This window comes from Capricornis sumatraensis, chromosome 20 (genome assembly GCF_032405125.1).
Source record: "Capricornis sumatraensis isolate serow.1 chromosome 20, serow.2, whole genome shotgun sequence".
NCBI lineage: Eukaryota > Metazoa > Chordata > Mammalia > Artiodactyla > Bovidae > Capricornis > Capricornis sumatraensis.
The window spans coordinates 64340993-64469321 of record NC_091088.1 but is presented as its reverse complement, the minus strand read 5'-3'; the positions used below and the strand labels follow the sequence as shown (position 1 = coordinate 64469321).

The 128329-nt window shown below is 41.3% G+C and overlaps 3 pseudogenes; 2 read left to right on the top strand and 1 right to left on the bottom strand.

Annotated features, from left to right (window-relative positions):
* Positions 1–21314: 21314 nt before the first annotated feature.
* LOC138096574 (zinc finger protein 208-like) lies at positions 21315–114676 on the bottom strand (annotated as a pseudogene).
* On the top strand, positions 36143–36431 carry LOC138096110 (uncharacterized; annotated as a pseudogene).
* A 10559-nt stretch (positions 114677–125235) lies between the features above and the next one.
* On the top strand, positions 125236–125524 carry LOC138096907 (uncharacterized; annotated as a pseudogene).
* The last annotated feature ends 2805 nt before the right edge of the window (positions 125525–128329 follow it).

Genomic DNA, 128329 nt, shown 5'->3' with positions numbered 1-128329 from the left:
AAAATCTGCAATCCGGGCCTACCTTTGATTTCTTCTTTTAGTGCCTGTTGGCTGCTAGACAGTTCCCTACTTAAATTCTTCCGATTTAATTTGAATTTTATACATTCCCCCCACAGCCTTCTGTAAGTTTTGAGGATTTGGGTCACTTTGAGCTCCCCCCTCGGGATGCGAGGAAAACATGCACTGGGCACACTGGAGAGGAGGAAGCTGGCGGGTTCCGCGGACCAGAGGCACTGCTGCAGCGGGGCTCCACGCCGCCATGCAGGCAGAGGATGCCGGCCTTCCCAGGTCGCTGTGTCACCCCGTTACACTTTTTTAAGGCAAAAACTTGTAACTTTGTAGACCAGTATGTTGGAAACTAGGCTATGTCCTCCTAACAAGTAGAAAAGTTTCAATAAAGATTTTATTTTCCTTTTTAAAATTTTTTGAAATTACGAAAGTATGACAACACATTTACATGACGCTTTGAAAGTAGTTCTACTATATATTACAACTTTTTACATAGACTAAGATTTTTAGTAGGAATTTCAATATTAAACTCTCAAAAATTAATAAAATGGGACAGGAAAGTAGGATATACTAGACATGAAAAGAATTGTGAACAAATTCAACATAATTAAGACTTAAACAATTTTCACAGAGCAGGATACAAATTGTATTCAAGTTCCCATAGACTACTGACCAGGAGACACTGGAACATGACATAAAACAAGGTGCAGAAGTTTCATGGCCTAAATAAAGAGTACTGAAATCATACAGGGCCTGCTCTCTTATTGCTGTGAAACTATGTGAGAATCAATACCAAAAGGTATTTGAAAATAGCCCACATATTTTCAAGTGCAATAAATAAATCAATCAATGGTTTTGTCAGCAGGTTCTTGCCTGTCCTGCTCCTGGCAATTCAGGGGTTGGGAACTTGGGTCTCTGAAGAGTTCCTGTAGGGTGGTAATTGGATGCAGAACATTTCCTGCCATTAGAATAATTTACACATCTTAAGAAAACAAGAAACTTTTCAGGATTTCTCTCTGTACTGCAAACTAAAATAAGAAATACAAAACTATCCCTGGGGAAAACGTGCCATTTTACAGTGACACCCTGTATCACAACGTTTCCTCTTTGCTCTTCATTCACCTGGAAGGCCAAACTCCACATGGCTCAGTTCCAGAGACACAAGGTCAAAACCTACAGTCTGAGACTGGAGGACTAAGGTATGTGATGGGAACTTCTGTCAGTATCTTTTTTTTTTAATTTTGAAATTGACAGAGTTTACTAACCATTACTTTAAAAAGAGCAATTTTCATTGATCAGTTGCTAAGTCGAATCTGAGTCTTCGCAACTCCATGAAGTGCAGCACACCAGGCTTTCCTGTTCTTCACTATCTCCCAGGATTTTCTCAAACTTGTGTTCATTGAGTGGGTAATGCCATCCAACCATCTCATCCTCTGTCGCCCTCTTCTCCTGCCCACAATCTTTCCCAGCATCAGGGTCTTTTCCATTGAGTCCACTCTTTGCATCATGTGGCCAAAAAGAGCAATGCATCTTTAAATATTGATGAAAACCTCATTGTTCCTTTAGTACACATTCTACGCTTCTACTGCTCTCCACACAACAGGCCAATAATTGAGAGACAAGTTGCCGGGGCAGGAATAACGACTTTATTCAGAAAGTCAGCAAACTGAAAATATGGTGGACTGTACCCCCAAAACCATCTTATCTGAATTAGAACTCAGTCCCTTTTTATACTAAAAGAGGAGGGAATCAAGTCCAGTCAAATTCCTTTGAACCTAAGGAATCAAACAGTTAAGTAACAGAGCATAAAAGTCCATCAATAAGAGTTCCCTGAGAAACGTCAAATAACATCAAGGAATTTGAAAAGCAATAGAAGGCCATAAAAGGTCATTGTATAGGGTCACTCCTCAACCCCTCCCCCCCACACAATATCAGTAATCTTATTACTATTTAAATCATTTCTGTGCTGAGGTAGAAAAAATTTACGGGTACATAATATATTTAAGATATAATTTCAACTGTTAAAAATTACAAAGCTTATTTATGAGATGATGCTTTGTAATAAAACCATGGAGTTGCATATCCATGCACACATGCATGCACATGTAAATACACAATTGACTGAAATGAAGAGTTGCCTCTTGACACATTTTTAAATCATTTTCCCATGATCACTTTTAGTCATATGTATTTCAGCATCTCTGGGGCCATGAAAATGAATCAACTGTAGTTAAGTGTGGCAATATTACCTTTTTACAAACCTTGTTTAATTATTTAGATTGTGCTGGTCTTTGTTACTTTGTGTGGCTTTTTCTAGTTGCACTGAGGGGGAGATACTCTGTAGTTGTGGTGAGTGGGCTTCTCACTGCAGTGGCATCTTTTGTTACAGAGAACAGGTTGTAGGTGAACTGCAGGCACAAGGCTTCTGTAGTTGCAACACATGGGGTCTGCAGTTTTGGCTCACAGGCTCTCGAGCATGGGCTCAGTAGTTGTGGTGGATGGGCTTAGTTACTCCTGGGCATGCGGAATCTTCTCGGACCAGGGAGATCAAACCCATATCCCCTGCATTGGCAGACACATTCTTATCCACTGTACCAATGCGGAAGTCTCAACTCTAATACTATATTGGTTTAAAAAAAAAGAAAAAGTAGTAGACGTATAAAAAACATATATCGAATACTTTGAGTCCAATCTCTATAAAATACCTGTCTTCACAAATAATATGAGGGCATCTCTCCTGGCGCAATGGTAAAGAATCCACCCGCAAATGTGGAAGACATGGGTTCTGCTCCAGGATAAGGCCACGTGCCTCGGGGCAACTAAGACCAAGTGACACAACTACTGAGCCTGTGCTGTAATGCCCAAGAGCCCAAAAAAACAGGCCCACGTGCTGAAGCTACTGAAGCCCAAGCATCATACAGCCCATGCTCTGCAACAAGACACCACAATGGGAATCGCATGGACCACGACTAGAGAACAGCCCCCACTGCTGGCAACTAGAGAAAAGACCAAGCAGCAACAAAGACCCAGAACACCTAAATACATAATTTTTATAAAACAATGATTTTATCCACAGTTAATTTTAGGTATGTAGTTATTAACAAAAACCAAAGTTTATTTGTTAATTCCACAACAGAACAATGAACCAAGGTTAGTAAAGTGGGGACTTCCCTGGCAGTCCTGTGGTTAAGACCTCGCACTTCCATTTCCGGAGTTTCAGGTTCAATCCATACTCAGGGAACTAAGATTCTGCAAGCTGCACCATGTGACAAAGAAGACAGAAAAATACCAGTAAACTTGGATTTCATAGTGAAAAATAGATGATGGAATGAAAAGCCCCCTAGCCCTGTTAAACATGCTGTTTAATACCTACAATCAACATTCCCCCTTCCTGAGCCCCAACTACACATGCAGGGAAGCCCTCCATGGGGAACAGACAGTCTTCTGTGCCCACTGTCTCAGGAGGGACTCAGGACAGTCAATTCCGGCACAGAGACCGACACAGGAGCTTTCCCACACTTTCCCTCGGATCACACTCCCCTCCTGGTGAGGCTTCATGTACCCAGCAGCAGGGGGCACCTCCGCTGACCCCATGATCCCCTTCAGGTCACACAGCAGGCCCTGGTCCATCATCACTCAGAGCAGAGTGGCCTCCTCATCCCTGGGGCTATTCTCAGTCTCAGAAGTGGAGCCTAAGAGCCTTGGTTCTCAATGTAGGATCCAGATCAGATTTGCTGCACTGTGAACGTACCTGGGACTAGGACCCACACAAGTATCTGAGGACGTCTGATAGGGCAGGGGGTACCATACATGGTTTTGCAAAATGCATCATGGATCTCATGGGAAACATGGGTTGAACACCATTAAAGGTGGAAAACCCAGCCCACCTCCTACTTTCTCCTTTTCCAGCCTTACTGAAATAGAACTAATAAAATGGATATGTGTATACTTATCATGCATGATGTGACCATTTGACAGATGTATACACTGTGAAGTATCTATCACAATCCAGTCATCAATACATCCATCAACTCCCAGTTCCCATGTTTTGTATGGTGAGAACACTTAAGATTTACTCTACTGGCAAATTTAAAGTATGTAGTAACACAGAAGAATTTACTGCAGTTAGAATGCTGCACATAGCTCCCCAGAACTTACTCATTTTACAACTCAAAAGTTCATACATTAACATCTTCCCATGTATAGATTCCTTTGGGTAGAATACTCATTTTCACTATATTGATTCTTCCAATCCACGAACATGGTATATTGCTCCATCTATTTGTGTCATCATTTTCACTAGTCTTTTATAGTTTTGTACATGTAAGTCTTTTTGTTTCCTTAGGTGAACTTATTCATAAGTACTTTATTCTTTTCATTGCAATGGTGAATGGGATTTTTTCCTTAGTTTCTCTTTTTTCATTGTTAGTATATAGGAATGCAAGAGATTTCTGAGTATTAATTTTATATCCTGAAACTTTACTATATTCATTGATTAGCTCTAGTAATTTTCTGATGCTATCTTTAGGGTTTTCTATGTAGAGGATCATGTCATCTGCAAACAGTAAGAATTTTACTTCTTTCCCAATCTGGATTCCTTTTATTTCCTTTTCTTCTCTCACTGCTAGGACTTCCAAAACTGTGCTGAATAGTCATGGTGAGAGTGGGCACCCTTGTCTTCTTCCTGATTTTAGAGGAAATAGCATGCACAACTTTTGTGTGGTTTCTTTGAAAGACACATATTTTTAAGTCTAATACACTCTGATGTCTTGAGAAAGCCATTGCCTACACAGTTCATGACTGCTCTTCAATATGGACTCTTATTGTATAATACTTCAACTTAAGGGGAAACTTTTTCCACTCCGATTGCATCTGTAAGGCATTGCTCTGTTTCAGAAAATTCCTTCCTACAAACACATCTGTGTGGCTTGTTTCCAGGATATATATTCCTACATATCTAGAGAGTGAGTAGTAATTGTAAAAACTGCCATAGTTATTGCATTTCTAAGTATAAAGCATTTGATAAATCCTGAATTTAAGGCACCACCTAAAAGCCTTTCCACATTACATACACTTGTAAGGATCTCCCTAGTATGGATCATCTGATGATTGGTGAGATATGAGCCCCAAGTGAAGGTTTTACACATTCATTATCACTTGTAAGCTTTTTCTTCAGAATGACTTCTTATGGATTCTTAAATTGAGACTGTTGTCTATAAACTCTCTATAAGACTGTTGTCAAGACACACTCATTACATCAACATAGCTTCTATGTATTAGAGTATGAATTTTCTCATTAAGCCTAAATGGAAACACCTGATAAAAGCCTCACCACCTCAAGGTATACTTAACAGTCCTACTATTTGTCAAAATTTAGTAGCCAAGGCTTCACATCCAATGTGACAGCAATTCCCTCATGCATATATCATTAATAATATACTGTAACTACAAAAAGGAGAAGTGATATTTTTGACACTGAATGGCCATGATATTCTTTAGACTCCAGAAAAAACTGATTAAAATAAAATCTTTTCTCAAATTGCAAAACCAGTTCTTCTTACATGTGTAGTTAGGAAAAGGTTAACGTTAAAATACTTTTTTGGAGCTCCAGTTCTGCCTGGGAAACAAAAACAGGCTTAAGAAGAAACCTAAAGTTAATTCTTATCATGTTCTTGGGATACACAGCCCACTCTATCTGGGATTCCAGCCATAAACAAATTGGTGGAACTCAGAAAAAAAAAAAATATATATATAAGATATTTTAAATTTGAAGTGGAAAACTATATCTGTCTATCTAAAATTATCTATGTCTCAGTGTATGTCTTTGTTTTTGGATAATATGAAATTAATGAGCTCTACTGCCGCGGCCAGCACAAGCAAGAGTCGCACCTGCAAGGGGAGAGAAACGGAGCGTCCCCGCGTGGAAAAAAAAGAGAGAGAGACAAAAGATGGGGTTGAGAGGATCAGACCCACTATGTCTGATGCCTTCCTTTATTAGGCCACGGTATTTATAGGGTAAAGTACGTGACTTAAGACATGTATAGGGATATTCTTTAATCTCAAAATACAATCACCAGACCCCTATAAGTACTCTATCTTTTAAGACATGTTGCAAGAGCTAGACCTCCTGGAGCAAGACGGCCTGGAGCCTTAAGGGCTGTAAAAATTCCTGAGGGTGGCGGGACAGGGAGCTTAGGTCAACGCCTAAGGCTCCGCATACCTGCGGAGCAGCTCCCAGGATTTAACCCTTCACGGGTCGTCCCCCGCATCTCCCCTCTCTTTATTTTTTTTTAAAAGCTCCATAAGGTGTCGATGTTGCAACATGTTTTTATGTATCAGAATTTTGACATGTAAAACTTCTTTAACAATACTACGAATAAGACAAGGAGCCAGACAAATCACGATAAGCACAACAGTCAAAACCGCGCCCACAGCAATTATGCTTCGCCACAGTGAATGCAAGCTAGGGAAGTTAGAAAATAAATTTTGCACAAAATTGTTAACAGCATCAGCAATATTTAAAGTAGCTTTAGGAGAATTTTCAATATCAAGAATTTCATTATGTAATTGCAATAAATCTAGAGAGACATTAGTATTAAACCAAATTCCTTGTAGATGTTTTTTCACCTTATCCCAAGGAAAGTCAGATGCATTATAAGCCTTTTTTGTAACACAAATCCATTTATAATTAGCATGACATTGAATTTTCATGCGAAGGCTAATGCTCTGAACTTGTTCTCCTAGAACTCTAACCACATCATATAAAGCTGATAATCTATCTTCTATTTTTTTATCTATATCTTCTTGTGTTCCCATTACTTTAGTAACATTATATGACAAGGAATCTACAGCATGAGCAGCTTGAATGGATTGTGCTAGAGATACAGAAGCAGTAACAGCAGTTGCTATAAGGGTGATTAAGGATACTATACCCAGAATAATCAGGCTCACACTTCTTTTAGTGTGGCTAAGAGCCGTGTTAATGCGTTGTAGCAATTCTAAAGCAGTCTCGTCATACCAAGCTTCAGTTATTTCAACAGGTAGCATTACAAAAGCAGGTTGTTTTACTATTAAAACTTGTTCTCCTTTTGCAACACCTCTTATGCAATTGGTAAGTATGCAATTAGAACAATTTAAATGATAAATATTTGATGACAATGTTATTTCCATAAGGCCTTGTATCAGCATGAATGGGTAAGGGACACAAGCTCGGGGATATAGAAACCCCGTAACTCCTACATTACCATATTTACTCCCACTGACATTGGGTTGCAAATATAGACTATTACCATGACCAAAAGCAGCCAAAAGTTTCCACAGTTCTGTTTGAAATATCTGAGCAGTGTTTACAGAGAGAATGGGTGGATGCTGTCCTCGATATTCAGGAAAATTAGGCTTTCCCCCAGGTGCCCAATCCCATAGAAAAGTGGTATTGGCATTGTTGATGTTGTACACCGACGCAACCCGGGCTCGACATAAAGTCCAAGGAGTGTCTATTCCCATGCGGATGCTTAGATGTTTGTCACAAAATGGAATGTCGAGAGGTCCCGCCCCGTCACGGTGCGATCTTTTTCCGGTTTTCTCATCGATGCCAGAAATAGTCACTCGAGGATAGGATATATCAGCTGACACCTGTATACAGTGAGGATGCTGTAATTGATAAGAAAAGCACATAGGATATTGCATAGTAAGACCAAAAAAGGAAATATTAGCTTGCTGAGGGGAAATATGAGTATCGGATTTTCCTCCTAAAAGACTTGTGTCGTTGACATAGACAGGTACTATTTCTTTATCCCAGCCTAATGATTGAATCATAGGCGGGTCAGGGATGTATGCCCAAAAAGCCGTAGCCTCTCCGTTTTGTATCCGCTGTAACAACAACAATAACATGAGCAAGATATTGGTAGGTGTTGCTGGAGGTTGTACATGAGCCTCATTCCAAGCATGTCGCATTAACGCTTCAATCTGCCTTTGGGTAGGCAGCTCACTCGCGGGCTCATCCAATGTCATGCGGTTCATTTGATATGTTAGGGAGTTCCTCCGTCGCGCGTACCAGCCTCTCCGGGATCCAGCGCGGCGCTTCGGCATTCTGTGGAAAAACACAAACATGTCCCCGTCCCCATATTAATACAGGGTCTGGCCCATACCACAGATTGGTAAGTGGATCCTTCCATCGTACAAGTGGTTTTTTGCAGGAGGGCCGTTCTCCCCAAAAACGTTGGGCTGCTGAATTGCCTTCTGCGTCTAAAGTTAAAAAGTTTAGAACAAAAAGAGCATGATTTAAGGCGTTATGCGGTGAGGGACTATACAGTTCATTCCCCTTTTTTTGTTTTAATAATTGATGTTTAAGGCGTTGATGGGCTCGTTCCACAATACCTTGTCCCTGTGGATTATATGGAATTCCTGTCTTATGATGAATTTGAAAAGAAAGACAAAAACGTTGGAAAGAACGGCTAGTATAACCGGGTCCATTATCAGTTTTAAGGGTGTGTGGGGTTCCTGAAATAGAAAAGCAAAAAAGCAAATGTTGAATACAATGACGAGTTGATTCTCCAGTATGAAGGGAGGCCATAAGAAAATGGGAAAAAGTGTCGATAGAGACATGAACATATTTGAGACGCCCGAATTGAGGAATGTGAGTGACATCTGTTTGCCAAAGGTGATTAGGGCGTAAACCTCGAGGGTTAATTCCATATTGAGGGAGAACAAAGAATTGAGGACAGGTAGAGCAAGATTTTACGATTTGTCGTGCAGCTTCACGGGAAATCTTAAATTGCAACCGTAAAGAATGACTATTTTGGTGATGTAAGTTATGAGATTTTTGAGCCGCATCGATAGCTGATTGAAAAAACACCTGTTTAGTAAGAACGTCCGCAATGTGATTGCCTTGTACCAGGGCACCAGGAAGGGTGGAATGTGCACGAATATGTCCAAAAAAACACGGGTATTGACGACGGTGAAGTGCCTGTTGAATTAATGTAAATAAGTTAAGAACGTCAGGAGAGGTTGTGCCAATAATTGGAACAGTTTCAATCATCTGTAAAGCACCGACCACATAGGAACTGTCTGTAAATAAATTGAAAGAAGTGGGTACAGTTAGTAATGCTTGATGGACTGCAAATAATTCTACAACCTGGGCAGAAGAGAAACTGGTATGCGTATAATAGGTTTGATGGTTAATAATTAAAGCTGCAGTACCATTAGAAGATCCATCTGTAAATATAAGTGTTGCTTCAGGAATGGGTTGTCGGCGAACTATTTTTGGAAAAATAAAGGCATGAAGGCTAGCAAATTGTAGCAATTTATCAGAAGGATAATGATGAGTAATCCGTCCTGGGTAATTTGCGAAAGCTATAGGCCAATTATCTGAAAATTGAAAAAGCCAATCTTGTTGTTCCAAAGCATAAGGAATACAAACGAAAGGGGGTTCCATACCAAAATATTGGATGGCTTCATGACGTCCTTTTGCTACAATTTTTGCAACAAGCTCATAATAAGGAAGCAAATGTTTAGTTGGAGTAGCCGATAGATATATCCATCGCAAAGGCTTATCTTGATAAAGAACCCCTGTAGGTGCTCGTGGGGTGGAAAGTATATACAGACCCCATGATCGTTGGTAATCAAGATAAGTAATCTGTTGTTGTCTAATAGCTTCTTCTATTGATTGTAAGGCTGATCGTGCTTCTAAAGAAAGTGTTCGGGGTGACGCAGGGTCAGAGTCACCTTTAAGGATGTCAAATAATGGTTGCAAGGTGTAAGTGGGTAATTTTAAATAAGGGCGTATCCAATTAATATCTCCCAGGAGCTTTTGAAAATCGTTTAGAGTTTTCAAATGATCAGTCTGTAACTTGACTAATTGAGTACTATAAGCCCGAGGATATAGGGAGAAGCCCAAATAATTATAGGGAAAGTGAGTTTGAATTTTTTCATCAGCTATGACAAGACCATTAAGACTCAAGTGTTGTTTTAGAATAAAAAAGGCTTGATACAATAGATGTTCATCAGCATGAGCTAATAATATATCATCCATATAATGCACTAAATATAACTGAGGAAAACGCTGACGAACAGGAGCTAACGCTGCGGCAACGAACTTTTGACACAATGTAGGGCTATTAGCCATTCCTTGTGGAAGGACTCTCCATTGATAGCGTTGCATAGGCTCTCTAAAATTAACAGAGGGCAAACTAAAAGCAAATCTTTTACAATCTTGGGGTGCAAGAGGAATAGTGTAAAAGCAATCTTTTAAATCTATAATAATGATAAAAAATTTGTCAGGTATAGCGGAAGGAGTGGGTAGCCCAGGTTGTAGGGCTCCCATATGCATCATTGTTTCATTTACCTTACGAAGGTCTTGTAGTAATCTCCATTTTCCTGATTTCTTTTTAATAACAAAAATTGGGGAATTCCATGCAGAGGTAGAAGGTTCAATATGCCCAAGTCTCAGCTGTTCCTGCACCAGCTGTTGTGCGGCAGAAAGTTTTTCTTGTGTTAGGGGCCACTGATCAACCCATACCGGTTCCTCAGATTTCCAATCAATAGGATCGGCATGTGCCACAGGAGAATCAGAGGTCCCTAAGGAAAACACCCTAAGCCTTTTCGACTCTGATTAGATTTTAAATCAGGGGGTAAAATGATGCCTTGATGTTGTTTGCCTAAACCTTGGTTAGGGAGTAGACCCTGATCTAACATTAAATCTGTTACAGTGGGTGAAGGACTATATAAATATACACCCATTTTACTTAATATATCACGCCCCCACAGATTAACCGGAAGATGGGGCAGAATATAGGGTTTAAATTGGCCTGAATGGCCGTCTTTATCCTTCCAAGTAAGAAGGGACGAACTTTGTTCTGGATTAGTAGTTTGGCCAATACCTTGAAGAGTAGAAATGGCTATTTGTTTAGGCCATGTAGTGGGCCAGTGTTTATCAGAAATAACACTAATATCAGCCCCGGTATCAAGCACTCCGCGGAAAAGCTTACCATTGATGTGCAGTTCAAATTCTGGTCGTGCCTCGGTAACATTTTGCACCCAATAGGCGTCAGAGGACCCGAAACCTTTGTCCTGACGATCTCGGTTAATTGTTCTTCCTTGTATAACTAATGGAACTAAAAGGAGTTGAGCTATACGTTGTCCTGCATTAATTACAATAATTTTATGAGGAGCGGAGGCTAATATTTTTATCTCTCCGGTATAATCAGAGTCAATTATACCAGGATGAATAAGTATCCCTTTTAAAGACGCACTGCTACGCCCCAAAAGCAGTCCAGCAGTTCCTGGAGGTAAAGGCCCAAACACCCCTGTAGCAAGGGTTTGAACCCCCATCTCCGGAGTTAATACTGTGTAGGAGGTGGCACAGAGGTCCAATCCCGCGCTGCCTCTTGTGGCTCGATAGAGGTCTGCAATGGTTCTTTGGGAACCTGCAGTGTTGCCCCATAACATTGTTTCGGGGCCAGGGGCTGGCCCCTCACCCAGTTTCCCGAAAGCGGAGGTAAGGGATTACCTTGAACATCCGTCTTAGAACGACAATCTCGAGCCCAATGCTTTCCTTTTTTACATCGTGGACATGGAGTAGGAGGATTAGCAGGAGTTTGTTGCTGTTGTTTTTGGGGGCACATTACGGCCCGATGACCAAATTGGCCGCAAACAAAACAACCTGAATTACCTGACTTTTGATATCCTTTTCTGTTCTTGGCTTGTTGCTGAAAAAGTACCTCTTTAATGCCTTTTCCTTGTAAAGCCGCTGCCATGGCAATGCCTTGCATGTAGGAAGGTCCAATGTCAGCACAAATGCGAATATAATCAGACAGATCTGCCTTTTTTCTATAAGGTCTTAAAGCAGCTTGACAGGCAGAGTTAGCGTTTTCAAAAGCCAATTGTTTTGCTAATACTATCCCAGCCTTTTCATCTGACATTATCTTACCTATAGTATCTAAGAGTCGTGCCACGAAGTCCTGATAAGGCTCATCAGGTCCCTGTCGGACTTTTGAAAGATCTTCTGTCTTAGTACTGGAGCTAGGAAGTTTTTTCCATGCCTGTCTGGCTGCGTTTGATATTTGTGGATATGCACCAGGCAAAAAATTAAGTTGAGTATTAGTAGCCTGGAAAGCGCCTTCACCAATTAACATTTCATAGGAGGTTTGTATACCTTGCTGCCGATTAATATCAGCTATGTGGGCACATTGTTCAAAACATTCAGATTTCCATAATAAATAATCTCCCCCTGAAAGACAAGCTCTAGCTATTTGTTTCCAATCATTTGGGGGTAGATTTTGAGTACCCAGATTTTCTATCATAGCAATAGTGAATGGAGCGGTAGGACCGTATTGTGAACAAGAGACCTTTAACTCTTTCAATTGCTTGAAAGGCAGTGCTTCATAGAAACGCTGGTTATTATTTTCAAAGACAGGAAAAGCAAGGGAAAAATCGGAGACAACCTCACCAAGTCGTGCTTGTCTCAATGCCTTTTGTAGCGGAGACACCATCTCAGATGGAGGAGGAGGAGGAGGCCCCGGAGGGGGATCGAGACCAGCAACTACGGAAGGAGCATAGGCAGGAGGGAGAAGGGGAGCAGAAGGAGATTTTAAACTGTTACTAGGAAACTTAATTCCTAAGTTCTGCAAGGCAACAGTGAGATTTTTTATACATTCAACTAAATCATCTTTAGATGTTGACGCCCCCTTTTCTTGTGCCAAAAAACCCCAATCTTCTTGATGGCATTTAGCAGCCTCTTCATCTAATTCTGCCTCATCTGTGGAGGAAAGTGAATCATCATTTTCTGGCGGACGCGATAAGTTACAAAAGGGAGGGTCACCTTTAATTCCCTTGGGAACAGCATACGTGGGCTCCGAATCAGGAACATGAAGAGGATTTTCTTCCTGTTTTAATAAATTTCCTAAACGTTTTAATTCATCATTATCAAAATCCAAGCAATCCCGAATTAGTGTCCAAAAAGATAAAGTTTCTACAGGAACCTTTTCAGGGCCATGTAAAGTATAATGAGCCCGAATTTGTTCCCCTACCTTTTTCCACGTCTCTAAGCTCACCGTGCCTTCTCTGGGGAACCAAGGACAAACTTCTTCAATAAATGAAAGAAAATTGGTTAATTTAGGTTTAGAAATAGTAATTCCCCGATGTTTTAACATTACAGATAGCATATGTACAAAGAGTTGACGACTATGCGTCTGTCCCATATTTATACTCTCAACGATATACCTTACTGCTCCTTCCTTGATAGTCGCTAGTATACCTATATACTCACTCTTTTCGACTTAATATGAGCAGTGGCGAGGAGAAGCTGTCGATCTCGGGCCCCACGTTGGGCGCCACCTGCCGCGGCCAGCACAAGCAAGAGTCGCACCTGCAAGGGGAGAGAAACGGAGCGTCCCCGCGTGGAAAAAAAAGAGAGAGAGACAAAAGATGGGGTTGAGAGGATCAGACCCACTATGTCTGATGCCTTCCTTTATTAGGCCACGGTATTTATAGGGTAAAGTACGTGACTTAAGACATGTATAGGGATATTCTTTAATCTCAAAATACAATCACCAGACCCCTATAAGTACTCTATCTTTTAAGACATGTTGCAAGAGCTAGACCTCCTGGAGCAAGACGGCCTGGAGCCTTAAGGGCTGTAAAAATTCCTGAGGGTGGCGGGACAGGGAGCTTAGGTCAACGCCTAAGGCTCCGCATACCTGCGGAGCAGCTCCCAGGATTTAACCCTTCACGGGTCGTCCCCCGCATCTACTTAAATTCAAGTTCATGTGAACTGAAAAATATTCAATATTAAATGTTTATTTAAATTAAAATATAATTGTTTGCTAATCTAATTGACATGTCTTAAATCATTATATAATACTTTTATTGTGCCTAGATTTAAGGTAAACTAAGTTTGTCAACAAAAAGTAACTCTTTATAAATATATATATAAAGGATATGAAAACTTTTAGAGAAACTCTAATAAAAATAATTGTATTTTCAAAATGTCTATCTAAAATAATCTCTTAGGATTGGAGTAACTTAAATTCGTAAAACTGTACTAAATGAAATAATAATAATAATAATAAAAGTTTATTAAATAGCTAGGTCATTTCCAAATAAAGATTTTAAAACATTAATTATTGAACACTAACTTCCTCTTACAAAAAGTTTTTCTTACAGAAAAACTAAAGAGATTTTAGACTATTAATAAATATATAGAGAAATATATATTTATATAAAAATAAATATATAATATAGTATAATAAATATATTTGCCAATCTATAAAATGCTAATATACAAGACACTTCATATTTGCTGAAGAAAAGTAAGATGTATGCTTTTAATAAAAAGATATAAGAAATGGCTAATAAAATGAATACAAACATATAAAGGTTTCTGACAAATGAAAGAGAACTTTATGGAAAATGGATGTAACTCGTTGCTCTGAACTTTCTTCCTCTTCCTTCTTACATGTCTCGATAGATACAAATTCTTCTTAATTATATGGGCCACACCTCTCTGAGGTGAAATACACGACATGATATAATCCTCCTGTTAGCTTACTTTGCAATAATCAGAACACCTAATTCTATAAAAATAGACATTGGCCCTGCCTATATTTCTAAGCAGTTCAAACAGTTTTTACATTCATTCTCTATTAAACAGATTACAGATATTTCTTATAATCCACAAATTCAAGACACAGTTAAACAAACACATTACACACTGAAACTACAAATAAAAAATTAAATACATGGGAATACCCAGGAACACTTTTATCTTCCTTATCCAGAGCAGAGTTTACTAGATTCCAATGCAATATGTTATTTAAGCCTATAACTATTGTTATATAGCTTTATTTGTTTAAATTTTTTTAACTTACCGCAAGGAGATATGGAGAAGGCAATGGCACCCCACTCCAGTACTCTTGCCTGGAAAATCCCATGGACGGAGGAGCCTGGTAGGCTGCAGTCCATGGGGTCGCCAAGAGTCAGACACGACTGAGTGACTTCACTTTCACTTTTCACTTTCATGCACTGGAGAAGGAAATGGCAACCCACTCTGGTGTTCTTGCCTGGAGAATCCCAGGGACGGGGGAGCCTGGTAGGCTGATGTCTATGGGGTCACACAGAGTCAGACACAACTGGAGACGCAGCAGCAGCAGCAGCAGCAGCAGCAGCAAGGAGATATCTTGACACGAACAGAAAAACATTTCGAGGAATTGAAAGACTCTTCTCTTCCTCTTCCCATTTGGTACCAAGACAGGTTGAATAAACAATGGAAATCTGGGAAATTAATCTTATACGGAAAGGGGTATGCTTGTATTTCCCCAGATGGATCCAAGGAACTCACATGGCTTCCTCTTTGGAAGAGCCAACCCAAGGGGGCCCCTAGCCTTCAACATAGAGGCAAGACAATAACCCCAGGAGGAAGAAATTCCAATACAGGCCATGGCAGCTCTAAAGACCTCCAGAAAGCACTGCCCTCAGCGGCATCAACCTTATGATCTCCCCTCTTGGTGACAAATAAAAACCCTTACTCATCAAGCTGAAAATCCGGTTTCTCAATAGAGAATGCCTCGGAGTCCTGAAAATATTTTTTTGCCCTGTTTGCTTTGCTTGCTTGTGCCTCCCACCCCGCCCCCCCACCCCCTCACCATGCCCGCCCCCCCCACCCCCTCACCATGCCCGCCCCCCCACCCCCTCACCATGCCCGCCCCCCCACCCCCTCACCATGCCCGCCCCCCCCACCCCCTCACCATGCCCGCCCCCCCCACCCCCTCACCATGCCCGCCCCCCCCACCCCCTCACCATGCCCGCCCCCCCCACCCCCTCACCATGCCCGCCCCCCCACCCCCTCACCATGCCCGCCCCCCCCACCCCCTCACCATGCCCGCCCCCCCAACCCCCTCACCATGCCCGCCCCCCCAACCCCCTCACCATGCCCGCCCCCCCCAACCCCCTCACCATGCCCGCCCCCCCCAACCCCCTCACCATGCCCGCCCCCCCAACCCCCTCACCATGCCCGCCCCCCCAACCCCCTCACCATGCCCGCCCCCCCAACCCCCTCACCATGCCCGCCCCTCAACCCCCTCACCATGCCCGCCCCCCCCAACCCCCTCACCATGCCCGCCCCCCCCAACCCCCTCACCATGCCCGCCCCCCCCCAACCCCCTCACCATGCCCGCCCCCTGCGCCCGCTCAAGCTGAACTAATCAATCACACTACTGGGCTTACATACCCAACCCCCCTTTACTTCAGGTTGTAGAATGGACGGAGAAAAGACCAATCCTATTAACCAATGACTCCATACATATGCCTTCTCCCTGGAACCTTAAAGGGCCATCACACCCTGAAGAAGGGAAACTAATATCTCTTTAGGTTATGAAGTCCTTCCTTTGTGTATGGGCCCAGCAAAATTATGCATAAACGTTAGCAGACAAACTTGGGCTTTTGCCCTGCCTCCAAAAGAGGACTTTCAGACATTGCTTGGATTATTTACTGCCCTTTCTTTGTCCGTGAACCATGTTTATACTACTGAAACCTTAGGGAAAGAACAAAGAACACTATGCAAAGGGCTTACTAATAAGAACTTTAGATATACTCCGGTTCATTGAGACAAATGTCAGGCCAGATCAGGAAAACTAATGTTTGTGGTTAATCATACAATTGTCGATTGGGGACCCCATGGTATGTGGCTATCTAACTGCTCAGGTGATATTAACAGCACTGTATGTGATTATGCTACTCAAGTAGCATAGAAGGTTAGTAACACTACAATGGGACATTACCATGAGAAAGGACTCCTTGGCTGGCTTGATGGTCCTCGAATCGTCCTCGATAAACAGATTGGGCCTGAACAATGGGACACCTGGAAACTTGCTGCGAGCACTGAAGAACTTAGGACTTGGACTGGACATTTCACAGGGACCAATCGTAGTCATAGAGACTATTTCTTTCATTATAATCAATTATATTTCATACAAGCTTGTGTTCCCCTTCCTTTTGTTCTAGCTATAGGAAGTTTACAATTCAATAAGACGTTACGTTCTGTTACTTGTATGAACTGCAAATTATATACTCGTCTTAACTCTTCTGTTTCCTTAAGAAATGAATCCTTTTTGATTCTTCGATCTCAATGTAGTCTGTGGTTACCAATAAATCTCCAGCGGCCCTGAGAAGAAGGTCCCATGGCTGGACTTGCTTCTCGGTTACTTATTAAACTGCTCCAGTGATCTAAACCATTCATTGGATGGGTGATTCTTGGCATTTTGGGATTAATAGCTATTTGCTGCCGTCACTGGCATTGCTTTACAAACCTCAATTCAAACACATAACTTTATCCAAAATTGGACTAAAGATGCTCATACTATGTGGGCCACTCAGGCTCAGACAGATGAAGATATTCAGGATGAAATACAGGAACTAAAAAGTCATCAAACGGGTTGGAGATCAACTAATAGATGTACAAAAACAGGTGATGCTAAAATGTGATTGGAATTCTACTCAGTTTTGTGTTACTCCTGTTCAATTCAATAATAGTACCTACAAATGGGAATAAATCAAATTTCATTTACCAAATAAACATGATAATTCCTCTCTGAATGTACAATTATTACAAAAAGAAATCTTTGAAACCTTTTCTAAAAATCTGCCCTCTTCCACTAATTTGGAAACTTTAGCTGAACTAGCTGATCAATTATCCGGGTTAGACTCACGCAGATGGTTTCAAAGCATTACTCACAGCACTGGGTTTGGAACTGTAATTTTCGTGATTGTCTTGACAATTATATTTGTCATTCACCGTTGCCTTCATGAAAAAAATTGTTAAAACTAAACAAACTCAAATGGTCAGAACCCTTTTTACAAATATTATAAATAAGGCGGAATTGTCAGGGAATGTTTAACAGGATTCCTGTGTGCTGTTCCTCATAAATCCTGTTCCTTATCAGTTTCTGTTGTGAGAAACCAGTGGAGCAGCACGGTGCTCCCAGGACTGAGATCATAGGATGAGACAGGCTTGAAACGACTTCAGTAAACCTTCTCCTCATGACAAAACTGCTTAGTCTCGATCCTCTTTCTTAAGATATGGATTGTCTCCTGACCTTGTGATCATTACTAATCCCTTGGTAATGGTTGCTGTACGTTTGGTTTTCTGATCTTTATCATCATCAAAAGAAATTTCTTGTACAACAGCCTATATATACTCACAGAAAGATAATTAAAGCACCTTTGCTCCATCAGAGCTTGGGTCCCAATGTCTTTCACTTTCTTATCGTCGACTCTGGACCACCAGGTTCCGGTCCATTAAAGGATTCCAACAGATTCTAACGCAATATATTCTTTAATCCTGTAACTATTGTTAATACAGCCATGGCGACTTTAAAATTTTCCAAGAAATGCCACACTCGAGGTCATCAACCTTATGATCTCCCAACCTGGGGACAGATAAAAACCCTTACTAATCAAGCTGAAAATCTGGTTTCTCAACAGGGAATGCCTCGGAATCCTGAAAATATTTTTGTCACTATGCTTGCTTTTGCTTCCCCTGCTTAGGCTGACTTGATTAATCACACTTATTGGGCTTATATACCTAACTCCCCTTTATTGCAGGTTGTAGAATGGACAGATATAGGACCGGTTGTATCCACTAATGACTCAGTACATATGCCTCCTCCTTGGAGCTTGGAGGGGCCCTCTCATCCTGAGGAAGAAGGAAGATTGATTAACATTTCTCTGGCTATAAAATCCTTCCTTTATGCATGGGCCCAGCAGAATTATGTATTAATGTTAGTCGACAAACGTGGGCTTTCCTTCTGCCTTCAAAAAAGAACTTCCACACATTGTTTAGACTGTTTACTGCCCTGGCCTTTTATGAGAACCATGTCAATACTATCAAAACTCTAGGACAAGGACAAAAGTTGGAATGTAAGGGGTTTACTTATAAGGATTTTAAATATACTGTTTATTGAGATAGATGTCAAGCTAAATCATGGAAATTCATGTTTGTGGCCAATTACACCACTGTTGATTGGGGACCCTATGGTATGTGGTTATCTAACTGCTCAGATGATATTAACACTACTATGTGTGATTGTTACTCAAGTAACATGGAAGATTACCAACAGTTCAATGGAACATTTCCATGATAAAGGACTCCTTGGCTGGCTTGATGGTGGAATGGCACCTCCTTGCCCTCAACTTGTCCTCAAAAGACAAATTGGGCCTGAACAATGGGACATCTGGAAACCTGCTACAAATACTGAAAAGCTTGGAACTTGGACTGGATATTTCACAGGGACCCATCACAGTCATAGTTACTCCTTCCATTATAATCATTTATATTTTATACAAGCTTGTGTTCCCCTTCCTTTTGTTATTACCATAGGAAACTTACAATTTAATAAGACTTTACGTTCTGTGACTTGTATAGATTGCAAATTGTATACTTGTCTTAATTCCTCTATTTCTCTAAAGAAACTAATCTCTTTTGATTCTTCTATCTTGACGTAGTCTGTGGTTGCCAGCAGATCTCCAACGACCCAGGAAAGAGGGTCCCATGGCAAGACTTACCTTCCAGTTACTCACTAAATTACTCTGACGATCTGAACGATTAATTAGTGCTTGATTCTTGGCATTTTGGGGTTAATAGCCATTTGCACCACTGCCGCTGTCACAGACACTGCTTTACAAACTTCAATTCAAACACAAAACTTTATTCAAAATTGGACTAAAGATGCTCTTATTATATGGGTCACTCAGGTTCAGATAGATGCAAAAGTTCAAGATAAAATACAGGAATTAAAAACAGCCATCCAATGGGTTGGAGATCAATTAATAGATTTACAAAAACAAGTATTAAATTGGATTGGAATTCTACTCAATTTTGTATCACTTCTCTTCGGTTCAACCATAGTGATTACAATTGGGAAAAAGTCAAATTTCATTTGGAAGATATGCATAATAATGCTTCCTTAAATGTACAATTGTTGCAAAAGGAAATCCTTGAAACCTTCTCTAAGAGTCTACCCTCTTCCAACAATTTGGAAACCTTAGCTGAACAGCTAGCTGATCAATTATCTGGGCTAGACCCTCAAAGATGGTTTCAAGGCATTACACATAGTATTGGATCTGGAACTATAACGCTGATAACTATCCTGGTGATTATATTTGTAATATACTGATGCTTTTCAACTAAAATTGTTCAAACTAAACAACTTCGCTTGGTCAGGGCCTTTTTCACAAAAGTATCTAGAGTCATCCCCAATTATGAAAAAATAAAAAAGAGGGAACTGTCAGGAGATATTCAACTTTAAAGGATCCAACCTGATATTTTCTTCTTTTGTGTGCCGTTTCTCAAAGACTCTATTCCTTATCAGTTCCTGGAAAAAGGAACAAGCAAAGCTGCTCACAGTTCTCAGGACTGAGATGATGAGAAAGGACATCTGCTTGGACTCCTTTCAGTGATTCCCTTCATTGACCTTTTACTTGAAGGTAATCTGTTCAGTTATGCCCCTCTTCCTCAGGATATGGGATGCTTTCTGGCCCTTTCAATATTGTTATTTGCTTGGCTTTATTTTTCCTCAATTTTTTTTTACTGCCTAAAGCTGCCTTGTATGAAGACATATAAACATGTGTTTCTGCAAATAAAGCATGTGTTTCACTCGAGACTTGGGTCCCCTGCTTCCTTCTTCTCATCGACTTCAGTCCCCAGGTCCCAGTCTACAAAGACTGTGACAGCTCTGTCTTCAATTTCCACAAATAAGAGTGACTCTTCTTTAATCATACATACAACAGTTATTTCTATCCAATGGAGAACATGACCCTATTCCTATGCATTGTTCCTGGCACACCACCAGGCCCTGGTAACTGTCCCTCTCCTCCTACAAAAAGCCCAGGCCCTTTAACATCTTGCCTACTCTGTTCAAGGTCAGTTGGTTTTATAACAGGCTGGACTATGTACGGAAGGGCTTCCTGATCCTACTGACCATGAGTCATGTCCTAGTTTTACATTATTTTCCACCCTCCCTGTTGCTAATTCACACTCACTATTGCATTTTGTAATTCAGGCTGTGTGTTTTTCAGGGAAACACGGATGTGAGTGAATTGTATCTAATGAAGTCGGTCCCTTCATCTCACTGATTCCTTCCCATAGAATATCATGAAATGCATGTAGCAAATGCATTTGATCAATGTATTACCAAAACCAAGCTCTTAGAGCTCACCACACAACAGCCCAATAAACTGAGAGACTACTTGTTGGGCAAGGAATAGTGACTTTATTCAGAAAGCCAGGAGACCAAAAAGATGCTGGACTACTGTCCCAAAGAATCACTTTTGCTGAGTTAGAATTCGGGTTTCTTTTACACGAAAAGATCTCTATAGCTTCTCTTCAAATATGGACTTACTGCTGAGTATCTGAACTAAAGTCATCAGAGAATACATAGAGTGAAAAAGGTAAAGGATGTGCCACAACCACTGAGTCTGGGAAGTATGGCTCCACTATACTCCTATCTTGTGACTTTTGGGTAAGATCCTTGCCACACACATTACATTGCCGTGTGTTTTCTCCAGCATAAATACTCTGGTACTACTGGTGAGATGTGAGGATAGGGTTATTATTTTTTTTTTTAACATCTGTGAAATTGGTGAGGAATCATTCTAGAATGAATTCATGTTCTAAAGACCTGACTAATAAATACATATATATCTGGCTTCTATCCAGTATGAATTTTCTCATGAAGCCTAAGATGTTGCCACACTCATGATATTTGTATGGTTTCTCAGTAGGATGAATTCTCTGAGCAACAGTAGGGTGTGAATTCTGAACTTTGAATTTTGAAGACTTCTACCATATACCACATTCACATAAGTTTCTCTCATGTATGGATTTTCTGATGTTTAGTGAGTGCTGAGACCTGAGTAAAGGATTTTCCACACTCATAATATTTTAAAGGTTTCTCTATATGTATTCTCCGATGTCTTTTAAGGTGTGAATTTTGACTGAAGAACTTGCCACACTCATTACATCTGAAAGGTCTCTCTCCAGTATGAATTCTCCAGTGAAGTTGAAGATGTGGTTTTTGACCGAAGACTTTTCCACACTCATCACATTTGTAAGGTTTCTCACCAGTATGAACTGTCTGATGAGTTAAAAGGGTTGACTTTACACGAAAGGCCTTGCCACACTCATCACATTTGTAAGGTTTCTCTCCAGTATGAACTGTCTGATGCCTTAAAAGGATTGACTTTACATGAAAGGCCTTGCCACACTCATCACATTTGTAAGGTTTCTCTCCAGTATGAACTGTCTGATGCTTTAAAAGGATTGACCTTTCATGAAAGGCCTTGCCACACTCATCACATTTGTAAGGTTTCTCTCCAGTATGAACTGTCTGAGTTAAAAGAGGTGACTTTACACGAAAAGCCTTGCCACACTCATCACATTTGTAAGGTTTCTCTCCAGTATGAACTGTCTGATGCATTAAAAGGGGTGACTTTACACGAATGGCCTTGCCACACTCATCACATTTGTAAGGTTTCTCTCCAGTATGAACTGTCTGATGCCTTAAAAGGATTGACTTTACACGAAAGGCCTTACCACACTCATCACATTTGTAAGGTTTCTCTCCAGTATGAACTGTCTGATGCTTTAAAAGGATTGACTTTTCATGAAAGGCCATGCCACACTCATCACATTTGTAAGGCTGGTCTCCAGTATGAACCCTCTGATGACCAGCAAGGTGTTCATTTCGGCTGAAGACTTTGTCACATATATCACATTTAAATAATTTCTTTCCTGTATGAATTTTCTGATGTCTCCTGTGGCTTGAGCTGTCAGAAAAGGCCTTGCCACACTCATCACATTTGTAAGGTTTCTCACCAGTATGAATTGTCTGATGACTTAAAAGGGTTGACTTTACACGAAAGGCCTTGCCACACTCATCACATTTGTAAGGTTTCTCTCCAGTATGAACTGTCTGATGCCTTAAAAGGATTGACTTTTCATGAAAGGCCTTGCCACACTCATCACATTTGTAAGGTTTCTCTCCAGAATGAACTCTCTGATGACTTATGAACTGTGAAGCCCGAATAAATTGCTTGCCACACTCGTCACATTTGTAAGGTTTCTCTCCAGTATGAACCCTCTGATGACCAGCAAGGTGTTCATTTCGGCTGAAGACTCTGTCACATATATTACATTTAAATAATTTCTTTTCTGTATGAATTTTCTGATGTCTCCCAAGGTTTGAGATGTCAGTAAAAGCCTTGCCACACTCATCACATTTGTAAGGTTTCTCTCCAGTATGAATTGTCTGATGCCTGAAAAGGATTGACTTTACATGAAAGGCCTTGCCACCCTCATCACATTTATAAGGTTTCTCTCTAGTATGAAATCTCTTATGACTTGTCAAATGTGAAGGTTGACTAAAATGCTTGCCACACTCATCACATTTGTAAGGTTTTTCTCCAGTATGAACCCTCTGATGAACAGCAAGGTGTTCATTTCAGCTGAAGACTTTGTCACATACATCACATTTAAATAATTTCTTTCCTGTATGAATTTTCTTATGCCTCCTGAAGTGTGAGCTGTGAGTAAAGGCTTTGCCACACTCATCACATTTGTAAGGTTTCTCTCCAGAATGAACCCTCTGATGACCAGCAAGGTGTTCATTTCGGCTGAAGACTTTGTCACATATATCACATTTAAATAATTTCTTTCCTGTATGAATTTTTTTATGTCTTCTGAGGTGTGAGCTGTCAGTAAAGGCCTTGCCACACTCATCACATTTGTAAGGTTTCTCTTCAGTATGAACTGTCTGATGACTTAAAAGTATTGACTTTACACGAAAGGCCTTGCCACACTCATCACATTTGTAAGGTTTTTTCCTGTGTACTTTGAGTTCTTGTGTTATTCCTGAAGGATTCATAAAATCATTCTCATATATATTAGAAACACTGGTTTGGACACAAGGAGGAATTCTTTGAAGTGGTGAAAATGAGAAACTATTGTTGACAGACCTCTTAACTTCATTATATTCAAAAATTATCCCACCAGTTTGAAATATATGCAGCTTATCCTGAAAGTTAAATCCAAGCCTGTTTCCAAAGGGCTTGATGCCTGCATCCTTTCTGTCATGCGAATCTCTTCCATCAGGCACATTTCCCTTAAGGCTTACAGGTGTCCCTTTGTAATTTCTTTCGTCATCTCTCCCTTGACACTCAAAGTCACACATATTTTCCTGACTTTCCCAAAGATGAACATGTTTGATTTCACAGCTTTCAGGGCTTCCCAGCATCAATGTTTGGAATGTTTCTTGTTTATCACTGTTCGCTTTGCATTGTAAATGCTTGATCACGAGTGTAGGAGAGATATCTACAAGACAAAAAGAATCATAGGTATCCTGCTCACAATAATTTAAAAATAAATGTTTCATGTTGAATATATACTACACCAAGAGTAATACTTACACCAAGTTATGAAACACCACAATGATGACCTTCATTGTTTAGAAACACTAAAGGAATAGAATTCTTAACTTAAGAAAGCATAACATAAATTCACCGTTAAGGTAGCCTAGTTTTAAAAACCATATGCCAAACACACTCACATCGGACAATCTTATGCCAACTCTCAAAAACAGTATTTTTCTACCAGGACCCTTAAGAATCTATCAATCAACAGTTGTCTCAAATTGAAAAGAAAAATATTATACTATCATTGTATTCTGCATACTTAATGTACATAAATAAATTCTAAACAATATATTATATATTGTAACAGTAAATAATCCAAAACCAAGCTTACCCAATTAATAATTAACTATTCATAATTGGTTGTTTACAATTGAAAACAAATGAGAAAATGAAGAATATGACAAAAACAATTTTTTGGAAACAACATAGATTTCTAAATCTGCTATAGAACTACGTACCCAAAAAGAAAAGGCATTTTACAATGTTAACAACTAGTATGTGTCAGCTGTATTGCAGAATACATGCTAAAAGACCATCATCTGTAAATGACACATAAATTAAGACGTAAAGTAGTCACCAGTTTTCTAACAGCCAATAAACAAATCCCTACCTATGTTGTTGTTGTTCAGTCGCTCAGTCGTGTTTGCCTCTTTGTGACACTGTGGACTGTAGCCCACTGGACTCCTCTGTCCATGGGATTTGCCAGGCAAGAAAAGTGGAGTGGGTTGCCATTTCCTTCTCCATGGGATCTTCCTGACTCAGGGATCAAACCTGGATCTTCTACATTAGCAGGTGAATTCTTTACCACTGAGCCACCAAGGAAGGCTTCTCTCTAGCTATGCACTATTCTTAATTACTTGGTTTAATGGCACCAAAATATAATAAATAAAAAGTGAGTACTTTGCGTATTCATTGATTAGGGTCAGACACAATATTGCTGCAAAATGTTGTAAGTGAAAAGCATACAATATATAATGTAGTTGAGGTTTGACAGAAAACAAAATTCTGTAAAGCCATTATCCTTCAATTAAAAAATAAATAAAATTTTAAAAAGATATAATGTAGATAAAGTCACATCATAAAGAACATGACAGACTACAGATATTACTTTTTTTAAACAAAAATACATTTTGAGTATTTACTAAAAAACACGTACTATTGTAAGCCAACTGACAGCACTAATTTGCTTTAAAAGGCTTGAGGTAAATTAACATGTTTTTCTCTACTTAGAGCAGGAGACACACCCAATTGGCATACAAAGTGGTAAGAGAACCAGGATATGAATCTGAACCTACAGACTGAGAAAACTTATTTGTAAGCATGATCACCCACCAAATGAAAGATTAGAAAAGATTAGAAAATATTTTAAAAAAAATACAAAGAACTTAGAAAGAAATATCAAAGACGATACAAGACAGAAGTAGTCTGTTTAACTATTATTCAACCATCCCATCTCGAAATGGGTTGTGAGTCATCATGGATGCACAGAGTGATTTAGGTCATGTCCTGAGAAACTTGTTCAATAGATGACCAGACATTATCTTTATGGTGAGAGTATATAGAAGGTGGAGGGATGTAATAGGTTAAGAACAATGTTTCCATCCATATCAAGGTACTATGTGAGGAATGGTCAGGACTAAGAAAGGGCCTGCATGGAACATAGGGTACACAGGTTTATGTCAGGTATCAGCTTGTGACTGCATGTCTTTGTGAAAATAACTAAGAGCACAAACTAATCTACTGACCTTAGAAGAAGAGAACTGGTTCAGCAAGTTTATGGGCATTATACTATGGGCATGAGACAGAAACAAAAGAGATTTTTAAAGTGACTGTGATATATGGAGAAAGCAGGATAAGACCTGTTATACTATTTACAATGTAATGTATCTAACTGTGAATTTTGTAAGTTACAATGGAATGCTTATATTCAAGAAAAACATACACAATATTCCAGGATATTGTGTAAGAATCTTATGAGCAGAAATCAGAAGGAAAATCCAGGAAAAGGCTATCTAAACCTGGGTTCCTCTGACAAGTACGATTAATCTTTTATTGGACATTTATTTCATTTCTTCTTCCACACATGTTCATCTCAAGATTGAGGAGTATCAAAAAAAAGGAGGGATTGAAACTGACTCTGGAGGACCTTCCCAGTTACAAAAGCCTTTCTGAGGCATCCAACTCTTTTTTGTAGAAAAAGGCTTTATTCTCTTAGACCTTCCCTGAGTTCAAAAGAGCAGATTCAAACAGTTACTAACACATTAAAGGACATTCAAGGATCATACCATGATCAAGTGGGATTTATTGCAGGGATGCAAGATTTCTCAATATCCACAAGTTAATCACTATGATGCACCACAGTAACAGTTGAAGACTAAAAATCATATAATCATCAATAGACGCAGAAAAGGTTCTGACAAAATTCAAGTTCTATTTATGATAAAAACCCTTCAGAAAGTGAGCACAGATGGAACCTACCTCAACATAATTAAGACTTTATATGTCAGACACACAGCTAACATCATACTCAATAGGGAAAAACTGAAAGGATTCGCCTTAACAACATGAATAAGACAAGAATGTTCACTATTGCCACTTTTATTGAACATACTTTTGGAAGTCCTAGCCACAAAATCAGAAAAGAAAAAGAAATAAAAGGAACTCAAGTTTAAAAAAAAAAAAAAGAAGAAGTAAAACGTAACCATAATGCTACACACAGAAAATCCTGCAGATACCACCAGATGACTACTAGACCTCATCAGTGAACACAGTAACATGCTGGATGTAAAATATATAGAAAACTGCTGCATTTCTATACACTAATAATGATATATCAGAAAGCGAAATTAATGAAAAAACCCTATTCACCATCTCATAGAAAAGAATAGAATTCTAAGGAATAAACCTACCTAAAAAGTTAAAAGAACTGTACTCATAAAACTCTGAGAAGTAACACTGTCAAAATGACCATACTATCCAAGGCAATCTACATATTCAATGCAACCTTTATCAAATTAACAATGACATATTTCATAAAACAAAGATAAACTTAATTTGTACCAAAACATAAGACTCTGATATCTAAAATTATCTTGAGAAAGGAAAACAGAGCTGGAGGAATCATGTTCCCTGAGTTCAGACTATACTACCAACTGAGAGTCAACAAAGCGAAAGTGAAGTCGCTGAATCATGTCCAACTCTTTGTGACCCCATGGACTGTAGACTAGCAGCTTACTCTGTCCATGGGATTTCCCAAGCAAGAATACTGAAGTAGGTTGCCATTTTTTCTCTAGGAGATTTTCCTGACCTAGGGATTGAACCTGGGTCTCTAGCATTGAAGGCAGATGGCTTTACTGTCTGAGCCACCAGGGAAGTGGTATGATGATGGCACAAAACAGAAACACAGATCAGTAGAACAGGATAGAAAACCCAGAAATAAACCAATTTACTTAAAGTCAATAATTTTATAACAAAGGAGGAAAGATATAGAATGCAGAAGTCTCTTTAATAAGTGATGCTGAGATAAATGGATAGTTACATGAAAAAGAATGAAATTACAACATTCTCTAACACCACATACAAAAATAAACTCAAAATGTGTTAAACATCTAAATGCAAGACCAGACAGTACAAAATTCATAGTGGAAAACAAATGCAAAACACTGACATAAATGTCAGCAAAATTTTTTTGAATCTGTCTCTTAGAGTCATGGTAATAAAAGCAAAATCAAACAAATGAGACCTAATTAAATTTAAAACCTTTTTGCAAAGCAAAGGAAACCAAAAAAAGAACAAAAATTCAACTTTTGCACTAGGAGACTATATATGCAAATGATGCTACCTATAAGGGATTTATTTCCAAAATATACAAACAGTTCATACAGCGTAATATCAAAACAAACAACCCAATAAAAAATGGGCAGAAGATCAAAACAGCTATTTCTCCAAAGGAGACAAATAGATGGCCAACAATCACCTGAAAAGATGTTTGATGTCTCTACTTATGAGAGAGATCCAAATCAAAACCACAAAAATGTATCACCTCACATTGGTGAGAATGACCACCATCAAAAAGTCTATAAACAATAAATGCTTGGGAGGGTGTGGAGAAAAGAGAACCCTCCTACACTGTTGAAAGGAACATAAATTGGTACTGCCACTTTGGAGAATAGCATGGAGGCTCCATAAAGACCTAATAATAGAGTTATCAAATGAACCAGCAATTCCAATCCTGGGCATATATCCAGAAAGGATGAAAACTAATTCAAAATGATACATGCACCCCAATGTTTTTAGCAGCACTATTTATACCAGCCAAAACATGGCAGCAACCTAAATGTTCACTGACAGACAAAGGGATAAATAATATGTGGTACATATATACAAGGCTTATATTCTGAAGTGAAAGTAGCTCAGCAGTGTCCAACTCTTTAAGACCCCATAGCCTGCAGCCTGCTAGACTCCCCTGTCCATGAAATTCTCCAGGCAAGAACACTGGAGTGGGTTGCCACCTCCACAGCATAAAATACAACAAAGTAATGCCTTTTGCAGCAATATAGACAGACTTAGCAGAGGAGGCAATGGAACCCCACTCCAGTACTCTTGCCTGGAAAATCCCATGGATGGAGGAGCCTGGTGGGTTGCAGTCCATGGGGTCACTAAGGGTCGGACACGACAGAGTGACTTCACTTTCACTTTTCACATTCATGCATTGGAGAAGGAAATGGCAACCCACTCCAGTGATCTTGCCTGGAGAATCCCACGGACAGGGGAGCCTGGTGGGCTGCCATCTACAGGGTCGCACAGAGTCGGACACGACTGAAGTGACTTAGCAGCAGCAGACAGACTTAGGGATTATTCTAAGTGAAATAAGACAGAGAAAGACAAATATCATAAGATATTACATGTTGAACTGAAATAAATGATACAAATGAACTTATTCACAAAATAAACTCACCAGCATAAAACAAAAACTTATGGTTACCAAAGGGGATAGTACAGGATGGTGATGGGAGCAGAAAAGGGAGAGATAAATTAGGAGTCTGAATATATACAAACTAATATATATACAACATAGATAAACAACAAGAACTGACTATAGCTCAGGGAACTATATTGGGTATCTTGTAAACTGCTGTATACCTGAAACTCAACATTGTAAATTAACTATACCTAAGAAGTGGAAACCACGTTGAAAGTCAGGAAGGGCGGCGGTGAGGAGATACCCCTCATCCACGGTAAGGAGGAGCGGCTGCACTTTGCTGGAGCAGCCATGAAGAGATACCCCACGCCCAAGGTAAGAGAAACTCAAGTAAGATGGTAGGTGTTGCAAGAGGGCATCAGAGGGCAGACACACTGAAACCATACTCACAGAAATCTAGTCAATCTAATCACACTAGGACCACAGCCTTGTCTAACTCAATGAAACTAAGCCATGCCCCCGAAGCAACCCAAGACAGGTGGGTCATGGTGGCAAGGTCTGAAAGAATGTGGTCCACTGGAGAAGGGAATGGCAAACCACTTCAGTGCTCTTGCCTTGAGAACCCCATGAACAGTATGAAAAGGGAAAATGATAGGATACTGAAAGAGGAATTCCCCAGGTCAGTAGGTGCCTAATATGCTACTGGAGATCAGTGGAGAAATAACTCTAGAAAGAATGAAGAGATGGAGCCAAAGTAAAAACAATACCCAGCTGTGGATGGGACTGGTGACAGAAGCAAGGTCCGATGCTGTAAACAGCAACATTGCATAGGAATCTGGAATGCCAGGTCTATGAATCAAGGCAAGTTGGAAGTGGTCAAACAAGAGATGGCAAGAGTGAACTTCAACATTCTAGGAATCAGTGAACTAAAATGGACTGGAATGGGTGAATTTAACTCAGATGACCATTATATCTACTACTACAGGCAGGAATCCCTCAGAAGAAATGGAGTAGCCAACATGGTCCACAAAAGGGTCTGAAATGCAGTACTTGGATGCGATCTCAAAAATGACAGAATAATCTCTGTTCATCTCCAAGGCAAACCATTCAATATCACGGTAATCCAAATCTATGCCCCAACCAGTAATGCTGAAGAAACTGAAGTTGAACAGTTCTATGAAGACCTACAAGACCTTTTAGAACTAACACCCAAAAAGATGTCCTTTTCTTTATAGGGGACAGGAATGCAAAAGTAGAAGTCAAGAAACACCTGGAGGAACAGGCAAATTTGGCCTTGGAATGTGGAATGAAGCAGGGCAAAGACTAATAGAATTTTGCCAAGAAAATGCACTGGTCATAACAAATACCCTCTTCCAACAACACAAGAAGACTCTACACATGGACATCACCAGATGGTCAAGACTGAAATCAGATTTATTATATTCTATGCATCCAAAGATGGAGAAGCTCTATACAGTGAACAGAAACAAGACGAGGAGCTGACTGTGGCTCAGATCATGAACTCCTTATTACCAAATTCAGACTCAAATTAAAGAAAGTAGGGAAAACTACTAGACCATTCAGGTATGACCTAACTCAAATCCCTTATGATTATACAGTGGAAGTGAGAAATAGATTTAAGGGCCTAGATCTGATAGATAGAGGGCCTGATGCACTATGGAATGAGTTTCATGACATTGTACAGGCGACAGGGATCAAGACAATCCCCATGGAAAAGAAATGCAGAAAAGCAAAATGGCTGTCCGGGTAGGCCTTACAAATAGCTGGGAATAGAAGAGAGGTGAAAAGCAAAGGAGAAAAGGAAAGATATAAGCATCTGAATGCAGAATTCCAGAGAATAGCAAGAAGAGACAAGAAAGCCTTCTTCAGTGATCAATACAAAGAAATAGAGGAAAAGAACAGAATGGAAAAGACTAGAGATCTCTTCTAAAAAATTAGAGATACCAAGAGAACATTTCATGCAAAGATGGGCTCGATAAAGGACAGAAATGGTCTGGACCTAACAGAAGCAGAAGATATTAAGAAGAGGTGGCAAGAATACACAGAACTGTACAAAAAATATCTTCACGACCCGGATAATCATGATGGTGTGATCACTCATCTAGAGCCAGACATCCTGGAATGCAAAGTCAAGTGGGCCTTGGAAAGCATCAATACGAACAAAGCTACTGGAGGTGATGGCATTCCAGTTGAGCTATTACAAATCCTGAAAGATGATGCTGTGGAAGTGCTGCACTCAATATACCAGCAAATATGGAAAACTCAGCAGTGGCCACAGGACTGGAAAAGGTCAGTTTTCATTCCAATCCCAAAGAAAGGCAATGTCAAAGAATGCTCAAACTACCACACAATTGCACTCATCTCACATGCTAGTAAATAATGCTCAAAATTCTCCAAGCCAGGCCTCAGCAATACGTGAACAGTGAACTTCCTGATGTTCAAGGTGGGTTTTAGAAAAGGCAGAGGAACCAGAGATCAAATTGCCAACATCCGCTGGATCATGGAAACAGGAAGAGAGTTCCAGAAAAACATCTATTTCTGCTTTATTGACTATGCCAAAGCCTTTGACTGTGTGGATCACAATAAACTGTGGAAAATTCTGAGATGGGAATACCAGATCACCTGACCTGCCTCTTGAGAAATCTGTATGCAGGTCAGGAAGCAACAGTTAGAACTGGACATGGAACAACAGACTGGTTCCAAATAGGAAAAGGAGTACATCAAAGCTGTATATTGTCATCCTGCTTATTCGACTTCTAGGCAGAGTACATAATGAGAAACATTGGACTGGAAGAAACACAACCTGGAATCAAGATTGCTGGGAGAAATATCAATAACCTCACATATGCAGACAACACCACCCTTATGGCAGAAAGTGAAGAGGAACTAAAAAGCCTCTTGATGAAAGTGAAAGAGGAGAGTGAAAAAGTTGGCTTAAAGCTCAACATTCAGAAAATGAAGATCATGGCATCCGGTTCCATCACTTCCTGGGAAATAGATGGGGAAACAGTGGAAACAGTGTCAGACTTTATTTTTTTGTGCTCCAAAATTACTGCAGATGGTGACTGCAGCCATGAAATTAAAAGACATGAAATTATTCCTGGAAGAAAAGTTATGACCAACCTAGATACCATATTCAAAAGCAGAGACCTTACTTTGCTGACTAAGGTCCATCTAGTCAAGGCTATGGTTTTTCCTGTGGTCATGTATGGATGTGAGAGTTGGACTGTGAAGAAAGCTGAGTGCCGAAGAATTGATGCTTTTGAACTGTGGTGTTGGAGAAGACTCTTGAGAGTCCCTTGGCCTGCAAGGAGATCCAACCAGCCCATTCTGAAGGAGATCAACCCTGAGAGTTCTTTGGAAGGAATGATGCTAAAGCTAAAACTCCAGTACTTTGGCCACCTCATGCGAAGAGTTGACTCACTGGAAAAGACTTTGATGCTCGGAGGGATTGCGGTCAGGAGGAGAAGGGGACGACAGAGGATGAGATGGCTGGATGGCATCACTGAATCGATGGCCGTGAATCTGAGTGAAGTCTGGGAGTTGGTGATGGACAGGTAGGCCTGGCATGCTGCGATTCATGGGGTGGCAAAGAGTCGGACACGACTGAGGGACTAAACTGAATTGACTGAAGAAGTGGAGAAGGATATGGCAACCGACTCCAATATTCTTGCCTGGAGAATCCCAGGGACAGAGGAGCCTGGTGGGCTGCCGTCTGTGGGGTCGGACAGAGTCAGACACGACTGACGCGACTCAGCAGCAGCAGCACCAGCAGCATACCTAAAAAGAATGGTTAAAACAAAAACAAAAACACCTCTTGCGGAGATGTTCAAAAGATGTTTCACAAGGGTGTAAAAACTACTAAATGGGGGAAGCAGTCTATGAAACAAGACATGTTGACAAAACTGAATACCCACCAGCAAAAGAATTTACTTGGGACATTATTTTACACTACAGACAAAAATGAACTCAAAATGGGTCAAAGACCTAAACCTAAGTCCCAAATGTACAAAACTCCTAGAAGTAAATGTGCAGGAAATGTTTCTGGAAATTGGACCCACAAATCGTTTATCAGATATAACACAAAAAGCACAGGCCACAAAATAAAACCAGATATTAATAAATTGAACTATATCAAAATTATAAACTACTCTGCATTAAAGTGCAAGGAGTTTGAAAAGACAATCAACAGTAAAAGAGAAAATATGTGGAAATCATACATCTGATAGTAAGTGAGTACAAAGAATACATAAAGAATTTTAAGAGGGACTGATCACCAGTTCCACCATAGGGACCATTCCCCAATCAACCATCCAATGCATTGCAAATACAAAATGGAAACACTAAGAGTAACAAAGAAATTTGAACTCAATGATAAAATAAAAAGATACCTACAATGCACAGAACAACAGTGCAGCCAATAGCCTCATAGATATGAGAATGTGAACTTGGACAAAGTTGTCCTGGGATAAATTCCCATACCATTTACAGAGGCTAAAATATATGGTCCTTGATACACATCAACAACACTGTCATGGTGCCCTTGACAGAGACTCCAAAGCCAGAAAATAACCTGGAAAGATGTATCGGGCTCTCGTGATACTTTCTCTCTCATCATCCTAGAACATACTGACCACTCTACTGGATAGCTTCAAGTGCTGACTTTGTACAGAGCAAGAAAATAACATTAGGAATAGTGTCTCCATCACAGTTTTCTGTTACCTACTAAATCCACTCCACACAGACTCACCAGAGGCTGCCAATTAAACATAGGTGGATTATCACAGCAAGGAAACCAGATAAAATTTCAGACCCTCAGGAATATATTTCAAAGAAATTGAAGAGGTAAAATGATACAAAGTAAGGAGAATGGAACATCAGGAACAGTTGACATTCCCAGACTGGGTAGAGCAGCACAAGAGTAAAACTAACACAACATGAAGGTCAGACATTACAGCATCTTGAGATGGGACCATGCACTCAGCCTACAGATGACAAGCTAAGAGCCCGCGAGATTCACATATGCTCCCCTCGTGGGATCTAGGATCAAAAAGACGATCTCTCTACCCACTCTCCTTACATTTTCCTAAGTAACAAGCACAGAAGATCCAACCCACCAGCTTGTCCCACTCCTAAACAGAAAAAAACAGCCCTTTAGAGATACTCATTTTTCTTTATATGTTGTAGTTTTGGCTACTTTTACATCACTCCCCACTGTCCAGAGCTTTTTCTCAGGCTCCAATGTGGAGATAATATTCAGATCAGAAACAGAAATTCTGGGACTCCCTGGGTGATCCAGTGGATAAGACTCTGCATTTCCAATGCAGGGGGTGCAGGTTTGATCCTTAGTCAGGGAACTAAGATCCCACATACAGAATGGTGCAGCCAAAAAAAAAAGTAAACAAGCAAGCAAAAACAAACAAATAGACATTCAGCATTATCAGAAGAAAGAAATCTAAAGTGCTGTGGATTTTTTTAAACACTGAGCCAAAAGTCAAAAGGTAGAAAATAGGAAATCAGGTTTTTTGGTTTTTTTTTTTTAGCATTTGCCAGTAAGCTTCGTACATAATTAAGCTCTGGGACAACCTCAGATATGACATGAAACAGACACAGCATCTGAAGAGGGTCCGTTTAACCTTGTGAAGCTGTGTCATGCCCCAGTCACCAGAACTCTCAGATGAAAGACATCAGGGCCTGCCAAGGGGCACACAGGGAAAATGCAGATACCCAAGGGCAGCTCTGGAAGGAAGTTATCCTCACCCACAGACAGCAGGTTCCTGTAGGTCTCCATCATCACATCCCTGTACAAGGCCCTCTGAGCAGGGTCCAGGAATTCCCACTCCTCCTGAGTGAATTCGATGGCCACATCCTCAGAGGTCAGTTGTTCCTGAAATGAAACCACATGTCACCAAAAGGGCCATGAAAAGTTCTCATTTTCATGCAAAAGAGAAGCGTAGTAAGGGGTAAGGATTTATGAGATCCTCCAATTAATATGGATTTTTCATCATTGTTCAAAATCCATGAAATATATAAAGATAAAACTCAACACTGTTTTGGCTATACAGAAGTGTCAGATATTATGTTCTACCCAGTGAGTGCAACTCATTATCTAGATGAGGTACAGCATGAGCGGTGTCTTCAGAGAAGACGAAGTCCACGGCACTCTTAATGGAAAGGTCAAAATTTTCAGGTATGATGTTGATAACAGCAGCAAGGACCAAAAGTGTCTGAGGGCTTCCTGTTGCTCTAAATTACTCTAGTATTACTCTAAACATTAAATAAGTACTTTACAGGCAAGAACCTGTCATCAATATAATAGCTCATTAAAGAACCATCTGTTCCCACCTTACAGAAGAAAACCTGGGTCACAGACACTCTGAGAAACTTGACTCAGATCAAGAAGGTAAGAAACGTTACATGAAGCACCTGAACTCAGAAGCTTGGGCTCAGCAACTGAAGCTTAAGCATCTAACAGTGAAGTAATACAGAGAACATTGCAAGTCCTTTGACAGAGGGCTCCTAAAGAAAACTTGAAAGAAGTCCAATGTGAGCCTCCTCCCTGCCCCTCTGTCTTCTCTGCAGGGGGAGCAGCTCTCGGGCCTCATGCCTTCATCCCTTGAAAATGGACACCTATGACAAATTAGTCTCTACCCACTCCCTGATTGGGAGAATCTCCCCGCTGTTGAGTGATCACTGTCCACAGTGGTGGTGAAGGACTGGAGACACTGACCAATGAGAGCCACAGCAGCTTGGCAGACCCAGGTCCCCGGACCATCTCACTTATTCCTAGCCACAGTTTCCAAACCAGTGCCATTTCAAAGGACTCTGACACAGCAGCCAAGTTCCCTGGAGCTGGAGCTGCCACAGCAGGGTTGGCTGGCTCCAGGGCTGGAAGTGGGACTGTGTTCGGGAGCTTCACCACTGTTATGCCAGGAACCCTTCTCTGAAATAGTAGCTCTTCTATGCCATGGGCTTGGCCCTCTCCAAGGCCATGGGGCTCTTTTGCCTGATGGTGGTCTAGCTCATCTTCTTCACGATATGAAGGAGCTGTTTCCACCTCCCATAGTTCTTTCTCCTGTGTCTGCCCTGTATGTTCCCTTTCCTGGAACTCTGCAGGCAGCCGGGGGAAAGTGGTGAGCTCTGGGTTTGACAGAAGGAAAACAAATAAATATTGTATTAATATGAAAGAAACACAAAGTCCAAGGTGAACAATGTGGAATGGCATGAAACGTCACTATAGATGTGGATACAGAAACACAACTGTTAGTAATTTACTACTTAAAACACTAACAGGATTGTTCAGAAAATTTCAAGGCCACAAATTATACTGATAACATAATTTCAACTGAAAAAAAAAAACGTGGTATGTAGTTTGAAAATCATGATGTCTTCTATTGCACATGCATGCATGCTTATCTATAAAAAAATTAACTGAAATGAGAGGATTCGTCTTTTGGAAGATTTTTTGGACAATTTTATATCATCCTTTTATTCACATGTATTTCAGCATCTTTCAGATGATGAAAATGTATCCTCTGTACTCAGCTGAGTTTGTCAACAGGATTCTATACTATGCTACCAAAAGAAAACTGGTAAAAACATTAAAAAAAAAAAAGAATACTTGAACTCAATTCATAATAAAATTACCATATACAAAAATACTAATACAATTTTATCCATTTAAATTTACATAGGAAGGCATTAACAGAAGCCAAACACTTTCTTTGCTTTTTTTTCCATTAATAAAACAGTGATTTGAAATTAGAAGAGTCCATTAGATTATGACCACAAAAAAATTATCACAATAACAAAGTAAAAAAACTTCTTGGCAAAAAAGAATATGGAAAAAAATATAGTTATTAAGCAAGACTATCTCAAAAAACATCATGATGAGACGGAAACATTCAATACATTCCTTCTAAAATTACAGTGGCACGAAAGGAGCTGTCCAGGGTGCCTGTCTTTCACCACCACAAGATGTGCATGAGCAGGGCCCACTAGAAAAAGTAACAGGAGAAAAAACCCAGGGCAAGAGACACAGAGTTTGTCAGAGACTTGAAACAGGTAGTATCCACAAACCTAAAGACATGGAAAGGTGAAAAGTGAAAGGATGGAAAAAGACAGTCCATCCTAAAGAGAGCAGGGGAGACTCTTATATCAGACAAAATAAACTGAAGAAAAAAAAAGTGCAATGAGATAAATATTTTATAATGATAAAACGGTCAATTTACTAAAAAGCTGTAACAAGTAAAAATATATATACATCTAACATTAAATAACTCAGAAAAAATGAAGCAAACATTGAACAGCCATGTACAGATCACACAACCCAACAAAAGCATAAAACACATGCATCTCAAGGACACATAAAACATGCTCTATGAGAGACCACATATTAGGCCAAAATTAACCATTTTAAGAGACTGATACCATAAAAGTATCTTCCCTAACAACAACGAAATAAACACAAGAAAGAAAATTCCTTACATGTGGACATTAAACAACTCACTCTTACACCACAAATGGGTTTAAGAAAAAAATCACATGGAAATTTTTAAATATATGGATGAAAATGAAAAGACAACATTACAAAATTTATAACACAGAGAGAAGACTGTACTAAAAGGAAACTCTGAACTGTTAAATGCTTACAGTAAAAAAGAGAAAAGATCTGAAATCTGAAATCTATTTTTAGACCTCTAGGAAGCAGAAAACAGAAAACAAACTAAACTCAAGGTTAGCAGAAGGAAACATGTAAAGAAGATTAAACCAGAGATAAAATAGAAAGTAGAAAAATATAAAAATCAACAAACCAAGAGTTGATGTTTTGAAAAAACTGTAAGGGAAAACCCCCACCTTGACTAAGGAAAAGAGAAAAAAGATTCAAATAACTAAAAACAGATATAAAACAGGAGGGATTACAACTGAGGTCAAAGAAAGTTTCTAAAGATAAGGAAGTACTATGAGCAATAATGCCTATAAGTGACAGTATATAGGAGATAACGGCAAACTCTCAGAAACATAAAAACTATTTTACTCATTAAGAAATAAAAAAATTGAGAAGTAGTGAAAATGAAAGTGTTAGCCACTGAGTCGTGTCTGACTCTTTGTGACCTCATGGACTGTAGCCCACAAGGCTCCTCTGTCCATGGAATTCCTCCAGACAAGAAGACTGGACTAGACAGCCATTCCCTTCTCCAGGGAATCTTCCGAACCAGGGATAGAACCAGGGTCTTCTGCACTGCAGGCAGATTTTTTATGATTTGAGCCACCATGGAAGCCCATTATAACTAGAGAGATTTAAAAAGTAGTCAGAAACCTCTAAGAAAAATACAGGACCAAATTCTACCAAACATTTACAAAAGAATTACCATTAATCTTGCTAATTCTATGGAGCAAGCATGATTCTAATAGTTTGCTGATTTCCCAAAGACACAAGAAAGGAAACTAGAAACCAATATCCCTGATGAATACTGATGCAAAATTAAAATACTTGCAAACCCACTTCAACACATATTAAAAAGATCTGGAGAAACGGACACAGAGAACAGACAGAGGGGGTAGGGGAGGAAGGAGAGGTTGAGATGTATGGAGAGAGTAACATGGAAACTTACATTGCCATATGTAAAGTAGAGGGCCAATGCGAATTCGCCGAATGACTCAGGGAACTCAAACACGGGCTCTCTAACAACCTACAGGGGTGGGATAGGGAGGAAGATGGGAGGGAGGGGACATATGTATACCTATGGCTGATTCATGTTGGTATTTGGCAGAAAACAACAACTTCTGTAAAGCAATAATCCTTCAATTAAAATAAATAAATAAAAAGATCTGACACCATGACCAAGTGGATTTTATTCATATAAGGCAAGGAGAAGTCAACATACAAAAATCAATTAATATGACACACTACATTAACAGATTCAAGGGGAGAAAAAAAAAAAAACCAGGATCATCTTGATGCAGAAAAAAACCATTCGACAAAAATTTGACCTTTCAAGATAGAACACTCAACAAACTACAAACAATAAATTATACCAACATCAACATAAAAATGCCATTATGAAAAGAGCACAGCAATGGGGAAAGAATGAAAGCTTTTCCTCTGAGGTCAAGAAGAAGGCAAGGACGCACACTCTGCACTACACTTCGACAAAGCACTGAAACCCTTAGAGCAATTACATGAGAAAAAGAAATCAAAGGTCCCCAAATTGAAAAAGAAGTAAATGTATACTCTTTTCCACATGACAAAGTTTCATCAGTAAAAATCATAAAAATACAAAAGAAACATGCTATATCAAAAAAAGATTCTTTAATAACCACACAAAGGGTCAATCAACCAATTAACTCATTATCAAAACTGCCATGACAATCTTTGTAGAAGCAGAATAAAACATGGTGAAAGTCACAGAACTATTCAAAGAGCAAACAGCGAAACTCTTGAAGAAGGAAGATGGAGGTCTTTCTATTTCAACACCTGTTACAAGGTAATCAAGGTGATGTGGTACTGGTATAAAAATAGACAAAGAAACCTACTGAACAGAACACAGTACTCAGAAATAACTCTTTGTGTATACGTAAGGTATATTCACAAGGATGTCAAGATACACAAAAGGCAAAGGACAGGCTCAACGGATCTGAATCCCAGATTTTACCAGCTATTGTGCATACTAACACCTGATTTCCAGGTGCAGTTTCTTTACCCTGGTTGACAGAGAGCAGACAGCACATCCAGATGGGCCCTAAGCAATCCCTGCTGCCCAACAGCACAGAGACCCCGTCTCCAACCTGTGGATGAGAAGCCCTGCCCTGGACGGTACCCAGGGAGCCTCCTCACAAGGGCCAGGTCACCAGGTCATGGGGAGACGGGATCTAAGTGGAGATAACAGGCCCTGAGGGAAGGCCCCGGGTGAGTGTGCGTGTACAGGCGTCACACAGGACACTCCAGTCAGACACGATTAGTGAGTCCAGAGAAGGGCATTTCAGCAAGGACAGACTAAATATGACCTTACCTGAGAAAGAGCCATGCCTCATTTCTTTTCTTTCCTCTTCCTTAACTTCAGGGCTTCCTCAGGCAACACGAGTCTTCAGAGGCCTATCGTGAAAGTTGAAAAGATGCTGTTTCATGCTTAGAGTTAACACATCCCCTTCCTGAGCCCCAACCACACACACACAGACAAGCCCTCACCATGAGGAACAGACAGTCCCCTGTAGCCACTTTCAGGAGGAACTCAGGATGGTCAACTTCCACAGAGAGACGAACATGGGACTTTCCCACACTTTCCCTCGGATCACACTCCCCTCCTGCTGAGGCCTCATGTACACAGCAGCAGGAGGCACCTCCGCTGACCAGGCAATCTCCTTCAGGTCACACAGCAGGCCCTGATCCATCCCCACTCAGAACAGAGCATCCCCTCCTCAGCCCAGATCTCAGCCCTCAGGACTGGGAGGACTCAGAGTCCTGATGCTCAGTGAGGGATCCAGACTGGAATCAACTGGGGCATCTTAAACATTCTCGAGCTGTGGACCAACACAAACTACCTGAAGGGGAATCTCTAGTACGAGGGTACAAAACATGGGTATGCAAAATGCCTCATGAGTGAAACGTAAAGCCTGGACAGAGCACCATTCAGAGGAGAAAAGCACCCCAGCCTTACCAAGGTGTAACTAACAAAAATGGTATATATGTACTGTGTACAAAGTGATCATGTGATAGATTCATACATTGAATAATTATTACAGTTGAGTAAGTTACACTTCCACCTATGAGTACACTGTATTATTTCTCTCTGGGCGAGTTTCAAGTACATAGAAACAGTACAGGCAGATCCCCAGAACCCACTTATCTTGCAACAGAAAATCTCTACTCTTTGCCTACCAGTCCCCCATTTCCCTTTCCACCCAGCTCCTAGTAACAGCCTTACTACTCGATGGCTCTGTTAGTTTGATAATTCTAGTTTCCACATACAGTATCTGTCCTCCTTTGTCAGGCTTATTTAACTTGGCATAATGTTCTCTAGGTTCATTCATTCTGGCATAAATGCAGGATTCTTGATTTTTATATTTATATACAGAGAAAAAATAGTTTATGAATATACAGTATATAATAAATATTTCTAGACCACACTTTTGTAACCCATTCTTTTGTCAAGAGACATCTGGGCTGTGTCTATAACTTGGCTACTGCAAATCCAGTCACACTCATGGGACTGTGGACATATCTCTGAAAAACTGATTGCTTTTCCTTTGGATATCTGTCAGAAATGGGTTTGAGAGACTGTAGGCCTGTTCCATGTTAATCTGTTAAGGAACTTCCATTTCATTTTCCAACACAGCAGTACCATTTATATTACCACCAACAGTGCAGTTAAGATTCTATGCTTTCTGTACAGTGCCTGTGTGTGTGCTTATTTTGGGAGGGACAGGAGTGGATAACACAGCACCCAGCCTGGCAGCAAGATAGTTGCAGCTGCATCTTCTAGAGGACAAGCCTCCAGGCTGCAGATCACTGTGGCATTGTTGCCCTCTGATTTTTCAGAGCCATCCTCCCCTATGTCACAGGACTTTATGACTCTTCTCGGGTTGGGCCCAGAGATCCCTACCCAGCAGGACCACCTTATAACAAGCATTCTGTGATCTTAACCTTAGTGCTTCTATTTTCCCAGCAGGACTCACACAAACTTACAAACTTTCATGGTGTCCAACAGAGTGTCCACAGAGCCCATGATGAGCCTCTAACCCTCTTACACAAACACAAAGCATTTCAAGCCCTGATAGCTCATGCATGAGGCAAAATACAAAAGAGGACACCCAAGGATCCACAGACACAAGACACTATATTTTCATTTACAGTGAGTGATCCAGGTCAAACATCGAAATCTCCAAAGACTATGAAAAAGAGGGATAATTCCAATGATGCACATGGACCAGTGAGACCTCAGCATCTTCCAAGGAAACACTGCAGAGTCTCTTGGTATCTTCCCAAATACACATGAACCTTTCTGCACCGGCAACCCCAAGTACACAATGATACCAAAGTTGATGCAAAAAATGACCTGAGATTTTCCCTGTTACTTTACAGTGCCTGCCTGCTAAAAGAGTCAACAAAAGCCAGGGACTGGAGTGGATGCTGGGGGCACCTGCTAGAACCAGCCCCTCAAGCCCAAGGCTCCCATCCTCCTGCACCCACAGGTGCCTGTGGGCTCAGCCCAGGCCACAGTTCTAACAGTGGAAAACACTTCTCTTGGCTGAATTCCACATCCTTCATTGCTGCTCACATGTGGTCACGAGTTGTCAAATCAAACCTGTGCAGGCACATGTCAGCCTCAGCACTGCTGTCCCGGGGAACACGAGCTCAGGCAGAACCTCAAACCACTCCATGAGGGCTCTCCAACAAACCCACTTCCAGATTCTCCAGCCTGAACGGAGACATTCTCTTCCAACAGATCCACACACCCCTGGTCCCTGCAACTACACTTGGTATGGGCGCACGCTACATTCACTGGGCTCACCTTGATGCCCCCAAGTACTGCCACAACCCTCCTGCAGACCCCTCCAGGCTCCCTCCGCTTTCCCCATCTGTCTCCCTCTCCTCCCTGATGACCGGACTAAGCAGGACTAAAGTGCACAGGGGTTTCCTGGCAAAGGTGGTCACAAGAGGAGTGCCCACAAGCTACCACCCAAAGGACACTGCACATGTAGTATGAAAATCAAGAGACTGGCCCTCCTGTGAAAGTCTGCCACCACCTGGGGACATTATGGAGTCCACGTACAAAGGCATTTGAGATGAGGAAGTCTCAAAGGAAGGGTCTCCAGGTCTCACTATCTCCTGTTTTCTCCACCCACACCTACTTGGAAGATACTCCAGCTCTTGGGGTGGGGGTGGGGGGCGGGGAACATCTCCTTCCTGCCCCATTAGGTTTTGGATTTCTGCTCATCCTCAGTGCACTGAAATCACAATTGCTGACACTGAGCACATGAACTCCTAGATGGCAAAGCTGCTGTCCGTGATGGTGACTGGTTCCTGGATGGACAGAGCTTAGATCTGGGGGCTGAAGAGGACTAAACACAGCAGACTAAGCATGTGGACACCTTAGCCCGCTGCTTGAGGACACCAGTTCTGTAGGGCTTTTCAGGACTTCCTTTCTTGGCTCATCTTTTGAGTAATTAAATAGTCACATGGGGTAAAGATCAATTACAGCTGAAATGTCTAGAACATGGGAAACATCTTCATCACCTGCCCTGTTCTCTTGGTTTTCCCTGAGGATTATTCAGCCCAACCCATAGTCCTGTCATCTACAGACATTTACAGTAACAGGTACTGCAGCCACGCTGGGAAGAAGAGGAACACTATTAGCCCTAAAAAGAGGGGAACCAGGAAGGACTCAAAATAACCCATGAAGGGCACTGATTTCTGCGGATGGCAACTGATACACAGGCAATAAACCTGGGTAACATGAGAGAGACTGTTAGGAGGGGATGGGGAGACCTCCCTGAGCCTAGACTTGAAGGGTGACAAAGGGCCTGAGGCACGGTGACCTGAAGGTGAGAAAAGGAACTACAATGTCAGACAGAAATGGTTTTGGTATTTGGAAAAAGAGAAAAGGTAAATGAGACCAGGACAGGCTGAACCATGAGCTAAGGGTCAGCTCCCAGGATGAGGCTGGAGACACTGACAGGGCCCTGAGCTTGACAGAGGGCTTTGCAGCTGCAGCAAGGAGTCAAGCTTTTGACCCAAGAACAAATGAAAGCCAGCGGAGGTCTGAACATCAGGACATAAAAAAAATCTCCCTTCAGATTTGGCCTTATTCATAGAAGTCATCTAATTCTGAGCCTGTGATCCTGCCTCCATCCTAGTTTTCCTTTTTGTTTTTCATTCAGGGAGGACTGGGATCTATTTAAAATTCTCATTACCACCAGAAACTCCCTCCAAACCAAAACTGCACATACAGACACACAGCCAATCTGGCTAATCATTTCAGGGGTCAGTGTTGCTCACACTCAGAGATTCCAGTCTAGTCTCTCAACTGCATGTTACAAGTGGGCTCCCTCAGGCCCAGAGAGAAGCCGTTTATGAGAAGGTCTGAGCTGAGTGAAGAGAACCGGGTGTAACTGAATAATGAAATGGGAGGCTGAAGGGCAAGTGGGCCAAGTTTGTCCTTAATGCCCATCCCATTTAACATCAGGAACATCTGTCATGTACCTGAGAAAAGGAAACTTTTCTTTCAAGATTGAGTCAAACTGATACCAAGGAGGTAATTCTTTATTATATGATTGCAGTAAAATATTTTTAAAATACAGAATTGAAATGTATATCCACTGGTACAAAAAAACATTGTAAGGGGTCAGCTTGGAAATAGGATCTGAGCAATCTTTTTCATTATGAAGAGAGAGGCTCTGTTGGAAGGTTCCAGGTCAATCCAGCCCATCCTTCCCCATTTGCACAGAAAAGTCACAAAGGGACCTGAGGGAAACATCTTCATATCACTGCACAGGTCACTTTTTTTCACTGATCATAGAAAATGGAGAAAACAGACCATTAGACTAACTAGTTAAACTAGGTGTTTTTTTTCTTTTTTTGAAAGAATGAAGCATTTTATTTTGTTGGTTTTATCGTGTTAAATGTTCTCTTATTTTCCCATTTCTCAAAGAAATGCCTTTAATTTCACAAGATCTAACGTCATACCTCCGTTATTCTCTGGTAAAAAGCTGAGACCAGAAATATCCATTTGTGTGTGCACACATAAACTCATACACACAATTCATGTCTTTGGTAAAACCGCAGTTGAAAATATGTCTATTTTATTACACGATGTTCAGAGGGTAACAGGCAGGATGGCCAGGGTCTCCAAATGGAGGAAATAGGCTGCAAGTGTCAGACATTTTTATCTCTTTTAAGCAGCAGGAGGAAACAAACTAGCGATATTTTTTTCCTTCTCTATACAAACTTAAAAGGAGGTTTCTCTTAAAATACTGTGTTGTCATAATGACACCTGGGGTCAGACTCTCAAGACAATCAGGACTGAAGGTGCCCGGGGGGTTCCCACACAAGCTCCTGCCCTAATTACACCTGAGGAACCGGAGTATTAATAACTGTGGGGGGGCCAATCCATCAATTTCCTTTTAGATACTGGGCAACTTACTCCATGCTTACTGAAGCCCCTGGCCCACTTCCTTCCTGATCCGCTTCCCTAATGGGACTCTCTGGACGAGCCAAAGGGTTTTATTTCAGTTATTCTTTATGTTGTAACTGAGATTCTGGGCTATTTTCACACGAGTTTCTGATTGTGCCAGAGTCTCCCTCACCCCTTTTGGGGAGGAATATACTGAACAAGGTCCATGCCTCTGTTTTCATAAATATGGAGCCATCCCTTTCCCTTTAGCTGAACAAAATGTAAATCCTAGATTATGGGCTGATGGAAAATGTCGGTCGAGCACAAAATGCTATTCCTGTAGTGGTCAAGCTCAAAGACCCACACTTATTTCCACATAAGAAGCAGTATCCACTGAAACCTCAGGTAAGGAAGGGTTAAAACCCATCATCGAAAATTTAAAGGAGCAGGGACTATTAGTTCCCTGTAACAGTCCATGCAACACTCCTATTTTGTGTATAAAGAAATCAAAAGGAAATGGAGACTAGTCCAAGATTTACAAATAATAAATGAGGCTGTAGTTCCTTTACACCCCGTGGTGCCTAATCCTTATACTCTATTGTCTGAAATTCCTGAATGAGCCAAATATTTCTCAGTAATTGATTTGAAAGATGCTTTGTATTCTGTGCCTTTGGCGGAGGAAAGTCAATTTCTATTTGCCTTTGAAGACCTAAGCAGCCAGCTTCTCAGTTAATCTGGACAATTTTGCCCCTGGGATTTCGTGAAAGTCCTCACTTATTTGGACAAAGTTTGTCACGGGATCTACAAAACTTTAATAGCTCCGAAGCGGTGGTGTTACAATATGTAGATGGTATTTTGCTCTGTGCTGAGACAGAGGAAGCTTGTTCAGGAGCCTCAGAAGATTTCTTTAACTTTCTGTCAGGCTGCGGTTATAAGGCATCAAGAGAAAAGGCTCAGCTTTGTCAACAATCTGTTAGATATCTGGGCCTAATCCTATCAGAAGGGACTAGGGCCATAGGCCGTGAGAAAATTAAACCCACACTAAATCATCCCCTATTTATTTTTGTAGCCACACGTTCCGGGAAACAAACTCACTCAGAAGGACAATGCGGATAGTGGAGTGCAGTTTATTACACTGGTGGGCCCAAGGCAGTGTCTCCTCTTAGCCAAGGACTCCAACCAGCATTTGTGAAAATCTTTTATACCCCATGTGTTACGTTTCTGAACCCACCATTACAAATTCCTTGAGACTTACATAAATCAAGGAAAATACAATCCCAATAACTCCATCATTCATGTGCTATGTGCTCAAACAGTCAATTAGCCAATAATCAATAAACCCGAGGTTACACTCCAATAGATACAGAAAAATTTATGGCCTGTCTGGAGGAAGGTGTGATTAGTGTATGTTTTCTCTTAGGCGATGAGTAACCTAGATACGATCTTCAAGGTTCCCCTGTCTCGTGGGGGTCTTATCCTTCTGTTGCTGTTTTCACAGGCACTAAACACAGAGTTCAGAGTCCATTGGAAAGGTGGCTGAGCATGATCAGCATGAACAGGCCTAAGATGGAGTCCAGGCCCTATGAATTCCTTCTTCATTCCCCCCTCTTGATGCTCTTAACTCATATTATGAGCATCATTCATAGAGATATATTGCACCCTGACTCTCTGACCACCAATTTGGGAGGATGACATCAACAAAAGGTTACAAAGTTCATAATACATTGTAAAATTCAGGGTCCACAAAGCAGAACTATCAAGGCAACTATAACAGTGGTAAATATAGTTTTCCACCAATCACCCTTCACCCAAGATAGGACGGAAGTCCAGAAAGGAATGTTTTCATTTGACATTGTTTTTATCTGGTTTTCCATGCCATCCAAAGCAGTTGATATATTGCCAGATAAGTCAGGAACGTATTCACAACATTCAACTGTAATTATAGCACAGGTCCCTCCTTGAGCAGCTGTGAGTATGTCCAAAGCCATTCTATTATGAATTACCGCTTTTCTCATTTGGAGTTGCTCTTCATTTAAGGCTTGGATGGCTTTTGTTCTATCTAGGAGGACCTGTTTTGTGAAATTAGTCGAGGCCTCTACTTTAATCATGATATCTGTTGTCCCTATAGAGGGTAAAAATAAGGCAGCAATATACTCATACCACTGAAACACGGATCTTGTCCACCTAGCATATAAATAAGGTAGATTTACCAGTTGTTGTAGGTTAGGCTTTTGTTACACTGGCATTTATATCAAATGTAACCCCATGACCCGAGTCTATTGACTGTAGGTCTTACACCAAGAGAGCAAGGAGAGGTTATGATTGACAAAAGAGAGGAAAGTCTCTTTTTGCCATCCAAAGAAAGAGCAGAGTGGTTTAAAATCTCCTTGGCAGAACCGTGACACCCACCAAGGAAGTCCATCCATCACTGACAAAGGCATAGCCCTACATACCCAGCAGTTGGAAGTGTTGTGGAAGTCTGCATAGGAATGTGCCCATTAGATGAAAACATTGTCCTGAGTTGAAACAGATGTTAAATTCAAAATCATGTTGATGAGGCCAAGCAGCAGGAGTTGATTGTGCGGCTTCATCCTAAAGGGGCTCGTCCAGGATCTCATTTCCTTCTTCTTAAAGATGGTCTTAGTCTCTCAAGGATCAGCGAGGTCCCTCTGTGCAGTCCACTCAGCGTTTTTTGGGTCTGTGTAGTATGTTCTCTTCACACTCGTATGATGGATCCAAGGGACAATACCTGCAACTTTAGCTGCAGTAGGGGTAGTAAAAATAACATAAGGGCCCTTTCACCAAGGGGCTAGCAAATCATGTTTCCAATCTTTGACCCATACTTGGTCACCAAGCGTAAACTCATGAATCTGTTCCCCAATGGGGAATAACACCCTTTCTTGTACAAACTTAGTTACCCGATTTATTACCTTATCCAGTTCCATCTGCTATGAAATCCTATCTCCCCCTTGCCTGAGGCAAATTTGTTGACACCTGTTTTATTATGGGAGGGGACCTCCCATACACAATTTTGTATGGAGAATAGCCTTGGGACTGTGGGGTCATCCTGAGTCTGAACCGTTGGAAGCAAGTCCACCCAAGAGCAGTCAGTCTCTGTGATCCACTTGGAGAGTCTCTTTAATGTCTGGTTGGTTCGTTCCACCATCTCAGAACTCTGGGCCTATATGCAGCGTGCAGTTTCCATTTGATGTTTAAAGTTTTGCTTACTTGTTGTATGGTTTTTCCAGTGGTCATGTATGGATGTTAAGAGTTGGACTGTGAAGAAAGCTGAGCACCGAAGAATCGATGCTTTTGAACTGTGGTGTTGGAGAAGACTCCTGAGAGTCCCCTGGACTGCAAGAAAATCCAACCAGTCCATTCTAAAGGTGATCAGTCCTGGATGTTCTTTGGAAGGAATGATGCTAAAGGTGAAACTCCAATACTTTGGCCACCTCATGCGAAGAGTTGACTCATTGGAAAAGACTCTGATGCTGGGAGAGATTGGGGGCAGGAGGAGAGGGGATGACAGAAGATGAGATGGCTGGATGGCATCACAGACTCGATGGACATGAGTTTGAGTGAACTCCGGGAGTTGGTGATGGACAGGGAGGCCTGGCATGCTGCGATTCATGGGGTCATAAGGAGTCGGACACGACTGAGTGACTGAACTGAAATGAACTGTCCTAAATCAGCTACAAAAGCCGGGTCATTTTCTGAACCAATGCTGGTAGGAAGTCCAAATATGGGAACTATTTCCCTAAGCAGGCACCAGGCTACTTCTGATGCTCTTTCAGTCCAGGTAGGAAAAGCTTCTACCCATCCCGAGAACGTACATACCAGGACCAGCAGGTAACAGTAGTGTCGGTGAGGTTTCATTTCCGTGAAGTCCGCTCCCAGGTGTTCAAAGGGCAGCATGCCTTTCAGCTGAATACCCGGAGATTTTTGTCTAAATACCCGAGAGGCAGCATTAACCTGTGAGCAGGCAGCATGGCCTAGGTGGGTCGCTTGGTGTGTTTAGCTTACCAGAGTGTGTGCCAGCTTCTCCGGTACCAATAATTTGCCACTTGGCAATTTCCACCATCCCTTTTCAGTCTTGATGGCCCCTTCCACTTTGGCTAATCTGACAGCCATTGTCCTTGTTTTATCAGGCTAGTGTCATCAGTATATAGGACCCAACTAGGGTCTGGAACCTTGTGTCCTTCTTTAAAACAAACCCCAGCTACCTTACCTCCTCCTTGCAGACCTGTGCCTTCTTCAACACCCGGTAACCTGCTTCCATCAGCAGCTGAAGCAGTGCTTTTGTCCCTTTCCAGCATTTTTCCTTGGTCTCAGCAGCCAGAAGCAGGTCTTCCTCATATTGTAGGAGCCAACATTCATACTCTTCTGGATGGAATGAGTTCAGGTCAGAAGCCAAGGCTTCCCCAAAGATGGCTGGGGAGTTCTTAAACCCTTGTGGGGGAGTCCAGATGAGCTGTTGCTTGGTGCCCCCAACTAGATCTTCCCATTCAAAGGCAAAGATGGGCTGTGACGCTGGGGTGAGGCGTATGCAGAAGGCGGCATCCTTGAGATCTACGTGAGTATAAACTTTAGTCCTTGGCAGGAGAAGGCTAAGTAAGGTATAGGGGTTTAGAACAGTGGGGTGTAAAGTCACAATAGCCTGGTTGACTAGCCTGAGTCCTGTACAGGCCGATAGTCCTATCCTCCTTCCTTTTTGACTGGATTGGTGTATTCCAAGCTGACTGGCACTCTACTAGAATGCCCGCTTGCTTCAATCTGTTGATGTGGGGCAGTATGCCAGCGCAGGCCTCTATCGGTAGCAGGTACTGGCGCTTTCTAACCAGGATGGTGCCTGGTTTGAGTTCTATTATCACTGGGGCTTGATGTTTAGCTAGCCTGGGGGGGAAGTTAGCTCTCTCTCATGCTCTTCCGGCCCACCTGGTTCTTCCTTCAGAGGCTCATGCAACCTCCACTAATCTTCGTGGAGTATTGAAAGAGAGAGCAAATAAGTCATAGTGTCCATCCGGAAGGTGGGTCTCTCATCAAGGGAGAAAGTCACTTGTGCTCCAAGTTTGGAGAGCAAGTCTCTTCCCAACAGGGGTACTGGGCACTCAGGAATGTAGAGGAATTCAAGAATCAGTTGGTGCCCCCCCCACCCCCCCTGCCATCTGACATTTTCTGGGCTGGCAAAACAATTTAATCCTCTCTTCTCCTGTCACCCCAGTTACAGCAGTAGTCTTTTTGGACAGTGGTGCCACAGGTTTTGTTACTACCAACAGTTCTGCTCCTGTATCCACCATGAAGTCAGTGTTTTGGTCCCCCATTTTTAACGTTACCATGGGTTCTCAGGGACCTGATATCTCTGAGCCCTGGCAGCCCTATTTAATTTCCAAGTCAGCAAGCCCACAACTGTGGGAACTTCCTCTTTCTTCCTTGCCTTAGGGCATTCATTCTTCCAGTGGCCAAAAGCTTGGCACCAGGCACACTGGTTTGGCTGTAACAGGGCCCCGGGGCCTCCACTGGGACCGGTTGAAGGACTGTCCTGTCCGTGGGGCAGAGGAAGTTTTCCGGAGGAGCCAAGATAGACTTCCCTAGAGCAGCAGCTAGCACTGTAAATCTCTTGCCTGTTCGCTCTCATTCCCTCTGGCTCTCTGGCTGAGCAGTCTCTGCTTAATTCCAAAGTCTCCTTCCCCTTCTTGTCAGTACTCATCGGGAGAGGCGGGTATAGCTTGGGCAGTTCAGCTGGAGCAGGATCCTGGAAGTGTTGGCCAGAGGCTTCTGTCACCGGGATCGGAACCTGCCGAGATGGCGGCTCTACGACCTCGGGGAGAGCTGGCAGAGGAGCAGTGGCTGCTGCAGGACTTCACCTGGCCCTGGATTGGGCATTAAGGCGGCCTCCAGTCCTGGTGGAGCACTGGGAGGCAGGTCCGCCATTATCCAGTATGGGGGAGGGGTCAGGTCATCCCCGTCCAAATCCTGTAGAATTTCCTTTTTTCATCATCAGTCAATTTTTATGCCAATAATATTTTTCCCTTTCCCTCCTGGATACAGAACCTTGTCCAAGTAGGAGGGTCTTGAGCTAACGCTAGTTATGAGTCAATATATTGACCCAAGTGTCCTGGCTCTCCTGTGACTACTGCATGGACTGCTTCCACTATTAAGTTCACGGTGTTCTCTGGTGGCCATCCTACTCCCATAGGGGGCCATTCGACCTCACAGAGTATGTGGAGGCGGTTAGGCTTCATCTTCACCCCATAGTCTCCTCCTAATCCCTTCTTAAAATTTTTAATCATGCACTCCAATACAGTTGCCTTAGATTCACTTCCTCCCATCTTGCTTACCTTCTCAGACCACCTTCTACTTTTCCTTTTCATCTGTCTACGAAGTTCTCAGTACATTATGTACTTCTGATATTTCCACTCAATGACACGTAAATTGCCATTCTGCCTCCTTCCTAATTGGGGTGAGAAGAGCCTTACCTGCCAGATCCCAGAGGGAGAAGAGGGATCGGTGTGCCTTCACCTGCCGGTCAGCATAGCCAAACCAGAACACCATGTGGTCCAAGACTGTTTCTCCCTTAAAGTCTGTTCTGCCTTTCTGGGCTTGATCAGGCACGGATGAAAACATAGTTGGGTTAAATATCCCATGTCCCAGGCCATCTCCGGGAAAGCCAATTCATAATCACTTATGTATCCCCTTCCTTCTAGCCTAACAATTGCGAGGGGGTCGAAAATTTCACAGCAGACAGGACATCTCCTGGGGGAGGGCAGAATACGAGCATACAAGGACCAGTTTCCTATCCTAAAACCCCCCTGGCGATCACTGGTAATAATTTTCCGTGAGATGGCATGGACACACCTCCTAAAAGACCTTCACAAATTTCCTTCCTAAACCGAAGTACGCTCGTCGACCTGTGTACCAAGCAATCGCTGCTGCCTGCCTATTCCAGGCCCCTGTAGGTCCGTGCCCCTTCTAGTCCCTCCCGGGGGGGTGATCAGGCCCTCCTCCACCCTGGTGGGTGGGTTCCTCCTAACCTGAGCACTCAGTTCCCTTGATCACTACCTGCCAAAGCGAAGAAACCGGGCGTTGAAAGGCTGAATTCCTCCAGAGGGGCAAGGCGCCTTCTCCCCTCTAGGAAATTCAAGCCACAAAGCCTCAGGGTAGCCTCAAATGAGACCGGTCTCCTCAAACTGAGGAGTTTCCCGGCCAATGCACCAAATGTAGCCACGCATTTTGGGAAACAAACTCACTCAGAAGGACAATGCAGACAGTGGAGAGCAGTTTATTACACCGGCGGGTCCAAGAGTGTCTCCTCTTAGACAAGGACCCCGATCAGCATTTGTGAAAATCTTTTATACCCCATGTGTACGTTTCTGAACCCACCATTACAAATTCCTTGAGACTTACATAAATCAAGGAAAATACAATCCCAATAACCCTATCATTCACGTGCTATTTGCTCATGCGTTCAAACAGTCAAACAATTAGCCAATAATCAATAAAGCTGAGGTTACACTCCAATAAATACAAAAAAATTTATGGCCTGTCTGGAGGAAGGAGTGATTAGTGTATGTTTTCTCTTAGGGGATGAGTAACCTAGGTACAATCTTCAGGGTTCCTCTGTCTGGAGGGGTCTTATCCATCTGTTGCTGTTTTCATAGGCACTAAACACAGAGTTCATGAACAGTATGAAAAGGCAAATGATAGGACACCAAAAGAGGACCTCCCCAGGTCATTAGGTGCCAAATATGCTACTGGAGATCAGTGGAGAAATAACTCCAGAAAGAATGAAGGGATGGAGCCAAAGAAAAAACAATACACAGTTGTGGATGTGACTGGTGATAGAAGCAATGTCCGATGCTGTAAAGAGCAATATTGCATAGGAACCTGGAATGTCAGGTCCATGAATCAAGGCAAATTGGAAGTGGTCAAACAAGAGATGGCAAGAGTGAACGTTGACATTCTAGGAATCAGCGAACTAAAATGGACTGGAATGGATGAATTTAACTCAGATGACCATTGTATCTACTACTGGGGGCAGGAATCCCTCAGAAGAAATGGAGTAGCCATCATGGTCAACAAGAGTCCGAAATGCAGTACCTGGATGCAGTCTCAAAAACAACAGAATGATCTCTGTTCATCTCCAAGGCAAACCATTCAATATCACAGTTATCCAAGTCTATGCCCCAACCAGCAACGCTGAAGAAGCTGAAGTTGAACGGTTTTATGAAGACCTACAAGACCTTTTAGAACTAACACCCAAAAAGATGTCCTTTTCATTATAGGGGACTGGAATGCAAAAGTAGGATGTCAAGAAACACCTGGAGTAACAGGAAAATTTGGCCTTGGAATGTGGAATGAAGCAGGGCAAAAACTAATAGAGTTTTGCCAAGAAAATGCACTGGTCATAGCAAACACCCTCTTCCAACAACGCAAGAGAAGACTCTACACATGGACATAACCAGATGGTCAACACCGAAATCAAACTGATTATATTCTTTGCAGCCAAAGATGGAGAAGCTCTATACAGTCAACAAAAGCAACACCAGGAGCTGACTGTGGCTCAGATCATGAACTCCTTATTACCAAATTCAGACTTAAATTGAAGAAAGTAGGGAAAACTGCTAGACCATTCAGGTATGACCTAAATCAAATTCCTTATGATTATAGAGTGGAAGTGAGAAATAGATTTAAGGGGCTAGATCTGATAGATAGAGTGCCTGATGCACTATGGAATGAGGTTCGTGACATTGTATAGGAGCCAGAGATCAACAGCATCCCCATGGAAAAGAAATGCAGAAAAGCAAAATGGCTGTCTGCGGAGGCCTTACAAATAGCTGTGAAAAGAAGAGAGGCGAAAAGCAAAGAAGAAAAGGAAAGATATAAGCATCTGAATGCAGAGTTCCAGAGAACAGCAAGAAGAGAAAAGAAAGCCTTCTTCAGCGATCAATGCAAAGAAATAGAGGAAAACAACAGAATGGGAACGACTAGAGATCTCTTCAAGAAATTAGAGATACCAAGGGAATATTTCAGGCAGAGATGGGCTTGATAAAAGACAGAAATGGTCTGGACCTAACAGAAGCAGAAGATATTAAGAAGAGGTGGCAAGAATACACGGAAGAACTGTACAAAAAAGATCTTCACGACCCAGATAATCATGATGATGTGATCACTCACCTAGAGCCAGACATCTTGGAATGTGAAGTCAAGTGGGCCTTAGAAAGCATCACTACGAACAAAGCTAGTGGAGGTGATGGAATTCCAGTTGAGTTATTTCGAATCCTGAAAGATGATGCTGTGAAAGGGCTGCACTCAATATGCCAGCAAGTTTGGAAAACTCAGCAGTGGCCACAGGACTGGAAAAGGTCAGTTTTCATTCCAAATCAAACAAAGGCAATGCCAAAGAATGCTCAAACTACCACACAATTGCACTCATCTCACATGCTAGTAAAGTAATGCTCAAAATTCTCCAAGCCACGCTTCAGCAATATGTGAACCGTGAACTTCCTGATGTTCAAGCTGGTTTTAGAAAAGGCAGAGGAACCAGAGATCAAATTGCCAACATCCGCTGGATCATGGAAAAAGCAAGAGAGTTCCAGAACATCTATTTCTGCTTTAGTGACTATGCCAAAGCCTTTGACTGTGTGGATCACAATAAACTGTGGAAAACTCTGAAAGAGATGGGAATACCAGACCACCTAACCTGACTCTTGAGAAACCTGTATGCAGGTCAGGAAGCAACAGTTAGACCTGGACATGGAACAACAGACTGGTTCCAAATAGGAAAACGAGTACATCAAGGCTGTATATTGTCACCCTGTTTATTTAACTTATATGCAGAGTACATCATGAGAAATGCTGGACTGGAAGAAACACAAGCTGGAATCAAGATTGCCGGGAGGAATATCAATAACCTCAGATATGCAGATGACACCACCCTTATGGGAGAAAGTAAAGAGGAACTAAAAAGCCTCTTGATGAAAGTGAAAGAGGAAAGCAAAAAAGTTGGCTTAAAGCTCAACATTCAGAAAACGAAGGTCATGGCATCCGGTCCCATCACTTCATGGGAAATAGATGGGGAAACAGTGGAAATAGTGTCAGACTTTATTTTTTGGACTCCAAATTCACTGCAGAAGGTGACTGCAGCCATGAAATTAAAAGACGCTTACTCCTTGGAAGAAAAGTTATGACCAACCTAGACAGCATATTCAAAAACAGAGACATTACTTTGCTGACTAAGGTCCGTCTAGTCAAGGCTATGGTTTTTCCTGTGGTCATGTATGGATGTGAGAGTTGGACGGTGAAGAAGGCTAAGCGCCGAAGAATTGATGCATTTGAACTGTGGTGTTGGAGAAGACTCTTGAGAGTCCCTTGGACGCAAGGAGATCCGACCAGTCCATTCTGAAGGAGATCAGCCTTGGGACTTCTTTGGAAGGAATGATGCTGAAGCTGAAACTCCAGTACTTTGGCCACCTCATGCAAAGAGTTGACTCATTGGAAAAGACTTTGATGCTGGGAGGGATTGGGGGCAGGAGGAGAAGGGGACGACCGAGGATGAGATGGCTGGATGGCATCACTGACTCGATGGACGTGAGTTTCAGTGAACTCCAGGAGATGGTGATGGACACGGAGGCCTGGCAAGCTGCGATTCATGGGGTTGCAAAGAGTCAGACACGACTGAGCGACTGAACTGAACTGAAACACAGAGTTCAGAGTCCATTGGAAAGTTAGCCAAGCATGATCAGCATGAACAGGCCTAAGAAGGAGTCCAGGCCCTATGAATTCCTTCTTCACTATGACTTTAAGACAATTAAGATTTCTAGGAATCACAGGCTACTGTCATACTTGGATTCTGGGTTATGGGGAACTTGCCCGGCCTTTATATAAACTTATAGCTTAAACTCAGCAGGCCCAAACAGACAAACTGGTTTGGTCTTCAGATACTCAAAAGGCTGTTACGGTTCTTCAGACTGCCCTCCTGCAAGCTCCCGCTTTGAGCTTGCCCAAAGGGTCAGGATTTAATCTGTTTGTCACTGAAAGAAAAGGTATGGCCTTGGGAATTTTGACAGAAGCCCAAGGGCCTCACCAGCAACCTATTGCTTATCTAAGTAGAAAATCAGATGTAACTTGATGTGGGTGGCCCCACAGCCTAAAAGTAATTGGGGCAGTGGCTTTATTAGCACCTGAAGCTTTAAAAATAATTAATCGATGTAATCTTACTGTCCTGACTTCTCATGATGTGAGTGGAATCTTAAATTCTAAGGTTAATATTTGGATGACAGACAGTAGACTTCTTAAATGTCAGTCATTGTTGTTAGAAGGACCAGTAAGTAAGCTTAAAGTTTGTGGACATTTAAATCCTGCCACTTTCCTTCCTGAGAAGCAAAATGAAACACCTGATCACGACTGTTCCCAATTTCTAACTTTAAACTATGCAGCTTGGGAGGATCTAAAGGATACCCCATTAGACAATCCTGATATAGAAATATTTACAGATGGCAGTTCTTTTGTTCGGGATGGAAAGCATAAAGCAGGTTACACCTGTGGTGACTACTGAACACGTTTCAGAAACAAAATCTCTGCCCCAGGGAACCAGTGCTCAGTTAGTGGAGCTTGTAGCTCTGACCCGAGCTCTAGAGTTAAGCAAAGGGCAGCGAGTAAATATCTACATGGATTCTAAGTATGCTTATTTGATTTTACATGCTCATGCTGCAATATGGAAAGAAAGACAGTTTAAAACAGCAACAGGAGAACCTATGAAGCATTTCAGAGAGATTGAGAGACTTTTAACTGCTATATATTGTGTAGCTGTCATGCATTGCAAACGGCACAGCAAGGATGGGAGTAAAGCAGCTGAAGGTAATCAGCTGGCTGTCAAGCCAGAAAAGTGGCACTTTATGAAACCCCTTCACTGCAGACACCCTTGATCTGGACAGGTCCTGTGGAACAGGAAAAACCACAATATACTGAGGAAGAATTAGAAAGATATGAGAAAAGACGAGCAAAGATTGCAGATAAAGGATGGTTACAATCTGAGGATGGACGATTAATAATTCCTGAAAATGCTCAATGGAAAATTCTTAAGGGTTTACACCAGAGTTTTCATTTGGGTGCACAGAGTACTTACCAAATGGCTTCTCATTTGTTTGAAGGTAAAAATGTAATGAAAACTTTAAAGAACATTATCAAAAGGTGTGAGGTTTGTCAGAAAAATAACCCAAAGACTGAGAAGCTAGCATTATTTGCATTACAACAAAGTGGAAAGTATCCTGGAGAGGGCTGGGAAATTGATTTTACTCATATGCCAAAAGCTAATTTGGTATTCTTGCTTACAAGTTTGGGTACTTTTACGGGATGGATTTAGGCTCTCCCCTGTCGTAGTAAGCAGGCTAAGTAGGTTATAAAGATTTTAATCCATGAAATTATCCCCAGGTTTGGGCTGCCACAGATCCTTCAGAGTGACAATGGCTCCACATTTAAAGCTGCTGTAACTCAGGGGGTATCTAAAGCTCTAGAAATAGAGTATGACTTACACTGTTCCTGGAGACCCCAATCTTTAGGAAAGGTTGAAAAAGCTAACGACGTTATCAAAAGACATCTGCGCAAATTAACTCAAGAAACGCAGGACAACTGGATTAAAGTCCTACCCATAGCTTTAACGAGGGCTCGAACTGCCCCATAAAGGAGAGACTGTTCCCCTTTGAATGTAGTTATGGAAGGCCTTTCTTACGCAGACATACGCAGACATTGTTATAGACCCTGAAGCTTTGGAATTAACTAGTTATGTAACTCTTTCTCAGCTTTTCAACAGGTATTAAGAGGACTCCGAGAGATGACTCCTGACCCAGCCTCTGAGTCAAGGAAGCTTCTATTTGAGCCAGGAACCGAGGTCCTCATAAAAACACTGGTATCTGGGGGCCCATCCCTCGAGCCCCTCTGGGAAGGCCCTTATCAGGTTATTCTTTCTTCTTCCACAGCTGTCAAAGTGTCAGGAATTGATTCGTGGATACATCACACTTGAGTTAAGAGGTGGCACCCTGACCAGAACTAACAGACTTCATTTTATGTCTTTTCTTTCTATGCTCTGACTTTGTACTTTTCAGATGGGCCTGATAATCTATGTGAGCCTACTTCTGCTGACTCCAAAAATCCTGAGTGTGCCGTTTGATCCTCAAGACAATGCCTTCCTGTCCTGGGCTCACTCCTACACTGCATTCCACAATTGGTCTAACTGCTGGGTCTGCAGAGCACTCCCCTCTTTATCAGTGAAAGGATTCCTGTGGTGGACATCTCCACTTCAAGAAAAAGACTTTCTCCAAGTCTGTGAATACTTTTGACAACAATCATATGTGATGCCTCTTCTTCATCTGATGACATCTACCAACCCTAAAATGGACTGGTGCAACACTTTGTACTTTAACTATAGACATAACATGACTTTTAATTCTGATTATACAGTGTCTCAGTTTAATGACTATTTTGCTACACATAAGGCAAATAGGTCTGGATCTAATGGTTTTTTACCTGATGTTTACCAAATATGGAATGAGGTTATATGGCTAACTCCTGAAAAAGGATGTCTAGTATCTACTGCCCCTATATGCTAGGAACAAACAGAGCCATTCCCAAAACTTAGCCAACAACTACATTACAATGATTAGAAACAACTGGGATTTTTGCCTCAGGAAGTATGCAACGTAATCATTCCCGTGTTTTTCAACCCCGATTCAGGTACTCCCTGTCTGGCCAGGCACTGATTGGGACTGGATATCTCAGTCAGCTGGCTTGCTCCAAACGGGACCTATTGGATATGTGGCTCTTACCTAAGGGCATGGCTTCCCCTCGGTTGGATAGGAAGATGCACCCTGGGTCTAGCCTTTACTCACGGCTTTATATTTTCAGAGCTTCCAGAAAAGCCTGCTAATTTACTCCACCTTAAAACTCGGTGGGCAAGGTCTGTATTTCACTGGTATGATTATTTGGCTGCAGCCTTTGTTCCCTCTTTGGGAACTACAGATGTTATGCTATGAGTGGATGCTTTGACTAATTTTACTCAACAGGCATTACAAGATTCTCAAAAAGCTATTTCAGCTCTTAATGCTGAACAAGCACAAATTAGAAAGGTGGTTTTACAAAACAGATTGGCTTTAGATATTCTGACAGCTGTGCAAGGAGGAACTTGTGCCATTATTCATACCCAATGCTGTACATATAAACCTGATATGAGCACTAATGTTATTCATTTTACTAAACACATGCACAAGATGACTGGGGCTTTGGATATTCCTGAAGCCTCAACTGCCTCATTTTGGGAGATGTTAACAAGTGCCCCATGGTGGAAAACTATCTTAATTACAATAATTCTGATTGTTTTGTTTTTGCTGTTTGCTCCCTGCTTCTCTAACTGTGTAACTGGATTTGTTTCTAGTTGCATGAAAGCTTTTAAGTTACAAATGGCTGTGTTAGGGGAAGCACACTGATTGAAACCGCCTACCCTGACCAGGCACCATAGTAACCATTTGCATGACTTGTTTTATGACGGGAGAGCCTGATAAGGAATACGGAACTAATAAGACACCACCAACCTGAAGAGTTCGGGAAAGGTCGAAAGGAGACACCGAGTGTCCGTCCACGTCCCAGAATTCCTCTCGCTAGCATCCATCTTGGCTGAGTGATGCGTGCGCCACCAGGAAAGACTCCGAATTAGAATGACTGGCCAAAGACCACCTGGAAACTAATCTCATCACCATAAAACCCGAGACTGCAGGCCACAAGCAGAGCAGTTCTCCTGGGTTCCCTTACCCTACTGCTCTCCACTCGGGTGCCCTTTCCCAATACAATCTCTTGCTTTGTCAGCACATGTGTCTCCTCGGACAATTCATTTCCAAGTGTTAGACAAGAGCCCAGTTTCGGGCCCTGGAAGGGGTTCCCCTTCCTGCAACAGTTGCTCAAACTCCTGCTACTGCTGCAGATTCTTCCAAATACTATTTGCGGGCCCTGGATCAGACATCTTCAGTATGAGGGTTAGGAGAATATGTTGCCTCACCAATTTAAGGACAACGACCCTTGTCAGCTCAGAAGCAGTTACTGAACAAGAACGATGCCCCTTGTCCCTAGGCAACATAATTCTTCTAAAAGAAAAGGGGGGAATGAGAGGGAACAGGCAGGAAGGCCAGGGGTCTCCAAATGGAGGAAATAGGCTGCAAGTGTCAGACATTTTTATCTCTCTTAAGCAGCAGGAGGAAACAAACTAGCGATACTTTTTTCCTTCTTTATACAAATTCAAAAGGAGGTTTCTCTTAACATATTGTGTTGCCATAATGACACCTGGTTTCACCTGAAGTTAACTATTCTCAAACCTTGAGGTAACCAATCCATTTTTCTTATGGAAATGTTTGTCTTAAGCTACGTGAATGGACTATGCACTTACCCCAGACTCTGTCTTCAAGTAGGTTCCGCCTAATGGCTCAGAACCTACTTCACAAACCAGTATGTTATACTCAGATATTGTTCCCCTAATCTATGTAAACAAAACTATTTGTATGGTAATCTGCCCTTCTACAAGATTCAAGTTAATCATTTTATGGCCTGGGATGAATCATCTGATGCCAAGATTATCCCAAAATGCATCTTACGGATGAGGGGCCTGGTGCCATTCTGAGTTTTAAAACCTTCCTTTCCTTCATTAACAGACTGCTAGTGACTATAATGGCACCCCACTCCAGTACTCTTGCCTGGAAAATCCCATGGATAGTGGAGCCTGGTAGGCTGCAGTCCATGGGGTCGCTAAGAGTCCGACACGACTGAGCAACTTCACTTTTACTTTCATGCATTGGAGAAGGAAATGGCAACCCATGCCAGTATTCTTGCCTGGAGAATCCCAGGGATAGAGGAGCCTGGTGGGCTGCCGTCTATGGGGTCACACAGAGTCAGACATGACTGACATGATTTAGCAGCAGCAGCAGCCCCCCCATTCTGAACCCCCTTCCACCTCCCTTCTCACCAGATCTCTCTGGGTTGTTCCAGAGCACTGGCTTTGGGTGCCCTGTTTCGTGCATCAAACTTGCACTGATCATTCTATTTTACATATGGTAATTTAAATGTTTCAGTGCTATTCTCTCAAATCATCCCACCCTCAACTTCTCCCACTGAGTCCAAAAGTCTGTTCTTTACATCTCTGTCTCCCTTTGTTGCCCTGCATGTAGGATCACTGGTACCATCTTTCTAAATTCCATATACATGCATTAATATACAGTATTTGTCTTTCTCTTTCTGACTTATTTCCCTCTGTATAATAGGCTCTAGGTTCATCGACCTCATTAGAACTGATAAACGAGGTGACATTTTTGCTAAGTATGGCACAAAATAGTCTAAGATGATTTACTACTAACCAGAGAAAATTTCAAATGTATGAGATGAAGGGAAGAAAGCACTCAGGAAAGGAATGAATCTGAAAAAAATTTGGGAAAAACAAATTGAATTATTTTTAATCTAAAAATCTGGTGTCAAAGTTTTAAAAAAATGGAGAATAATCATATTTAGAAAAGGATGATATGAATAGAATACTGGACACTAAAAAAGCTTATTTCTGAAGTTAAAAATGAGTAGAGAAACTGAATGAATTAAGACCTATTCCAATCTACAAAAAGCACCATACATAAAGAAAGGAGAAAATGTGAATCAGTTTTTTAAAAAAAAGTGTTCCTTTAAAAATGCTACCCAATAATGATACAGTGGATAAGAATCTGCTTGACAATGCAGGGGACATGGGTTCTATCCCTGGTTCAGGAAGATCCCACAAGTACAAGCAACTAAGCCTGTGCACAACTACTGAGCCTGTGCTTTAGATCCTGGGAGCCGCAACTCCTGAGCCCACTGCACAGAACCGAAGACAGCACAGCCAAAAAAATTTAAAAACAGCTACCACAGAGTGACTCTCTAGAGTCAGTCATTTCTTGCCCCAGGTCTCTTCTTCCCTGACCTCTGTCTCATGATAGGACAAGGGAAGGGGGTCACTCACAACTCAGTGAATCAAGCCACTGCCCCAGGCTCAACAGGGTTTGCAAATGAAAGTCATCTTCTGCCACAACTAATAAAAAAAGACACAAGCCTTACTCGACAGAAGTTTTGAAATTTTCATCCTCCTCTGTATAACTAAAAAAATCATCTGTATCCAAACAACTGGCCACACCTGGATCGAGCTTACCCCTCTGTTCACCTAGCTCCCTATTTCATCTGGGTCTCCGTGTCTGTTTTTCTCCCCCTCTGCTCTCCTGCTGCTCCTGTCCTATTTCCTCCCTCACAGGTGCCGTGTCCCAGGCTGCTGCAATTCGTTCCCCCTCGAAATGCTCTCTCTCCAACCTTCCTGAGTCTTTCAAAAATCCATACCTAAGTCTGCCTCTTTCCTCCCCCATTTCGGCTCTCTCTCTGCGCTCCAGATTACTCCTTCTCTCGCTGTGACTCTCCCTGCCTCCCAACTCCCTGGCAGGCCATGTGGCTATGCTTCCTTCCAGCTCTTTCTTTCTCTGCTCCTTACCCTTTGGCCTCTTTCTCCCCTAGCACCATGATAAAACCGGCCACCTCAGATTGAGACTTGAACCCATCTGGCGGGACTCCAACCGGGTGAAAACACAACTCGGGACTTTAACCCAAGAGGCCTGGACTCAAACTCGGCCAAAACCCAGTTAGGGACTCTCCACCTCTGACGTCCCTCATCCCTTCGCCTCCCCGCTCCCATCACTGAGACAGGGCAGTGCTCCCTATGCTGTTTTCCAGTCCCTGGAGATCTGGCTTTCTAATTTACTAATACTTCTCTGTTTTACAGCACTGGCTGTCACATGGCTGGCCCAGGTCACCTACCCTACGCGGGGTGAAGGAACGGGCTGACAGGAAAGGGGGGCCTGCGGGGCAGAAGGACCGGCCTGAGGAGACGAGAGGACAGAGGGGCTGGGAGAGAGGGGGCTCAGGAGCGGGCGGGCTCTCCGGAATCCGGGACCAGGCAGAGGACGCAGCCTCTTCGCGAGCAGGGGCGACGGGCTCTGCCTCCAGGGGTCGAAAAGGTGACGCGGCGGGGCGCGACTCCAACGCGCGAGAGAGGGCTTTACTTGGCGATGCCAGAGATAAAAAAGGGTTTTAAGCAGGAAAATGTCGCCAGAGGCGGTGTGTACATGGACTGAGGGCCGAAACCGCCTCAGCAACACTTAAAACCCAAACAAAAAGATAACTGGGCCGCAACGGCAGCGGCAGCGTTTATTCGGGGCCAAGCACAGGGTGTCAGCGTTTTCAGGTCGCTGAGAATTCCCACACCCTGAGGACGAGTGAGCGGGGCGGAGGTGGGGGTTGGAGGGGTGGCGAGCTCTGCAAACTTACTCTAGAAGGAAGCTGAGGCGCCGCTCGGGGAACTCGGCGCCGCGCTCTCCAACTTCCGGCTCTGTGGGAAAGGGCTTTTGTATTAGAGCTTCCGACCAGGAGCGGGAAGAGCAGCCGCCGTGCGCACCGCTCCTGGGAGGGGCGGGCCGCGGAGGGGGCGGGGCCTGTTACCTTGACAGCAATAAGTTACCGTCTGTAACACTGCTCAGGTAAAAGTTTCAAGTTATGTCGGAAGCCAAGATACTTCCTCTTAAGACTAAAAGGGTTTATTCTCAATAAAAGCTGTTTTTCACAGCATGTTGTGCTCAGATCCTGCCAGTGAGGCTGAAGCAATCCAGGGATCTGGGAACTCGGGCAGTTATGAGACCAGTCTCTGTATTACAAACACAAAACTCTGCCTGGATAGAAATGGGCCATTCCCTACTCACACCCTACAAAACAGCATACTTTGCACAGTGCTGAGTTCAACAAACTCAGGGTCAGTACCTGGGTGTCTGAGATGGAGGACTTAAGGGATGTGATCATTTGGGTCACTAAGCACAGCCTTTTAAGAGCAAGACACTTTAAACGATTATAAACTGCATTATTGTTTCTTTTATCCAACGTGTTTTAATTATTTCCCTTTCTAAACCCAACTCTTTAAACAGTGACATACAGGGGTTGTATAAGCAACTCTTACAAAGACAAATATCATTGTGTAAGTTTAAGCTACAGAGAAAAATTAACTGATACGTATACTGTGAAACGATTATCACAATAAGTTTGCCTAGCATCCATAACTTCATATAGATAACTTAAAAATTATTCTTGACAGTGGATTCACCAATGATTTATGAGATACAACACCAAAAGCTGATGCCAACAAAATAAAAAGAGATAAATTGCACACATCCTAATTATCAAATATTGTGCAGTAAACCATCCTCAGCAGTGAAAAAAAAAATGTAAACTATAATACAAAAAAATTGCCAATCATACATTCATAATAGCTTAACATCAAGAATACATACTGCTACTGCTGCTGCTAAGTCACTTCAGTTGTGTCCGACTCTGTGCGACCCCATAGACGGCAGCCAACCCAGGCTCCCCCGTCCCTGGAATTCTTTAGGCAAGAACACTGGAGTGGGTTGCCATTTCCTTCTCCAATGCAAGAAAGCGAAAAGTGAAAGTGAAGTCGCTCAGTCGCAACCCCATGGACTGCAGCCTTCCAGGCTCCTCCGTCCATGGGATTTTCCAGGCAAGAGTACTGGAGTAGGGTGCCATTGCCTTCTCCATAAGAATACATAAAGAACTGTAAAAAGTACTGATCACCAATTCCACCATGGGGTGGGGGCGGTTTCTTAACCAACCAGCCCACATATTGCAAATAAAATACAAACAGTAACATAAAATAGAAGCTTAATGACAAAAATAAAAGACAATCATTTATAATGCATACAAATATTAAAAAAGGAAAGTAGCTATGCCTTGGAAAAAAAAAATGAAGTTATCACTGAAGTTATCACTCCACTACATAAGCTCTGTCATTAAGTTGCTACAAAATTAAGTGTGGAGGCAGAATGATCAAGAGCACCCAGGTGACAAGCATGCAGCATCAGCAACAGTTTAGTCAACAGCCTCACAAATATGAGGGTGTGAACCTGGACAGTACCCTTGTCAGGAGAAGTTCCTTCACCTCCTGGTGAGGCTCAAAGGGCATGGTGATAGTACACGTGAACACCACTATCACAGTGCCCTTCACGCAGGCTTCTCTGACATCACTCAAAGCCAGGAAAAGATGTACAGGTCAAGGTCTTCAGATTCTTTCTCATATCACAGAACACGCTGACCACTATACTAAGTAGCTTCAAGTGGTAATTCTGTATGCAGCAGGAAAATATTACAACCAATAAGGGAAAGCATTCTCCTTTAAAAATTTTCTCTTACCCAGTAAACCCACACCACAGAGTCCATGAGGAGCTGCCGCGTAAACACAGGCGGATTACCACAGCAAAGAAACTGGACATGACTTCAGACCCTAGAGCCACATACTTCAAAATCAAATTTAAAAGGAAAAATTATACAAACTAAGGAGAAAGCAAAGTCAGGAAGAGTCTACACTCCCAGACTAGATAGACCAGTACAAGAGCAGAAAACTATGATCTGGGGGTCTCATATCCTAAGACCTTGAGATGGGACTATTTGGTCCACCCAGAGATGCCAAGCTAAGAGCCTGAAAGATTCACACATATTCCCTTTGTTGGACTGCTGTCCTTACAGTTTTCCTAAGTAACAGGCACAGAAGATCCAATCCACCAACCTATTCCACACACCGTGACATGTATGGCAGCAAAAGGAGAACAGCAGAAATGGCTGAGCGATCTCAAGAGGCTGACAGGGACTAAGACAGTTCATTACAGGTTCTGAGGTGCCAGATAAAATTAAAGAGCAGCCAGTACTTTCCCATTTTCCGATTCTATCTCCCAAATATGACAACTGTGATGAAAGCAGCACCGGATCAGGGGTTAGACGCTTGGGGCATCAGCTCTGATCTATATGGACTAAGAATTGAGTAGCCAATAGATCCAAGCCCACAAAGAGAGAAGAGGAGGCAGCCCAGCTCATGCTCCTCACACTCGAGAACAACCAGCTCACAGCAGGGGGATGGCGAGTGTTGTGGATACAAACCGTGCCTTTGTGTCTGATGGAGCTGCAGCACCACGGGCGGGTGAAAGAACACATGATACATGTTGAAGGACAGGCTGAGGACTCGGGGAAAGGTTAAGCTTCCCCTGGGACTTTAATAAACAAACTTCTCTTTGGCCAAAGATCGGAGAGAGTCAATTCCTAGGAAGGTTGAGAAGTCCTTGGTACCCGAGGAGGAGAAAGGGGTCTGGGGCTTTCGAGAAGGATAGATAGTTTTCTGGAATTCTCAAGGAGGAGAAAAGGACAAACTTTTTTCTTTAAGCCCAAAGCTGATGATTACAAAACAAAACAACTCCACTTAAACTCTGTACTAAGCTGAGACACTACTTTGCCAACAAAGGTCCGTCTAGTCAAGGCTATGGTCTTTCCAGTGGTCATGCATGGATGTGAGAGTTGGACTGCGAAGAAAGCTGAGTGCCGAAGAACTGATGCTTTTGAACTGTGGTGTCCTTGAGAGTCCCTTGGACTGCAAGGAGATCCAAACAGTGCATTCTAAAGGAGATCAGTCCTGGGTGTTCATTGGAAGGAATGATGCTAAAGCTGAAACTTCAATACTTTGGCCACCTCATGCGAAGAGTTGACTCATTGGAAAAGACTCTGATGCTGGGAGGGATTGGGGGCAGGAGGAGAAGGGGACGACAGAGGATGAGATGGCTGGATGGCATCACCGACTCGATGGACTTGAGTTTGAGTGAACTACGGGAGTTGGTGTTGGACAGGGAGGGCTGGCGTGCTGCAATTCATGGGGTCGCAAAGAGTCAGACACGCTTGAGCGACTGCACTGAACTGAAGATAATATAACAACAATGTTTCCTGCTTGAGGACAGGTTTCTCCTTCTTGAGAACCTTCTGACTAATCCTGTCATCTTGAAATGTAAATTCTGGGCATGGGTCTCGTAAGAGCTTTACAACCTTGAGACATTCTTTTGACTTACTGTAATAACCAATTGAGAAACTATATAGCTCCCTTGCTAAGACTAGTGGGGGCGGGGGGGCATTCTCCATCCCCCTTATGATGTCTACATCAGAAGCTTTCTCTGTCCCATTTCATACTTTAATAAAACTCTTCTACACAAAGGTTCTTGAGTGATCAAGCCTGGTCCCTGGTCCCAAAACTATATCTTCTTCCGAGATCATGAAACTGACCTTGTTCATCGAAAGCTCTCATCTCTATGTACCATTACAAGAGGTTTCCACCACTATTAACGTCGTGCTTTCCTCTCTGCCCTGACATCCCATCTCTGTTCACCCTTTTGATACATTCCCGTTCATCTGGGGGTTTTGCTTGTTTTCAAAACAAGTATCTCAGACTAAAATATACGATGTATGAAACGAGCACACCTAACATTGTTCTCAATGGTGAAAGACTGAAAACTTTTCCTCTGAGATCGGGAAGAAGGCAAGGACGTGCACTCTGCATCACTGTTCAACAAAGGACTGAAACCCCTAACTGTAAGAAATGCCGCGGGAAGAAAGAGCCACCCCTACGGACCATTGATCAGGGCCTTTATTGGGCGGTCGCTCTCGGGCAGAACTCCCGGGGGCGGGTGAGCAAGGAAGCGAAGGGAGTCTGCGAGGAATGAGGGGTGGGGAAGGGTTTTATAGCCAGGGCCAGGCTCCCATATAAGGAAGAAAGCGCGGGCTCAGCGGTGATTGGTGTCCAAGGGCTCCGTGTCGGCACCTGATTGGACGGCTTGGTTGTCGGCCCACCTCCGCGACTTGTCTGCGGCACTTTTCCGGGGCATGCCTCAACACACCCGGGCAAGTCTCAACATGTCCGGGCATGCCTCAACCTGCCCGACCTTGCCCGACCTTTCACTAACCAGAGCAATTAGACAAGAAAAAGAAATCAAAGCTTCCCAAAGTGAAAAATTAGAAAGTTACCTTCTTCCCTAGAGGACAAGGTCTTTTATGTATAAACTGTAGATTCCACACAGACAGAAAAAAACCCCTGCCACATCAAATAGCAATTTTAGCAAACTTGCAGGATACAAAAGTCAACGTGCAAATCAGCTCCATTTCTATACACAATGAACAATGTTAAAAGAAAATCACATAATTTTATTTACTATTGCATTAAAAATGGATGAAATATTTAGGAATAATTCATCAAGGAGGTGAAACATATACACTGAAAACTACTTAACCATTTCTAAAAGAAATCCACAATAAACAAATAAATCTAGTAGTCATGGATGGAAATCTCAGCACTCTGTATTTCCAAGTTACTCAAAGTGTCCCACAGATTTAATGAATTCATTATGATACGTACAATAGAAATGTTTGCAGAAATAGAAAAAACTTGCCAGAAGTCATAAAGAATCTCAAGGGGACCACAAACTGCAAAAATACTCTTCAATAATTACAAAGATGAAAGATGACATCTGCCCTTTTTAAAATTTCAAGCCTACCACAATATAATCCAGGTGGTGTAGTACTGGCATAAACACGGATTTATATACAAATGAGCAGAAAACAATGCTCAGAAATAACTATTTGCATATATTTAAAATCTAATGACAAGGATGCTAAGAAAACCCAGTGGAAAAAAAGACAGCTGCCATAACAAATGGTGAATCTATGGCTTAAACAATGAAGAGAAAACCTCACCTGCATCAAAAGTAAAAACATCTCTGTGCCAAACCACAAAATGAACACAGTGAAAAGACAAAATCTCAAGAATGAAGGCAATGACAGTGAATTTCCAGCTCTCAGAGATTTAGATTCATGCCACAGTTTCAAACAGATGATGGAATAGCACACCCTTTATCACTGATACCTGATTCTGAAATTTGCATCCCATTTCCAATCAAGATTTTGAAGTCAGTGACTCACTCACTTAGCTTCAATTTCCTTAGAACAACTTTCCCTTTTTAGGTCTACTTCCAGATTTTACCAGGTACTGTGCATGTTAATACCTGACTTCCACCCACAGCTTCTTAATCCTGATTGACAGAGAGCAGACTGCACATCCAGGACCCGAGGCAATCCCTGCTGCCCAAAAGCACTGAGATCCCTTCTCAAACCTGTGGGTGTGAAGCCCTGCCCAGGATGGTGCCCTCCACACAAGGTCCAGGCCACTGGGTCATGGGGAGATGGGATCTAAGTGGAGACGACAGGCCCTGAGGGAAGTTCCCTGCTGAGTGTGCATGTACCAGGGTCAGGAAGGATACTTCAGAGTCAGAGATGATTAGTAAGTCCAAAGAAGGGATTTCAGGAAGGACAGACTGAGAATCAACTGAGAATATGATTTTACCTGAGAAAGAGCCATTCCTCTTTTCTTGCCTTTTTTCCTCCTCTTCCCAGCTTCTTCCTCAGACAATACAAGTTTTTAGAAGTTGATCTGGCAAGTGGAAAACAGGCTGCTTCAGGCTTAGAATCAAACTCCCCCTTCGTTTGCCACAACCACAAAAACAGGAAGACCTCCCTATGTGGAACAGTGCTTTGGTGTCCACTGCCTCAGGTGCGATGCTGTTTCTGCCCTCCTATTTCTTCCCTCACACCTGTCCTGCCCCCCTCGGCAACTTGTTTCTCCTCTTGCTGCTCTTCTCCCCACCCCCACCCTTCTAATTGTCCTAAACATCTATACATCTGTCTCTTTCTTCCTCCAACTCTGCTCCCTCTCTGCCTTCTAGTCACACCCCTTCTCTCCCTGTTACACTCCCACTCTGGGGCACTCCAGGTGTCTAGGCTTACTTCCTTCTCTTCTCTTCTAGTCAACACCTATCCCTGTTTCTCTCCTAGGATCACCCCTGTCAGCCCTCCTACCGCAGACGCACGGCCCCTGTCTCCTTGTCTCCAACTCCTGGAGATCCCACGCCTTTGTCCATTATTCTTTCACCCACCCGCTGCTTTAAGGGCTAACTCTATTTCATTTTACCATCCCTTTGCAACTTCCTCAGCCATCCTGGGCGACCCCGTGTGTTCTCTCATTGATTTCCACTTCTGAGTTTGCCTTTCACTCTCAGTCACTGCTTCTTCTGATCCCCCTCGCCCACGTGTCTACAGAAATGATGAGTAAATGAAACGCCCGCCTATCAAAAGAGCACCTTTTCCAACGAGACGGACTCGTGACGGAAAAACACTGGGTGTCACACGTCCAGCCCAGGGGTGAGGAAAAGGAACTGACCAGGAAGGGAGGCCTGCGGGGCAGAACGATCGGCTTGAGGAGACGCGAGGGCAGAGAGGCTGGGAGCCAGAGGGGTCTCGGGCCGGGCGGGCTCTCCAGAATCTCAGGACCGGGGAGAGGACGCGGCTTCTCGGGAGCGGGGCTGTCGACGCGACCTCCAAGGGCCGACAGGGTGAGGCGGTGGAGGTGGGTGTGCCTGAATCCCCCTCGCGCCCGGGCACAGGCGTAGGTACTAACGGTTAAGTTTTCAGCAGGAAAATATCCCGAAAGGCGGTGTCTCTGTGGCCGAAGGCCGAAAAACAAACGGCAAGGACAAGCCTCAGGGCGATTTCGAACACTCGACCTGCAACCGCGGCCTCTGGGTTTATTTGGTGTTTCCCCGCAGAACCAGCGGGACCCTGAAGATGAGCGGGGCGAGGGCGGGCTGAACGGCTAAGTGCGCAGCAAACGTTTACACTAGGAGGTCCGCCCGCGACTTTCTCTCGCGGCCTTCCGCTTCCGCAGGAAACTGCGCATGCGCGGATTCCGAGGCGGAGCTTCCGGGTCGGGGGCTGGGCGGATCGCTGCAGGCGAGGGGCGGGGCGAGAAACTTCCAGGTCTGCAGAGCGAGAACAAGGCGGGGCAAGGGTCCGGGAGGAGTTTAACAGTCCTGTGATGCCCGATAAGTTACAGCCTGTTTTTTTTTTTAATTTGTTGCCTTTAACATCTAAATAGATAGCATATTCTTCTGTAATTACAATATGGAAATGTCTATGAACAAAAGAAAGTTTTTGTCATATGTTGAGGAAAGAACAGTGGTAGTAGTGAAAGTCGCTCAGTCGTGTCCGATTCTGCGACCCCATGGTCTATACAATCCAGGGAATTCTCCAGGCCAGAATACTGGAGTGGGTAGTCTTTCCCTTCTGCGTGGGATCTTCCCAAGCCAGGGATCTAACCCAGGTCTCCCGCGGATTGCAGGCGGATTCTTTACCAGCTGAGCCACAAGGGAAGCCCTTGTTAGTAAGATTCATCCAGTGTTTTAGCAACAAGATCTAAGCAGCCAGGGTATGGTCAGTGTTTGGGGACAGACATAAAAAAATCTGCAATCCGTGCGTAGCTTTGATTTCTTCTTTTAGTGCCTGTTGTCTGCTGGACAGTTCTCTTCTCCTTAAACTCTTCCGATTTAATTTGAATTTTATACATTCCCCCACAGCCTCCTGGAAAATTTGAGGATTTGGGTCACTTTGAGCTTCCCCTCGGGGTGCTAGGAAAACATGAACTGGGCACAGTGGGGAACTGGACACAGTGGAGAAGAGGAAGCTGGCGGGTTCTGTGGACCAGAGGCACTGCTGCGGCGGGGCTCCACGCTGCCACACCAGCAGAGGCGGCCGGCCTTCCCAGGTAGCTGTGTCATCCGTTACACTTTTAAGGCAAAAGCTTATAACACTGGAGACCAGTATGTTGGAAACTAGGATATGTCCTCCTAACAAGTAGAAAAGTTTCAATGATGATTTTATTTTCCTTTTTAAAATTTTTTGAAATTAACGAAAGTATGACAACACATTTACATGAGGCTTTGAAAGGAGTTACAAACAGTTCCACTACATATTACAATTTTTTAAGTAGGCAAATTAAGGTTTTTAGTTGGAACTTCAATATTAAACTCTCAAAAATTAATAGAATGGACAGGGAAGTAGGATATACTAGACCTGAAAAGAATTGTGAACCAATTCAACATAATTAAGACTTATACAATTTTCACACAAGAGCAGGATACCAATTTTATTCAAGTTCCCATAGACTACTGACCAGGAGACACTGGAACATGACATAAAACAAGGTGCAAAAGTTTCATGGCCTAAATAAAGAGTATTGAAATCATACAGGGCCTGTTCTCTTATTACTGTGAAACTATGTGAGAAATCAATACTAAAAGGTATTTGAAAATAACCCACATATTTTCAAGTGCAATAAATAAATAAATGTTTTTGTCAGCAGGTTCTTGCCTGTCCTGCTCCTGGCAATTCAGGGGTTCGGAACCTGGGTCTCCAAAGAGTTTCTGTAGTACGGGAAGTGGATGCAGGACATTTCCTGCCATTAGAATAATTTACACATCTTAAGAAAACAAGAAATTTTTCTGGATTTCTTTCTGTACTGAAAACTAAGATAAGAAATACAAAACTATCCCTGTGGAAAACGTGCCATTTTACAGTGACATCCTGTATAACAACTTTTCCTCTTTGTTCCTCATTCAGCTGGAAGGCCAAACACCACATGGCTCAGTTCCAGAGACACAAGGTCAAAACCTATAGTCTGAGACTGGAGGACTAAGGTTTTTGATGGGAACTTCCATCAGTACCTTTTTTTTGTTTTTGAAATTGACAAAGTTTCTAACCATTGCTTTAAAAAGAGCAATTTTCGTTGATCTGTTGTTAAGTCGATTCTGAGTCTTCGCAACTCCATGAACTGCAGCACACCAGGCTTCCCTGTCCTTCACTATCTCCCAGGGTTTTCTCAAACTTGTGTTCATTGAGTGAGTAATGCCATCCAACCATGTCATCCTCTGTCACCCTCTTCTCCTGCCTGCAATCTTTCCCAGCATCAGGGTCTTTTCCATTGCATCATGTGGCCAAAAAGAGCAATGCATCTTTAAAAATTGATGAAAACCTCATTGTTCCTTTAGTACACATTCTAAGCTTCTACTGCTCTCCACACAACAGGCCAATAATTGAGAGACAAGTTGCTGGGGCAGGAATAATGACTTTATTCAGAAAGTCAGCAAACGGAAAATATGGTGGACTGTACCTCCAAAACCATCTTATCTGAGTTAGAACTCAGTCCCCTTGTATACTAAAAGAGGAGGGAGCAAAGTCAAATTCCCTTGAACCTAAGGAATCAGTTAAGTAACAGAGCATAAAAGTCCATCAGTAAGAGTTACCTGAGCAAACTATAATAACATCAGGCATTTGAAGAGCAATGGAAGGCCTTAAAAGGTCATTGTATAGGGTCACTCCTCAACCCACACACAATTTCAGTAATCTTATTACTGTTTAAATCATTCCTGTGCTGGTATAGAAAAAAATTTAAGGCTGCATAATATGTTTAAGATAAAATTTCAACTGTTAAAAATTACAAAGCTTATTTATGAGATGATGTTTTGTAATAAAACCATGGAGTTGCATATCCATGCACACATGCATGCACATGTAAATACACAATTGACTGAAATGAAGAGTTGCCTCTTGACACATTTTTAAATCATTTTCCCATGATCACGTTTAGTCATATGTATTTCAGCATCTCTGGGGCCATGAAAATGAATCAACTGTACTTAAGTGTGGCAATATTACCTTTTTGAAAAAGCTTGTTTATTTATTTAGGTTGTGCTGGTCTTTGTTACTTTGTCTGGCTTATTCTAGTTGCACTGAGGGGGAGATACTCTGTAGTTGTGGTGAGTGGGCTTCTCGCTGCAATGACATCTTTTGTTACAGAGAACAGGTTGTAGGTGAACTGCAGGCAAAAGGCTTCTGTAGTTGCAACACATGGGGTCTGCAGTTTTGGCTCACAGGCTCTCGAGCATGGGCTCAGTAGTTGTGGTGGATGGGCTTCGTTACTCCCGGGCATGCGGAATCTTCTCGGACCAGGGAGATCAAACCCATATCCCCTGCACTGGCAAGGCACATTCTTATCCGCTGTACCAACAGGGACATCTCAACTCTAATACTATATTAGTTTAAAAAAAAGAAAAAGTAGTAGACATATATAAAAATATATATATATATAGAATACTTTGAGTCCAATATCTATAAAATACCTATATTCAAACATAATATGAGGGCATCTCTCCTGGCACAATGGTAAAGAATCCACCCACAAATGCGGAAGACATGAGTTCTGCTCCAGGATAATGCCACATGCCTCAGGGCAGCTAAGACCAAGTGACACAACTACTGAGCCTGTGCTGTTACGCCCAAGGGCCCAAACTACTAGGCCCACGTGCTGAAACTACCAAAGCCCAAGCATCATACAGCCCATGCTCTGCAACAAGACACAACGAGAATCCCATGCACCACGACTAGAGAACAGCCCCCACTGCTGGCAACTAGAGGAAAGACCAAGCAGCAACAAAGAAAGACCCAGAACACATAAATAAATAATTGTTGTAAAACAATGACTTTATTCTCAGTTAATTTTAGGTATGTAGTTATTAACAAAAACCAAAGTTTATTTGTTAATTCCACAATAAAACAATCAACCAAGGTTAGAATTGGGGACTTCCCTGGCAGTCCCGTGGTTAATACCTTGCACTTCCATTTCTGGAGTTTCAGGTTCAATCCATACTCAGGGAACTAAGATTCTGCAAGCTGCACCATGTGTCAAAGAAGACAAAAAAATATCAGTAAACTTGGATTTCATAGTGAAAAATAGATGATGGAATGAAAAGCCCCCTAGCCCTGGGGTCTCTTTCTGCACTTTACATTCCATTCTCAAACACCAAGATTTTCAAGGAGGTCCTCATTTAGCTTTAAATGTACTATAAATAGTCAGGACTGATTTCCCCTTATTGGCCTCTTTTCCAGATTTTACCACGTATTCTGAGTGTTAATACCTGATGTCCACATGCAGCTTCTTGATTCTGGTTGACAGAGAGCAGACAGTGCATCCAGATGGGCCCTAAGCAAACTTGCTGCCCAACAGCACTGAGACCCTGTCTCCAACTGGTGGGTGAGAAGCCCTGCCCAGGACGGTGCCCAGGGGAGCCTGCTCACAAGGGCCAGGTCACCAGGTCATGGGGAGACGGGATCTAAGTGGAGATGACAGGCCCTCAGAGAAGGCCCCCGGTGAGTGTGCATGTACAGGAGACAGACAGGATATGCCAGAGTCAGGCACGATTAGCGAGTCCAGAGAAGGGCATTTCAGGAAGGACAGACTGAGAATCACCTCAGAATATGACACCTGAGAAAGAGCCATTCCTGACTCTTTTTCTCCCCTCTTCCATGTTTTTTCTCAGGCCATCCTGCAGAGGTTGATACCGAAAGTTGAAAACATGCTGTTTAATACCTCCAATCAACATTCTCCCTTCCTAAGCCCCAACTATACATACAGGGAAGCCCTCCATGGGGAACAGACAGTCCTCTGTGCTCACTGTCTCAGGAGAGACTCAGGACAGTCAATTCCAGCACAGAAACCAACACAGGAGCTTTCCCACACTTTCCCTCAGATCACACTCCCTTCCTGGTGAGGCCTCATGTACACAGCAGCAGGGGCCACCTCCGCTGACCCCACGATCCCCTTCAGGTCACACAGCAGGCCCTGGTCCATCCCCACTCACAGCAGAGTGGCCTCCTCATCCCTGGGGCTGTTCTCAGTCTCAGAAGTGGAGCCTAAGAGCCTTGGTTCTCAATGTTGGATCCAGATCAGATTTGCTACACTGTGAACATAGCTGGGACTAAGACCCACACAACTATCTAAGGATGTCTGATAGGGCAGGGGGTACCATCCAACCATTTCATCCTCTGTCCTCTCCTTCTCCTCCTGCCCTCAATCTGTCCCAGCATCAGGGTCTTTTCAAATGAGTCAGCTCTTTGCATCAGGTGGCCACAGTGCTGGAGCTTCAGCTTCAACATCAGTCCTTCCAATGAGCACCCAGGGGTGATCTCTTTTAAGATGGACTGATTCAGTTCAGTTCAGTCGCTCAGTCGTGTTCAACTCTTTGCTACCCCATGAATCATAGCATGCCAGGCCTCCCTGTCCATCACCAACTCCCGAAGTTCACTAAAACTCATGTCCATCAAATCGGTGATACCATCCAGCCATCTCATCCTTTGTCATCCCCTTCTCCTCCTGCCCCCAATCCCTCCCAGCATCAGGGTCTTTTCCAATGAGTCAACTCTTCCCATGTCCAAAGTATTGGAGTTTCAGCTTCAGCATCAGTCCTTCCAATGAACACCTAGGACTGATCTCCTTTAGAATGGACTGGTTGGATCTCCTTGCAGTCCACAGGACTCTCAAGAGTCTTCTCCAACACCACAGTTCAAAACCATCAATTCTTCAGCACTCAGCTTTCTTAATAGTCCAACGCTCACGTCCATACATGCCCACTGGAAAAACCATAGCCTTGACTAGATGGACCTTTGCTGGCAAAGTATATCTCTGCTCTCCAATATACTATCTAGGTTGATCATAACTTTCCTTCCAAGGAGTATGCGTCTTTTAATTTCATGGCTACAATCACCATCTGCAGTGATTTTGGAGACCTACTCCCATAGTTTACACGTTTATATAACAGGATTAGCCAGAAGGTTTTTTTCCGGAGACTGTCCTCAAGCAGGATACATTATTGTTATATAATCCTAAGGAATGCAGAGGGACAAAGAAGTCTGTCCTTTCTTCCTGCTTGAGAATTCCAGACCCCTCTCTCCTTGGGGAACCCTAGACTTCTTATCAACCTGCCTAGGAAATGACTCTCTCAAACATTGCCAGTTTTGGTGTCAAAAAACCATCTTAGGAGAGTCATTGTCAGAATCATTAGGTTCTAACAAAGGAGAGACTTCTAGATTTGTGCCTGCTGACAGAGGAGGAGCATTTGGAGCAGCTGGGGCATGGCTAGTAGGAAAATTTTGAAATATTTTATGTTGTTCTAATTGAGCCTTTTGTAAAGTTTTATCATCTACTTGATATTCATGCAATAAGTGTTCTGTCTGTTGTCGAATATTGGGAGTGCTAGAATTTACCTTGGAATAGCAGAATTACAGCTTTAATGAGAGCCCATAGGGGCCAGAAATCAACTGGAATATTTTTTCCCTACCTGGCAGCTCGTTCAACATTTTCATTGACCTGGTGCCAAATTTCTAGATCAAAACTGCCTTTATCAGGGAACCAAGGATTACATTTAACCACTGTTTGAAAGCAAGCCTCTATTCATTGGCATGAAACCAAAAGTCCCTGAGCTTTAAACAAATGGTGAAGTAAAGTAGAGAAATGATGGGGCTTTCTAGCAGTTTGATCCCTGTCTTAGTACTTACTGACCTCAATAGGCCCTGAGTCACTCCATCCGAAATGCGATGTATACCAGAGTCCCTGTTTGGGCACCACTTGTTGAATAGTAGTGGTGAAAATGGGCACCCTGTCTTGTTCCTGACTTTAGGGGAAATGCTTTCAATTTTTCACCATTGAGGATAATGTTTGCTGTGGGTTTGTCATAGATAGCTTTTATTATGTTGAGGTATGTTCCTTCTATTGTTGCTTTCTGGAGAGTTTTTATCATAAATAGATGTTGAATTTTGTCAAAGGCTTTCTCTGCATCTATTGAGATAATCATATGGCTTTTGTTTTTCAATTTGTTAATGTGGTGTATTACATTGATTGATTTGCAGATATTGAAGAATCCTTGCATCCCTGGGATAAAGCCCACTTGGTCATGATGGATGATCTTTTTAATGTGTTGCTGGATTCTGATTGCTAGAATTTTGTTAAGGATTTTTACGTCTATGTTCATCAGTGATATTGGCCTGTAGTTTTCTTTTCTTTTTCTTTGTCAGGTTTTGGTATTAGGGTGATGGTGGCCTCATAGAATGAGTTTGGAAGTTTACCTTCCTCTGCAATTTTCTGGAAGAGTTTGAGTAGGATAGGTGTTAGCTCTTCTCTAAATTTCTGGTAGAATTCAGCTGTGAAGTCATCTGGACCTGGGCTTTTGTTTGCTGGAAGATTTCTGATTACAGTTTCAATTTCTGTGCTTGTGATGGGCTGTTAAGATTTTCTATTTCCTCCTGGTTCAGTTTTGGAAAGTTGTACTTTTCTAAGAATTTGTCCATTTCTTCCAAGTTGTCCATTTTATTGGCATATAATTGCTGATGGTAGTCTCTTATGATCCTTTGTATTTCTGTGTTGTCTGTTTCCTGTGTTTTCTCCTGTAATTGAGATCTAATCTTACTGCATTGTGGTCAAAAAAGATGCTTGGAATGATTTCAATTTTTTTGAACTTACCAAGGCTAGATTTATGGCCCAGGATGTGATCTATCCTGGAGAAGGTTCCGTGTGCGCTTGAGGAAAAGGTGAAATTCATTGTTTTAGGGTGAAATGTCCTATAGATATCAGTTAGGTCTAACTGGTCTATTGTATCATTTAAAGTTTGTGTTTCCTTGTTAATTTTCTGTTTAGTTGATCTATCCACAGGTGTGAGTGGGGTATTAAAGCCTCCCACTATTATTGTCTTATTGTTAATTTCCCCATTCATACTTGTTAGCATTTGTCTTACATATTGCAGTGCTCCTATGCTGGGTGCATATATATTTATAATTGTTATATCTTCTTCTTGGATTGATCCTTTGATCATTATGTAGTGTCCTTCTTTGTCTCTTTTCACAGCCTTTGTTTTAAAGTCTATTTTATCTAATATGAGTATTGCTACTCCTGCTTTCTTTTGGTCTCTATTTGCATGGAATATCCTTTTCCAGCCCTTCACTTTCAGTCTGTATGTGTCCCCTGTTTTGAGGTGTGTCTCTTGTAGACAACATATATAGGGGTCTTGTTTTTGTATCCATTCAGCCAGTCTTTGTCTTCTGATTGGGGCATTCAACTCATTTACATTTAAGGTAATTATTGATAGTATGATCCCATTGCCATTTACTTTATTGTTTTGGGTTCGAGTTTATACACCCTTTTTGTGTTTCCTGTCTAGAGAAGATCCTTTAGCATTTGTTGGAGAGCTGGTTTGGTGGTGCTGAATTCTCTCAGCTTTTGCTTGTCTGTAAAGCTTTTGATTTCTCCTTCATATTTGAATGAGATCCTTGCTGGGTACAGTAATCTGGGCTGTAGGTTATTTTCTTTCATCACTTTAAGTATGTCCTGCCATTCCCTCCTGGCCTGAAGCTTTTCTATTGAAAGATCAGCTATTATCCTTATGGGAATCCCCTTGTGTGTTATTTGTTGTTTTTCCTTTGCTGCTTTTAATATTTTTTCTTTGTGTTTGATCTTTGTTAATTTGATTAATATGTATCTTGGAGTGTTTCACCTTGGGTTTATCCTGTTTGGGGCTCTCTGGGTTTCTTGGACTTGGGTGGCTATTTCCTTCCCCATTTTAGGGAAGTTTTCAACTATTATCTCCTCAAGTATTTTCTCATGGTCTTTCTTTTTGTCTTCTGCTTCTGGGACTATATGATTCGAATTTGGGGGCATTTAACATTGTCCCAGAAGTCTCTGAGATTGTCCTCATTTCTTTTAATTCATTTTTCTTTTTTCCTCTCTGATTGATTTATTTCTACCATTCTATCTTCTACCTCACTAATCCTATCTTCTGCCTCTGTTATTCTACTATTTGTTCCCTCCAGAGTGTTTTTTATCTCATCTATTGCATTATTCATTATATACTGACTCTTTTTTATTTCTTCTAGTCCTTGTTAAACCTTTCTTGCATCTTCTCAATCCTTGTCTACAGGCTATTTATCTGTGATTCCATTTTGTTTTCAAGATTTTGGATCATTTTCACTATCATGATTCGGATTCTTTATTAGGTAGATTCCCTATCTCTTCCTCTTTTGTTTGGTTTGGTGGGCATTTATCCTGTTCCTTTACCTGCTGGGAATTCCTCTGTCTCTTCATCTTGTTTATATTGGTGTACTTGGGGTGGCCTTTCTGTATTCTGGCAGTTTGTGGAGTTCTTTTTATTGTGGCATTTCCTTGCTGTGGGTGGGGTTGTATGGGTGGCTTGTCAAGGTTTCCTGGTTAGGGAAGCTTGTGTCGGTGTTCTGGTGGGTGGAGCTGGATTTCTTCTCCCTGGAGTGCAATGAAGTGTCCAGTAATGAGTTATGAGATGTCAGTGGGTTTGGAGTGACTTTGGGCAGCCTGTATATTGAAGCTCAGGGTTATGTTCCTGTGTTGCTAGAGAATTTCAGTGGTATGTCTTGTTCTGGAACTTGTTGGCCCATGGGTGGTGCTTGGCTTCAGTGTAGCTATGGAGGCGTTTGATGAGCTCCTGTTGATTAATGTTCCCGGGAGTCAGGAGTTCTCTGGTGTTCTCAGGATTTGGACTTAAGCCTCCTGCTTCTGGTTTTCAGTCTTATTTTTACAGTAGCCCCAAGACGTCTCCATTTATACAGCACTGTTGATAAAACATCTAGGTTAAAGATGAAAAGTTTCTCCACAGTGAGGGACACCCAGGGAGATTCACAGAGTTACATGGAGAAGAGAAGAGGGAGGAGGGAGATAGAAGTGACCAGGATGAGATGAGGTGGAATCAAAAGAGGAGAGAGCACGCTAGCCAGTAATCACTTCCTTATGTGCGCTCCACAGTCTGGACCGCTCAGATGTTCACGGAGTTATACAGAGAAAAGAAGAGGGAGGAAGGAGACAGAGGAGGCCAGGAGGATAAAGGGGGGAATCAAAAGGAGAGAGACAGATCCAGCCAGTAATCAGTTCCCTAAGTGTTCTCCACCGTCCGGAACACACAGATTCACAGAGTTGGGTAGAGAAGAGAAGGGGGAAGGAGGAGAGAGACGTAACCTGGTGGAGAAAAAGGAGAGTCCAAAGAGGGAGAGAGCAGTCAAGCCAGTAATTTCGGTCCCAAGTAAAAATGGGTACTGAAGATTGGGTTCTTAAAGGTACAAAATTGATAATACCAAAGAGCAAAGATTAAAAATCTAGAGTAGAGGGTGGATTTTCAAAAACAAAGATTAAAAATCTAGAGTAGAGGGTGGATTTTCTAGAGTAGAGTAGAGTAGAGGGAGTAGAGAGCAGTCAAGCCAGTAATCTCACTCCCAAGTAAAAGTGGGTAAAGAGACGGGAATACCAGACCACCTGACCTGCCTCTTGAGAAATCTGTATGCAGGTCAGGAAGCAACAGTTAGAACTGGACATGGAACAACAGACTGGTTCCAAATAGGAAAAGGAGTACGTCAAGGCTGTATATTGTCACCCTGCTTATTTAACTTCTATGCAGAGTACATCATGAGAAATGCTGGACTGGAAGAAACACAAGCTGGAATCAAGATTGCCAGGAGAAATATCAATAACCTCAGATATGCAGATGACACCACCCTTAAAAAGCCTCTTGATGAAAGTGAAAGAGGAGAGCGAAAAAGTTGGCTTAAAGCTCAACATTCAGAAAACGAAGATCATGGCATCCAGTCCCATCACTTCATAGGAAATGGATGGGGAAACAGTGGAAACAGTGTCAGACTTTACTTTTTGGGGCTCCAAAATCACTGCAGATGGTGACTGCAGCCATGAAATTAAAAGATGCTTACTCCTTGGAAGAAAAGTTATGACCAACCTAGACAGTATATGCAAAAGCAGAGACAGTACTTTGCCGACTAAGGTCCATCTAGTCAAGGCTATGGTTTTTCCTGTGGTCATGTATGGATGTGAGAGTTGGACTGTGAAGAAGGCTGAGCGCTGAAGAATTGATGCTTTTGAACTGTGCTGTTGGAGAAGACTCTTGAGACTCCCTTGGATTGCAAGGAGATCCAACCGATCCATTTTGAAGGAGATCAGCCCTGGGATTTCTTTAGAAGAAATGATGCTAAAGCTGAAACTCCAGTACTTTGGCCACCTCATGAGAAGTTGACTCATTGGAAAAGACTCTGATGCTGGGAGGGATTGTGCGCAGGAGGAGAAGGGGACGACCGAGGATGAGATGGCTGGATGGCATCACAGACTCGATACACGTGAGTCTGAGTGAACTCTGGGAGATGGTGATGGACAGGGAGGCCTGGCATGCTGCGATTCATGGAGTCGCAAAGAGTTGGACATGACTGAGCGACTGAACTGAACTGAAGATTGGTTTCTTAAAGGTACAAAATTGATAACAATACCAAAAAGCAAAAATTAAAAATATAGAGTAGAGGGTGGATTTTCAAAGGTTAAAAATCTAGAGTAGAGCGTGGATTAAAAATCTAGAGTAGAGGGTGGATTTTCAAAATACAATATTAAAGAAAAAAGAAAAGTCACAAAAATTATAATATATATATATATGAAGTTTGCTTTAAAAAATAGGGTCTCTCTTTTTTTCGCAAAGTAATAGTAGGTTATAAAAATGAAAATTAAAGGAGTAATAGAGGACTTAAAAATAAAAATTTTTTTAAATTAAGGAATGATAGTAAAAATATATCTAGGACTTTCTCTGGTGTTGCTGTGAGCAGTGGGGGGTCAGTTCATTTTCGGATAGTTTCTTGATCCAGCTTATATTTCTCAAGATCTATAGGCCCCTTCCTATGTAGTCGGCTCTAACTACAGGGTTTTAATCTACTGCCTCTGTCACTTCCAAGGATGTTCCCTCTGTTTTCGCTTCTTCTGTTTGCTAGTCTCTTCAGTGTCTAATTACCACCCTGACACAAGGGGGCGGTGGTGGACACTTTTCTAGGCTCACTTGTTCAATCGTGCTGTGAGGAGGGAGGGACACTGCAAACAAATAGCACTGGCGTGTGCTCACAGAGTCTCAGCCACACTGGGTTTGCCCCCCCTCACGGAGTGTGTGCTTTCCCTGTCTACACTGCTTAGGCTCTAGGTTGCTCTGCCAGGAACTGTCTGAGGCCGGCCCTGGGTTGTATGCACTTCCCAGGTCTAAGCCGCTCAGGTTCAGGTACTAGGGTACTCCTCATAGGCGCAGACTCGGTTGGGCCTGCGTTTTGTTCCCTTCCCAGGTCTGAGCAGCTCAGGTGACCAGGTGTTTGGCGAGCATGGTCGCTGCAACTTATCGCCTCCCCCATCCCTCCTGTTGTTTTCTGGGTGTACAACCAGTGAACCTACTCAGGCGGATGTTGACCGTCCAGAAACCCAAGAAGTCTTGGTTAGCAACAAAGCCTGTTTGCAGTTTGGTAGATAATGCCTCTCTGGGGCCGTGATTGCCCCCTTCCGGGTCTGGCTGCCCTCGCCTTCCTGGAGAGAGATGGGCCAGTCTGCAGCCAGCTAACTCTGCTCAGTCCTTTGTTCTCTGAGTGGGCTTGATGGTGTCTTAGGTTAGGGCTTTTCGTGTAGCTCTAGTCAATCCTTTGTTCTGTGAGCAGACCTGGTGGTGTCGTAGGTTAGGGCTTTTCACGTGGTAGCTATCCCACAGTCTGGCTTGCTATCCCAAGTTAGTTCCCTCAGATTGCCCTCTGGGCATTCAGGCCTGGTCCTTCCTCTAAACAATGCAGCTCGCGCCTCCCTGCCCAGCCCCTGCTTGCTAGCAGCGGATGCAGATGTCTGCACTGCTTCTCCGCTGGGGGAGTTACCGTTGGGCCCGTAATCTGTGGGTTTTAATTTTTTATTTATTTTTCCTCCCGGTTGTATTGCCCTCTGTGGTTCCAAGGCTTGCCACAGACTCGGCAGTGAGAGTGTTTCCTGATGTTTGGAAACTTCTCTCTTTTTTAAGACTCCCTTCCAGGGATGGAGCTCTGTCCCTACCTCTTTTGTCTCTTTTTTTTATCTTTTATGTTTTTTTCCTACCTCCTTTTGAAGACAATGGGCTGCTTTTCTGGGTGCCTGATGTCCTCTGCCAGCATTCAGACGTTGTTTTGTGGAATTTACTCAGTGTTCAAATGTTCTTCTGATGAATTTGTGGGGGAGAAAGTGGCCCCATCCTATTACTCTGCCATCTTAGGACCGCCTCCTTCTATTGGAAATTTTGTTCTTATGATTGGCGACTTTTGATAAGGGCTCTTCTTAAACCAGGAGAATATCTTCAGTTGACAATATGGTTTTAGGATGCAGCCCGAGATCATGCCAATTCTAATGCTCGAGCTGGCACTCCCCAAAACCAAATTACTTTTGCAATGTTAACCAGTACAGGGCAATGTGATGCTATAGAAGCTCAAATACAAAGTCTTCCTTGGTGGAAAACTATCTTGACTGGAATAATTGTAGTCCTCTTGTTCTTGCTGTTTGCTTTTATATATGTAACTATATAATGAACTGTGTATCCAAGTGGCTTAGGCATTTAAGTTACAGGTGATTGTTCATGCCCCTGCAGTTTCCACTGCCTCTTCTAGCTATTACTCAGGGCCCCTGGATCAGAGCCCCTCAATACAAGGGTAAGGAAAATATGTTGCCTCAACAATTTAGGGTCTATGCCCTTCCCCAGCAGGAAGAAGTTACAGAACGATTTCTCCACCCCTTTCCCTGGCAACCATATTCTTCTAAAAGCAGGAGGAAATGAAAGAGTTAAACCTTAGGCAGGCAATCCAAGGCCCTCTAAGGAGGAGGCAAACATTCTCACTCATGCTTTCCTTAAGCCTTGTGCAGCAATGTATCTTGCCGGAGAACTGACCTTTCCTTAGGTCCAGAACTAATGATTCAATTCAGTTCAGTTCAGTTGATTCGCTCAAGATCCATTTACTTTCTTATGTGCACCAAAATAACCATTAAACCAAGTTCAGTTCAGTCGCTCAGTCGTGTCCGACTCTTTGCGACCCCATGAATCGCAGCACACCAGGCCTCCCTGTCCATCACCATCTCCTGGAGTTCACTCAGACTCACGTGCATCGAGTCTGTGATGCCATCCACCCATCTCATCCTCGGTCGTGCCCTTCTCCTCCTGCCCACAATCCCTCCCAGCATCAGAGTCTTTTCCAATGAGTCAACTCTTCGCATGAGGTGGCCAAAGTACTGGAGTTTCAGCTTTAGCATCATTCCTTCCAAAGAAATCCCAGGGTTGATCTCCTTCAGAATGGACTGGTTGGATGTCCTTGCAGTCCAAGGGAGTCTCAAGAGTCTTCTCCAACACCACAGTTCAAAAGCATCAATTCTTCAGTGCTCAGCCTTCTTCACAGTCCAACTCTCACATTCATACATGACTACTGGAAAAACCATAGCCTTGACTAGATGGACCTTAGTCGGCAAAGTAATGTCTCTACTTTTGCATATGCTATCTAGGTTGGTCATAACTTTTCTTCCAAGGAGTAAGCGTCTTTTAATTTCATGGCTGCAGTCACCATCTGAAGTGATTCTGGAGCCCCATAAAGTAAAGTCTGACACTGTTTCCACTGTTTCCCCATCTGTTTCCCATGAAGTGATGGGACCGGATGCCATGATCTTCGTTTTCTGAATGTTGAGCTTTAAGCCAACTTTTTCACTCTCCTCTTTCACTTTCATCAAGAGGATTTTTAGTTCCTCTTCACTTTCTGCCATAAGGGTGGTGTCATCTGCATATCTGAGGTTATTGATATTTCTCCTGGCAATCTTGATTCCAGCTTGTGTTTCTTCCAGTCCAGCGTTTCTCATGATGTACTCTGCATAGAAGTTAAATAAGCAGGGTGAGAATATACGGCCTTGACGTACTCCTTTTCCTATGTGGAACCAGTCTGTTGTTCCATGTCCAGTTCTAACTGTTGCTTCCTGACCTGTGTACAGATTTCTCAAGAGGCAGGTCAGGTGGTCTGGTATTCCCATACACAGCAGAATCTTTCTCATGGAAATGCTTTTCTTAGGCTCTATCTTAATGATTAAAATCGTAACAAATCTTGCCTGGGAACCTATATCTCAAGACTTGTACCCCTTCTTACACAGCAACAGTATATCTTGCATAGAGACATTGTCTGGAACCTGTTCTCCCTGGCTAATCTTGGACCAAAGTTAACTCAGGATGTATGTCTTGGGAAAGGGCCTAATAGACCTCTTACAACGTTGAGATATTCTTTTTATCTATTCTCACCAGCTACTTGGGAAGTATATAAGATCCCACTTAAACTAATGAGGTGGATACTCTTTCTACCCCACAAACTTTCTGCCTTTTACTTGGCCGATCTAGTTTGACTTCTAAAGGAATTACTGTTCACCCTGGAATAATTGATACAGATGATAAGGGAGAAATTCAAATTGTGATGTCGTCTCAGATATTATGGCATTTCAAAAAGGGGGACAATTTTGCCCAACTACTTCTTTTACCTTACATGTCTATTAACTCCTCTAATGGCATCTGGACAGGTGGATTTGGCAGTACAGATTAAAAACAATCCTTATGGACATCAATAGTATGTGGATATGCACGACCAAATATAAATATCAAAATTAACGGCAAAAGATTTTCTGGACTTCTTGATACTGGATCCAATATTACTATTATTTTGAAACATTTATGGCCCAAATCTTGGCCTATACAGAGAATTTCTTGCCAAACTGCAGGAGTTTCTCAACCCAAAGCACAAGAGGTTTATCAAAGTGTCCAAATATATCCATATGAGGGACCAAAATGCCAGCCTGCAACAATACGACCTTATGTGATAGATACACCCCTCAGTTTAGTGAGAAGAGATTTACTTATGCAATGGAAAACTCAAATATACATTCCACATTTTTCCTAGGGGCTACTGCTCACTTAACAATCAATGCAATTATTAAAATTACTTGGAAAAATGATGAGCCTATTTGGACAGAGCAATGGCCCCTCACAAAAGAGAAACCGGAGGTTACTAAAGAACTTATCAATACACAGTTGAAATTAAAACAAATTGAGGAATCTTATTCCCCTTGGAATTCTCCCATTTTTGTAATAAAAAGAACTCTGGAAACTGGCATCTCTTAACAGACCTTAGAAAAGTTAATATATCTATGAAACCTATGGGTGCATTGCAACCAGGAATTCCATCACCTACCACTATCCCTCAAAACTGGCATATTATTATTATAGATTTACGAGACTGCTTTTTTACTATACCTTTACACCCTTTAGACTGAGAGAGCTTTGCTTTCTCTCTTCCTTATCCTAATCATATCGGGCCTCATAAATGCTATCAGTGGAATGTATTGCCTCAAGGAATGAGAAATTCTCCCACCATGTGTCACTATTATGTAGCCAAACTTTCTTGTTATTCATTATATGGATGATATATGATTTTCAGCTGCATCTGTTTTAGAAACTCAACAAATGTTTGACATAGCTCAACAATGCTTGAAAGACTCTGGATTAATCTTTGCCCCTGAAAACATCCAAACCTCTACTCCTTACTATTATTTAGGATCTATTGTTAATAGACAACGTATTACTCCCCAACTAACACAGATTCATGTAGATAAATTATCAACCTTGAATGATTTTCAAAAACTTATAGGTGATACAAACTGGATTAGACCCACTTTAGGCATTGCAAATGATCAACTGACTAATTTACTTAATACTTTGAAAGGAGATGCCTATCTAAATAGCCCTTGTTTAATACAAAATAAATTGCAAAAACAGTTTCTTACTCGTATTAGACTTGAATTACCTCGAGTTGTTTTATGCTCCCTTTTCTCCATTCCCCCATGGGACTTCTTGCCCAACAAGAACACCCGATAGAATGGCTCTCTACCAATTTTAGAGGGACAAGGTCACTTATGCCCTATCTTCATTTGATTGCTTTAATAATTATCAATGGGAAAAATAGAACTAAGATGCTAACTGGCTCAAATCCTCAGAAAATTGTAATTAATGTAATTAATAAATCTCAATTTGAGAATGAACTACAAACGTCTACCAATTTCCAGATAGACTTTCTGGAATATTTTAGAGATATTTCATTTCATTATCCTTCTAACAAATTCTGGAATTACTTCAAAAATACTGAATTTATTATCTCTCACACTGTCACATCACAACCTATACCTCAAGCTGATGTTTTCTATATAGATGGGACTAAAAACCACAAAAGCCTCATTCTGGTCTCTCAAAGAATATGAAATCTTTTATACTAAATTTCATTCTGCTCAACAAAACGAATTATATACTCTTATTCAAGTTATTCACCTACACCCTTACCCTATTAATATAGTCTCTGGCTCCTTATATTCAGTTTTTATATTAGGAAATATAGGAACCTATTATAAATTCCAAACAACCTATTATTCAACAACTTTTTCTCAAACTACAGTCTCTTCTTAGGGACTGCACTTCCCCCATTTGTATTCAATTCAGTTCAGTGCAGTCACTCAGTCGTGTCCAACTCTTTGCAACCCCATGAATCGCAGCACGCCAGGCTTCCCTGTCCATCACCAACTCCCAGAGTTCACTCAGACTCACACCCATCGAGTCAGTGATGCCATCAAGCCATCTCATCCTCTGTCGTCCCCTTCTCCTCCTGCTCTCAATCCCTCCCAGCATTGGAGTCTTTTCCAATGAGTCAACTCTTCACTTGAGGTGGCCAAAGTACTAGAGTTTCAGCTTTAGCATCATTCCTTCCAAAGAAATCCCAGGGCTGATCTCCTTCAGAATGGACTGGTTGGATCTCCTTGCAGTCCAAGGGACTCTCAAGAGTCTTCTCCAACACCACAGTTCAAAAGCATCAATTCTTCAGCACTCAGCCTTCTTCACAGTCCAACTCTCACATCCATACATGACCACAGGAAAAACCATGGCCTTGACTAGACGGACCTTGGTCGGCAAAGTAATGTCTCTGCTTTTGAATATACTGTCTAGGTTGGTCATAACTTTTCTTCCAAGGAGTAAGCGTCTTTTAATTTCATGGCTGCAGTCACCATCTGCAGTGATTTTGGAGCCCCCCAAAATAAAGTCTGACACTGTTTCCACTGTTTCCCCATCTGTTTCCCATGAAGTGATGGGACTGGATGCCATGATCTTCGTTTTCTGAATACTGAGCTTTACCCATATTCAAACACATTCCTGCCTTCTTGGCCCTATGACTCATGGTAATGAACAAGCTGATAAGCTTGTTGCTTTTGCTACTTCTGAGGAACAAGATACTCTATTGAACAATAATGCTGGCTTCTTACACCAAATTTACAAAATTCCATACCACCATGCTAAAGAAATCATTAATAATTGCTCTACTTGTAGACCCCTACATCTTCAACCCATTGCACAGGGTGTTAATCCTCGAGGATTACAACCCAATGAATTATGGCAAACGGGTGTAACTCATCTTAGGTTGCCCCACTGGGCATGGCTTAGTTTCACTGAGTTAAGACAAAGCTGTGGTCCTGGTGTGATTAGATTGACTAGTTTTCTGTGATTATGGTCTCAGTTTGTCTGCCCTCTTGCAACACCTACCGTCTTACTTGGGTTTCCCTTACCTTGGACGTGGGGTATCTCTTCACGGCTGTTCCAGCAAAGCGCAGCCACTGCTCCTTACCTTGGAAGAGGGCTATCTCCTCACCACCATCCCTCCCGACCTTGAACGTGGAACAGCTCCTCTAGGCCCTCTGGCGCCCGTGAAGCCATCGCTCCTTGGATGTGTGGTTGCTCCTCCTCCATGATTTCCCTACTTGGGGACAAATAAGAACCCTTACTAATCAAGATGAAAATCTGGTTTCTCAACAGGGAATGCCTCAGAATCCAGAATATATTTTTGTTTCTATGCTTGCTTTGCTTGCTTTTGCTTCCCTGCTCAAGCTGAATTAATTAATCATATTTACTGGGCCTATATACCCAACCCCCCATTACTGCAAGTTGTTGAATTGACAGATAAAGGATGGATTGTATCCACCAATGACTCAGTACATTTTCCTCCTCCTTGGAGCTTGGAGGGACCCATTCATCCTGAGGAAGAAGGGAGACTAATTAATATTTCTCTAGGGTATGAAGTCCTTCCTCTATGCATGGGTCTAGAATTATGCATTAATGTTAGCTGACAAACATGGGCTTTCATTCTGTCTCCAAAGAAGAACTTTCAAACATTGCTTGAACTGTTTATTGCCCTTTCTTTCTATGAGAACCGTGCCAACACTATTGAAACTCTAGGAAAAGGACAAAAATCATTATGCAAAGTGTTTACATACAAAAACATACTCCTGTTCATTGGGACAGATGTCAAGGTAAATCAGGGAAATTAATGTTTGTGGCCAATTACACCATTGTTGATTGGGGACCCCATGGTATGTGGTTGTCTAACTGCTCAGATGATATTAACAGCACTGTCTGTGATTATGCTACTCAAGTAGCATAGAAGGTTACTAATACTATGATGGAACATTACCATGACAAAGGACTTCTTGGCTGGCTTGACGGTGGAATGGCACCCCCTCGCCCTCGAATCATCCTCAGTAAATGGATTGGGCCTGAACAATGGGATATTTGGAAACTTTCCGTGAGCACGGAAGAACTTGGAACTTGGACTGGATATTTCTTGGGGACCAGCCGTAGTCATAGTAACTATTCCTTTTGTTATAATCATTCATATTGCATACAAGCTTGTGTTCCCCTTCCTTTTGTTATAGCTATAGGGAACTTGCAGTTTAATAAGACTTTATGTTCTGTGACTTGTATAGATTAATTCCTATGTTTATTTGAAAAACAAATCCCTTTTGATTCTTCAATCTTGACGTAATCTATGGTTGCCAGTAAATCTCCAACAACCCTGGGAAGAGGGTCCCATGGCAGGACTTGCCTCCCGGCTACTTACTAAATTGCTTTGATGATCTAAATGATTCACTGGATGGTTAATTCTTGGCATTTTGGGATTAATAGCCATTTGCACCACTGCCACTGTCACTTGCTTTACAAACCTCAATTCAAACACACAACTTTATTCAGAATTGGACCAAAGATGCTCATACTATGTGGACCACTCAGGCTCAGATAAATAAGGAAGTTCAAGATGAAATACAAGAAATAAAAACAGCCATCCAATGGGTCGAAGATCAATTAATAGATTTACAAAAACAAGTTATACTAAAATGTGACTGGAATTCTACTCAATTTTGTATTACCCCTGTTCGGCTCAACTATACTGCCTATTATTGGGAACAAATAAAATTTCATTTGCAAGACATACATGATAATGCTTCCTTAAATGTACAATTATTAAAAAGGAAACCTTTGAAACCTTCTCTAAGAGTCTACCCTCTTCCAACAATTTAGAAACCTTAGATGAACAGCTAGCTGATCAATTATCTGGGCTAGACCCTCGAGGATGGTTTCACAGCATTATACATAGTATTGAATCTGGAGCTATAATGCTGATATTTATCCTGGTAATTATATTTATAGTACACCGATGCCTTTCAACTAAAATTGTTCAAACAAAACAAACTCAATTGGTCAGGGCCTTTTTGACAAAAGTATCTACAGTGACCCCCAATTATGAAAAAATAAAAAATTGGGAATTGTCAGAGTCCATTCAACTTTAAGGGATCCAATATGTTGCATTTTCTTCTTTTGTGTGCCATTTCTCAAAGACTCTGTTTCTTATCAGTTCCTGGAAAACAGGAACGAGCAGAGCTGCACCCAGTTTCTCAGGACTGAGATCATGGGAAATAGCACCTGCTTGGATTCCCTTCAGTGACTCCCTTCAGTGACCTTTTATTTATAGGATTATCCATCTTGTTGCAACTGATGGAATTTCATTCTTAATGGCTGAGTAATAATTTTATTGAAGGTATATAAGCATGCATTTCTGCAAATAAAGTACCCTTGTTTCACTCGAGACTTGGGTGCCCCGCGTCTTTCTTTTCTTTGCCTTCTTGTCGACTCCAGTCCCCAGGTCCCGGTCTGTAAAGACCATAACAGATAAGGAAGACAGAAGTGTTCCTGTGTATTCCACCTTTTCTAACTTTTTTATCTGTAGTTTCAGTGTGTGATGTGCTTGTTCAACTATGCCCTGTGCTTGTAGATTGTAAGGAATACTTGTAATATGTTTAATAGAAAATTATTATAAAAATTGTTTGAATTGCCTTGAAATATAGGTAAGGCCATTGTCTGTTTTTATGGAACTACGTGTTCCCATTATTGTAAAGCAAGTTAATAGGTGGGTTATAACATGTTCTGTCGTTTCACCATGGTAAGGTGTGGCCCATATAAAAGAAGAATATGTATTGATTGAGATATGTAAGAAGGAAGAGAGAGAAAGTTCAGGGAAATGAGTTACATCCATTTGCCATAATTCATTGTGTTGTAATCCTCAGGGATTGATACTTTGTGCAATGGGTCGAAGATGTAGGGGCCTACAAGTAGAGCAATTATTAACTGATTTCTTTAGCATGTCGGTATGGAATTTTCCAAATTTGATGTAATGAGCCAGCATTATTTTGTAATCGAGTATGATGCTCTTCAGGAATAGCAAAAGAGACAAGTTTATCAACTTGTTCATTGCCGTGAGCCATAGGGCCAGGAAGACAAGAATATGTTTGAATGTGGTTAATATAAATGGGCTAAGTGTGGTCCTTAACAATAGATTGTAGTTCAAGAAAAAGTTGCTGCATAGTAGATTGATTAGAATTTGTGGTCAGTCAGTTCAGTTCAGTTCCTCAGTCGTGTCTGACTCTTTGCGACAGAAGTTTCTATATTTCTTAATACAAAAACTGAATATAAGGAGTCAGAAACTATATTATTAGGATAAGAATGTAGGTGAATAACCTGAATGAGAACATGTAATTCGTTTTCTTGAGCAGAGTGAAATTTAGTATAAAAGACTTTATATTCTTTGAGAGACCAGAATTAGGCTTTGGCGTTTTTAGTCCCAACTGTGGTGTTGGAGAAGACTCTTGTGAGTCCCTTGGACTGCAAGGAGATCCAACCACTCCATTTTGAAGGAGATCAGCCCTGGGATTTCTTTGGAGGGAATGATGCTGAAGCTGAAACTCCAGTACTTTGGCCACCTCATGCGAACAGTTGACTCATTGGAAAAGACTCTGATGCTGGGAGGGATTGGTGGCAGGAGGAGAAGGGGACGATAGAGGATAAGATGGCTGGATGGAATCACTGACTCGACGGACGTGAGTGTGAGTGAAATTTGGGAGTTGGTGATAGACAGGGAGGCCTGGCATGCTGTGATTCATGGGGTCACAAAGAGTCAGACATGACTGAGTGACTGAACTGAACTGAACTGATATAGAAAACATCAGTTTGAAAAAAAAAAAAGAAAACATCAGTTTGAGGTATAGGTTGTGATGTGACAATGTGAGAGAGAATAAACTCACTATATTTGAAGAAATTCTAGAGTTTGTTAGAAGGATAATGAAGTGAAATTCCTCCAAAATATTCCAGAAAAGCTATTTGGAAATCAGAAGTTTGTAGTGCGTTCTCAAATTGAGATTTATTAATAGGTACTACAGTTTTTTACAATTAGAGACTTAGCTCTATTTCTTCCATTGATAATGATTAGAGTGATCAAATCAAGATAAAGTGTAAGTGACCGTGTCCCTCTAAAATCGGTATAAATCCATTCTATTGGGTATTCTTGTTGGGTAGAAAGTCCTGTGGGAGAATGGAGAAAGAGGAGTATAAATAATTCTAGAGGTAAATCAAGTCTAATACGACTTAAGAATTTGTTTTTGCAATTTATTTTGTATTAAACAGAGTTTTTCTCCTGCCTCTTGTGAAAGTGAATGAGGGCTATTTAAATCAGGATCTCTTTTTAAAGTGTTAAATAAATTAGTCACTTGATAATTTGTAATGTCTAAAGAGGGTCTAATCCAATTTATATCACCTAAAAGTTTTTGAAAATCATTCAAGGTTGATAATTTATTAACACGAATCTGTGTTAGTTGGGGAGTAATATATTGTCGATTAACAACAAATCTTACGTAATAGTAAGGTGTAGCTATTTGAATCTTTTCAGGGGCAATGATTAATTTAGAAGCTTTTAAGCATTGTTGAGCTTTGTCAAACATCTGTGGAGTTTCTAAAATAGATGGAGCTGAAAACAATGTATCATCCATATGATAAATAACAAGAAAGTCAGTTAATTGTTTTCTCACCGGTTCAAGGGCTTTGACTACATAATATTGACACATGGTGGGAGAGTTCATCATTTCCTGAGGCAACACAGTCCACTGATACCATTAACGAGGCCCGATATGATTATGATAAGGAAGAAAGAAAGCAAATCTCACTCGGTCTAGAGTGTGTAAAGGTATAGTAAAAAAACAATCCTATAAATCTATAATAATAATATGCCAGTATTGAGGAATAGTGGTAGGTGATAGAATTCCTGATTGCAATGCACCGATAGGTTTCCTAGAGGTATTAACTTTTCGAAGATCCATTAAAAGACGGCATTTGCCAGATGTCTTTTTTATTACGAAAATGGGAGAATTCCAAGGGGAACAAGATTCTTCAATATGTTTTAGTTTCAATTGTGTATCTATAAGTTCCTTAGCAGCTTCAAATTTTTCCTCTGTAAGGGGCTACTCATGATGTACTCTGCATAGAAGTTAAATAAGCAGGGTGACAATATATAGTCTTGACATACTCCTTTTCCTATTTGGAACCAGTCTGTTGTTCCATGTCCAGTTCTAACTGTTGCTTCCTGGTCTGCATACAGATTTCTCAAGAGTCAGGTTAGGTGGTCTGGTATTCCCATCTCTTTCAGAATTTTCCACACTTTATTGTGATTCACACAGTCAAAGGCTTTGGCATAGTCAATAAAGCAGAAATAGATATTTTTTTCTGGAACTCTCTTGCTTTTTCCATGATCCAGCGGATGTTGGCAATTTGATCTTTGGTTCCTCTGCCTTTTCTAAAACCAGCTTGAACATCAGGAAGTTCATGGTTCACGTATTGCTGAAGCCTGGCTTGGAGAATTTTGAGCATTAGTTTAATAGCATGTGAGATGAGTGCAACTGTGTGGTAGTTTGAGCATTCTTTGGCATTGCCTTTCTTTGCGATTGGAATAAAAACTGACCCTTTTCAGTCCTGTGGCCACTGCTGAGTTTTCCAAATTTGCTGGCATATTGAGAGCAGCACTTTCACAGCATCATCTTTCAGGATTTGAAATAGCTCTACTGGAATTCCATCACCTCCATTAGCTTTGTTCGAAGTGATGCTTTCTAAGGCCCACTTGACTTCACATTCCAAGATGTCTGGCTCTAGATGAGTGATCACATCATCATGATTATCTGGGTCGTGAAGATCTTTTTTGTACAGTTCTCTTGTGTATTCTTGCCACCTCTTCTTAATATCTTCTGCTTCTGTTAGGTCCAGACCATTTCTATCCCTTATCGAGCCCATCTTTGCATGAAATGTTCCCTTGGTATCTCTAATTTCCTTGAAGAGATCTCTAGTCTTTCCCATTCTGTTCTTTTCCTCTATTTCTTTGCATTGATAACTGAAGAAGGCTTTCTTATCTCTTCTTGCTATTCTTTGGAACTCTGCATTCAGATGCTTATATCTTTCCTTTTCTCCTTTGCTTTTTGCCTCTCTTCTTTTCACAGCTATTTGTAAGGCCTCCCCAGACAGCCACTTTGCTTTTTTGCATTTCTTTTCCATGGGGATGGTCTTGGTTCCTGTCTCCTGTACAATGTCACGAACCTCAGTCCATAGTTCATCAGGCACTCTATCTATCAGATCTAGGCCCTTAAATCTATTTCTCACTTCCACTGTATAATCATAAGGGATTTGATTTAGGTCATACCTGAATGGTCTAGCGGTTTTAGGTGAAAGTGGAGAGTGAAAAAGTTGGCTTAAAGCTCAACATTCAGAAAACGAAGATCATGGCATCCGGTCCCATCACTTCATGGGAAATAGATGGGGAAACAGTGGAAACAGTGTCAGACTTTATTTTTCTGGGCTCCAAAATCACTGCAGATGGTGACTGCAGCCATAAAATTAAAAGACGCTTACTCCTTGGAAGAAAAGTTATGACCAACCTAGATAGCATATGCAAAAGCAGAGACATTACTTTGCCGACTAAGGTCCGTCTAGTCAAAGCTATGGTTTTTCCTGTGGTCATATATGGATGTGAGAGTCAGACTGTGAAGAAGGCTGAGTGCTGACAATTGATGCTTTTGAACTGTGGTGTTGAGAAAACTCTTGAGAGTCCCTTGGACTGCAAGGAGATCCAACCAATCCATTCTGAAGGAGATCAACCCTGGGATTTCTTTGGAAGAAATGATGCTGAAGCTGAAACTCCAGTACTTTGGCCACCTCATGCGAAGAGCTGACTCATTGGAAAGACTCTGATGCTGGGAGGGATTGGGGGCAGGAGGAGAAGGGGACGACCGAGGATGAGATGGCTAGATGGCATCATGGACTCGATGGACCTGAGTCTGAACTCCGGGAGATGGTGAAGAACAGGGAGGCCTGGTGTGCTGCGATTCATGGGGTCACAAAGAGTCGGACACGACTGAGCGACTGAACTGAACTGAACTGCACTATCAGAGCTTGCGTCTCTGTGCCTTTCTTTCTTTCTCTCTCTTTTTCTCTCTTCCACTTTCTTATCATAGACTCCAGACCACCAGGTTCCGGTCCATTAAAGGACCCAAAGTGGTGTCCGAACAGGGACTCTGGTATATGTGGCATTTAGGACAGAGGGACTCAGGGCCAATTGAGGTTGGGACCTATAGAAGTCGGTAAGTACTAAGACACGGGTCAAACAGCTGGAAAGCCCCATCTTTTCTCTACTTTATTTTACCATCTGTTTAAAGCTCAGGGACTTTTGGTTTTGTGCCAGTGAATAGAGGCTTGTTTTCGAACAGTGGTTAAATGAAATCCTTGGTTCCCTAATAAAGGTCGTTTTGATTTAGAAATTTGGCACCGGGTCAAAGAAAAGGTTGAACGAGTCACCAGGCAGGGAAAAAATATTCCAGTTGATTTCTGACCCCTATGGGCTCCCATTAAAGCTGTAATTCTGCCATTTCAAGGTAAATTCTACCCCTCCCAATACTCGACAACAGACAGAACACTTATTGCATGAATATCAAGTAGATGATAAAACTTTCCAAAAGGCCCAAGTAGAATATAGAATATGTCAAAAATTTCCTACTAGTCCTGCCCAGCTGCTTCAAATGCTCCTCCTCTGCCAGCAGGCACAAATCCAGAAGTCTCTCCTTTGTTAGAACCTAATGATTCTGACAACGACTCTCCTACGTTGTTTTTAAAGGTTCTTCAGACTGCCCTCCTGCAAGCTCCTGCTTTGAGCTTGCCCACAGGGTCAGAATTTAATTTGTTTGTCACTGAAAGAAAAGGTATGGCCTTGGGAGTTTTGCCACAACCCGGAGGGCCTCACCAGCAACCTGTTGCTTATCTAAGTAGAGAATTGGATGTAACTTCAGGTGGGTGGCCCCACTGCCTAAGAGTAATTGGGACAGCAGCTCTATTAGCACCTGAAGCTTTAAAACTAATTAATCGATGAAATCTTACTGTCCTGACTTCTCATGATGTGAGTGGAATCTTAAATTCTAAGGTTAATATTTGGATGACAGACAGTAGGCTTCTTAAATATCAGTCATTGCTGTTAGAAGGACCAATAACTAAGCTTAAAGTCTGTGGACATTTAAATCCTGCCACTTTCCTTCCTGAGAAGGAAAATGAAACACCTGATCACGATTGTTCCCTATTTCTAACTTTAAACTATGCAGCTTGAGAGGATCTAATGGATACCCCATTAAACGATGCTGACATGGAAATATTTACAGATGGCAGTTCCTTTGTTCGGGATGGAAAGCATAAAGCAGGTTACTCCGTGGTGACTGCTGAACAGGTTTTGGAAGCAAAATCTCTCCCCCAGGAAACCAGTGCTCTGTTAGCGGAGCTTGTGGCTCTGACCTGAGCTCTAGAGTTAAGCAAAGGGCAGCGAGTAAATATCTACATGGATTCTAAGTATGCCTTTTTGACTTTACATGCTCATGCTGCAATATGGAAAGACAGTTTAAAACAGCAACAGGAGAACCTATTAAGCATTTCAGAGAGATTGAGAGACTTCTAACTACTATGTATTGTCCTAAAGAAGTAGCTGTTATGCATTGCAAAGGGCACAGCAGGGATGGGAGTAAAGCAGCTGAAGGTAATCAGCTGGCTGACTGTCAAGCCAGGAAAGCGGCACTTTAAGAAACCCCTTCACTACAGACACCCTTGATCTGGACAGGTCCTGTAGAACAGGAAAAACCACGATATACTGAGGAAGAATTAGAAAGATATAAGAGGAACTAAGATTACGGATAAAGGATGGTTACAGTTTGAGGATGGAGGATTAATAATTCCTGAAAATGCTCAATGGAAAATTCTTAAGGGTTTACAGCAATTTTCATTTGGGTGCAGAGAGTACTTACCGGATGGCATCTCGTTTGTTTGAAGGTAAAAATGTAATGAAAACTTTAAAGAACATTATCAAAAGGTGTGAGGTTTGTCAGAAAAATAACCCAAAGACTGAAAAGCTAGCAAAATCTGGATTACAACGAAGTGGAAAGTATCCTGGAGAAGACTGGGAAATTGATTTTACTCATATATAGAGTAATACTAGAAAAAATAATGATGGAAAACTTCCCATATTTGGCAAAAAACAAAAACCTACAGATTCAAGAATATCAGAGAACTCCAAATGGGAAAAACACAAAAAATCCATGACTAGACATATCATACAGAGAAGGCAATGGCAACTCACTCCAGTACTCTTGCCTGGCAAATCCCATGGACAGAGGAGCCTGGTAGGCTGCAGTCCATGGAGTTGCTAGGAGTCAGACACGAATGAGCTACTTCACTTTCACTTTTCACTTTCATGCATTGAAGAAGGAAATGGCAAGCCACTCCAGTGTTCTTGCCTGGAGAATCCCAGAGGCGAGGGAGCCTGGTGGGCTGCCATCTCTGGGGTCACACAGAGTCGGACACAACTGAAATGACTTAGCAGCATATGCCAAAAGCTAATGGGTATTCTTGCTTACAAGTCTGGGTGGATACTTTTACTGGATGGATCTTTCCGTGGTTCAGCAACGACCTTTCATGGTCTTCTGAACAAAAAGTCCTTGGCACAGACTCATATTTGCAGAAAATCAGCACTTACTCTCCTCCACAACAGAGGCTCTCTGAATTAAAGGCTTTGCTATGACAAGTTTCTGACGCCGATGGTTTCTCTATCTTTCCAGTTTTAAGAAATCCTGACGCTCAAGGGCACATAATACCTCAATATGACGGCATTAATATTTTTTTACACGCAACACATGAAAAAGGCTGTAAGTATGTATGGTCCACATTCGCCTGTCACTAAAGAGCTTCTAAATGTTGTGGCATCTTCTATTGGAAATGTTATTCCCTATGATTGGCGAACTTTAATAAAAGCTCTCCTTACACCAGGAGAATATCTTCAATGGACAATGTGGTTTCATGATATAGCCAGAGATCATGCTAACAAGAATGCTCGAGCTGGCACTCCCCCAAACCAAATTACTTTTGAAATGTTAACTGGCGTCAGACAATTTGATACCATAGAAGCTCAAATACAATGCCCTCCCTTCTTGCATGAACAATGGAAAACAGTGGTCCTTGAAGCTTGGGATTGAATTACTCCTCAAAGAGAGCCTACAGGTAGCTACACTAAAACATTACAAGGAAAAAATCAATGTTATGCTGGTTTTTTAGCTAGATTAGAAACTGCTATTTCCCGTACTGTAATCAGAGAAGAAGCCAAAAAACAGCTAGAGAAATTACTTGCTTATGAGGATGCAAATCAGGAATGTCAAAGAGCTATCGTTCCAATTCGTGAGATTGAGACTATTATTGATTATTTGAAGGCTTGTCGCAATCTACAATCAGAAACTCAAAAGATGCAAATGCTAGCTAAGACAATGGCTGCTGCCTTCTAGGAAGGGAAATGAAGGATACTTTAAATGTGGAGATAAAAACCATTTAGAAAGGGACTGCCCTAAGAAGGCTAATGAAAAACTTCGAAGAATCTGCCCTAGCTGCCATAGAGGAATGCATTGGGCCAAAGACTGTAAGTCTAAATTTGATATTGAAGGAAAACCTATTCCGGGAAACTCCAAACAGGGGACACCCCCACGTCCCCTACAACAAAAACCAGGGGCAACTTCTATCTTTTCCCTCAAACCCTCAACATCCGGCAGTGTTGCCGTCGATATACCAGCCCTAAATGATTTTTCCCTTTACCCTCAAGCAGTCTCTTCTAGAGTACCTACCGGACTTTTTGGACCCCTGCCCCCACAAACCTTCGGTCTCTTGCTTGGCAAACCTAGTTTGACTTCTAAAGGAATTACTGTTCACCCTGGAGTAATTGATTCAGATTATAAAGGAGAGATTCAAATGATGATGTCATCTCAGATTCTATGGCAATTCAAAAAGAGGGACAAAATTGCTCAATTACTTCTGTTGCCTTACATTTCTATTAACTCCTCTAATAACGTTCGGACAAGCAGATTCGGCAGATCAAAAACAATCCTTAAGGACATCATTGGTATCTCAATATGCCCGACCACATATAAATATCAAAATTAATGGTTCAAGATTTTCTGATCTCCTCGACACTGGATCTGATATTACTATTATTTCCAGACACTTATGGCCACAAACCTGGCCTATACAAAAAATCTCTTGCCAAATTGCAGGAGTTTCTCAAACCAAAATACAAGAAATTTATCAAAATATTCAAATCTACCCATATGACAGACCGAAAGGCCAGCCTGCAACATTAAGACCTTATGTGATAGATGCACCCCTTAATCTAATAGGAAGGGACTTACTTATGCAATGGCAAACTCAGATATACATTCCACATTTTTCCTAGGAGCCACTGCTCATTTAACAAACAAAGCAATGATTACAATAACTTGGAAGAATGATGAGACTATTTGCACAGAACAATGGCTCCTCATGAAAGAAAAATTACAGGCGACTAAAGAACTTACAGATACACAATTAGAATTAAAACATATTGAGGAATCTTACTCTCCTTGGAACTCTCCTATTTTTGTAATAAAAATGAAATCTAACAAATGACATCTCTTAACAGACCTTAGAAAAGTTAATGCATCTATGAATCCCATGGGTGCACGACAACCAGGGATCCCATCCCCTACCACTGTTCCTCAAAACTGGCACATTATTATTATTTATTTACAAGATTGCTTTTTAAATATACCTTTACACCCTTTGACTTCCCTGGTGGCTCAGACAGTAAAGTGTCTGTCTACAATGAGGAAGACCTGGGTTCGATCCCTGGGTCGGGAAGATCCCCTGGAGAAGGAAATGGCAATCCACTGCAGTACTCTTGCCTGGAAAATCCCATGGACAGAAGAGCCTGGTAGGCTACAGTCCATGGGGTCACAAAGAGTCAGACACGACTGAGTGACTTCACTTTACACCCTTTAGACCGAGAGAGATTTACTTTCTCTCTCCTTTTTCCTAATCACATCGGGCCTCATAAAAGATTTCAATAGACTGTGTTACCTCAAGTTATACTTAACAGTCCTATTTGTCAAAATTTTGTAGCCAAGACTTTACATCCAGTGTGACGGCAATTCCCTCATGCATATATCATTAATAATATACTGTAACTAAAAAAGGAGAGGCTTCCCTGGTGGCTCAGAGGTTAAAGCGTCTGCCTCCATTGCGGGAGACCTGAGTTCAATCCCTGGGTTGGGAAGATCCCCTGGAGAAGGAAATGGCAATCCACTCCAGTATTCTTGCCTGGAGAATCCCATGGATGGAGAAGCCTAGAAGGTTACAGTCCACAGGGTCACAAAGAGTCAGACATGACTGAGCGACTTCACCTTACAAAAAGGAGAAGTGATATTTTTGACACTGAATGGCTATAATATACATTCTTTAGACTCCAGAAAAAATTGATTAAAATAAAATCTTTTTTGAAATTGCAAAACCGGTTCTTCTTACATGTGTAGTTAGGAAAAGGTTAACTTGTTAAAATACTTTTTTGGAGCTCCAATTCTGCCTGGGAAACAAAAACGGGCCTAAGAAAAAAATCTAAAGTTAACTCTTATCATGTTCTTGGGATACACAGCCCACTCTATCTGGGACTCCAGCCATAAACAAATTGGTGGAACTCAGGAAAAAGAAAAAAAAAAATATATATATATATACACACACACATACATACACATTTATATATATATCAAAAAGATATTTTAAATGTCATGTGGAAAACTATATCTGTCTATCTAAAATTACCTATGTCTCAATGTATGTCTTTGTTTTTGGATAATATGAAATTAATGAGCTCTATTTAAATTCAAGTTCATGTGAACTGAAAAATATTCAATATTAAATGTTTATTTAAATATAATTGTTTGCTAATCTAATTAAGACATGTCTTAAATCATCATTATATAATACTTTATTGTGCCTAGATTTAAGGTAAACTAAGTTTGTCAACAAAAATGTAACTCTTTGTGTATATATGTATATATATAAATGAGATGAAAACTCTTAGATAAACTCTAATAAAAATAATTATATTTTCAAAATGTCTACCTAAAGTAATCTTTTAGGACTGGGTTAAGTTAAATTCATAAAATTGTACTAAATGAAATAATAAAAGTTTATTAAATAGCTAGGTCATTTCCAAATAAAGTAAGATTTTAGAACATTAATTACTGAACACTAACTTCCTCTTACAAAAAGTTTTTCTTACAGAAAAGCTAAAGAGATTTTAGACTATTAATAAACATATAATTTATTTGCCATAATGATGAATACAAACATATAAAAAAGGTTTCTGACAAATGAAAGAGAATTTTATGGCAAATGGATGGAACTCATTGCTCTGAACTTTCTTCCTCTTCCTTCTTACAAATGTCTTGATCTATACAAATTCTTCTTTTATATGGGCCACAGCTCTCTGAGATGAAACTACACATGTTATAACCCACCTGTTAGCTTACTTTGCAATAATGAGAACACCTAATTCTATAAAAACAATGACCCTGCCTGTATTTCTAAGCATTTCAAACAATTTTTACATTCATTCTCTATTAAACAGATTACAGACATTTCTTATAATCCACAAACACAAGACACAGTTAAACAAACACATTACACACTGAAACTACAAATAAAAAATTAAATACGGGGGAATACACAGGAACACTTTTATCTTCCTTATCCAGAGCAGATTTTACTAGATTCCAACACAATATATTCTTTAAGCCTATAACTATTGTTAATATAGCTTTGTTTTAAATTTTTTAAACTGACTGCAAGGAGATATCTTGACACGAGCAGAAAAACATTTCGAGGAACTGAAGGACTCTTCTCTTCTTCTGCCCATTTGGTACCAAGACAGGATGAATGAACAATGGAAATCTGACAAATTAATCTTATAGAAAGAGGAGTATGCTTATATTTCCCCAGATGGATCCAAAAACTCACATGGTTTCCTCTTTGGAAAAGCCGACCCAAGGGGGCCCCCGGCCTTCAACATAGAAATGAGACAACAAAAACCCCAGGAGGAAGAAATTTCAATACTGGCCATGGTGGCTCTAAAGATCTCCAGAAAGCACCGCCCTCGGCGGCATCAACCTTATGATCTCCTGTCTTGGGGAACAAATAAAAGCCATTACTAATCAAGCTGAAAATCCAGTTTCTCAATAGAGAAATGCCTCGGAGTCCTGAAAATATTTTTGTAGCCCTGCTTGCTTTCCTTGCTGGTGCCTCCCCCCAACTCAAGCTGAACTAATCAATCACATTGGGCTTACATACCCAACCCCCCTTTACTTCAGGTTGTAGAATGGACTGAGAAAGGACCAATTGTATTAACCAATGACTCCATACATATGCCCTCTCCCTGGAGCCTTAAAGGGCCCTCACACCCTGAAAAGAAAGGGAAACTAATATCTCTCTAGGTTATGAAGTCCTTCCTTTGTGTATGGGCCCAGCAAAATTATGCATTAATGTTAGCAGACAAACTTGGGCTTTTGCCCTGCCTCCAAAAGAGGACTTTCGGATGTTGCTTAGATCATTTACTGCCCTTTCTTTGTCCGTGAACCATATTTATATACTACTGAAACTTTACGGAAAGAGTTAGAGAAAGAACAAAGAACACTATGCAAAAGGTTTACTAATAAGAACTTTAAATATACTCTGGTTCATTGGGACAAGTGTCAGGCCAAATCAGGAAAATTAATGTTTGTGGCTAATCACACAATTGCCGACTGGGGACCCCATGGTATGTGGTTATCTAACTGCTCAGATGATATTAACAGCACTGCGTGTGATTATGCTTCTCAAGTAGCATAGAAGGTTAGTAGCACTATAATGGAACATTACCATGACAAAGGACTTCTTGGGTCGCTTGACGGTGGAATGGCACCCACCTCTTCCTCGAACAGTCCTCGATAACCAGACTGGGCCTGAACAATGGGACACCTGGAAACTTGCTGTGAGCACCAGCACCTAAGAACTTAGGACTTGGACTGGACATTTCACAGGGACTAATTGTAGTCACAGAAACTATTTCTTTCATTATAATCAATCATATTTCATACAAGCTTGTGTTCCCCTTCCTTCTGTTCTAGCTATAGGAAGTTCACAATTCAATAAGACTTTACGTTCTGTAACTTGTATAAATTGCAAATTATATACTCGTCTTAACTCTTCTGTTTCCTTAAGAAATGAATCCCTTTGGATTCTTCGATCTCGACGTAGTCTGTGGTTACCAATAAATCTCCAGCGGCCCTGGGAAGAAGGCCCCATGGCTGGACTTGGTTCCCAGTTACTTACTAAACTGCTCCAGTGATCTAGACGATTCATTGGATGGCTGATTCTTGGCATTTGGGGATTAATAGCTATTTGCATCACTGCTGCCGTCACTGGCATTGCTTTACAAACCTCAACTCAAACACATAATTTTATCCAAAATTGGACTAAAGATGCTCATACTATGTGGGTCACTCAGGCTCAGATAGATGGGGATATTCAAGATGAAATACAGAAACTAAAAACAGTCATCAAATGGGTTGGAGATCAATTAATAGATGTACAAAAACAGGTGACGCTAAAATGTGATTGGAATTCTACTCAATTTTGTGTTACACCTGTTCAATTCAATAATAGTACCTAGAACTGGGAACAAATCAATTTTCATTTACAAAACATACATGACAATGCTCTATGAATGTACAATTATTACAAAAAGAAATTTTTGAAACCTTTTCTAAAAATCTGCCCTCTTCCACTAATTTGCAAACTTTAGCTGAACAAATAGCTGATCAATTATCTGGGTTAGACCCACGTGGATAGTTTCAAAGCATTACTTATAGCACTGGGTCTGGAACTGTAATTCTGGTGATTGTCTTGACAATTATATTTGTCATTCACTGTTGCCTTCATGCAAAATTGTTAGAACTGAACAAACTCAAATGGTCAGAACCCTTTTTACAAATATTATAAATAAATGGGAATTGTCAGGGAATGTTTAACAGGAGGATTCCAACGTGCTGTTCCTCATAAATCCTCTGTTCCTTATCAGTTTCTGTTGTCAGAAACCAGTGGAACAGCACGCTGCTCCCAGGACTGAGGTCATAGGATGAGACAGGCTTGAAATGCCTTCAGTAAACATTCTCCTTACGACAAAACTGCTTAGTCTCGATCCTCTTTCTTGAGATATGGATTGTCTCCTGACCTTGTGACCATTATTAATCCCTTGTTCCCTTGGTAATGTGCCGGAGGCCAGCGTGAGGAATTCCACACATGGCGAAGGTCATGAGGAAGGAGGCTTGGCATATGCAAAGGCAGGATCAAGCCTCAGGAAACCCTCTGTTCCCGAGCATCTACCCCCAAAACCAGAGTCTGTTTTATGCTCTCACCTACACCTCTGACTTTACGAGGGGCTCTCCCCCATCACCATTTCTCTCGGAGAAGGAGTTAACTTGCAGCTCCAAGTCAATAAAAATTCCTGGGAGTGACAAGAGTGTTTCAACTTACAGACTCCTCTGAAGGTTATCTAGCCTGCCTGTATAGGTTCATCCACCCACATGTGATTGTTTACAGACTCCCAACCTGAGAGGCACGAGATGTTTTAGACTTACTAAAGGCAAATTCTTTTGGGGAGTTAGAAATTATTAGTATAGTGGGTTGGTTAGGAATTATATTGGTGAAGGGTTTTTCATTTTTTGTGCCAATTACTGCTAATTCCCTGCCCTGGGTGTGACAAGGGTGTCTCAGGTCAAACCTCTGTGCTGACAGACTAGCTTGTGTGAAAGGATTATCCATACTCATGCCACTACTCACATGATTGTTTACTACCTCTCAACCATAAACAGCACAGAGTTTTGGAGTATTTTGAGAGTCTTAATTAGCATAGGGCTTTTCTCATTGTTGAGTCAATGATTGCCGCCAGGCCTCCATATCTTTAGGCACCTGGGAATATATTAATCAGTGCATTTGGAATATAGAAAAGGAAATACAGTAGTTTTTAAGGTTAGCAATACTAGACTTTTTGAGTTAATGAATTTTCTCTTTTGTAATAGATCACTGTACTTTGTTATAAATCACTGTGTCCTTGCTGTGTAAAAATGTAACTTTATCACTATCTTAAGACTAAATAGAGGAGAGTAAATAAGTTGGCTTAAAGCTCAATATTCAGAAAACGAAGATCATGGCATCTGTCCCATCAATTCATGGGAAATAGATGGGGAAACAGTAGAAAGTGTCAGACTTTATCTTTTTGGGCTCCAAAATCACTGCAGATGGTGACTGCAGCCATAAAATTAAAAGACGTTTACTCCTTGGAAGAAAAGTTATGACCAACCTAGATAGTATATTCAAAAGCAGAGACATTACTTTGCCGACAAAGGTCCGTCTAGTCAAGGCTATGGTTTTTCCTGTGGTCATGTATGGATGTGAGAGTCGGACAGTGAAGGCTGAGCGCCGAAGAATTGATGCTTTTGAACTGTGGTGTTGGAGAAGACTCTTGAGGGTCCCTTGGTCTGCAAGGAGATCCAACCAGTCCATTCTGAAGGAGATCAACCCTGGGATTTCTCTGGAAGGAATAACGCTAAAGCTGACACTCCAGTACTTTGGCCACCTCATACGAAGAGTTGACTCATTGGAAAAGACTCTGATGCTGGGAGCGATTGGGGGCAGGAGGAGAAGGGGACGACTGAGGATGAGATGGCTGGATGGCATCACAGACTCAATGGACGTGAGTCTGAGTGAACTCCGGGAGATGGTGATGGACAGGGAGGCCTGGCGTGCTGAGATTCATGGGGTCGCAAAGAGTAGGACACAACTGAGTGACTGAACTGAAGACTAAATAGATCTTAAGGAGAACATTGGTGAAAGGATTTTCATTTGTTGGGCTGATGTTTGCTGCTAAATCTCCATATTCCCTGCCCTTATAATGAATGTAACTAGCATATAGGAGAAATAAGTATTGACCTTTAAGATTAATCATGTTAACCTTGGGTTAAATAAATTCCTTTCTTGATTGTAACTCACTACACCCTCACCCTATAGGAATGCAACTTTATTTGGAGGGTGGTGCCTGGTTTAAGAAAAAACACCCTTGGGAAATATAAGTTTTTTGGTTATCAGAAAGAAAGGGTCTTAAAATGTCAGCAGGTCTCATGGCCAGATGATGTAAAACCCCTAAGCCTTTTTTTTTTATACATTTATGTAAAGCACCTGAATTTGATAAAGCTCAGGACTGCTGACCCCCGCGTGACTCTGTATTCATCCCTATGTGTAACAAAAGGTATATAAGCAAACCCAAAAATAAAGAAATCGGATCAGTTTCCGGAAAGACTGATACCCTCATGTCACTTCTTTCTTGCTCTCCATTTTTCTGGCAGAATTCCCATTTGGTGCATGGGTACCCACCAAGGCTGCCTGGGCTTCTAAGATTGGATCGGGGGGGCCTCAGTGCCTCCTCTCCTTTGGGAGAACGGGAAGACGCCTGCGGCCTACGAAGGTGGTGATTGGTATTCCATGTAAACCAAGTCATTCAGCCTCTTTTTCTCTGCTAATTTTCTAATACCTCTCTATCTGTAATTAAATAAGTTATTTCCAAGGACGCCAACTCCGTCCCCATCTTCGAATCACCCTGGATCCACCGGGGCTGGACCCCGGCAGTAATGGTTGCTGTACGTTTAGTTTTCTGATTTTTATCGAAAGAAATTTCTTGTACAACAGCCTGTATACACTCACAGAAAGATCATTAAAGCACCTTTGCTCCATCAGAGCTTGGATGCCCGTGTCTTTCTTTCTCTCTTTCTCTTTCTTATCGCCGACTCTGGACCGCCAGGTTCCGGTCCATTAAAGGACCCCAACAGATTCCAACGCAATATACTCTCTAATTCTATAACTATTGTTAATACAGCTTTATTTGCTTAAAACTTTAAAACTTGCCGCAAGCGGATACTTTGACAAAGCAGAAAAACATATTGAGGCATTGAAGGATACCTCTCTTCCTCAACCCATTTGGTATCAAGACAGGTTGACTAAACAACGGGAATCTGGAAAATTAATATTACAGGGAAAGGGGTATGCTTGGATTTCTCCAGATGGACCCAACGAAATCAGTTGGCTCCCTCTTCGGAAGATCCGCACCAGGGGAGCCACCAGCATAAAAGATAGAGAAGAAACGGCGGAATCCCCAGGAGGAGGAGTTTCCAGTACAAGCCATGGCGACTTGAAAATTTCCAAGAAACGCTGCACTCAAGGTCATCGACCTTACGATTTCCCCACTTGGGGACAGATTAAAAACCCTTACTAATCAAGCTGAAAATCTGGTTTTTCAACAGGGAATGCCTCGGAATCCTATTTTTGTCACTATGCTTGCTTTTGCTTCCCCCGCTCAGGCTGACTTGATTAATCACAGTTATTGGGCTTATATACCTAACCCCCCTTTACTGCAGCTTGTAGAATGGACAGATGTAGGACCGGCTGTATCCACTAATGACTCAGTACATATGCCTCCTCCTTGGAGCTTGGAGGGGCCCTCTCATCCTGAGGATGAAGGAAGATTAACATTCCTCTAGGCTATAAAATCCTTCCTTTATGCATGGGCCCAGCAGAATTATGTATTAATGTTAGTCGACAGACGTGGGCTTTCATCCTGCCTCCAAAAGAGAACTACTACACATTGTTTAAACTGTTTACTGCCCTGTCCTTTTATGAGAACCATGTCAATACTACCAAAACGCTAGGAAAAGGACAAAAGTTGGAATGTAAGGGGTTTACTTATAAGGATTTTAAATATACTCCCGTTTATTGAGATAGATGTCAAGCTAAATCATGGAAATTCATGTTTGTGGCCAATTACACCACTGTTGATTGGGGACCCTATGGTATGTGGTTATCTAACTGCTCAGATGATATTTAACAGTACTATGTGTTATTATGTTACTCAAGTAACATGGAAGATTACCAACAGTTCAATGGAACACTTCTACGACAAAGGATTCCTTGGCTGGCTTGATGGTGGAATGGCACCTCCTCGTCCTCAAATTGTACTCAATAAACAAATTGGCCCTGAACAATGGGACATCTGGAAACTTGCTACAAATACTGAAAACTCGGGACCTGGACTGGATATTTCACAGGGACCAGTCATAGTCATAGTAACTATTCCTTCCATTATCATCATTCATATTTTATACAAGTTTGCGTTCCCCTTCCGTTATCACTATAGGAAACTTACAATTTAATAAGACTTTACATTTTGTGACTTGTATAGATTGCAAATTGTATACTTGTCTTAATTCCTCTATTTCTCTAAAAACACGAATCCCTTTTGATTGTTCGATCTTGAAGTACTCTGTGGTTGCCAGCAGATCTCCAGCGACCCTGGAAAGAGGATCCCATGGCAAGACTTACCTCCCAGTTACTCATTAAATTACTCTGACGATCTAAGCAATTAATTAGATGCTTGATGCTTGGCATTTTGGGTTAATAGCCATTTGCACCACTGCCACTGTCGCAGACACTGCTTTACAAACTTCAATTCAAATACAAAACTTTATTCAAAATTGGACTAAAGATGCTTATACTATATGGGTCACTCAGGTTCAAAAAGATGAAAAAGTTCAAGATAAAATTCAGGAATTAAAAAACAGCCATCCAATGGGTTGGAGATCAATTAATAGATTTACAAAAACAAATATTATTAAATTGCAATTGGAATTCTACTCAATTTTGTATCACTCCTCTTCGGTTCAACCATAGTGCTTACAATTGGGAAAAAAATCAAATTTCACTTGCAAGATATGCATAATAATGCTTCCTTAAATGTACAGTTGTTGCAAAAGGAAATCCTTGAAACCTTCTCTAAGAGTCTACCCTCTTCCAACAATTTGGAAACCTTAGCTGAACAACTAGCTGATCAATTATCTGGGCTAGACCCTCAAAGATGGTTGCAAGGCATTACACATAGTATTGGATCTGGAACTATAACGCTGATAACTATCCTGGTGATTATAATTGTAACATACCGATGCCTTTCAACTAAAATTATTCAAACTAAACAAACTCACTTGCTCAGGGCCTTTTTCACACAAGTATCTACAGTCATCTCCAATTATGAAAAAGTAAAAAAGGGGGAACTGTCAGGGGACATTCAACTTTAAAGGATCCAACATGATATTTTCTTCTTTTGTGTGCCGATTCTCAAGGACTCTATTCTTTATCAGTTCCTGGAAAACAGGAATGAGCAGAGCTGCACGCAGTTCTCAGGACTGAGGTCATGAGAAAGAGCATCTGCTTGGAATACATTCAGTGACTCCCTTCAGTGACCTTTTACTTAAAGGTAATCTGTTCAGTTATGCCCCTCTTCCTCAGGATATGGAATGCTTTCTGGCCTTTTCAAGACTGTCATTTGCTTCGCTTTGTTTTTCCTCAATGTTTTTACTGCCTAAAGCTGCCTTGTATAAAGATATATAAACATGCGTTTTTGCAAATAAAGCACCCTTGCTTCACTCGAGACTTGGGTCCCCTGCTTCCTTCTTCTCGTTGACTCCATTCCTCAGGTCCCGGTCTACAAAGACCATGACAGCTCTGTCTTCAATTTCCACAAATAAGAGTAACGCTTCTTTAATCATACATACAACAGTTATTTCTATCCAATGGAGAACATGACCCTATTCCTATGCATTGTTCCTAGCACACCATCAGTCCTTGGTAACTGTCCCTGTCCTCCTACAAAAAGCCCAGGCCTTTAAACATCTTGCCTACTCTGTTCAAGGTCAGTTGGTAGAACATTATGTTTTATAACAGGCTGGACTATGTACAGAAGGGCTTCCTGATCCTACTGACTATGAGTCATGTCCTAGTTTTACATTATTTTCCACCCTCCCTGTTGCTAATTCACACACACTATTGAATTTTGTAATTCAGGCTGTGTGTTTTTCCAGGGAATATGGATGTGAATGAATTGTATCTAATGAAGTCAGTCCCTTCATCTCATTCATTCCTTCCCAGAGACCATCGTGAAATGCATGTAGCAAATGCATTTGATCAATGTATTACCAAAGTCAAGCTCTTAGAGCTCACCACACAACAGCCCAATAAACTGAGAGACTACTTGTTGGGCAAGGAATAGTGATTTATTCAGAAAGCCAGGAGACCAAAAAGATGGCACACTACTATCCCAAAGAATCATCTTTGCTGAGGTAGAATTCAGGTTTCATTTGCATGAAAAGATCTCTATAGCTTCTCTTCAAATATGGACTTATGGCAGTTCCTGAGTACCTGAACTAAAGTCATCAGAGAAGACAAATAGTGAAAAAGGTAAAGGATTTGCCACAACCACTGAGTCTGGGAAGTAGAGCTCCACTACGTTCCTATTTTGTGGCTTTGGGGTAAGATCTTTGCCACACATATTACATTGCTGTGTGATTTCTTCAGGATAAATAGTCTGATACTACTGGTGAGATGTGAGCATAGGGTTATTTATTTTTTTAAAACATTTGTGAAATTGGTGAGGAATCTTTCTAGAATGAATTCATGTTCTAAAGACCTGACTAATAAATACATATATATCTGGCTTCTATCCAGTATGAATTTTCTCATGAAGCCTAAGATGTTGCCACACTCATGATATTTGTATGGTTTCTCAGTAGGATGAATTCTATGAGCAACTGTAGGGTGTGAATTTTGAACTTTAAATTTTGAAGACTTCTACCATATACCACATTCACATGAGTTTCGCTCATGTATGGATTTTCTGATGTTTAGTGAGTGCTGAGACCTGAGTAAAGGATTTTCCACAGTCGAAACATTTGAAAGGTTTCTCTATATGTATTCTCCAGTGTTTTTTAAGGAGTGAACTTTGACTGAAGAACTTGCCACACTCATTACATTTGAAAGGTCTCTCTCCAGTATGAATTCTCCAGTGAAGTTGAAGATGTGGTTTTTGACCGAAGACTTTTCCACACTCATCACATTTGTAAGTTTTCTTACCAGTATGAATTGTCTGATGAGTTAAAAGGGTTGACTTTACACGAAAGGCCTTGCCACACTCATCACATTTGCAAGGTTTCACTCCAGTATGAACTGTCTGATGACTTAAAAGCGTTAACTTTACACGAAAGGCCTTGCCACACTCATCACATTTGTAAGGTTTCTCTCCAGTATGAACTGTCTGATGACTTAAAAGGGATGACTTTACACGAAAGGCTTTGCCACACTCATCACATTTGTAAGGTTTCTCACCAGTATGAACTGTCTGATGAGTTAAAAGGTTTGACTTTACAGAAAAGGCCTTGCCACACTCATCACATTTGTAAGGTTTCTCTCCAGTATGAACTGTCTGATGACTTAAAAGGGATGACTTTACACAAAAGGCCTTGCCACACTCATCACATTTGCAAGGTTTCACTCCAGTATGAACTGTCTGATGACTTAAAAGGGTTGACTTTACACGAGAGGCCTTGCCACACTCATCACATTTGTAAGGTTTCTCTCCAGTATGAACTGTCTGATGACTTAAAAGGGATGACTTTACACGAAAGGCTTTGCCACACTCATCACATTTGTAAGGTTTCTCACCAGTATGAACTGTCTGATGAGTTAAAAGGTTTGACTTTACAGAAAAGGCCTTGTCACACTCATCACATTTGTAAGGTTTCTCTCCAGTATGAACTGTCTGATGACTTAAAAGGGATGACTTTACACGAAAGGCTTTGCCACACTCATCACATTTGTAAGGTTTCTCACCAGTATGAACTGTCTGATGACTTAAAAGGTTTGACTTTACAGCAAAGGCCTTGCCACACTCATCACATTTGTAAGGTTTCTCTCCAGTATGAACTGTCTGATGACTTAAAAGGTTTGCCTTTAGACGAAAGGCCTTGCCACACTGATCACATTTGAAAGGTTTCTCTCCAGTATGAACTGTCTGATGAGTTAAAAGGATTGACTTTTCACGAAAGGCCGTGCCACACTCATCACATTTGTAAGGTTTCTCTCCAGTATGAACTGTCTGATGCCTTAAAAGGGTTGACTTTACACGAAAGGCCTTGCCACACTCATCACATTTGTAAGGTTTCTCACCAGTATGAACTGTCTGATGCCTTAAAAGGGTTGACTTTGCACGAAAGGCCTTGCCACACTCATCACATTTGTAAGGTTTCTCTCCAGTATGAACCGTCTGATGACGAGCAAGGTTTGAATTTTGGCTGAAGACTTTGTCACATATATCACATTTAAATAATTTCTTTCCTGTATGAATTTTCTTATGTCTCCTGAGGTCTGAGCTGTGAATAAAGGCCTTGCCACACTCATCACATTTGTAAGGTTTCTCACCAGTATGAACTGTCTGATGAGTTAAAAGGGTTGACTTCAGGCGAAAGGCCATGCCACACTCATCACATTTGTATGGTTTTTCTCCAGTATGAACCGTCTGATGACGAGCAAGGTTTGAATTTTTGCTGAAGACTTTGTCACATATATCACATTTAAATAATTTCTTTCCTGTATGAATTTTCTTATGTCTCTTGAGGTCTGAGCTGTGAATAAAGGCCTTGCCACACTCATCACATTTGTAAGGTTTTTCCCTGTGTGCTTTGAGTTCTTGTGTTATTCCTGAAGGATTCATAAAATCTTTCCCATATATATTAGAAACAGTGGTTTGGACACAAGGAGGAATTCTTTGAACTGATGAAAATGAGAAACTGTTGTTGACAGAACTCTTAACTTCATTATATTCAGAACTTATCCTGCCAGTTTGAAATATCTGCAGTTTATCCTGAAAGATAAATCCAAACCTCTTTCCAAAGGGCTTGATGCCTGCATCCTTTCTATCATGCGAATCTCTTCCATCACGCACATTTCCATTAAGGCTTACAGGTGTGCCTTTATAATTTCTTTTGTCATCTCTCCTCTGACGCTCAAAGTCACACATATTTTCCTGACTTTCCCAAAGATGAAAATGTTTGACTTCACAGTTTTCAGGGCTTCCCAGCATCAATGTGTGGAATGTTTCTCGTTTATCACTGTTCACTTTGGGTTGTAAATGCTTGATCACATGTGTAGGAGAGATATCTACAAGATAAAAAGAATCAGAGGTATCCTGCTCACAATAATTCAAAAATAAATGTTCCATGTTGAATATATATTACACAAAAAGTAATACTTACATCAAGTTATGAAACACCACAATGATGACCTTAAGTGTTTAGAAACACTAAAGGAATAGAATTCTTAACTTAAGAAAGCCTAACAGTAATTCACCATTAAGGTAGCCTACTTTTAAAAACCATATGCCAAATACACTCACATTGGACAATATTAGGCCAACTCTCAAAAACAGAGTGTTTTTCTACCAGGACGCTTAGGAACGTATCAATCAACAGTTGTCTCAAATTGAAAAGAAAAATAATACACTATCATTTATTCTGCAAACTTACTGTACATAAATAAATTCTAAACAACATATTATATATTGTAACAGTAAATAATCCAAACCAAGCTTACCCAATTAATAATTAACTATTCACAAGTGGTTTACAATTGAAAACAAATGAGAAATTGAAGAATATGACTAACACAATTTTTTGAAACAACAGTTTTCTAAATCTGCTATAGAACTACGTACCCAAAAAGAAAAGGCATTTTACAATGTTAACAAGTAGTATGTGTCAGCTGTATTGCAGAATACATGCTAAAAGACCATCATCTGTAAATGACACATAAATTAAGATGTAAAATATTCACTGGTTTTCTAACAGCCAATAAACAATGCAACCCCCACCTATGTTGTTGTTGTTCAGTCGCTCAGTCGTGTTTGCCTCTTTGTGACACTATGGACTGTAGCGCACCGGACTCCTCTGTCTGAGGGATTTGCCAGGCAAGAAAAGTGGAGAGGGTTGCCACTTCCTTCTCCATGGGATCTTCCTGACTCAGGGATCAAACGTGCATCTTCTGCATTAGCAGGTGAATTCTTTACCACTGAGCCACCAAGGAAGGCTAATCTCTGCTGCTGCTGCTGCTGCATTGCTTCAGTTGTGTCCGACTCTGTGCGACCCCGTAGACAGCAGCCCACTAGGTTCCTCTGTCCCTGGGATACTCTGGGCAAGAATACTGGAGTAGGTTGCCATTTCTTTCTCCAATGCATGAAAGTGAAAAGTAAAAGTGAAGTCACTCAGTCTCTTAGTGACCCCATGGACTGCAGCCTACCAGGCTCCTCCATCCATGGGATTTTCCAGGCGGGATTTCCCAGGCAAAAACAGTGGAGTGGGTTGCCATTTCCTTCTCCATGGGATCTTCCTGACTCAGGGATCAAACCTGCATCTTCTGCATTAGCAGGTGAATTCTTTACCACTGAGCCACCAAGGAAGGTTAATCTCTAGCCATGCACTATTCTTAATTACCTAGTTTAACGGCACCAAAATATAATAAATAAAAGGTGAGTGCTTTGTGTATTTACTGACTAGAGTCAGACACAATATTGCTGAAAAATGTTGCAAGTGAAACGCATACAAGATATAATGTAGTTGAGGTTTAACAGAAAACAAAATTTGGTAAAGCCATTATCCTTCAATTAAAAAATAAATGAAATTTTAAGAAGATATACAAGATATAATGTAGTTGAGGTTTAACAGAAAACAAAATTTGGTAAAGCCATTATCCTTCAATTAAAAAATAAATGAAATTTTAAGAAGATATAATGTAGACCTAGAACAAATAATTTCACAATTTGTATGGAAATACAAAAAACCTCGAATAGCCAAAGCAATCTTGAGAAAGAAGAATGGAACTGGAGGAATCAACCTGCCTGACTTCAAGCTCTACTACAAAGTCACAGTCACAAGACAGTATGGTATGGGCACAGAGACAGAAACACAGATCAATGGAACAAAAGAAAGCCCAGAGATAAATCCACGAACCTATAGACACCTTATCTTTGACAAAGGAGGCAAGAATATACAATGGATTAAAGACAATCTCTTTAACAAGTGGTGCTGGGAAAACTGGTCACCACTTGTAAAAGAAAGAAACCAGATCACTTTCTAACACCATACACAAAAATAAACTCACAATGGATTAAAGATCTAAACAGAAGACCAGAAACTATAAAACTCCTAGAGGAGAACATAGCCAAAACACTCTCTGACATACCTCACAGCAGGATCCTCTATGACCCACCTCCCAGAATATTGGAAATAAAAGGAAAAATAAACAAATGGGACCTAATTAAACTTAAAAGCTTCTGCACAACAAAGGAAACTATAAGCAAGGCGAAAAGACAGCCTTCAGAATGGGAGAAAATAATAGCAAATGAAGCAACTGACAAACAACCAATCTCAAAAATATACAAGCAACTCCTGCAGCTTAATTCCAGTAAAACAAACGACCCAATCAAAAAATGGGCCAAAGAACTAAACAGACATTTCTCCAAAGAGCACATACAGATGGCTAACAAACACATGAAAAGACGCTCAACATCACTCATTATCAGAGAAATGCAAATCAAAACCACAATGAGGTACCATTTCACGCCAGTCAGAATGGCTGCGATCCAAAAGTCTACAGGCAATAAAATGCTGGAGAGGGTGTGGAGAAAAGGGAACCCTCTTACATGGTTGGTGGGAATGCAAACTAGTACAGCCACTATGGAGAACAGTGTGGAGATTCCTTAAAAAACTGGAATTAGAACTGCCTTATGACCCAGCAATCCCACTGCTGGGCATACACACTGAGAAAACCAGAACTGAAAGAGACACGTGTACCCCAGTGTTCATCGCAGGACTGTTTATAATAGCCAGGACATGGAAGCAACCTAGATGTCTATCAGCAGATGAATAGATAAGAAGGCTGTGGTACATATACACAATGGAGTATTACTCAGCCATTAAAAAGAATTCATTTGAATCAGTTCCAATGAGGAGGATGAAACTGAAGCCTGTTATACAGAGTGAAGTAAGCCAGAAAAAAAAAAAAAACCACAATACAATATACTAGCGCATATATATGGAATTTAGAAAGATGGTAACGATAACCCTGTATGCAAGACAGCAAAAAAGACACAGATGTATAGAACAGGCTTTTGGACTCTGTGGGAGAGGGAAAGGGTGGGATGATTTGGGAGAATGGCATTGAAACATGTATAATATCATATATGAAACGAATCACCTGTCCAGGTTCAATGCATGATACTGGATGCTTGGGGCTGGTGCACTGGGATGACCCAGAGGGATGGTACGGGGAGGGAAGAGGGAGGGGGGATTCAGGATGGGGAACACGTGTATACCTGTGGTGGACTCATGTTGATGTATGGCAAAACCAATACAATATTGTCAAGTAATTAACCTCCAATGAAAATGAATAAATTTATATTAAAAAAAGATATAATGTACATAAAGTCGTATCATAAAGAACATGACAGAATATAGATATTACCTTTTTTAAACAAATAAATTTTGAGTATTTACTATAAGACATGTACTACTGACAGCACTAATTTGCTTTAAAAGGCTTGAAGTAAATTAACATGTTTTTCTCTAATCAGAGCAGGAGACACACCTAATTGGCCCACAAAGTGGTAAGAGAACCAGGATATGAATCTGAACCTACTGGGATGACTGAAAAAACTTATTTGTAAACATGACCATCCCCCGAATGAATAGACTAGAAAATATTAGGAAAAAAAAAAATACAAGAAACGTAGAAAGAAAATATCAAGGAAGATACAAGACAGAAGCAGTCTGTTTATTATTCAAGCATCCCATCTTGAAATGGGTTGTGAGTTATCATGGATGCACAGAGTGATTTAGGTCATGTCCTGAGAAATGTGTTCAATAAATGATCAGAGATTATCTTTACAGTGAGAGTATGTAGAAGGGGGAGGGATGTGATAGGTAAGAACAATGTTTCCATCCATATCAAGGTACTATGTGAGGACTGGTCAGGACTAAGAAAGGGCCTGCGTAGAGCATAGGGTACACAGGTTTATATCAGATATCAGCTTGTGACTGCAAGTCTTTGTGAAAATAACTGAGAGCGCAAACTAATATACTGACCTTAAAAGAAAAGAACTGGTTCAGCAACTTTATGGGCATTATACTATGGGTATGGGACAAAAACAAGAGAGATTCTAAAAGTGACTTTGATATATGGAGAAGGCAGGATAATACCTGTTATACTATTCACAATGTAATGTATCCAACTCTGATTTTGTAACTTACAACGGAATGCTTATATTCAAGAGAAACATACACAATATTCCAGGATATTGTGTAAGAATCTTATCAGCAGAAATCAGAAGGAAAATCCAGGAAAAGGCTATCTAAACCTGGGTTCCTCTGCCAAGTTCGATTAACCTCTCCATTGGACATTTACTTCGTTTCTTCTTCCACACATGGTCATCTCAAGATCGAGGAGTATCAAAGGAAAGGAGGGATTGACACTGACTCTGGAAGACCTTCCCAGTTACAAAAGCCTTTCTGAGGCATCCAACTCTTTTTTGTAGAAAAAGGCTTTTTTCTCCTGGACCTTCCCTGAGTTCAAAAGAGCAGATTCAAACAGTTACTAACATATTAAAGGACATTCAAGGATCATACCATGATCAAGTGGGATTTATTGCAGGGATGCAAGATTTCTCAATATCCACAAGTTAATCACTATGATACACCACAGTAACAGTTGAAGACTAAAAACCATATGATCATCAATAGACGCAGAAAAGGTTCTGACAAAATTCAAGTGCCATTTATGATAAAAACCCTTCAGAAAGTCAGCACAGATGGACCCTACCTCAACATAATTAAGACTGTATATGTCAAACACACAGCTAACATCATACTCAACAGGGAAACACTGAAAGCATTCCCCTTAACAATATGAATAAGACAAGAATGTTCACTATTGCCACTTTGATTGAACATATTTTTGGAAGTCCTAGCCACAACAATCAGAAAAGAAAAAGAAATAAAAGGAATTCAAGGTAAAAAAAAATAAAGTAGTAGTAAAACTGTCACTGTGATGCTACACACAGAAAATCCCAAAGATGCCACCAGATGACTACTAGACCTCATCAATGAACAGAGTAAACTTGCTGGATACAAAATATATAGAAAACTGCTGCATTTCTATACACTAATAATGATATATCAGAAAGTGAAATTAATGAAACAATCCCATTCACCATCTCAGAGAAAAGAATACAATTCTAAGGAATAAACCTACCTAAAAAGTCAAAAGAACTGTACTCATGAAACTAGAAGATGCTGATGATTGATACCAAAGATGACACAAACAGATGGCATAAACATATACCATGTTCTTGGACTGAAAGAAGTAACACTGTCAAAATGATGATACTATCCAAGGCAATCTACATATTCAGTGCAACCCTTATCAAATTAACAATGACATATTTCATAAAACAAAGAAAAACTTAACTTGTACTGAAATACAAAAGACTCTGATATCTAAAATGATCTTGAAAAAGAACACAGCTGGAGGAATCATGTTCCCTGAATTCAGACTATACTACCAACTGACAGTCAACAAAGTCAAAGTGAAATTGCTCAGTCGTGTCCAACTCTTTGTGACCCCATCGAGTATAGACTACCAGGTTCCTCTGTCCATGGGATTTTCCAGGCAAGAATACTAAACTGGGTTGCCATTTCCATCTCCAGCAGATCTTCCTGACCCAGGGACTGAACCTGGGTCTCCTGCATTGTAGGCAGATGGCTTTACTGTCTGAGCCACCTGGGAACTGGTATGATGATGGCACAAAACAGAAACACAGATCAGTAGAACAGGACAGAAAACCCAGAAATAAACCAATTTACTTAGAGTCAATTATTCTATAACAAAGGAGGAAAGAATATAGAATGAAGAAGTCTCTTTAATAAGTGATGCTGGGATAAATGGATAGTTACATGAAAAAGAATGAAATTAGAACATTCTCTAACACCACATAGAAAAGTAAACTCAAAATGTCTTAAACATCTAAATGCAAGACCAGATACTATAAAGTTCATAGTGGAAAACAAATGCAAAACACTGACATAAATGTCAGCAAAATTTTTTTGAATCTATCTCTTAGTCATGGTAATAAAAGCAAAATCAAACAAATGAGACCTAATTAAATTTAAAACCTTTTTGCAGAGCAAAGGAAACCAAAAAAAGAACAAAAATTCAGCTTTTGGACTAGGAGACTATATATGCAAATGACCACGGACTCGATGGACCTGAGTCTGAGTGAACTCCGGGAGATGGTGATGGACAGGGAGGCCTGGCATGCTGCAATTCATGGGGTCGCAAAGACTCGGACAGGACTGAGCGAATGACCTGAACTGAACTGAACTGTTAAGGGATTTATATCCAAAATATACAAACAGTTCATACAGCTTAATATCAAAACAAACAAACAAGCCAATCAAAAACTGGGCAGAAGATCAAAACAGATACTTCTCCAAAGGAGACAAACAGATGGCCAATAGTCACCTGAAAAGATGTTTGACGTCTCTACTTATGAGAGAAGTGCAAATCAAAACCACAAAAATGAATCACCTCACACTGGTCAGAATGATCACCATCAAAGTTTACAAACAATAAATGCTTGAGACGGTGTGGAGAAAAGAGAACCCTCCTACACTGTTGGAAGGAACATAAATGGTACTGCCACTTTGGAGAATAGCATGGAGGTTCCATAAAGAACTAAAAACAGAGCTGTCACACGAACCAGCAATTCCAATCCTGGGCATATATCCAGAAAGGATGAAAACTAATTCAAAATGATACATGCACCCCAATGTTTTTAGCAGCACTATTTATACCAGCCAAAACACGGCAGCAACCTAAATGTTCACTGACAGACAAAGGGATACAGAATATGTGGTACATATATACAAGGGAATATTGTGAAGTGAAAGTAGCTCAGCCGTGTCCAGCTCTTTAAGACCCTATGACCTGCAGCTGCCAGACTCCCCTGCCCATGAAATTTTCCAGGCAAGAACACTGGAGTGGGTTGCCACCTCCAGAGCATAAAACACAATGAAGTAACGCCTTCTGCAGCAATATAGACAGACTTAGGGATTATTCTAAGTGAAATCAGACAGAGAAAGACAAATATCATAGGATATTATATGTTGAACTGAAATAAATGATACAAATGAACTTATTCACAAAATAAACTCACCAGAATGAAAAACAAACTTATGGTTACCAAAGGGGATAGTACAGGATGGTGATGGGGGCAGGAAAGGGAGAGATAAATTAGGAGTCTGAATATTTACAAACTAATGTATATACAAAATAAATACACAAGAACTTACGATATAGCTCAGGGAACTATACTGAGTATCTTGTAAACTGCTGTATACCTGAAACACAAAATTGTAAATTAACTATACTTAAAAAGTGGAGAAAGAAATGGCAATCCACTCCAGTATTCTTGCCTGGAGAATCCCAGCGACAGAGGAGCCTGGTGGGCTCCGATCTGTGGGGTTGCACAAAGTCAGACACGACTGACGTGACTTAGCAGCAGAAGCAGCAGCATACCTAAAAAGAATGGTTAAAACAAAAACAGCTCTTGCAGAGATGTTCAAAAGATGTTTCACAAGGGTGTAAAAGCTACTAAATGGGGGAAGCAGTCTATGAAACAAGACATGTTGACAAAACTGAATACTCACCAGCAAAAGAATTTACTTGGAACATTATCTTATACTACAGACAAAAACGAACTCAAAATGGTTCAAAGACCTAAACCTAAGTCCCACATGTATAAAACTCCTAGAAGTAAACGTGCAGGAAATGTTTTTGGAAATTGGACCCACAAATGATTTACCAGATATAACACCAAAAGCACAGGCCACAAAATCAAACCAGATATTAATAAACTGAACTATATCAAAATTATAAACTACTCTGCATTAAAGTGCAGTGAGTTTGAAAAGACAATCAACAGTAAAAGAGAAAATATGTGGAAATCATACATCTGATAGTAAGTGAGTACAAAGAATATATAAAGAATTTTAAGAGAGACTGATCACCAGTTCCACCATAGGGACCATTCCCCAATCAACCATCCAATGTGTTGCAAATACAAAACAGAAACACTAAGAGTAACACAGAAATTTGAACTCAATGATAAAATTAAAAAAATACCTACAATGCACAGAACAACAGTGCAGCCAAGAGCCTCATAGATATGAGAATGTGAACTTGGACAAAGTTGTCCTGGGATAAATTCCCATACCATTTACAGAGGCTAAAATATATGGTCCTTGATACACATCAACAACACTGTCATGGTGCCCTTGACAGAGTCTCCAAAGCCAGAAAATAACCTGGAAAGACGTATCAGGCTCTCATGATATGTTCTCTCTCATAATCCTAGAACATAGTGAATACTCTACTGGATACCTTCAAGTGGTGACTTTGTACAGAGAAAGAAAATAACATTAGGAATAGTGTCTCCATCACAGTTTTCTGTTACCTACTAAATCCACTACACAAGACTCACCAGAGGCTGCCAATTAAACATAGGTGGATTATCACAGCAAGGAAACCAGATAAAATTTCAGACCCTCAGATATATATTTCAAAGACATTGAAGAGGTAAAATGATACAAAGTAAGGAGAATGGAACATCAGGAACAGCTGACATTCCCAGACTGGGAAGGGCAGCAGCACAAGAGTAAAACTAATAGAACATGAAGGTCAGACATTACAGCATCTTGAGATGGGACCATGCACTCGACCTACAGATGGCAAGCTAAGAGCCCACGAGAGTCACATGTGCTCCCCTCGCAGGATCTACAATCAAAAAGACGATCTCTCTACCCACTCTTATATTTTCCTAAGTAACAACCACAGAGGATACAATCCACGAACTTGTCCCACTCCTAAACAGAAAAAACCAGCCCTTTGAGATACTCACTCATTTTTCTTTATATGTTGGTAGTTTTGGCTATTTTACATCACTCCTCACTGTCCAGAGCTTTTTCTCAGGCTCCAATATGGAGATAATATTCAGATTAGACACAGAAATTCTGGGACTCCCCTGGTGATCCAGTGGTTAAGACTCTGCATTTCCAATGCAGGGGGTGCAGGTTTGATCCTTAGTCAGGGAACTAAGATGCCACATACAGAATGGTGCAGCCAAAAAAAAGTAAACAAGCAAGCAAAAACAAACAAGTAGATATTCAGCATTATCAGAAGAAAGAAATCAAAAGTGCTGTGGATTTTTTTAAACCCTGAGCCAAAAGTCAAAAGGTAGAAAATAGGAAATCAGGTTTTTTGGTATTTCTTTTAACATTTGCTACTAAGCTTTGTAGACAACCTCAGATATGACATGAAACAGACACAGCATCTGAAGAGGGTCAGTTTAACCTTGTGAACCTGTGTCATGCCCCAGTCACCAGAACTCTCAGATGAAAGACATCAAGACCTCCCAAGGGGCACACAGGGAAAATGCAGATACCCAAGGGCAGCTCTGGAAGGAAGTCATCCTCACCCACAGACAGCAGGTTCCTGTAGGTCTCTAGCATCACATCCCTGTACAAGGCCCTCTGAGCAGGGTCCAGGAATTCCCATTCCTCCTGAGTGAATTCGATGGCCACATCCTCAGAGGTCAGTTGTTCCTGAAATGAAACCACATGTCACCAAAAGGGCCATGAAAAGTTCTCATTTTCATGAAAAAGAGAAAGGGTGGTAAGGGGCAAGGATTGACTTGGTTGAAGTATGTGTTCTAACAGACCCCTGCAGGGGTATCTGGAGAAAGTATGGATCTCTAATTTTAATTTCTTATGCTTTTTCCTATGACCTTATGAGATCCTCCAATTAATATGGATTTTTCATCATTGTTCAAAATCCATGGAATATATAAAAATAAAGCTCAACACTGTATTGGCTATACAGAAGTATCAGATATTATGTTCTACCCAGTGAGTGCAATTCATTATCTAGATGAGGTACACCATGAGTGGTGTCTTCAGAGATGACAAAGTCCACAGCACTTTTAATGGAAAGGTCTAAATTTTCAGGTATGATGTTGATAACAGCAGCAAGGACCAAAAGTGTCTAAGGGCTTCCTGTTGCCCTAAATTACTGTAGTATTACTCTAAACATTAAATAAGTACTTACAAGCAAGAACCTGTCATCAATATAATAGCTCATTAAAGAACCATCTGTTCCCACCTTAGAGAAGAAAACCTGTGTCACAGACACTCTGAGAAACTCGACTCAGATCAAGAAGGGAAATGTTACATGAAGCACCTGAACTCCGAGGCTTGGGCTCAGCAACTGAAGCTTAAGCATCTAACAGTTAATACAGAGAACATTACAAGTCCTTTGACAGAGGGTTCCTAAAGAAAACTTGAAAGAAGTCCAAGATTACCTCCTCCCTGCCCCTCTGTCTTCTCTGCAGGGGGAGCAGTTCTCGGGCCTCGGGCCTTCATCCCTTGAAAATGGACACCTGCGCCAAATTAGTCTCTACCCTCTCCCTGATTGAGTGATCCTACCTCCCCCCGTTGAGTAATCACTGTCCACAGTGGTGGTGAAGGACTGGAGACACTGACTGATGAGAGCCACAGCAGCTTGGCAGCCCCAGGTCCCCAGACCATCTCACTTATTCCTAGCCACAGCTTCCAAACCAGTGCCATTTCAAAGGACTCTGACACAGCAGCCAAGTTCCCTGGAGCTGGAGCTGCCACAGCAGGGGTGGCTGGCTTCAGGGCTGGAAGTGGGACTGTGTTCGGGAGCTTCATCACTGTTATGCCAGGAACCCTTCCCTGAAACAGTAGCTTTTCTACACCACAGGCTTGGCCCTCTCAAAGGCCATGGGGCTCTTTTGCCTGATGGTGGTCTAGCTCATCTTCTTCACAATGTGAAGGAGCTGTTTCCACCTCCCACAGTTCTTTCTCCTGTGTTGGCCCAGTATGTTTTCTTTCCTGCAACTCCCCAGGCAGCCTGGGGAAAGTGGTGAGCTCAGGGTTTGACAGAAGGAAAACAAATAAATATTGTATTAATATGAAAAAAAAAAAGTCCAAGGTGAACAATGTGGAATGGCATGAAAGGTCATTATAGACGTGGATATAGAAACACAACTGTTAGTAATTTACTACTTAAAACACTAACAGGATTATTTAGAAAATTTCAAGGCCACAGATTATACTGATAACATAATTTCAACTGAAAGAAAAAGGTGATATGTAGTTTTTAAATCATGATGTCTTCTATCTAAACCACCGACTTGCACATGCATGCATACTTATCTATAAAAAATTAACTGACATGAGAGGATTCATCTTTTCGCAAATTTTTTGGACAATTTTATATCATCCTTTTATTCACATGTATTTCAGCATCCTTCAGACGATAAACATGTATCCTTCGTACTCAGCTGAGTTTGTCAACAGGATTCTATACTAGGCTACCAAAAAACTGGTAAAAACATTAAAAAAAATACTTGAACTCAATTCATAATAAAATTACCATATACAAAGATACAATTTTATCCATTTAAATTTACATAGCAAGGCATTAACAGAAGCCAAAGACTTTGTTTGCTTTTTTTTCATTAATAAAAGTGATTTGAAGTTAGAAGAGTCATTAGATTATGACAAAAAAGAATTATCACAACAGCAAAGTAAAAAAAATTTCTCAGAGAATTAAAAATCACGGCAAAAAAGAATATGGAAAAAAAATACACTTATTAAGTAAGCCTATCTGAAGAAACATCATGATAGGAAGGGAACATTCAATACATTCCTTCTGAAATTACAGTGGCATGAAAGGAGCTGTCCAGGGTGCCTGTCTTTCACCACCATACGATGCACAGGAGCAGGGGCCACTAGAAGAAGTAAGAGGAGGTAAAACACAGGGCAAGAGACACAGAGTTTGTCAGAGAGTTGAAACAGGTAGTACTCACAAACCTATGGACATGGAAAGGTGAACAGTGAAAGGATGGAAAAAGACAGTCCACCCTAAAGAGAGCAGGGAAGACTGTTATATCAGACAAAATAAACTTTAGAAAAAAAAAGTGCAATGAGATAAATATTATATAATGATAAAATGGTCAATTTACTAAAAAGCTGTAACAAGTAAAAATATATATACATCTAACATTAGATCTCTCAGAAAAATGAAGCAAACATTGAACAGGCATGTACAGATCACATGGCCCAAAGAAAGCAGAAAACACATGTATCTCAAGGACACAGAAACCATTCTCTATGAGAGACCACATGTTAGGCCAAAATTAACCATTTTAAGAGACTGATACCATAAAAGTATCTTTCCTAACAACAACGAAATAAACACAAGAAAAAAAGAAAATTCCTCAAATGTGAACATTAAACAACTCACTCTTACACCACAAAAGGGGCTAAGAAAAAAATCACATGGAAATTTGAAAATACAGGGATCAAAATGAAAAGACAACATTACAAAATGTGTAACACAGAGAGACCACTGTACTAAAAGGAAAGTCTGAAAGGTTAAATGCTTACAGTAAAAAAGAGAAAAGATCTTAAACCTGAAATCTATTTTTAGACCTCTAGGAGGTAGAAAACGGAAAACAAACTAAACTCAAGTTTAGCAAAAGGAAACATGTAAATAAGAAAGATTAAACCAGAGATACAATAGAAAGCAGAAAAATATAAAATATCAACAAACCAAGAGTTGATGTTTTGAAAAAACTGTATAGGAAAACCCCCACCTAGACTAAGGACAAGAGAAAAAACTAAAAACAGATATGAAACAGGAGTGATTACAACTGATGTCAAAGAAAGTTTCTAAAGATAAGGAAGTACTATGACCAATAATGCCTATAAATGACAGTATATAGGAGATACTGGCAAATTCTTAGAAACATACAAACTATTTACTTTTTAAGAAATAAAAAAATTGAGAAGTTTTGAAAGTGAAAGTGTTAGCCACTCAATCGTGTCTGATTCTTTGTGACCTCATGCACTGTAGCCCACAAGGCTCCTCTGTCCACGGAATTTCTCCAGACAAGAATATTGGACTAGAGAGCCATTCCTTTCTCCAGGGACTCTTCCAACCCAGGGATAGAACCTGGGTCTCCCACAATGCAGGCAGATTCTTTATGATCTGAGCCATCAGGGAAGCCCATTATAACTAGAGAGATTTAAAAAGTGGTGAGAAACCTCTAAGAAAAATACAGGACCAAATTCTACCAAACATTTACAGAAGAATTACCACCAATCCTGCTAATTCTATGGAGCAAGCATGATTCTAATAGTTTGCTGATTTCCCAAAGACACAAGAAAGGAAAACTAGAAACCAATACCCCTGATGAATACTGATGCAGAATTAAAATACTTGCAAATCAACTTCAACACATATTAAAAAGATCTGGAGAAACAGACACAGAGAACAGATGGAGGGGGAAGGGGAGGAAGGAGAGGGTGAGATGTATGGAGAGAGTAACATGGAAACTTACATTACCATATATAAAGTAGAGAGCCAATGCGAACTTGCTGACTGACTCAGGGAACTCAAACAGGGGCTCCTAACAACCTACAGGGGTGGGATAGGGAAGAAGATGGGAGGGAAGGGACATATGTATACCTATGGCTGATTCATGTTGGTATTAGGCAGAAAACAACAACTTCTGTAAAGCAATTATCCTTCAATTAAAATAAGTAAAT